The sequence below is a fragment of the Anabas testudineus genome, chromosome 14 (genome assembly GCF_900324465.2).
Source record: "Anabas testudineus chromosome 14, fAnaTes1.2, whole genome shotgun sequence".
In the NCBI taxonomy this organism is placed as follows: domain Eukaryota; kingdom Metazoa; phylum Chordata; class Actinopteri; order Anabantiformes; family Anabantidae; genus Anabas; species Anabas testudineus.
In genome coordinates, this window is record NC_046623.1 from 8,564,088 (window position 1) to 8,705,426 (window position 141,339).

The window sequence follows — 141,339 nt, forward strand, 5'->3', positions numbered from 1 at the left end:
GTCTAACTTTCTCTCACATGTCTGTTGTTTTACCACAAGTCTTGACTTATCATCCACCTGTCACCGGTGAAGGACTAATTGATTCCAAATGACAGATAGATAGACAGAAGATAGATAAAGACATCAAAACAAACTTTGAAAAATACGTATGCAGTATTTTTCGGTCTTTACAATTCTTACAAATGTTGTATCGTGTAATCTTTGCAACAGTCACTAACAACGATATCTTATCGCTCCCTCTTTGTTTTACTTTCTGTAAAACACTACAACAACTAGTTACAAGCTATTTCCTTGTAGTTGCCAGATACTGACAAACACATCAAGTTAAGTGACAGTTTACAGATTTTATGATCTCACTCAGTGCCAGCCCATAAAAATAGGAGAAACCTGAAAGACAAAATTGTCGATTACAATTTTCACAGGGCCTATGAATAATGCTTATCTGATGAGGGGAGATTTCATGTTTTACCCTTTTATAACATTAAATGAAATAAATTTGTTAGGAGGAGTGGCCTGCAAACGTGTTACGATGTGTCAGACACCTGGACTTTTGTCGCTTGGAGTTGCCCATGTCATAGATGTACCTTATCATTAAGCCTGTCTGGATTTAATGTGAGTGCATATAGGACATAAACAACTCCCTCATACATGAACAGGCTTGTACTTGTCACCTGACCCCAAAGGCTTGCATGGTGGCAAGAAGAATAGGTGAACACTGTTTGGATGATGCATTCATGTAGGTATGTCTCTTTACGTCATCAGTACTGCTTAGAGTTCTCTCTCAAAAACAACTTTGCAGCCCATCTGACGTTTGCAGAAACATTATGGACTAGCTGTTCTGTCTACCTAAATCTAACAAGTTGAGGAACACTCACAACAACAATGTCCAGTCTCAATTACTGGACAGATACCTCCATGATATTCCTCATTCAAGGGGTCTGGTCTGGCACTTTCATCTGCTCTAGCAGGACCTCTGTTGTCTGGAAAAGTAATTTGATCATCTATATTAACTGTATAAGATTTGTCAAAGCCAGTATTTACAGTATACGATTTTCTGACTTGTGGTTATGAATGTTACATATTACAGTTAAAAAAAAAAAAAGACGATCGATTTACTTTTTCAAAGTTTTGCCACCCGAATATTCTCCCAGATAATGTGTTTTTGAATTATTACTAAGGAAAACAGTCAAAATTCTGGTCTGCTTTAAGTCTTGACTCTGTGCTGATCTGGAAATTTCAACTGAGTGTGACGAAGAATTTTCACACCCAACATAAAAACTGCACCCCACCTACAACTTGTTGGGTCATGTAACCTTTGTTGGCATGGAGGAGAATCTTTAGATACAGATGGTTGGACAAATCTCTGGGACAATAAGACAACAAACACAACCGTAGTGATTCAATACATACAGTAACCTACACCACCCTGATATTGAATTCTTAACTGTTCACAGACTTATACACACACAAACTGACCCACCCATCATTGACTTCATAGTCTGGCCACTTCAATCACTATTACATGTACTTATTCAAGACAATCAGCAACGTGCCACAATAAGGAAGCTGATGGCCCCAGATGTGTATATGTACAGTGATTTTCAACTTTCAGATAAAAGTCACGTCTTCTTGCTCTTGCTCAAATGTTTGCAAACATTTTTAAATAAAAGTACACAAGTATTACCATCAAATATATTCAGTGCTAAAAGTGAAAGTACTTAAGTGAATTGCGTCAGTAAATACAATTAAATTGTATTTACTGACGCAATTTACTTATGTCTTCTAGTATTGGTTGTTCACTGGAACAGTGGCACGTTTTTTGGCACGTGTCCTGGTTAATGGCACACTCTTGAACCTGACTAACTCTGGAAAGTATCCAGGTGCTATGCCATTAGTATTAAATGAGGATTGCTCAAAGTTCAATTTCTAATTAAGCCTGGTGTCACATAACTTGTTCAGTCATGTTTTTGTCACCTCAGAAATATCTCCAAAATAGGTTAAATTCTCTCATTTGATGATGCAGAAGTGCTCTTACATGCATTTATTTCCTCACACTTTGACTATTGCAACACTCTGCTCACCTGTTTTAACCACAAACTATTAATCTTGATGCTGATTTTTTAGAACTCAGCTGCAAGACTCTTAGCTGGAAAAAGAAAAAATGAACATGTCACTACTGTCTTAGCTTCCTTGCACTGACTTCCAGTATGTCTTAGGAAAGATAAGATAGATTTTAGGATAGATTTTATTAATAGCTTTTAAAGCCCTGGATGGCCTTTCCCCCAGCTATATACCCCAGCTGTTAAAGCCTGACATCCTCTGGTAGAGATCTGCTGTATTTCCCTGATGTTACAATGGGAACTAGAGGCTACAGAGCTTTTTTCAAACTCAGGAACGACTTACCAGAGGAAATAAGATCAGCTGACTCAGTAATAATCTTTTAAATCTGGCCTTAAAACATACCTCTACCGGCGAGCCTTTCCTGATCTCCTTTAAACAGGGATATTTAGGGCGACTAATCCTATTAGATGATGAATGTGAATGATTTCCTCCATCTATCTTTTGGAACTGACTTTCCAGGGGTCTGATGTAGTAGTTGTTGTAATGTTTGTTTTTTTTTCCACACCACAACCGGTCGAGGCAGATGGCCAATGTTGCCTAGTTCTTGCTCAAGCTGGATTTGTTTGGGCTACCTGTGTTTTTTGTTTCTCACGTGAAGCACACATATTTATAAAAGTGCTCTATTCATGAATTTATTATTTTTTATTATTATATTAGAAAAAGTTATTCGGAAATAGTGACAAAAGCCCACATGGCATGACAAGTACTGGTTTAATTTTGTAATTGAGCAGTAGCAATTTGCCCTAACTCCAGTAAAACAACCTGTCTGCACCTCAGGGATAATACTTGCTATTTCACACCTGTTATTTCCCGATTACTGAGAAGTCAGAGACCTCCCGGAAACAAAGATAATACTGTGTCATTTCCACATCACCAGCATACAAATGGGTTAATCCACCCACGCTGTGTCAGTCTCCTCAACACTGTCTGAAGCTGCTACAGGAAAAACGCTCTCACTTACTTTTAGGTAAGAAATTTGACAACTTTATTTCTGGCACCGTCGGGATGATTTATGTTATTGTGAACTACAGGTTTCTATTTTAAACTAGGTCAATAAGTATTTTTGGACACATTTAATGATGATTTATGATGTTTGCATTTTGTTTTCACGGTTTTACAGTTGTTATCCTCTTGCATTTCAATTTAATAGTGAAAATCAAAGTGGACATGTGGAAATGATACAGTTTGGTCCTCGGTACATCATTTTGGATCTACTTTTCTTTTTTTTCAGTCTCGATTATAAACGTGAATATAGCCTACTGTAGTGCACTGATGGCGAGTAAACCCTGGCTGACTCATCAAGCCGCACTAATTTCACTCCTCATACTCTGGAGAGACAGCGTGATTTGCACTGGACTTGCAGGTTAGTTCATCGTTTTTATTCAGTTGAATTAAATAGGACCCCAAATCATCAAATGATCCACTAGTTTATTTTTGGAAACCCTTTATATAACGTGGAAACCAGGCAGAATAAAAGTGGCTATAATGGGGCGCAGCAGATGGTGGTGCCAGCAAAGGTGTGACACTCTGCAAACATTTCAGAGGAAGGAGGTGTGAATGGTCAGAAAGCATTAATAAGTATATTTCTCAGTGTATTTGCATTAGTGCGACGCAGAACAGGATAAGCGGGTTAGATAGTGGGGAGATGAATTGGCTGTGGGTCGTTTTGCGCGCACGAAGAACGAGATATTTTACAAGACATTTAAATTGTTGCGGTGGCGCATGGATACGGTGGATTGCGCTCTGAGGAACACGCTCATGTGAATGTCGGTGTCTAAACAACGACTGAACATTAACACTCATGGCTTTTTGCATACTGCAGTGGATCCTCCCGAGGACCTTGTGATATTAGACCATGGTCATCTTGGACGTCTTGAGCTTACATGGAGCCCCCCAGCCAGCCTGGTCGATGTGCCAGACTGCCTACTGCGATATCAGCTGGAGTACTTCAACACATACTGGGACAGCTGGTCTGTAAGTGCTTGCCATTTTATTTACATCCTTCATAGAGGGAAATCACCTGCGTTTTCCCTGAGAACATAAATTCCACCCACGTCGTGTTAATGACGGAATGAATGGAGACACTGTCCTGTTGATGCAACGTCTGCAACGTGTCATGTTAAGACAACACGAAATACAGACTTTGCAGCTGTATATCTAGATAAAGGTGCACTGTGAGCAGATTGCAACTAGATTCATGATTTGTGTGCTCAGATAAAATATGTGAAACAAGAATATGTTTGTGTGTGTGTGTGTGAGAGAGTTTTTTAAAGACTTTATTTGTCATTTTATGCAATGAACAAGGCAACCACATAAAACACCTTCACAAATCAGAACAATAGGATATCACTACAATGAGGATAAATCAATAATTATTAATGACTGGACCTGACCAAAGCCAGGTGCCATCTTGAATGTCCAGCCTGGGCATTCACAATATTTCCTAAAGTGTTTATCTCTTTTTGTGTTCCAACAAGAACAACGATATCATCTGCATAGGCTGATAAAATAGAGTTTACAGTGCAGCTGTAAACCAGCAATACAGAAGCGGATTTTGCATAATAAGGTTGTATTGACAGAATGTACAGCATCTCTGAGATGGAGCGGCCCTGCCTGATGCCCTGTCTGACCTTAAACGGAGCACTCAACCCACCCATTGATCTTCAGGACACTGTCAATGTCTTTGTATGAACCTTGATTATAGCAATGACACCCCGGCTGAAGCCAAACGGGAGTGTCACAGCTGACAAAACTGTTTAATCTCCACCTTCTCTACTTCCTTACGCTTTCATCCCTGCTCATTTCCACCTCAGTTTCCCTCTGCTTTTCTGTGACTGGTGTGTTATCAGCAGCTTCAGATCCAGCATTAGCCACCTTCACCTTAGCCTACTTCGTCCTCAGTCAAGCCGCCTCAGACACACTCTCTTCCCAAACCTTCACCCACTTCTTGTTGATCTCCTTTTCCCACATCCTGTTCTTGTCTGCCTACCACTTCTCCACCCCCCTCCTGTTTGTCTTCCTCCTACTCCCATCCATTGGCAGTACTGCTACCAGCAGCAACTTCAGCGATGCTCCCTGATAAGATGTCCTTCTTTCCAACATCAAAACACATCATGGTCTCAGAAATGACGAATTAAACATTATCGCAATCATCAACATTTAACTTCAGCACGAGATTCAACTCTTGATCAAGAGCTGACGTCTGTAGGAGACAACATGACGCAGCTCTGGATGTTTATAGCTTGAGGGTTACTTTTTTCTAGGTGAAACTATTTAGTAATGTCTGGACAGTTCTTCTTTCAGCAGCTTGTCATTAATGAATAGTGGCATGTTGGAAAGTTCGCCATGACACCCCAACCCCCATAAAAACCCCATACCAATTGTATTTATACGCAACACTATACAACAGAAGTTTAAAACCCACCACAGTGAAAAAAGCAAAAATGTACAGAAAGAAAAGAGTCGAAAAAAGCACTCATGGCTCTCACTCAGAGAGAGAGAGAGAGAGAAACATGTAACACGCCACATGTCTTCCTGAACAGAGCCCTAAACCTGAACCCTATGCATCAAATTTCCTGAAGAGTCTCCAGAGTGTTAGTGAGTTTATAAAAAACAAACTCTTCTCCAAGGAAAGCTGCCAATAACCTACTTATCATTTGCACTGGGTGAGAGAACTCTGGTTCCAGCTTTTCCAGCTTACCAATTTGCCAAGCCCACATAAGACGTTAATCAGAACAAGGATTTATCTTTTACTGGCGACATACCTCATCCCAAAAACAACCAACATCAGAGAATGCTAAAGTCCTAGGCCCTGGAGCCACCATTTTAACAGTGATAACAGTGGTGTCAGCCTGCTGCATTGAACAAAAAAAGGTGTTGAAAGGTGTCCCACTGACCACAGAAAGGAAAGCCTTTGCCAATGCTAGGATTGATGAGCCAGATATTTGTTTGTGGCTTTAATCCCACACACAGCACTGTGGATTTATCTACCAGGGGTTTGCACAGGGACCACCAACAGCCACACAGAGAAAGAGAGATGATGATGTTTATGCAGAGTTTGACATTACAAAGACAGTTTCTAGGTATCCTACGTGCAGGTCGTTAGCCCAACACATTAGAGTCAATATCTGCCTAAAGTTGATTTACAACCATAACCCCGGGTAGTAAGAAACCATTTATCTTCTTACATCTCCAGATTTCATTATGTCAGAAGTATGTTTTGTTTGGAACATTTCAGAACACCATAAGAAAAAATCTGTCACTACTTTTGACATGTTTTTGAAAAATGGGTAGCATAAAAAAGTATGTGGGTGTTTCATCTGTCATATCATGTACAGTTGTTTTTATTTATTCAGTGGAAACAAGAGAAAAAACAGACACGATTTATGGAAGTGTAAGTCTAATGTCACTGAACCGCAGGTCTTATTTCTGTCAACACTGGATTGACTGAGCAAGATTAAACATCAATACATGTTTCCAAGGGCGTCCAAGGCACACTAACACCAAAACAAGTTATAGTAACAATGATGACTATGGCTGCAAGTATGTACAGTAATGACTACAGCAATAATTATATTGTTGGATATTAACTAATAAATGCAACTATATGGCAACTATAATTTGAATTTGTGGTTTGTGTCTTTGAATTGGCAGGCCATCAGGACATCTAGCAGATCATACAGTGCCCAGTTTGATCTGATGAAAGACGTTAGAGTGAGAGTATACACCTTGCTGAGTGGGCCCTGCACAAATGGCACTCTTATCAAGAGCACAAAATACACTGAAGTAGTCCAGAAACCTTCTAGCACAGGTCAGTCATATAACTTTGTAGTATAAAAAACAAAAAACAACATGTGTTTTGGAAAATGTATGAAGAGTATTAAGACCTTTCTACCTCTAGGTGAAGCAGTCCAGGATGTAATCTGTGTGTTCCATAACATGGAGTACATGGAGTGCAAGTGGGGAAGAAACCCAAAGATTCTGGCCAGCTCACAGCTAAATCTGTATTTCTGGTATGTAATTTGTCCAGCAAAGTATATGTTATTCACATAAGGTCATTCAGTCCAACACTGTGTTTCCAGAACAAAATGGTTATCCTTTAAACCTGCACTGAAATCCATGGTCCCCAGAGGATGAATTGAAACGACTTGTGAATGAAACTTAACCTAAAATTAATTTTGTCCTTTTGTTAGAAGTATTTAAATGGTGACAATGTCTAATTTGGGTCACTTTTATAATGGACTGACAAAATGCAGATTTTATCAAACATATCAAATCTCTACATATTGTGCCTTGCATTTGAAAGGAAAACTGGAGAAAGCTGATCTGATCTGGTCACTCCTCAGGCACAAAGAGCTTGAACATGCGGAGGAATGCCCAAAGTACATCATTTCAGACGGAGTTAGGAGTGGATGTGACTTTACAGAAACATCTCTCCCTGATTTCACTGATATCAACTTATGTGTAAATGGATCCTCTTTTGATGGGCCTCTCAAACCAACATTCATGTCCCTGCAAACACAAAACCAAGGTACATGCATGTTTTTATTGTGGAGTAATTCAACCTTGCACACTGAGGGTATAATGTCTATCACCTTCATGTTTTTATTTCATGTTTGTAGTCATTACTTGCACTAGTGCAATCTCACAAAAACACGCTGTCTGTGGTCCTTTCAGCTCCTTTCACTTAGTAATCTCTTCTTCCTGGTTTAATGTTTATGCAGTGAAGCCTGGAACCACAGACAAGCTGTATCTGCACACAAATCCTGACATGCAGCTGGAAATACAATGGGAGTGTCCTGTAGGAGGGGTGCCTGAAGACTGCCTCGAATGGGAGGTGGAACACAATCAAGAGGGATCTGATGGAAGAATGACATTGGTATGGTTTTTTTTCTAATATATGTATTGTTCTCTGTTCAAATAAACTTTCTCACTCATCTGTAAAGAGGATTAGGCTGCCGTGAGAGGCAAATTGCGTAAGCACTTAGGGAGAAGTGAAACAATACAATTTCTTTAAACTAGTGCATCTTAATCATAATAATAACAACCCCATTATCTTAGCTGCCTCCAGTCATTTGATTTATTTCCACTGTAATGATCTGTCATCACTTTTCCAAACCACACCTCTATATAAAAGGTGGAATGATCTCAACACACGTAACAGAGCAGCCTTTTTTTTTTTTTACTGTACTTTCAGACTTTCAGAAGGTTTTGAGAAATAATATAAGAAATATTGCATAATAATATACCTAACTCATTAATAATCATTTTAGCAAGCTAATACATAAGTCTAATATTCAGTAACCACAGAGCTCTGAATTGACATCCACAGACACCAGAACACCCGACTTTTTATCTCTTTGTCAGTGTGCAGTTTGGTATTAGGTAGTAGTGTGAATTTATCAGAGGTAAGAATAGCTGCCTAAACTAAGTTGATGAGATGGGCATGAACATGAAAGAGGCTAGAGGTTCTTTAAAGCTGCACAGTTGAGTATTGCTTCAACTATACGAACATGACAAGTTTAGTGCAGTGGTGCTAACTCTGGAACTCTAACTTTATTATATTTTAACGCTTTCTGTTCTTTTTTTTTTTTTTTTTACTATTTACAGCAGCAGATACTGACTACTAAAGAAACAAGCATCACTCTGGCCTCCAACCATGAAAACGAGAGAAGCTGCTTCAGGGTTCGATCAAAATTGCACAAGTATTGTGTAGACAAAAGCTTTTGGAGTGAATGGAGTCAGCCAATATGCCACCCAGGTAATGATGTTTCAATTTGGATTAAATTAGAGTGAACTTTGTACGGAAGTTTGTCAGTGTACTGAAACACCAGTATTTTTTTTGTCACCATGAAATGCCAGCTATTACAAAGATCATTTTAGCATTTTATTATGCTCAGTCTATCCCTAATACCCTCCTATTTATCATTTTTATCACATCCCCACATAAAATTCATGAACATACTATGTTAACGATACTATGCTATAACAAAATACAATTCCATATTGTACTGTACTGTACTGTTTTGCTATTAAGGTAGCACACTGACCAGAACGATATTATGTCTTTGTCTCACCTCTATTGACTCATTATGTGTTTCTGTTTAAACTTTGTTTTGTATTCACACCCCTCAGGCAATGACTGGGGGTGTGCCACAACAAGTCCTACAGTGCACTGAATGTTCTCTGGGCAAATATTTATTGACTAGTGTGACCTTGTTTGATAACAAGGGCTGATTTATATACTTGAGAAATATAATATATTGATATTTTCGAGGGTACTGACTAATTGTCTTAGAATGTAGGTGTGTTGATTTATTTTGGGGGCTCTGAGAAAACCATGACTATAATTAAATTCACATACTGTATAAACTCTGGACAATTCTGGGAGAATCAGGACCAGACATTGTGCAGAGATTTGCTTCCTCGTACGTAGTGCACAGTGGGAGTTTGTCATGTCAGTCAGACACATTCTCACACTAGGAGAACCTCTTGAGTTCAGTGAGGTGCAGGGACGTCTGTGTATTTCATGCAAGAGGCATGACATGACACAGTGGAGATCACATTACGTCTAGTGGTTAAAATCTCTGTAGTCTCTGGGTCACTGAATATGCAGTGTGGGAGAAAACTTGAGGTTTAGCATTTTATTTCTGATTCCCACAATGTAAACAGCTGTAGACCTCAGACTGTTTGGTTCGCCCGTGGTACTGAAACAGCCTCTGACATTCCTGTGTAATTAATGTTTTCTTTGGGTATTTAGCTAGATGTTGATGATGTTTTGACTTTATCTTGCTTTTTCTAACTTTTTCTGCCAATACTGTGGATCAAAAGTGTCAGTAAAGTAAGGTTTTCACTATCATTCTGTTTGAGAAGCTTCAAAAACTATATTTAAATGTAGGTCTTGATGGTATTCCACGTTGGGCCCCCACTATTTACTTTGTACAGCACCTAAACATCACTGCAGTGTGTGCTAGTTGTATGCTGATGATATCTTTCTAGAGCCTATTCTATAGGCTTCTTCAATTAACTGTGTGCTTTTGATTATGCTTTTGATATGTTTTAGCATATCCTACAAAACTTGTGTACTTTCAATAAATTTTATTTTTTATTTTTACCAAAATTGTTTTTTGTTTTGTTTTAACTTGGTTCTGCTATTACATATATACTTCAACACTGCATTGTGGATATACCCTATTTATTTATTCTGATGCTCATTCAAACCATTTAATTTGATTGATTAAGAGTGAGACTGATTAAATATCTGAAATATTAACTAAAATAAAAACTAAACTAAATGAGGTCCACTTTGTTTTGCAGTGTAGTCGGCAGGATAGTGATAGATATTTTTGTTGTTTTGGCTTCATACTAATAGAATATACAAAGGGGTAAAGTTTTAATTGTCACCTTTAAAATATTTCAGTGTGTATATTAACACTGGAAAAACAATTACTGTATATATATAGTAACAGAGAATAGAAAAAGGAATGTAATTTCAATTGCATGTTTAACATTTTAATACAAAACAAATAACAATGATCAGTTATATATTTGTAATTAATAAGCAAGAATATGTAAATACAATGTAAACTAATTTAATCTTATGTGTGTATATGTGTTTTTTGTAGCTTTCCAAATGAAAAAAGATGCACCTGAACCAGAATGGGGCATGGTACCTGTCTATGTATATATTGCAGTTGCTGTCATCATCATGCTGATGCTCTCCCTGTGTGTGTGGGGAGTGCTCAAAGTGTGAGTAAATGCACATACTATGCATAAACACTGAGATGTACAATGAAACTAGAAGGTATTCAAATCTCTATTTCCATTGTAGGAGGAGATCGAGACAAGAGAAGAAGCCGGACTCTCTGCTCACCACCCTGTTCGCCAGAAGCTCAGTTCTTACAGTGGCAGAAGCCTAAGACGGCAAGAAAACACCTCCATGGCACACCATGACACACCTCTGACAGATCTATTGTTGCACTCCATCTCTCTTTTTTACAATGTTTCTGCTTGAAAAGTGCACCAAGATGCTCTCAAAACGCCGCACCTGAGATTGTAACCACTGCTAACGCATCATGAAGATCCTATATTATACTGAAGGCGTCTGTGAGGTTTTTTTCCACAAAAAATATAACCTTTAAAACAGTATTATATTATTTCAACATGCAAACCTGCCTTTACATTTTATGTACATGTTTAAGAAATGCTTGAATATATGCAGTATTAACTACTGTGATATGTCATGTTAACTGGAAATATAATGCTGGGGGCATTTATTTCATGAATTCTCAATTAGCATATTTTGTTTAGCATATTTTACTTATTAGTTTACTATTGCCTGAATTCTTGCCAGTTAATTTAGACAACAAGGGGTTTATAAATATGTCTAAATCCAAGTCACAGATATAATACAAATGAAAGGGGTTTGTACTGTCTTTATTGCACTCTTCCAGCCAGTGAAGTCTTTGAACAGAATTTATAATGCTACTCTTGCCATTTTTTGTTTTCTGTATTATTGTTTTTGTCTAGAATGGTTTGAATTAGAACTGTTAAAGCATTTCAGTTCAAAATATGACAGAATGCCTCAATAACTTACAACTATCACACAAAATGCACCCAACACTTCCTTTTGTACAGTTTGTTGCGTTATTTAGTAGAGTTGGATGCTGTTACGTGTACTCATGTCTATCTCATGTGGTAGATTACCACAAAATAAAAAGTCACAATTGTAATCCACAAAACATCCAGGGACATGACTAGCTGTTAGCTCTTAGTAACTTTAAAAAACACAGGAAAGAAAAGGAAAAAGGAATCAAACTAACAAATAAAATCATATAAATGCATCTTTCATATTCACACAATTTAATGTGTGTATGGAATCTGAGAGGCAACACAATAGTTATAATAATCATCAGCATTTTCAATCTATGATTCAGCTGTTAGTTTTTATGATTACCTTATATATTTACTTCTTTACTGTCTATTGTGGAAACATAATGCAACAATGTACTTTACATAGTAAATGGGATTTCGGGTGTATCGTGTGCTTCACCTCAGTATTTCATGGCCAATTTTTTAAACACAGTTTACCTTTCAAATGCTTTTTCTTCAATTTATGTACTCGTGTCATGGCCAGGATGAAATACAGGTAACTTGGGTTTTTGTTTTGTTTTGGTTGTAAACCTTTAAAAAGACACTGGTTATCAGTAGTTAACAAAGGATTTGCCAAACGGGCATTTTATTTTTAACATTTATTTTTAACATAGGTAGTGTTGGGAAACAAAACTGTAGTAACCAACATGTATCATATTAGTTCATACAATGTAACTAGACTGGTAATGGCTAACTATATTATAACAAGTTATCCAAATTATCTAATAAGCCACTGGATGTCAGCATTGTTTTGTTTCTTTGGATGACCTATTTGAAATAAAGCATATGTTGAAAACAGTCTGCAACAGCTGAATTGCAAATTATTTAAACCTGGTCTGTTGACAAATAATCACATGTGAGTAATAATTGGTGCATGATAAAAGTGTCTATCTTAGCTAACTTTATGGTTCAGTAAAGATGAGACTGCAGCTGAAACCAATACTAAATGAACTTGTTGAAGTTCACACCTAGTTGACAGACATCTAGCCTCAGATCTGCAGAAGACAAAATATTATGATAGTGAATACAGATTTGTCATGGGTATGGTCTGGTTCCATACTCTAAATATTTTTACTGCCACCTTTCACAATGGTTCCATATATTGTATTATCACGCAGTACCTCTAGGAGGCTCCATCTCCACATTTATGTTACAATACCTTACTAACAATTTAACATGTGATGGATGGATTTTCAGAAATATCCATCACAGTTGTATTGTTTAAATTTGAAAAAAGAAAATAAAATCTACTGCAGGGGACTAGTACAGTTACTCTAATATATTAATGATTGCATGATTGCATATATATATATATATATATATATATATATATATATATATATATATATATATATATATATATATATATATATATATATATATATATATATATATGATAAAATATAACTAGCTAAATCTCAACTTTTCAGTACATACAGTACCACATAGATGACATTGTTAGAACTCAGTGTGAAGATGTGTTCCTTGTCCTTAGCTGCCACAAGGACTACAGTATTATGTTGACTCTATATGATACATATTAGTTTCACCAACTAATCCAGCTGCCGTTCAGGTATACTTTAAATACAGAGTTCTCATGTCATGATATTTTCTTTGATCTTGGGAAAATAACCATCTGGTTCCAGGCTGACTGCTGTTTTGGTGTTTGAGCCAACATTCATTGATATCCACAAGGTCGGCTCAGCAGCTGACTGCTTCCCACATTAGGTTACCTTGCCCATACTCAGCTCTTCATGCCAATATATATATATATGTGAGTAATCGTTTCTCTGTTGTTTGGCTCACTGGTAACAAGACAGAGGTCATATTACTAATCAGTAGACAATAAACAAAAGAAATTATTAAGGCATGCACACACTATCGCTTCTTATGTTTCTCATGGCACTGCTGAGATAGTTTGGATGTGGCCTTGCTGTGTTCTGTCTCATTCAAGTGAAGCACTCTTGCTGCATGACAAAGAGGAAGATAATGGATGGTATGCAACTCACTGAATGACAGAATTCACAGAATTATTCTGAGGCACAAACAACTTATTCAAGTAACATGACAGCTGTATTCACGTCGGGTTTTTCATACACAGTGTTCAGGACAGCATCAGTACATGGGTTTATTGGGACCTAGGGAATAACAAGGCAGCACATGCAGGTAGTGGAGGACAAGTGAGTAACTTTTGGAGGTTAATAAGTAATTTTGGTGGGGCCAAGCTTGATAAAGGACTGGCAGGTCAGTGATGTGAATTCCACATGTCTTTTTATCTGCCTCACTAGTCAACTGAACATAGTCTGCAGAGGCCTTCCACTACTTTGGATCACATGAGGAGCTGCACTACGTAAGGTATGCATTCATAATTTTCTTAGACTTTTTGAAAGTAAATAATTGTGTTATTAAAAGACTAATTTCCCTTCTCAGGCACCAAGGCATCAGAGCCCATGTTTGTCTCTGTCCCCCAGGTTCAGTAACTGGAATCTGTCCCTGCAGAGTGAAAGCGTGCAGGGCCTGGCTGGTTACTGCACCAAGGGGCCAGGCTGCTCTCCAAAGGCCACACTATCATTATTACAGATGCGTGCCATTGAAGTTTGTTTTGATCTATAATACAATTCTAAACATGCTGCTACAATAAATTATTACAGTCATTCTGGGTTGTTGTTTCAGGGCAGTCTTATTGGAGTCTGTTGTTTGTCTTGCACTTATTCATATCAGAACAATCTTAACTCTAATCAAGCATTTTTCCTGACTTTAACAAAACTAAAATGTAAAGGATTAATGACAACATGTTTAGTTAGTTAGTTACTTGTATATCCACAGTCCTCTCAGCTGAAAGGCAAAATCTTGACTTAAGCCTTTGCACTCATTGGACCACTAGGTGGGGGAAAGCATCAGCATTAACATGGAGCTCACGTGAGTGCAGCAAGTCAATGTCTCTGGTAGAGAAAATGAGCACTAGGCACTTACACTTACTGCAAAACATACGTAAGTAGTGCCCTTGGTGGATGTTTTGAAGCATATGTCCCTTTATAATATGAAAGTATGTGAACTGACTGTGTAGGTGTATATCACAAAACCTTTCAAATGTCCTAGTTGGCAAATGCATTTGTTTAAATGTCCTGAGTCAATGTTCCAGTTATGCCAAGTCTCTTTGTTCAATATCAAATCAACTCTCACTTTGTGCTCTGATGTTTAACTAAATATTATTGTGCCTTATACGTGGGGCAAGAAAGTCAAGTGATCAAACTGGTGTCTTGCATTAGAAACAACCACGTCAACTTTAAGTTAGTAAACCACATTTCAAAGATTCCCGAGAGGTCACTGCTATTATAAGACGACCACTGAGCTTGCACGTCACACACTCAATACATCATTACGTTATTGACAGAGGCCAAATGTCAGTTTCACATCATGCACTGCTTTTTCACTGTCTTTTTTCCTTGGACCTGTTGATTGTGGTGTCCATATTGTTGGGGAACAGCTGGGAAGTTTTCACACTGCTGCTGCTGCAGCGGAAACTGTTAATCTCTTTCGAGAGCTTCTTTAAGCAACTGTTGGAGTTTGAACTGTGTGGGATTCTTCACACCAGGCTGCTCAAATGTGGCAGCGCCTCGTGTTTTACACCTAGGGGAAAAGTACAGATCCTTTACAACGTGCCTCTCATAAGGACACTAATAAGTTTTCCCACAATTAATAGTGGCTGTAATGTTGTAATGATGTAAAATAAACACAACTTTACTTAAATTCAAGCACATTTATGCATTTTAACTTATTATTTACTTGTTAATAATATAACAGTGTAGAAATACCCCCATTGTAAATTAAATGACTCTCAGAGAGCTGTAAAGTTGAACTGGAAAACATGTCTTGTGGTTAGTAATGAAATGTTCTGTTCATTGTTTCAACCAATGACTCACATTTTCACAAATAGCTGGCTGCTGGCAACAACCTGGTGATACCTCTATAAAAAACACCAGCAGAGTTCCCCCTGAGAAATGTTTTACTCTGAATAATGAATGATAATGACTTTTTTGTGACAATAATTCACACTCTTAAAACTCGTCAAACTACTGTTGTTTATTCAGGATTTTCCCTTCATGTAGAAATACTTTGTACACATTTACATTTTTCCTCTGAGGGACAAACTAGTGTGAGTTTCCAAAACAAACTACAAACACTCAAAAGCTGCAGCATAAATATCAAAGCTGACTAATTTACACTTCTAAAACCAGAAGAAACTTCTTTACTAGATATGTTTGTGCTAGAACACATGAAGGGACAAGTTGAGATTTTCAGTATTTTAAAAAATGGAAAGTGATGCTGAATACATAAACAACAAGCTTGTCCTTGTGAAATGCAAAAAAGAAAAAAAAAACAGTAAAAAAGGAAATAGATCATTCAATCCCTTTAAATATTCAGCCACAGCACATTCCAGTTTGTACTGAGAATCTAGTGTTTCTCTCTAACAACAGAGATCCAGGTCAACGCTCTGGAAACGTCCAGCATTGGAGGCTTGTGCCTGTCCAGAAAGCTCTGTGTGCTTTAGCTTTGCCACCTCACCACTGATACGGGCAGGGCTGTGGGACCCACTAGCTGTATGAGAGGGGGGTGGGGAGGGAGTCCTATTCATACAGCTCTGGCCTAAATTAGACCTTTACAAGCTGTCTAAAAATAACAGAAGGAGCAAGACAGCAGGAGGACTAGAGAAACTGGGTCTGGGTTCACAAACACATTGGACATGTGTCGAGTGAAGAAAAGTAGCACATCTCCTTTATGGGAATAAATGTGTGTTTGCCTATGTGTGTTCTTTCCAGCTGCAGGGCCGGACAGAGTACTCAGTACATTGCATCCTCGTAAATGTCCGTCCGCAGGCAGAAGAGGATCCCTCCACCCAACATGAAAATGGTGGCTCCCCAGCCAAGACCGTAGCCCCAGTTGAACTCGTGATAGGTCTGAAGAACTGTTCCATCAATGAACTTGATTGGGTAGAGAACCAGAGCGCAGGCCTGCAGAACCACTACGAGTAAAAGACAATCAAAGATTAGAACGCAGATTCTTACATATTTCAAATCCTACAGTCCAGGCCGAGGTCATTGCAACTACAGTAGGTGCATTGATAGTTCTCACAAACTGTGTACTTATATATGTTTATATCATATATGTACTACTAATATATTTGTAGAGTTGTTGTGTTTTCCTCCTCATTCGAGTGAATATCCCTGCTTCAGTTCCTTTGCACATTGCTGCCTTGCTCTGTATTCGCTGAACCAACACTGAAACACTTCTTTCCGCCTACTATTTTGCTTCTGTCCAACTCTGACTTCATTCATTCCGTTCAAGATTATTCCATCTTTTTAATCTATTCTTTACATATCACTGACTCACACCTTTAGCCCCTTAACAAGGACTGTGCTCGTTACACATAAATATACCATTCAAGTCAAAAAGTGACGCTGAAAGCCTTGCTCATGTAAAGGCACAGATCATCTAACATCTAACACACTGCTGTAAAGGAAGTGATGTGACTGTGACTGAAGATGAAAAAAGGCTCAAGGATTTAAAAAAAGTGAAAAGGAAGATTTTGGTGTCTGCAAAGAGTTGCTGAAGGTAACTAGAGACTGGTTATATAAAGTGATTATTTTCCTCAAGTCAGCCTGCAGACAATCTCATCAAAAGAGAGCCTCTAAAAAATTTACCAGAGCATGAACCTTTAAAGGAACTATATGTAATACACTTACTGCACTAAATAAATATCAGAAACATGCTACGTTGAAATATTATCCTAAGCCAACAATGCTGCAACCTGTATCCTGCTGTCCGAAATGTTTGTTCCGGACCAAGACGCCTGGCGTTTCTGTTTTGGACACCACAGGCTGCCAGATGTGTAACAGCTCAGAGGGATTTTAAGAAGGACAGGTCAGCACTGAGGTTCAGCTAAGGTTAGCTAACGTTAATATGTCATGGGATGAGTTATTTTGAATAATTCAAATGTTTAAGCGCTGGCATTCATACTTTGTGGTCCGTGTGCAGGACGTTTATAAGGGCAGCAAATATTACACAGAGAAAGTGAACTAGAGGATGCTCTTTATCCTCCATCCTCTGACGTCTCCATAAAAACACAAAAACACAAAAACATTTTTCAAGGATAACATCTCCCTGTGGGTGCTGTTACAGTGGAAAATAAGGACAGTTACAAAGTCTGTGCAGTTTCCTTATTGTGTGAACAGCGAAACATTTTCTAACAGCTGTGTTTTTTTTTCTAACCTTGACATTGCAGAATTAATCATTTTCCTTTAAATCATTCAGCCTCCAGTGGTAAATGTGTAGCTGTCACTCTGCGTGTATGTGTGATCAAAGGCTACTCTCACACAAACTTTGGTTCCTTTTCGTTTACGCGTTAGGCGACTCTTGAGGAAAGGTCTTTGTTGGAGCTATGACTCCACCTTTCCTTCCTACAAGATGGAGCAGTGGGCGTGCAGGACGACCAACAGCAACCAAAGAATGTGGCAGCGTTGATGGAGCCCAGACTGAGCTTGCAGTCCGCTGAGGTCATATTTCTGCATAGAAAATAAATACTACACAGCCGCGGTCCCGCTAAGGGGCATTTAACAGAGTCCAACCACTCCGATGGCGCTCTGCTGAGGCCTGTGTCGCTGTATGGCGACCTTATACTCGCAAGGCACTTAAAGCAATTACACACAGGAAAGGATAACACTGCATACCCACGCTTTTCAGTAAAAGGCTTTCAGTCAAAAGCAAAGCCATTAAGTCGGCTGCACACACTGGGCCTATGTGATGGACGTCTCCAAGGGTAGAACAAGACACAAATCCCCTATATTTTCATGTTTTTTAAGGATAGATTAGACATGTTTATATATTATTACTCATGAGCTTGTTCCAACCATTTAATTTAATCTATAAATTGGATCACATCAATAAATCTAAAGCAAAAATACTGGACGCTTTGTCCATTGTTTCATAGAGATTTTGCAGTAATAGCCTATATATGATTGAAATGAACATATTTGGTATTAACATAAACCTTGGGATATGATGTGGATTTAAAAATGCCTTTCCACGCAGGAGGAGGAATACGATTTGTAATGCGTAACAGGATATCTGTTTCTTATATAACCTGATTTTATTTTGGAAGCTGGCAAAACTGAAACTGGGCACCAGTTAAGTAGTGGTAAGTGGTTAGTGTTTCATCACTCTTGTCAAAATAAGGTAAGCACAGGCTGAGTCGGTTATTACAATGACTCTATAGTATCTGGAACAATGTGTCTTGACCACTGAAACTTTGATTTTAATTATATGTTTTAAAGATATATCCTCCCTCACTAGTGCCAACATTTGGATTCACCCTAAGGACCGCCTCGCAAACCGCGCAGGAGACGTGCCGTCCAACTATGAGGCAGTGCTGGATGAGGAGTCTGTGGTAACTTTTGTTCCCTCTGTGACTTCACTTTGTTGGTGAGTCTGTAAATTCTGCGGCTGCTTTTTCTTGGCGCATGAACCGGCAGCTCCCCAGACTGCACACCACAGAAAAAAATGAGCCCAACCTACAGTCCTCATTCAGCTGTGTCTTTCCTTCTGCACTCTTCCATTTCATGCGAGTACTGGAACAAAATAACCCCTGTCGACATGGAACTTGTTGTGGGTGCTGCGAATTAATACAAACCATCTTTCTGTTTCCAGTGACGACTGAGCATGGTGTGCTGAAACACGGGACAAACATTTATACAAGGTGAAAAAAGTGCAGCTGCTTCGAGGTGCTGTGTGGGGAAGGTGACAGCACAGAAGACAAAGATGTACCTGCAGTGAAGAGGAACACGGCCACGGTGCGGTAGTGCTGTCTCTGTGTACCACGGCAGAGGGAAATGAGGGCCACCAAAAAGGCCACCAGCGTTGCCACGGCACCGGCCACCAGCAGCACCAGGGTGGCAATCTGCCAGTCTGCAGGATGGGACACACAACGCAGGTTAGAGTGGAGCATCCCACTCAACAACAAAAGCTCGATACACAGGACGGCGCTGGTGAATTAAACCGCTGTGTTGACGAACACAAAACAAGAGCTAACCCAACGAGCAGAACAGACTCAGCTCATCAAGACAGGATATACGCTTTATGTCTATGTTATTATGTCATTTTAAATGCCAAGTTAATCGCCGTAATGCAAACGTCACATGAAAGTCAACACTGTTTCCTTTGCTGCTAGTATTTTTACATGTTGGTTCTGCTGTGATGTATTTAACAGCACATGTAGTATTTTTGTTTCAAACTAACTCCAGTTGCTCCTCCTGGAAAAGAAATACCCATCACTTCAAGTGCATCAGAAGCCCGAAAAGTCCTACACAAAACCAGGTTTTTTTTAAAGCTTCTACTGAACTGAGCTTAACACTCTGTTCAGGTCGTGATTCTTCCTTTTCTGCCTGCATGTGTATTCTCTCTCTCCCCGACAGCCCAATTGTCAGTGTCAGACGAAAAGCCTAATCTCCAAAGGCTCAATCCAGAGGAAACTTTGCATTTGATGATGGCACCAAGCTCTGTGAACAATCTTTGCTGGGTGTGTCTCTCCTCCTGAGCTCCTGATTCATTTGTCTACAGGATGCTAAGAAGGAACATTTCCCTAGAGACACATCTCGACTTGATTTGAATCAGCCTTCAGGAAATACTTTATTTCTGAAATCATTGGGTGCATTAGGTGGAGATAATTTTAGTCGTGACTAAATAGAAATTACCTTTGAAGAACATCAAACAGCGTATCACAAATATAATCTTCTAGCCATAATATTGTTTCCATCTAAATCATACTGTGTACTGAATGATGGCCTAACATTTAAGAATCAAGAATATGTGCATAACAAATCTGCTTTGCCTTTTGGTGAACTGCACCTTTAACCCCAACACACCCCTCCACCGCTGCTCTAATGAGCTCTGCAGATACTCAAAGAAACAAACCCGCCTCCTATTCACACCAACACATTCCACAATATCAGAGAGCGGTCAGTCACCCCAGCCCTGTTCCTCTCTTCACAGCCTGTTTGTGTCTGTGGTCGTCCTGCTCCAATGTACAAACAGAAGAATGCCAGATATTTCACTAACCCCTGGCAAAACAACAACCTACTGTAGCAGCCACCAGCTGGAAATCTGGTATATTTAATGCGGATTTCCTCCCCTGATGGGGAAAGGAAGGGGGTTGGTGTGTAAACACTCTTGGTATGTGGCTCTCATGCTTGACAATGGGCCACCTTGTGGGTTCAGGCTTGGCGAGGTGGATGATGGGGAAGATGCTGAATGTGCCCCTTCACGTACGAACATCACTCAAACTAATCGTTCACAGCAGAACTGAAAACTCAGCTCTAGCTGTGACGAAATCCACTGAAGCTCAGTCGTCTCACGATTTAGGGAACCAGCCAAACTTGTGCGCGTCACTGCTCTGGTATGAGCAGAGGAAATTGATCAGCAGCACCGGGAACCGTGAATTCCTCAGCAGCTGGACACAGAGCACCAAACTCACTAAAACCCAACTGTGTGAGGGCGTCGATGTCCTGAGATGATGGCACCGGGGTGGCTTGTAGAGCAGTCCAACACATACTTTGTTTATTGCAACCATAGGATGTGGGGGCCTTTGTGTAGCCTTAATGAGAGACCTTGAAAACAAGACACACGACTGATAACAGTCTAGTTTAAAACCATCATCCCAACTTCCAGTGACTACACACGACACTGCTTTGCCTCTTTAGTCCAATAACTATAATCTAAATAGAAGATCAACCCACTTTTCTGTGTTACTTTCTCCAACATGTAGTGAAGCACACTGTCAGCATCAGTAGTTTGGTTTTACTATGTAGTCTACTCTCCAACAAATAACAACATCCCCCAAAACCAAGAGCACAGATAACGCACAACACAGACATGAACCGAGCAAAACACTTGATCCCTACCAGATGTGAGGGTGGAGAAGCAGCTCCACTGAGCCTCCGCCGTCGGGTGCCGTGCCTCGGATTGGGAGCAGGACTCCCACAGAGACAGGGAGAAGTGCTCCGCGGTGACCCAGGCGGGACTCAGCAGAGCCACCACGTCCAAGCAGAGCGCCAGGAAGACGCAGAGCAGCGCGATCAGCTTGAAGGGTCGGAAAACATAAACCTCGTCCACAGACATCTTCTCATAACAAGATGCGCCGCTGCCGGTCGGTTCACGGAGATATGAGCTCGCTGGAGGTCCGCGTACGTCTCCCCACCATAGCCTTCACTGCTTTTTGTGTGCGTCCAGCTGGGAATGTTTAACGGGGGGACATCCGGTTGGATCGGTTTTTCAAAATAAATGTTCTTGTTCTCGTGGAAAAAAAAGAAAATAGTGTACCTGTGTCGATTTGGCTGCACTTTGGGGTGTTTCAATATGCTATTCAACGACTATATACGATATTGCATGAATTCTGCACTGTACAATGAAATGGCTTATCTGTCAAAAACTACAATATTGTTAAGTGACTGACCTCAAACTTTTGAAAGTTAGTAAATGAGCTGTTGTCCTTCCTTTAGGGGGATAGAAAAGACTCCGGGATAATTGCTATGCACAGCTAATTCAACTGTTCATGTACAGAATGCCAGTGGTGCTCAGACAGACGCCACAATTCAATGTCCAGTTGTGAGCTTTTATTTTGAAAGCACCAACAGGGAACCAGACTTGTTTATGCTGTGTGGAGGCAGCATGTTTTCAGGTCAGTGAATTAAAAGTCTGACAGAGTCCTTCAGAGGGGGAGAAAGTCAGCACGTCCCCTCACACACACACACACACACACACACACACACACACACACACATACACTTGTAGCTTTACAGCGTCAGAACATTTCCAAGCAGAGAGACAGTTTACAGCATGGTGCACACAGAAGGCCACAGCAAGACAGGAGCAGCAAAATGCACACTCATTTCCACAACCCCAGAGTGAGAAATAATACACAGTGGCATTAAGGGAACACACAACAAAGAGTTATCACTGACCCACTAGTAGTGGTGCTGAGCACGAGCTGGACATTTGCTCCTAACAGAGTTTGTGGATGGAGACAAACTCCTACCACAACTATCCCTGCAAACGTCACTGCTTGAAAATGTAGGCTTGGAGCAGATGTTGTAATGTGGTAATGATCCAACAGATGGCAGACATGTAACACTTGGATTACTAATGCCCAATGAGCAGCATTATTTCTGCCATTGCTACCTGTTCCTACTATAATGCCATAATTATCAGGAGTAAACAACATTTCATGAGCTGTAGAATGATCAGAAGCAGGATTTATATGGACACAATGACCACAGAAGGCAAGAAGAAATCCCACGCTTGCTATAAATTGCTGTGACACTGTGGCTGTTTATTATCTTGTTAGCTGGTCTCTTCCGTTAATCCTGTTTTGGTATCTTCACACAGGCCAACGTGTAGGCTCGCTCATATTTTTACCTCCTTTGGGAAATAACCCTTTAATCTGCGCTCAAACATATGTTGAGTTTAATATCTCTCATGAACAGCCACACAATTTAGAAATACCCAATAAATCCCCCAAATGAAATGACAAGTATAAAATTAGACTAGATTAGACTTCAGTGTAGTCTAATATTCAGGAGCCATATTCAGTGTCTTGTAAAATATTTCCACCTTCTGGTGAAACGCAGACGTTTTTCATTTCACTGGTCGAATTTCTTACTTAGAAATCTTAGAAAAATGGAACAGCTCTGTAAAATGTTTTAAATGAGGTGCAGCATCTGAAATCACAACATGTAGATCATAAATATCACACAATTATATGTCAGTAAACATGGACAATCAGAATGAAGTGGGACCACCTAAAATTTCTCTTACCACTTATATTTCACTTTTATGTTTTCATTGGTGCTTATAAGGTGGCTCCATGGCTTTTTATAACACAATCCATGTCAGCTAGTCATTCATGCCACACCAAAATAAGAGAAAAACAGAAAAAGATAATCACAACTTCTCTACTATCAGGCTGACCACATAACATGTGCTTATCAGCTTCTTTAACCTGGATCTAGTTAATGCTACGGATTCACGTCCTGATTCCACACAAAAATGACTGATTTACTGACTAACCGTCTTGCACCTGTCTTACAATAATAACATGATCATAAGTAAGACATTGCATTTCATCTCAGGTAGATACATTTACTAAAACCACTCTAACTTATATTCCAGATGTAAGGTTATAATGTTTAGTATCCGTTCATGATGGGAGCCTTTCAGTAGATATCTCTCCTTCCTTTCTTATTGATAAAACATCTAACTGTAAATCAAAATTGGATTTCTCTGACACTATTTGTCTTGGGTTACAACATCCAAAAGAAAAGTTGGGAACACTGAAACTGATTGACATAACAACATAATGGACTGTAATACCTTAAGTAGTTCAGTTGGGTAGATATTCTAAGCAAGCATTTGCTTTCTAAATAAACTTTTTCAGTGTAAAGAACAAACAAAACTGATTTGAGTACTTTGAATTACACCTTTGCTGCCTTCTTGCCCAGTTTGGTTTAATTCTACCCCTATCATTTCAGTGCCCAGATTAGAGGTTTTCAGTGTATCTAACATAATGAGAGTTTCAGACTAATGCCACCCTTCTCTAGTCTAATGGTACTGCCAAGCTGCCAGCAGGACATCTGAGTGGGGGGGATCTGGTATTAGGCGTATCCACGGACAGAGCATTGCTCATTTCCTTTAAACGCCCCTCCTCCCCGACAGAACAGGCAGAGCGCTCTGTCATCCTCCTCCAAAAGCCCCTCATTAGAAAATCTGCAGAGCAGACAAAGCTACTTGAGACGACACAATGGTGACTCCCCACATGGTGATTTGAAAGGGCATAAAGGAATCCAGGTCATGTTTTACTTTTTATTGGATCCTCTCTCCCTAATACTAACTTATCCACTGCGCTGCCCACCTACAAAGCTGCTTTGTTTCACCCACCACGTTTTAAATATTGTGGTGATATTATTCTCCCACGTGCTACCATGAGGACTATAATGCGTCGGCTGGTTAACACATTTTCTCCAGGATAAAGATAACAAGCAAATGAACATAGATATGAAGAGAACAACATCATGGATGATGTACAATAGAAAAGAGGTGGAGCCCATAAAAACAAGTCACCACTCATGATAACGACCTGCATCTGTGATTCAGCAGAAGTTTTGCTGCTGCTGCTGTTGCTGATGAGAGTTTTATGATGTCTCTGAGGATGAAAAAGCTCCTTCACAAATGAATCATCACATGTCGTCATCGTCTATTGCTCATCTTAGTCTTCCTGGAGCGGCTGCAGCTGATTAGGCTCAGAATAAGCCTCTCAAGATTTGTACCTCTATGAATGAGCTTCCATGGTAACTGATGAGGCCTCGCTAATCATGTCGCCGTTACTGCTGAGGTCTGTCCTGCTCATCCCTCTCTTTACTGTAACTCTAGCATCACACCACCATGAGTCATGCCGTGGTCGGACTGTGTGATGAGATGTCAACTTAACACTTTCACATGTAAAAACCCTCATGAATTAATTAGAGCATGATATTCATCTGCACACTCTCACTCATTCATTTTATTATTTCATAGTGTTATGGAATATCAGGATATTACACTAGTATGGTGCATTAATACTAAACTACTTTTAGATTTTGGGTAACCAGAACGAGTACATAAATGGCTTCACCCTTTGGGGGTCATGAACATATAACGATAATCTATCCAACAGTTTTTGAGATACGTCTGCCTTGAGTGTTGCCTCTAGGGATGTCAGACCAACTACAAGACTTAGAGCATGGCTATAATATCACTAACTGTTATAACTTACTGTGATGTGAATATTTAGACACACTACAAAGCAAAGTTACCCTGAATATCTCAGCCATCAGGGCACACAGGGTTCACCCAGTCGCCCCTCATCCCTCAACCTGTTCGAATGTTGTCATGACAGTTTTTTCGCCCCCACTGAGTGTTTCACTGTGTCCTCCAAGTCAGTTCCAGCTTACAAGTGCATCTCAGAGCAGCTGGGATTGAAGTGCTTTGCTCAAGGTCATGTTGACAGTTAGTTTTGAAGGAGGCGACAGGATGTCTCCTTCACTTTCTGCACACAGATTCAGGAGCTTGCCAGGGGATTTAAACTGATGACTTTCCAGTTTCAAGTCATTTCTCCAGACAATGCTGCTGCCATGACTCTGCAGAATGCAGAAGTGGGTTACAAGAACAACGGTGATGGATTAATTTCGACTGGTGTGATGAAGGCTTTCCCACTGCATCATCATCACTGTCACACATGTCATGGTTTCAGATTAGGATACATTGGAAGAGACGTTAACTAGGGTCATGAAGACAATTAAGATGCTGTGCATGACCACCTATAGTTTGGGGTTTATTGTCATTTGTCTGTTGTTTTGACAAAGTTCACATCAGACTGTCTCCACTCTGCATGGAGGCATCTTGTTTTATGGGTTTGGTTAATATGTCAGTACAACAATGAGCAAACAACAGTGCAACAATGAGTAACACAAGTCTGCTTACTGGGATGCATATCCAAAGGATACAGGCCTTATTTATGACAAGTTTGCTAAATTACACAACGACAGATTTCTTTCTGACAGACTCCAGTGTTTGAGTTGTATGTGTGGAGCCCTGCTTGGCTTCACAGTCACTCTGCAGTCCCACTGTGTTCCTGGATGTCCACCTGTCTCTCAGTGGCTTGAGCACTCTGGGTCTGTCTGCCAGCTTGTGGACATCTGTTTACTTCCTCCTCCATCAGTCGTCATGGCTGCAAACCCCCCCTACTATCACCACCTCCCCCCTCGCTGGCCGGCCTTCTCCGCCCTTCTATCGTGTTTCCTCAGGACACCAGCTGTGAACCACTTATGCTTATCCTGCAGTCCACCTCATCCAGACTTGTCATGTCGGCCACACTCTTTCCAAAACTGTACTTTGCTGCAGGCACTGGTTTGCTGAACCTTAGACACTTGATCTGAAAAAAGGCAAACTGAAACTGGGTATGTACCCATTAAGGTTTGTTAAAAACAAATTAGTTATGGGAACTTGTGCATAAGGTTGAATGGTAAAGCGATAAGCAAATGCAATTTTGAATACACCCATTGTATCTGTTTACAATGGCACAGGCCAACAAATGTAGTTTACATACTGGGTTAATCTTTATTTTATAATACATAAATACATTTTATGATAATAACAAGAATAATGCATTGAGTATCATGTGCATGTTGCTCTGAAAACCATGGCTGACCTGACTGGATATACAGTATATTTGAATTATATAATTGGTACAGTAAAAGTTAAGGGTGGGCATGAACAGGAAACAGGAAAAGCTATTTCTTTGTAATAGAAATTTTACATTTGAGAAGCAAAATTGAAATTGGTATTTTGGGGCATTTTATTTGACAGTAAAAATATGTGAAAGCATCATCTTGAACACATTCAGGGACTTTTATTCATTAGCATACATACACCAGCAGACTGATGTATAAATGAACATTTATACAATCAACTGTATCATTATACTGTATATGGGCATGTTGTAAAGATTTCATAACTGAACAAGGAATTATTCTTAGCTGAACAAGGAATTATGGGACCAAATTTGGAAAGTCACTGAGTGCATGTTTCCTTTGGCATGACAGACACTATGTGACATAGCACCCAACTGAGAGCTGCGTATTCAGATCTGCTCCTTCTCCCTCCTGCCCCCCCAGCCTAATAAACTATCTCCTGGATTGACGTTTTCTTCCCTTCGGCCTCCGTCAGACTGCAGGCAGTGGGCAGTTTTTGGGAAGCTCGTTGAGGGAGGTGTGGATCAGCCAGTGATCAGGGTGAATTAGAGTTATGCGTGACATGCAAAGGAGAGGCTCCAGAATGTGACAACAGCTGCGTTTTCAAGTGAAGCTTTTCTGCCTGAGGGGAGAGGAATAGATGACAAAGAGAGTGCAGCCTGCTGTGAAAAGAGTCAACTCCTTTTGTTGGCTCTTTAAAGACAGAGACCTGTTATCCATTGGTCTTCACATATAAAGTGGTGAACTTCTCAGGAATATGTCAAAACAGAGCAAGTAATTAAAGGACATAAGTGCCACTGTATAAATCATCTTTACTGCTCCTGTTCCCAGAACTTGATAATAGTCTCACATGTGCATGAGAGACATATACAGACCTACTTCTCAAGATTTTATTTCTTTTTTCGCAGTCATTTTTTTATCACAGTATATAGAATTATCCTTATTTTGATCAGGATTGTTGGTCTGTTGGGAATATGATGGGACCTGTGTATCTGTGTCTCACTTCCCCCATGGATGCCCCTTTGGCCTGACAGAGCTTTCAATGAAATCAATACTGCGTTACAACAATTTAGCACACTGGCTCATAAATATTTACACCTCCAGCTCGTCATTTAATGTGACATCAGTGTAAAACCTTCACACTGGCGAAGGAGATGTTTATGTCTCTCCAGTGTGACAGTTCCTACCTGTGTAATATCTTTCAAATGGCAGCATTATCCACCTTGTGATGTGTCAACATCACTTAAGAGTGTCAATCATACCGACTACTTCTTAGTTCATAAAAAATTACAATAATTTCTTCTCTTGGGATTCATCTCTAGACATTTGGGCAAATGTGAAATTCTTCTCTAAAACGTCTAATTCAAGACAGAGTTCACTAACCTCTCTTTGAAACTGTGAGAAATATAGTAACACATGAATGTGAACCTTGATGTTTAGTCACTGTTGACCTCCTATATAGACTTTAAAAGTTAAAATATCGTGGATGCCTGACAATGAAACGCTCTTTTAAGGGAACCAGTGAGCTAAGTCAAACACAACCACTGAGGTATTCAAGCTTTTATCTTGTACCAACAAAGAGCTCCCACCAGACCAAGAGCATCAAACTGTGGTTTGTCTGGAAAAAAAGGGACACACCCGTGATGATTTGGACTCAATTATTTGTACGGACACAACCATCACAGCTGCAACCTTGTGGGTGTGATAAGAAAATCACACCAGGAACTACTAGAGGAATACAAAAAAAAAAAGCAAAATGGACTTTCACCTCATGACAGAAAGTAGAAGCCCATCATGAGATCTCTGAGAGCTCTTTCACCTTTCATCCAAATCATCCCATTTACATCATGCTTTTGCTGTGTATGTAGTGCGTACCTTCAGTGAGGCTGATGTCAGCTCCACCCCAGTCCAAACTGACTGGTACCTACAGTATTTCCACAGTGGGCGGGTCCACTACTCGTTGGCTTTAGGACCCAGTGGCTGCACCAGTGAAGCAGGCATCGGCTCTGCTCTCAGACTGAAGCAGACAAAGGCGAGGGGGAGAGAGAGAGAGACGGCGCACCGCTATCCTGCAGCAACGACTCACACACTCGCATCCACTCCCCCCCAACGCACACACTCCCTTCACTCCGCAAGCAGCGACGCAGGTGAGTCCGCTCCTGGGGTGGGTTCAATGAGACTTCTCTGGCTGAAAGAAAAATGAAATAGAGGTAGTTTTTACACAGGCTGGGGCAAGTTGAGATGACATTGGAGGCATTTCTGTGCGGACGGAATGGTTTTAGGGTTTTTCAGCTGTGCGTCGGAGCAGGTGGATTGTGAGTAGGTGTGCGCACCCTACCCAACCCCCCTTTTTTCCTAAAGAGAAACTTGCATTTAATGCCGCCGCTGTCTGCCATGTGCCCACAGCCCCCCCATCATAAATAAGAAGTGTGGCATCATCAAACTTTCTTTTCTGCCACTGTGATTTTAAACTGTCTCTGCTTGGCGTGATGGATGGATAGATGAAGCATGTACGTGGATCAGCGTTGGTGGACATGACTGGGGAGTCATAATGTGGTCCTGGTGTAGTCACCGGGGCGTTGTGTGGGTGGCTCAGTCAAGAACACAGAACCAGCCAAAAATATCAATGATTCCTCACAATGGTACCGCAGTGCTGCTCCAGTGCTCAGAGGGGGCTTCAGTTTGACAGACTGTGGGCATGTTGCTGTGCCACAAGTCTGTAGTGTTTCAAACAGCCACAAAGAAAGAAAACCATGATGTCAATCCTGTGATGTCAGATAGCTTTATTCTGCAAATCTGTGCTAGTGTTGTGGCTGTGTGGAAATGTGTCCACTGAGAAGGTGTGCTCAATGGAGCCATGCTGGAGAATGAGCCGGCTGCACCTCCAGCAGCAGGCTGCAGCAGGAGCAGCAGCAGTGATGGTGATGTCACTCTGAAGGCAGGCACCCTGTTTGAGACAATGGACCGTCCTGGTTGATGCTCCACTGGGGAAGGGTCACAGTTAGCTCTGCTCATTAGTGCAGCAGATGGGATTGAAACCTGGCCTTTGTCAGCTGAGCAGCACCCATCCTAGAGAGGTCCCACCCCTAGCAGTGTGTCCGTCATAAAAACCCCAGTTAACAGCAGCACAGCCAGGGGTAAGCAGGGGACTGGAGAGCCCCACCACATGGATGGGTGGCGGCAGCATGTTTTCTTTCTATTCTGTTTTAATGGCGTCTGCTTTGAAAGCTGTCCTCCATAAATCACTGCATATGCATAAATAACATGTAGATCTTAGGAGGTCTGATGTTTAGAAATGTTGAACATTTTTAATTCAATTCATCAATTGAACATGATTAAACGATGTGTGAAAGGTTAATGAGGATGTTGTTTTAGATATTTTCATATGTTAAATGTTGACTGGACATATGACTATACTGTGTTAATTATGTGATGTTCGAACTAAGGGCTGAAGTGAAGAGTGGGAGTATTTACCTCATTAATTATTGGATCAATCACTTGATTAATAAGTAAAACATCACAAAATAGTGAAAAGTGCAGCAAACACAGCAACAAATAATTTCCATGAGAAGTTCCCAGAGTGCAAGCGCCCTTTTTGTCTGACCTTCAGTCCACAACCTATAGACATTCAAGTTTACATTGATAGAACAGAGAAAAGAAACAATTCCTCAGATTGAACAAGCATAATATACACTGAAAAATAAAAAGATTGACTTGATTAATTATCAAAACATTTGCAGTGTAAGTTGCAAATGAAATGGCGACAAATCATTTAAGCTCAATTAAGCAATTCACAGTTATGCAGTTATGCATTACTTTTAATAAAACAGTACACGTCACCCATGTGAAAGTGAAAAACCTTAGGTGAGTGTCATAACTCTGCAAAACAATGACAATTTGTCATATTATGACAAAACAGTTGTGCTCAAAGTAAATGATAACACACAATGAGGACTTTGTTTGTCACATGGTGGTGTCATGTCTTATCAAGTGGGCAACACGACAGTTGAGTTGTGTTTGAAGTCCAGTAACCTTTCAGTCAATGTTTCCAATGTCTGTAAGCTAACTGTGCTCCACAAACCAAACAAAGTGCCATGCATGATACCTTATAACATTTTTATTCTACTTGTGAGTTTTGGTAGAGATGGCCTCTTTTTGTGGGTGGGTGGCTCTAGGTATTTTTATGGGTGTGTCTCTTTTATGTATTTCAATTGATTTTGTGGCTTATGATGAGGAGGAAGGTGTGTAATTTAAACATTCAAACAAAGAAAAGCAAAGATTAAATGATAGTTTCATCTAACAACTTCAATATATTCAGCACAGAGTCTACTATACCATCAATTAAATAGATTCTCTGATACCCATACCTAAAAAAACACTCAAATGACTACAAGCCACATCAAGCAGTTGAGCTAATGCAGATGACACGTTGGACTGTTCTCTTACTGCCCGCTGAAAAATGGCTCCTTATTTCAGAATTAGTACATTTTGCTCCACAGTGTCATGGATGCATCCTGGTTAACGAGAAATCCAACCCTTTAATAAACAATTTATGTACAAGAGATTACAGTCACACAAATTGTGTCTTATAATCAGTTAACCATCGTTATCCAATCCCTGTAAGTAATCCTACTTTGACATAACTAAATATGCATAATGGAAATATCTGATTGAATGAAAGCTTTAGCCTAAACATGGTATTGAGTAGATTTATCCTGGCACTCTCTGCTGTCCTATCTGCATAAAACTCAATGAACTCTCTGTATATATTTATATCATTGTAGATTTTTTAAGGTATTTTAATATGAGAAACCATAACATTCAGGTCTATAGTAGCATAATTAATCAAATCCTGTCGCTGACAGATCATTATCACAAGCTAAATAACAAACCCACAGATGTGCAAACGCAGTGTTCTTTGAAGTGGTCAGTATGTGTCACTGAGATGATCAATCACTGCTTTCAGTTAAGAGACGTTTGGGTATAGCCTAAAGAGCAGCGCATTTGCAACCAACTATTTAGTCTCACCTAAAATGATAACTCTGATCATATCATACTCATATATGTTTGTACAGTATGAGTGTTCACAAATGTTGCTTTTAAAATAAATAATAAATTTTTTTCATAGTGATTTATAACAACAGAGGTTATTGGAAAATGATAATAATTTTCCTACTACATATGGTTTTTAATTAATAGTTACTTAAACGAAGCTATTATTCCTGACATTTGGCATTTGCTGGTTGACACGTCCCGCGATGTTTTATTAACATGGCTGCACTATTTCACTTTGTGATGTATTATATACTGTGTTTGCCTTCTTTCTCTAGACTCCCTGGAGCTGGTTACCGCCACAACTCATCTGTCACAACCATCACAACTTTCAGTCACCATGGAGCTAGACTTTGGACATTTTGACGAGCGAGACAAGTCATCCCGCACCTCTCGGGGTGGACGCATGAATGGACTCCCAAGTCCTACCCACAGTGCCCACTGCAGCTTCTACCGTACACGCACTCTGGCGGCCCTGACCAGTGAGAAGAAAGCCAAAAAAGTGCGCTTCTACCGCAATGGAGACCGCTACTTCAAGGGCATCGTGTATGCTGTGGCCAACGATCGATTTCGCACCTTTGACTCTCTCCTGGCTGACCTCACACGCTCGCTCTCCGACCACATCAACTTGCCACAGGGTGTCCGCTTTATCTTCACTATTGATGGTACACGCAAGATCTCAACCCTGGATGAGCTAGAGGAAGGTAAGCATGTTTTAGCAGGACTCAAAAAGCATGTATATTACAGATGTGGGAGTGAATGCATCTCTTTCCTGGGATGCTGGATCATTTAAACTGTTACTTTCTTTGTTCCCCAGCAGAGCTGCAGTAGTAAGATCAAAGCCATTTTGTTTCAGCCCACCGTGTTAAAGAGTGTCTGCAGTCAGTCTCTGAGCTGAGAAGATTTAGAAGCGAAACATTTCTAGTTTTCTGAGATTAGAAGTCTTATCTATCCAGTCTAGACTCCTGTAATCTCTAATGTGATGTATCGACTTCTAATCTGAAGGGTTAGTTTGGGACAGTCCTGTGACATGGTCCATTTTTCCAAGCCGTTTGGACATTATGTATTTTGTATGATGCTTCAGACAGGAACTGGCCTTTTGTTCTTTTGTCCGACTTAACAGACAAAACAAATGTGAATAATTTATTAAAAAAACAACCACCCATAAAACATTTCTTCTTGGTTTGTTTCATCCCATGTTAGATTGCATTTTGGGATTCTGTTTTTAAACATTTCCTGCTGAAAATGCTGACATCAGATCTGCTGCATTGGTCGTATTGGGGCTCAGTGGTCTCAGTTTTGGGATGTTTAGCTTAGACTCTCAGGAGTGCTCATCTGTAGACAGCTCACTGCAGCTCAGCATGGGATAAATGGTTCCTAAACAAATGGCATTAGCATCTAATTCTCAAAAAACATTTTTTTTCAAGTGTCTTTTATGTTTTTCTACTGTGAAAAGTCTTAGCAACCATAGTAACAATAAGTGGAAATCCTAATTAAAACTGCACCACTTCAATTTACAGGGTATATTCAGTGGTTAAGGGATCTTACATCATGACGTATTTCGTACTCTTACCGCTTGGAAAGCTGTTCACTTTGTGTTGTCTGGTAGATTGAAAGCTTCGTGAACAGCTGGCCTCATGTCTGTTATAGTTTATGTTTGGCATCAGAGAGCTGATCAGGACAAGAAGTGATTCATGTACTTACAGATTCTTGTTGTGTTGAGCCAAAGATGATTTGGAAACCATTTTAGTAATCGAATGATGTTAACTGGGCAACACACACAATGGCCTGCTCAGTGAAAAGCCATGTATCAATGAAACCTTTGCTGAGATGCAGCAACAAAATGATTTTATCTGAGGATTGTAATGTAGATGCTGGAGTTGGGGACTGTTTGATCCCATTTGTTTAATTTACTAACTCAATGAAATCCCCCGACTTCACCCCCTGATCTATAGAACATGCTGAGATACGTACTTCATGAGACTTTTCTAAAGAAGCAGGATGAGGTGGCCCGGGTGAGTTTGGGGTAAAGCCAGAAGATAAACTGCAGCTTAATTTGTCCAAAACGAGGTGATCATCTTTGCTACTTGAGCTGCTTTGCAAAGATAGGAGTGTGTGTGTGTGTGTGTGTGTGTGTGTCTATGTGTGTTGTGAGTGCAGTAAAGAAGGGGCTGCACGGTAAGCACTGTGGATGGTGGGGGGCATTTCATTGTGCTTCCTCTGGCGGCATATAATTAATTGCTCAATCTTCTCTGCACAGTGTAATCCCACTTTGTGCCTTTGTCTTTGTCGTAATTTCCCCACATTTGGCCTAATTGTTGCCTTCTGGATTCCCCCTTTTTGCCAAAATTTGTCTCTCTCACCATCTCTTTTCCCCTGGTAGCTTTTGTCTTTACATTAGCTCCCCTGCTTTTCTAACAAAGAAAAGCAATCTACTGTAAAAGCTAGAAAAGACGATAAACAATAAAGGATGATTATTTAGAGAGTTGGAAAACGCTTGTCACAATTTCAGCAAAGGTTTGAGGGTATAGAGTATTTATGCTTATCCTCCTATAAAATCCAGCTGTCTTACAACAGACTTCATGTGGAAGGTTGATTGTTATAATGTAAGTCTAATCAAGCTGAGGAACACAATGAGTCGTTATGTTTAAAATGCAGCTATTCGGTATAGTTCTACTGCCAGTGTGTAGGTATTGTTGCACAAATCTGGGCTGTGATCTCATGGGAGAGTTTTAGTGCTTCTCTTTTTTTTGTCCTTCAACACCAGACAAAGACATGCAAGTGTAAGCTAATTCCCATCATAATTCATAATCTCACACTGTAACACTGTACAGTACATTTCTGGCGTCATTTATTTATCATGGATTCATTTATTCATTTTCCTGTCTTGCGGTTCAATGTAGCTACTCGAAGCGTTGCTGTGAACAGTTTTCACTTTCAGCAACGTCATCAAATGATGGAAGGCTAGAGATAATCTCTCCCACATCTTATAATTTCAGATCCGGCAGGTTCAAATGTTTGAGTGGACACCTCTGGGACTCTCGGGTGTCAAAGCTGGATAGCTGAGTGTGTGGAAACACACTAACCTAATTTTTCTTTGCCATCCCAGGGGAAAGCTATGTTTGTGCATCGGAGAACTTCTACAAGAAGGTTGACTACACAAAGAATGTAAACCCCAACTGGTCCGTGAATGTAAAGGCCTCAGCAAGCCAGAAGAACCTGCAGTCCTTCGCCGCCAAGGCTGCCGGCGAGTCTAGAGAGACCAAGGACTTTGTCCGACCCAAGCTTGTGACGGTGATGCGCAGCGGTGTGAAGCCACGCAAAGCTGTCCGTGTCCTGCTCAACAAGAAAACAGCACACTCCTTCGAGCAGGTGCTCACTGACATCACAGAGGCCATTAAACTTGAAAGTGGCGTGGTCAAGAGGATCTACACACTTGACGGGAAACAGGTATGTCTCAACTTTGGCCACAGCCCAGCTTACGTAATGTTATAAGGAAAGAGACATTAGATCACATGCACTGTTACAAACGTTCATTGGGCCACATATAAAACTCTAAACCTCAAATGGAGAAAGCTGCAGATTGTCCCTTCTGTTTACATTTGTTTAATGTGGATAGGGCCCTGTGTTCTATCTAGAAATATTTGCAATAAAGATGGTACTGTATAGTATGTAAGCAAAGCTACACAATAGGGAAATTTGTGGTGAGGAATGAGGACAATTCATCATTCATAAATCCACCCACACAGAGGCAGGTACTGTATCAGGATCAAAGGAAAACAGCAAACAAATGTTATTTGCTTGTGTAAATGTAAAAAAAAAAGAAAAAAGAAGATAAAACAATAACATTGCATCATGGGTGGTTTTATTTAAGTTCATTGTGTAGTAGAATGAGGATAAAATGATAATGTCTGCTCCTACCCTCAGTCAACACTGACACAGCAGGTCCATGAGAACTTTCATCATCCATGAGAACAACCTGTGCACACAATGACCTTCATTGTCTCCTGTGTTTATTCTGACTTCAGTATGACACAACACATTTTCCTGTCTTGCGGTTCAGGTCATTAGTTTCCTGTCCACCAACCTTTGTTGTGAAGTTTTTTGACCACTGGTATTTTTGAGTCCATCTATTATTGAAAAGCTCAGAAGTCTTGCGCCCATTATAATAGTGTAATAGGGCTAAATCCTGGATTGTTGTAATTCCTCTATTGAGGTTGGTGCATTCTGATATTTAAGTCAAACCGTGAGAGTATGAGTTTAGAAGAACATTTATGTTAACATACACATCAAAACCGACACTCAAAATGCAGTGCAATTCCTAGTGCAGTCTTTGCAATTTGCATATAAAACAGCAATAAACAATAAAACAGCAATAATATCAGTGACGGCGAATCAGCCAAAAACATTAGCACATCTGGATTTTCTGCATGAATTTGATTTGATATGCACGCTGAGGTTTAAAAGGCAAACATGTTTTCCAATGTAACACAAGCTGCAGAATAAAGGGGGAAGTGTCCTGAGCAACCTTGACAAAGTTATTGGATCCTGTTGTAGCCAGACAGAATTCAGGGCACAGGAATCCCCAAGAGAAGACCTTGCAGAAAAGAAAAGGTTTCCACTGGCTGTATTTTATACACACAAGTATAGGATTGTGTGTTATACAGTGTATTCTTATTAAAAATTAAAGATATACTCTACTTATAAATTCATTTTCTGTATAGGGTAGTATCACTAGAAAGCTTGCTATGAAGATTATCAAATTATATACAGACACTTTCTAGAACTACTGTGTATTATAAAAAGTGGGACGCAGTTGTGAGAGAAGGTAAAAAGTCATGGGGAAGGCAATAGTTTTCTGAACACACAGCCCAAGCTACGAGGACAGTATGTTTTATTATTATTAATGTATCTTTCAGGTTGACTGCAGTCACTGACATATGTTCTCATCTTGATAATTAAAGAATCACCCACATCACATATGTAATTCACTGCATAGATCGAATACCTGTGCACTGCTGTGAGTCAGTAAATGAACAGAGGCGTGGAGAGGTGCAGGCATCACAGCATGTGTGGATTCGAATGTGGACATCTGTTCCTCAGCCCTCTCTTTGATATGGTTAAATGTTCACTAATCCTCGTGTGGGGACCTTTTCCTGTTTTATTCATTACATATGGACTCGGGCTTGTGTCCTGCTGAGCTTATTTAGATGCTGTACCTCTTCAGTTCCTCGGTTTCCTCTGGATTAGAAAGGCTGGAATCACACGTCTTGGAGGAGGGGAGATGCTGTCAAATGATAGATTGGGGAATTTGATTTTAATGCTTTCTCTCGGGGGTGCAGTCTGCCTGCCCCGGGTCTCATGCTGGTTTTTCCTACTGAAACGCTTGCTAAGATTTTTAGAGACAGTGTTCACCTTATGTGATATTGCAGTTCTTAGTGCATCTTTGTTCTTGGACTGTGGTTAGGCTTGTTCCCTCTCATTTTAATGATGATGTGTTTCCACAAAATGAATTTAATAGCCACCATATGGTAGCTATTCCCAATCAGTGCATATTGATTGTAGTGTCATCACTGCACCTCTAAATGAATCACTTCATAATTAGTGACCATTGATCTCTGACAGGGACACTGTTTCATGGCAATGCATAGAAGTGTAAGAAATGCTGCACACATTATTGCAGTGTCTTTGTGTGCAGCGGCACACTGCAGCTGCTCTGTGGTGGAGGTGATATGGTAGAAGCAATATTGATGCAGTGCCCGCCCCTCCCTGACTCTGCGCCGATCCTCCTCTTCCCATTCCATTGCGATAGCTGCTGGGACCGGTTGCTAGGAGACCACATCCCAGGCACAAAGAGAGCCCAGCTGGTGTGGACTGGTCTGTCAGATACGACATCCTGTAGTGGGTGTGAGAGTTTACTATCAATGCAAGCCTTTGGTTTAAAAACCAGTGATCATGATTTTTTACTGTATACATATTCATCACTGGGTGTGAGCTGGAAGCATGATGGGCTACACTGAAATATGTTTGTATGCTTCTGAAATCTTTGTTTCTGACTGACTAAAAGGTGATTTGGGTTGTGCTTTCTAGCATTTTTAAAATGGCTACTTTTCATACAGGATTGTCCTCTTCTCCTAAGTCCTGTGTAGCCTGTAGAGACAGCTTGCCCTTGTCTCTTTGTCGCTGTTGTGAACATAATCACTCCCATTTTCCCCTCAAATTCTGGTGCTTTTCACTTCAATCGGGAAGGGTGGGGCCAGTGGATTCAGGTGTCATTTTCCATTCTTAGAGCAAATTAGGATCATTTTATTTTTGCTGATGGGGAGTAATTATTCCTTGTGCCAGAAAAGTACATTTCTTGATTTGCCCCCACCACTACACATTAAATCAGAGAGGGTTTGCTTAATTGCTCGAAGACATTTTATATTCATTCTTTTTTGATAGATGTGCCTGCATAGGAGAGTAGTTCTGATTTGCATTCAAGATCCGCTACTTGTTCATCTGAATTGCACTTTAGGAAGGTTTTTGTCTAATGGATGATCACTGTGAAATATGTTAAAGGTACGTTGTGTTGCTGTGCCGCTTGTCCTTTTGTATTATCTTGACGAGTCTGCAGGATTGCACAGAGCTCTTTAACGGATCTGAGTGCCCATTATTCTGACCTAGAATGAAGGTTTCCATTTAAGTTCCTTTTTTTTAACGGTAGCTTTGTCAACAAAGCCACACACAAAAAAAAAAATAAAAGGATATTTAAAATATGCTTCTGGCACAAGGTCAAACTGTTATTGTCGAAGAACAAAAGATTCCGATTCACCTTAAAAGTTAATAACTCATTGTAAGAAAATATTCACCGAATAAGAGATGGATACATGCATGGGTTCAGGGCTTCTTAACGACTAAAATGCGCCCGCTAATAGGGAAGAAAAGCCTGCTTTTCTCTGGTTATCAGTGCTCTTGCAGTCTGCACACTCTTTGCCATGCTGCAGAAGCAGTTGTCATGGCAATAAGCTGGGCTGTGATGGATTCAGTTTGTGACAATGGCTGTAATACGCTGAGTGTGCTCTTTACATTGGTTGTTACCTGGCTACTCTCTGTTCCTCACCTGTCATACCAGCTCTGTGCAGCCACATTTGACACACATGCACTTACACGCACTCATATACACGCACACAGACTGACACTGTGAAACATAGGCATCTTCACGCTGACAGAGGGGCGTGGTCCCCCTGATGAAGCATCTCTAGTAGGCATGGAAGCATGTATCTATTCTCTGTACCTAAATCCACTCACATCCCCTCGTTCCTGCACAAACGCCACATCAACAAGTGAGCCTGGCCCAGGGGGACGAGGAGGAAGCACAATTTAATAAAGCTAAGGCCACATCAGTCAGCCAAATGGAAAGCCTGCTTCCTTGGGGTTGGAGGGGGGTGGGGTTAAAACAACATCAGGCACCAGCTGGTCCCCATGACTGTGCAGTTATCGCTGCCTAACTGGCTCATCTGTGCTCCAAATGCATCCGGAGCACCTACAGTAGCACACAGATGCTGCGCTGCTGCACCAAGGTCACAGACAGGTCAGAAAGGTAGCTAGCAATAGAAATCATCATTAAGCTGGAAGAAATCTTAGCAACATGATTGATGATGCTCAAAATGTTTTTCCCCCACTAATGATAAAGCACAGAATCTGACAACTGAGGTGTTAATACAAAAACAGAAAGTGAAGTGGACAATAACGAAACACTGTGTGTTTTTTGAAAGTCACTGTCTTAATTTCAAGACACATATATTTAGTTTTAATGAACACAGTAAGATTTTCAGCTGATTTGTAATGACACAGAAAGAAACATCATCATAAACTAAACTAGGATGACCTCTCTGTGGTGTCAGCGCAATCCAGATTATTGTTTTCAGTTCAATTTGATTCAATACTCTGCCCATTAAATCAGGTGATAAGACTTTAATGAGAAGTACTGATGAGATGAACCACCCACAAGACAGAGAAAATGGTATAATGCAACATGAGTTAACACAGAATTAGAGATGAGACAGATCCTGGAGATCAAGAATCACTGCTGCTCATTCATTCGGGCTCTATATGTGGCTGAATGGTTGAGCTAAAGTGGACACAGGAGACAGGCCCGCTGCCTGTGGAAACCAAAAGATGCATGAGCTTTGTTTGAAGGAGCTGTTTTCTGCTGCTTCACACAAAAGCAGGAACAAAGAAGGTTTAGTTGTACCCGAAATTACTGTCTCCACAAAAATTGAAGGTATATCATTTGATTTATTTTGCATTGATGCTTTCTAATGCAAATTCATATTTGTAGCATGCAGGTATTATATGAACTGTCATAGAGGTCATACTGTATGTTGGTTTGAATTTCTTTGGGGTTTGATGAGTTAATCCTCAAAAAGTGAACACTTAAATAAAACATAAAATTCCCAGGAGAAACAAAAGAAAATGTTTATTTAGTACCATTATCACACCAGTCAAATGTCTGTGGCCTCTGATTTGTCAAAGGAACCCTGAATAATTCAGTTGTTGTAGTTTGTGGATCCCTGCGTAGCTGCTGGTGGTGTTGGTGGTTTTTTGGGGGGGTCATGTGGTCCTGACAGCTGGTGAAGCAGAGATTAGGGATAGGCTTGGTGGGACAAAGGGTGGAGGGAACCTGGAGTCTGGAAGGAGCCAGTTTTCAGAAAATCCCTTCTTCCCATGAACACATACATTGATATGTACACACTACGTTGAATGATGTAACTACGTCTGTCCGCACCATGACAGTGCTTATTTAAGTAAAATGGCATCTGGTCATCTCATCCTGCCCTTTCCCTAGATACTGTTGCTAGGTGGGTCTGGTTGATGCAGCTGACTGACCTTTTCGAAACGAGAGGGGATGTTTCTTAACCTATATTGAAATGTTTCCAAGATGGCCTGGCCTTTCCTCACTGCAGCCAGGTTTCAAAGAGACTCTGACATTTTACTTGTGATCTGATTGTGAGCAGCCTTTCTATCCACCGTAGACAGACGCCAACATCCAGTCAGGGTTAAAATATCTATTAACCCACAAGAGAGGAAAAAAACACCTTGTGATTATGTATCAATTGGAAGATTGTACACATACTTTCCAGGTTTGGATGGACGACGGATGCTTAAATGCTCACAGTATATTAATTATTTGTGGTCAAAGTGATGTTAGTGAGTGCTGGTGAAAAATCTGCACTGTAAAGGTACATTGATCCCTGCAGGGAATTGGATTAGGAGGATTGCTAGGATTCAGCGTTTTTTCTTAAGCAGGCTGTGTGCTTTCCTAAAAAATGGAGATGAACTCAAGTTGTCTCAAAGTAGGCTACTTGGTGTTAGGCTACCTTTTTACGATATCACTTTTAAATGTCTCTTAAAAAAGTACATGTAAGTATTAAAAGTACGTATCTGTATTTTTTGGCTTTATTTAGAAATTGAAGTAACAACAATACTGGTTTGAGTGCAATACTAAGTAGGTGGCAAAGCTGTTGGCTAGATTGGAATGAATTGTTCTTCTGAGGGAGACGCCCCCAAACACTATAATTCATTATGTGACTCATTGTTTCAGCCACACAGACATAGAGAGAGAAAAAAGTTGGCTGTGTAATGACTCAGACTTCCAATCATTTTTGTTCAAACCAATGCAACATTTTTGTTAGGGGGTATTTGCCTTTTTTAGGTTGTTGAGTGGAGAACAAGAAACACACTGGTGCTGCCTCTTAGGAAGCCAGAACCCAACTGAGAGGACAGTTTCTTTATTTCAAATGGAGATTTTGTTAAGGAAGATTACGGTCTGTTGGATAAACCTGTTTATCCCTTTAATCGGCTCTGTTTCCGAAGCATTTAAACTCTAACCTTCTGCCGCATCCCACCTCATTTCCGTCTCCTTCTCCACCTGCTGGCCTTGGGAAGGGGGGGGGGGCAACCACTTCCTAATGCTTTTACTTAGCTTAAATATTGGGTGCTCCCGGTGCTGCTGAACAGTTTAACCTAATGAAAGTAACATGTATCTAATCTTGTGATAATGCACACAAGAAAAAAACTAATCTGGATCCTGTAAACTGGCCCTGGCTGAAAAACCAATTAGATTTGGATCCCTGAAGTCAAAGCACCATCTCTGTACGTCCGTGGGGATCCACCAGACTTGTATCTAGGGAATCTTGTGGGACGCAGAAAAGGTACAGCTGTTGGATGCCACGCCACCGAGTCACCACCACACACTTTTAGCTTGTCTAGCAGGACAGAGAACCAACATGGCAGCTGCTGGGGTGGGGTGTTCCCAAATTATCTGTAGCTCATAGTTTGGATGTGTATCACAAAGGAAACCATGATGCATCTTGACTATCCTGGCATGCAGCCCAACTAAGGATAATCTTTCATGCCATGGATCTCTCACATAAACCCACACATAGTAAGTGAGGTCTGTGTTTTTAGAAAATGAGCCTCAAAGAAACTTGCTGAGCTTAAAATGACAGTGGGCTATAGTTCATATGTCTTTAGATGTGTTGTGCAGAAAACGAGACTGAGATGCTTCATAATAAATATCAGTGGCACCGGGAATAAAAGTAAAACAGTAACCGAGAGGAAATGCAGCTTTTAGCCTGGATGGCTCCAGCAGGCGTGCCGGAGCTGATAACAGGGCCTGTTTAATGGAGAGCAGAGGAGAAGGTGTGGCCCAAAGACATCTGTCCACTAAGTAGGCCATGTTGAGTCAACAGCTGCTATAGAATGAGAAATCCCTGGGGAAAGAAGTTGAATCATTTAAACATTACAGGAAAAGTGTAACATTATCCTCTCTGTTTGGGCTTTTTGTGCCTTTTGTGTGTGTGTTTTGTTCGAATGTACCTAGTGTAGCTGAAGGCATGTTAACATGACAAGAAAAACACAAAGGCGGCTCTGAAGCTCACTAAATCCTTCGACTGGCAGACAACCACAACCTGAATTTTACTCACTGACTCTCTCCACGCAGGGCTTTGTGTTTATAACGTGCATATTTTTTTTTTTATTAAATGCAATCAGCATTTAACACTCTCTTCTCTGTCGCCAGATGTCAAATCTGCAAGTGCATCATATATGACGCTTCCTCTGCACAGCTATTAGCATTGCCTCTTCACGCTGCAAATTCCTGCATGATGTTTTTAATTAGTCCTGAATCAGCATTTCAAATGCACTTCATTAAACTATGAATAATTTAATCAGACAGGTAACAGATTATTCCTTTTTGGAAATGACACTCTCTTTCTTTCGGTACATTTGAGTTAGTGAAGTGAAGGTTTTCTGGAGCATTTAAATCTGATATTTGTTATCCCCTGTATATAAAGTGCAAGTTGTTTCAGTTGTACACCCGGTCTTGTCATGAGACTAGTTGACGATAGATTATCGAGGGTCTCCTATCTTCACAGGTAACCTGCCTTCAAGATTTCTTTGGAGATGATGATGTGTTCATTGCATGTGGACCAGAGAAATTCCGCTATGCCCAGGATGACTTCTCTTTGGATGAGAGCGGTGAGCTGTTTGTGTCTGCATTTTAATTTAATTTAATTTACTATGCTGAAAGCCTTTTTTTATAATGTTTTTATAATCAATCATGCAGCAGTATTGACCTAAAAACAGTTAACCTTTATAGCAGTAAAACAAAAATTATAAAACATTTAACACCACCCACACATTTCTTTACATATTATACATGGTGTTTGCTTTATATCTGAATTCTTCTTCAGGAGGGAGTCTAAGAGAAGTTTATTATCTGCTGCTGGTAGCAGGGGTGGCAAAACACAGAGAAGAGGAGCAGCCATTAATTTGCCTGGTGACAGGTTTAGGTCAGCTGATACGTTGGCGTTGATTCTGCTGAGAGTTTGAGAAAAGAAAATGTGAAACAAATCTTCTCACTTTCTGCTCCCCACAGACTTGAAAAGCCGATTTTATAACTTGAACCTAATGTTCTTTCTCTCAGATTCAGCTTCTTATGCATATTTTTTCACCTTTGTTCCCCATCATGCTCCCTCCATCCCTCCTCTTATACTGTGTACCTTGTCAAATATCTGATGGAGATGCCATCAAACTCAGAAGGATCTGGGTCCTTTCCTTCCTGCAAACTGCCCCCATGGAATAAAACTAAATTGTTTCATTTCATCTATAATAGCCTTGGGGCAATACCAACCAAAATGTCTGAGTTCAGCGATGAAGGACAATAGTTACCTTGGTTACGATTTTCTTAAGGAGTTAAGCAAATATATATGCAAAACTAAGAGACACGTGCCATGAAATGTGTCCTTTACTCACCATGTATTATTCCTACATACTGTAGTGAAAAATACATAGTACTTACTCAGATTACTGCTTCTAAGCTTTGTTTTGACAGTTACCAAAATAGATTTAAAACCCTTGTGGTTACGTCTTCATCTTATGTTAAATACAAGACAATGCAGGTGGACGTGCAGACAGGGAGGAGCACATGTGTACCTGCGGCTCTGCTTATGCAGCGACAGCATCACTTGAAGCTGAGTAGGAATCTGTGTAGATAGACTCAGGCTATTTTGAGTCCACCGGTCTGAAGTGCTGTCACGGTGGCACACGTTGCAAACAATCTCACATGAATGTACGTCTGTACCCAGTAGTGTGTGAAGGTTAAGAGAGAGAAGACAGACATGGTGCAATCCCAGGAGACGAAGGGGAGGACAGATAGTATAATTAGCATCAAAAGTGGAAGAGAGAAGGGAGGGGGAGAAAAGAGAGAGCCTGACTGTTCGGAGAGAAAGAGGAAAGAGAAAAATGTCTGGTGTTTGTCTAGCCTGATTAATACAGTGACCCAGAATATACTGCGTACATTTTCATTCATATAAATGCCTAATGCTATATTTTTACATTTTACCCATTAAAATGATTGGATATCAAGCATCGGTCATAGCAGAAATATAAGATCTCCTCAAACTTTTACATTTTAAATGTCATCAGCTCGATCAGTGAGGGTTGAAGAGTAGAAGATAAAGTAAACAAGAATATGAATCTGATGAGACGTTCAATGCCCCCTTGTTCAGCATAGTTTGTTTCTTGGAGCCACTAAAACAGTAAGTTTGGTCTGCACTGAAGTTTGATTTACAGTATTTACAACATAATACCACTGTTTTATTATTACTACTAGCTTAGTTAAATTGATTAGTAGATTAGTTGACTTTCAACTCATTTAGTTTTGGAAAAAAGTTATGATTACTTTTTTGATTGTGCTTTTTTTCCCCACAGAATGCCGGGTGATGAAGGGACCCAAAGCTCAACGTGGTTCAGCAAAGAGTCCTGGACAGATCAAGCGCTGCAAGTCTCCTGCTGAATCGAGTGAGTCCAATATTATCTCCCCTACACTGTAAACTAGAGCAGAAGGTACTCCATTCCTATGATCTATAAATCAAAACAAAGAGAGCTGGAAAATGAAACTAGGCCAGTTCTGGTGCTGAAAAAGTAACTCAGAAATGAACCGTGCTGTAGTGGCTTTGTGGTAGAGCACTGTAAATCCCAACCAGATCCTTATCGCTGACGAAAAATCTCCTTCAAGATGAAAAACTAAGTTTGTTTGACAGAAGAGGAGCTTAAAACTGAAGGTCTTCTCTTTCTTGCCTGGCTGTGTCTAGAGAACTGGAGTCAGACTGGGGGGACAAACAACATCAGCTCCATAATCTCAGTACAACACCTCATAAAACCGTTGAATATTTCACAATGGGGACAGTAGAAATCCACCCTTTGTTTACTGAACGCAATCTGATTAGGATAATGTTGCTAATTCAGATTAAATTTGAAATCATGAATAAAATATGCAAAGTAAATAAATACAGTGTAAACAGCTTTCAGCTATTTGTTTCACAATGAGGGATTTTAACATTTAATAATAACCAGGAGGCAATAGAACATAATAGAGACACTGGTGCCTGAATCTTTTATGCTAACAACAGCTTACGACTCTGGAAACAGTGCTACACCCCTCTGTTACGAGGCAATCTGAGTTTATACAGCTGCACTATTAGTTGACTGAACAGCTGATTGCATGAAATCTGATCGAGTGCAGCCTTGATAAAAACGCTTTGTTTAGCAGCTTTCGCAGAAACTATTAACACCGAGAAACAAAACACAAGTCATGTTTTCCATGTGTCTACGCATTGGTTCAAATCATGCAATATTTAGATTTTATTTAGTCAAACTGTAACAATTCTTCCACTGATTGTTGTTGCTATAAACCACATTTTGCTGCATGCTCTTTATGTCTGTTAAAGTATGAAGCATTTCTCCAACAGTGGTGAGACAGAGTCTTGAATATTTTATTGATCAATGATGGGAGATGTCATCTAAGACAGCAGTAATCTGTTGACTGTTTCCCACATCACCTGAGAGGTCAGCGGCGAGATAATGGGGTCACAGCAGAACAGACGTACTGCATGTGACTTGCTTATGGTAACTGGGATTAGGATTTATGAATTCAGTTCATTTAAATTGAACATTGAAACTCAGTTTGGTCGTGTGATGGTGTTGCCATCAAGTAAACACTACTACAATAGAATGATTTTTCTATAGAGGATCAATGAAATGTAGATAAGTGTGTAAATTAGCAGTTACTCAGTTTAAATAAAACCGCTGCACTCTCAGTTTCACATATGGGAGAGCAGCTTATGTTTAGATACGGTGATTTTTAGGATCCCAAGATAACCGCATGTGTCATTTTTGGGTTTTAGGGTGGGCCCTACAGCTTGTTAAGTCTACATTTGTGGGCCTGTTTATATGGCTGAGTGGTTAAATGAAGCCAGTGGCATCAAGTTGATTAACAATAAAGCTTTGTCCACGTTGGGTTTTCAACATTCATTGGCTGAAATTTACACTGGCCATCTGGCTCATAGTGCTTTGAAAGCTTTTCATCTCTTATATACAAAAACTCTTTTAAACAACTTAAAACACACGACTACATCACATTGCACTGCTCTTAGAAAACACAATGCTCCACACAGAGCGGATCCTAGCAACGTAGCGGGACGCACAGCGAGTGAATAAAGCGTCATCTAGCAAACGGCAAGTTTGTAGACAGCGTCCCGCTACACTGCAGCCAAATATAGTGGCCGCAGTTCAGGAATGACTTGACCGGTGAAAGACATCAAGGCCTTTGTTACACACTTTCTAATCCACTCGCTGTTTGTCTCTTTCTTCTTTTCCCTCCCCTCTCTTTTCTGCTCTGTGGGCTCCTCTCAGCCAACGGGACGGGCTCCAGCAGCCAGCTCTCCACCCCGATTTCCAAGCATTCCCCCACCTCCACCCCCACCAGTCCAGGCCTCAACAACAAGCAGAAGGTACCCGGCCTCTCTCCTTCTCCAGCCCTTTTATCCTCCCCTCCTTCTCCTTCTTTTTATACTTTTAACTGAACTTACTTACTGATTTTTCTCCCGTTCTTTCACCAGGATCTCTACCTGCCTTTATCTCTGGATGATGACGATTCTCTTGGTGAATCGATGTAGACTCTCCTCCTTCAGCCTGCCTCCTTTTTTGGCCTGAAACACAGAAGTTTTTATACCTCTGCTGCTTTCCACCTTCACTCACGGTGCCACCTGTTGTCTAGGAGAACCACTTTCTGTCTCTTTTTAAGGCCTTAGCCACCAGGGCTATGACACCATTTGCTGCTTGAGAATAACATAGATGTTTGTTTTTTTTTGTTTCTTTTTGTAAATCTCTTTTGACCTGCTCACTAATATTGAGACTTATTTCTATGTGGACTTTAGCAACTATTTCTTAAAAGGGCGCACAGGTTGACCCACTGATTTCATGTTGTAAAAATGTCACTTTGGTCTCGGACATTTTGTTAAAGGTTGCACTCTGATTTTAATATTTCATTCAGTCACATAATTCCAAGCAGCAAATGGCTACTTTAGTGGTGTTAGTCAGAACTGACTCGACTTTTGTATCACTTGTATCTGTGATGTTCCTCCGTGTCCTCCTGTCCTTCTGCCCTATGGTTGATGGTGTGCAAGGGTAATGATTCCTTGTCAGAGGAAGTTTGCTAAGCCAGATAAAGTCTTTCTAAACTGCTGTAAATACTGTGTATAGCTATCCATCTTAACATCTCTGCCAAATGTCCATTGCTGTGCTTCCATAATATCAACCCCATGTATGCCCAACATTTGCTCACCATGAAACAGGGTATTCTCAAAGTAAAAGAAGCAACCAATATGAAGTCCCATGTGTGCGATGCAGCTCCTGACTGAAGTGGATTATGGGTCAAAAGCCAGTGTCTCCTTACGAGAGTTAATGTTCCCGACTGATGATGCAGTACATGTGAAATGTGCATTAGTGTAAGATAGCACTATTCAAACTAATATAACCACGGAGGCTTCAATATCCATGTGTCAGGAATAATTGGAATTCAATTCATCCTGTCGGTCAGAGACAAGGCAAAGAAAAAGCATTCCACATAATCCCGAGGGAAATCTTTACGCTGTTGTTTCCTTTATTTTGAGCCTCTATATAGACAGTAGGCTATACATCATATATACCCTCTATGTTTTCAATTTTCACAAACTGCAGTGCATGATACTCATGGATGGTTACGAGTCTTTGGGCATTTAAAAAAGCTGATTTGAAGGACCTAACAAACAACCAAAGGAATGATATGCCCTTCCAGAAGTTTTAAAAGTCGACACACATTCAATATACAGTTTTTTTTATAAACTAAGTCTAAATAACTCCCTTTTAGGCCTGTTTGTCACTGCTTCACTACAACTAGTGGTGATGTTTTATCGTAGAATGTGTGACACTTAAAAAAAATCTCAAAGCCAAAGTGATTTGTAGAGGGGGGAAAATAGGTAACTTTATTAGTAATAAATAATTCATTTAAATATTCTGGAGGAAGCACACTTGGAGAGTTATGCATGGTAACTTTTAACACATCAAAAATATGTCAAGATTAAATCATGCTCACCTGAGGCAATTAGTTTTATCAGATCGCTAAACAGTAATGGGTTTTCTCCTATTTTGCATGGCTCAGCATAGTTCTCAGAAACAGGGGAGATAAAAACGTAACGCTTGTCTAAATTTGTGTGGGTTTAAAATTTTTATAAAATGTATTAATTTATATCAAGGGTACTTGTCTAGGATTTCTTTTTTTCTAGTTTTAACTTGCTATCGAGATCTAAACAGTAGTACTTTTTTCAAGCCTCTGTGTGCAACGTTCTATCGCCATATTTCTTTTTCTGTAGTCGCGACTTGCATCGTTTGTCTCACAAACTCACCGAAAAGAGTTTTCTCAGACTTTGCAGGGAATCAAACCTGAGAATCTCTCAATTGGACGACACTGAAGCACAAAGCGGGAAGCTACTTATTCACCAACAGCAACAGACACTTTACTGTCTACTAGCAATCACAATTAAGTTCTCGATGTACTGGTTTAAAACAAATGCTGCGCATGTGGCGTCCTTTAAATTGATATCTATGCATTCGGATTCAAGATTAGTTCAAAATGATCTCTCTTTTCCTTTTTCTGTAGAGAATGGCCTTTTATACGTGAAAAACATAACTCAAAAGGAACTCAAATGAAACTTTCCATGCAGTTATTCCATTGTGACGATGTGAAAGTTGAATGTCTTAGCAGTGACCTGGTGCCCGCTCTCTGGGTAAGCTCTGAATAGCTGTTGTCATCAGCCACTTAATACTCAACACATCAATATATGGTGCTGTGAGCTACGCCTTTCTCCCGCAGGGAGCGCTGTCACACCAGCACTACAGCTACTACTATCAGCTAATCCAACAGCAGGGACACCTCACTTGACCCGCCATTTTGTACAAAATCCCCCCCCCCCCCCCCAGTTGTTGTCACTCTCTCGACCTGTCTGCTCTGTGTAACCTTACATCCGAACAATGCTCTTGTTTCCTTAATTTTTCTACAGCTTACTACAGCGCTACAGCATATTAAACATTAACAGGAAATGTTGGTTGTCTCGTGTGAAACGGCCACCACCATGTAAGATGGATGGTGTGAATTCATCACCTACAGTGGTGCCTTTTTTTTTAGATTGTCTTTTGATAAAACAAATGAACTAGGACATTGAAGGTTTGTTTCTTTGTTAAGAGCTGTTTGTAAAACGTTCTTAAATGTCATGAACGAGGAGGCCTCCCTACACATTTGGTTTTGTAGAGTTACAGGACACTTTATCATGGTGTAAATACGCTCCCCTCCTGTTCTCTTTCATATGTATGCCTTTCTGATCGAATGAATGACTTTTTTTCTTGGAAATTTACAACGTCCTTTTTAGTGGTAATTTGCAATGTCACAGTGGCTTGTTTCAGTGCTTCATTCAGTGTATTAACCAGTATCCTTTTGCAATTAAAACAGTTGTATTTCACCTCTCTGGTCATGTCTTAATGATTTTTTTCTCTTCTGATCTACAAACTCAAACACGGACTGACGACTGATAAATCCATAATTTATAATTGTGTTTTAAAAGAATAGTACAAGTGAGTGTGTGTGTTTGTGTTGTACACGTGCACCTCTAACGGCCAGTGCTCAGTGTCTCCTATGAATCTACTGAGTCATATAAATAGAAGAGATGAGATTTGCGAGGTAAAAATAGTGTTGTGTTCATGCGCAGATCATCACAAACCCATCGCCATCACCATGGGAACGCAGAGTTAGTCTGTCACATTACTGGTGTTGGCCAAATATGTCAAACTGAAACATTACTAATATCTGAACTATAGCATAACATTGACTGTTCATGTTGAAACATAATGTGTCATGGTATGTTGTCTACATCATCAGAAAACATGTATAATGGGACATATGACTCAGGTTTATCCAGTTCATTATATGTGATAAACTATTAATACAAACATTAGACATTCTTACGTGTGGGAACTAGTTCACATCTTCGCAAATGAACAATAAATAAACATTAGAAATACTGAGGGCAGTTTTTACATGTATTTACATGAATTGAAGAGTAATATTAATTTATATATGATCAGTCTCTTACTGTGTACATGCAGAACAAGACTTCACTAAGTTTGTAACAGTAAAACCTACAGTACAGTGATTTATTAATGGCAACTGAAAGCCAATTAGGTACTGATGCAATATTATATATTACATTATAAATATATAATATATTAAATATGCAACATCTTGATGTAGTTTTATCACTGCACTTCCTTTCTAAACCATTTCAATTGTTTTATTTATTGCTATATGTACATACCCCCCTTCCCTTTTCTCACTGCCACACTGAATTATTGAGACTGGATCTGACTTGATGAAGTTTGAAAACATTAGTGTAACTCTGGCGTCCTCTGCTGCAGGACTCAAATATAGACTTATAAATGCCAGTTCTATCAACATGCATGAAGACACATATGTACCTTCATGAATGTCCTGCCATCTGCTGACAATATAATATAATATAATATAATATAATATAATATAATATAATATAATATAATATAATATAATATAATATAATATAATATAATATAATATAATATAATATAATATAATATAATGTAGACTGTATGTTTAATATTGTGCAACTTCCTGATTCTGAATAACACATTGAAAGAAAAATAAACAATGATCACTATTGTAAATGTTTTATGAAAAGATGCAAATGTTTAACACAGGCACTGAGAATCAAATGTCTGCTGCCCACTCCAGGTCACGTAAGGTCACAAACCACTTTTTAAGAATTTAAAATCTTCTTAAACATCAGCAGCGAAGCAGCAGTCCTACTGTTTAATCAATCTCAAACTTCAGCTCACTACTTTCCTTCTCTGGTGCCAAACAGGTAGGTTGACTTACTAAACATGGTTAGCGTGATGTTTAACCATTCTGCCAAAACCAGCCAGTAGATAACAGTTCTGAGTAAAAGGCTGCATAAAAATACCTCATTTAAAAAGCCATATTTATAAATTCCTGAGGTCTAGTTCAACACAAGGAACATTTTTGATCAATAATCTTATCTCTGATAATATTATTATTATCAATACCTGCCCATTGTGGATTTATGCCACACACCCTCTATTTACACATTTTGTGCCACAGAATGTGCTGTACCTTTTACCAAACGCTCTGTTCTCCACGCTCTTATTCTCAGTTTCAGATTTCACATCTTGACAACATCAAGGGTCAAAGTTCATCACCTTCTTCATCTTTGAGAGGAATCGTTTCATGTTCATTGCGAACTGTCTGCTCTCTCTCTGACCTGTCCTGTTCTCAGGAAATACAGTACAAACACAGTATCTATTATATATTACGGAAGTGTGTATCTTACTAAAAATGCAGCTTTGTGTACTGTAACAACACAATGAAAAGCCACATTCTCTGCTAAGAGTCCTGAGAGGCTGTAATTTTCTTTACACTGCAAAATCACTGGAACACGTACAGCATGGTACACGGTCATTGTAAAATTAGTGAAGCCTTAGCCGTGTGGTTACGAGTCTGACGTTTATCCTCAGAGTGGAATTTGAGGAAGGGATAAGAGGTTCCTAAAGTCTTTATGGAAGCATAATGAGGTAACGAAATGAGCTAAAATTGTAGTCGCTGGTTTCTGGGCAGATTCAAAGCGTCTTCTGCAGCAGCTCGTCATCATGACCTGTCTGTCAGTGTCATGGTTTCTGCAAGAAGGGGTTGATTGTTGCTTCAAATCAGTGTTAGTACATTCATCATTTACAACGCAGCAGTCAGTTAGCTCCCTTTCACAAAGCCAACACGTGAACCAACTAGAAGCTGCTGAAAATAAACCCAGCCTCTGCTTTTATTTGACTTATGATAGATAACATGTTATCTGTCCTACAGGCTGCTTTAGTAGTGTGGAGCGAGTGTTCACAGCACCAACAGTGTTAAAACCAGAACAGTAAAGTGGGTTGTACAGCTTCATAATCAAGCACTGTGTGACTCCTTCTCTGAAATGTTCTTTTCTCATGAACTTTTGCTCATATCTAAAACCCTGCATCAGCCTTTTCCTGTCCCACAGCTAATCCCAATAATTAACTTTTATTTTGGACAGTTCTATGGTTTCTCTTACCGGCTGTCTACTCCACTTCTGCATGGATTCACCTTATTACTGTTGGCTCCCTATCTTAAGCTGCCGCTTTTGTCCTTAGTTTTAAAGCTGGAATTATCTAGAGGAGATTTTGTCTGTCTATGGGAGTTAAAGTGCTTCTTGTGCCCCAAAAAAGTTAAGCCTGGAGTACTGTGAGCGCCTGCCAGTTTGTCTTATTGCCATAGTTCACTTACAGTGCGAGGATTGCACCGGACTTATTACAAACCCGATTTCCAGAAATGTTGGGACTTTTTCCAAAATATAATAAAAACTCGAATCTGTGTGTGAGTTAATTCAGTCCACATCTGTCTCCTACTAAAATGTGTGGTGCATCACGAGGAGGAGAATCAGACAAAGGCAACCACAAACTCTTGAATGGCTTCAGCAAGAATAGACAAATATACTATTTAAAAAACTACAAGTATTAGTATTTAGTGGTAAAAAAGATAGTTTGTTAGATAAAAAAAAAAGGTATAAAACAAAGCACAGAGTTTAGATTTTTTAGAAAAGGTTTTTTTTTAGAAGTTAGAAAACCTTTTTTAAATATGTGTTTTGTTGTAATATTTGTTTAGAGGTATCTGTATCTGAGCTAATGAACAGGGGACAGGTTTTTACTTGTTTCACCCAAAAGCTACTGGGTTGGGGGTGTTCAGTTTCAGCCCCCCCTTCCCTTACTACTTGTAAACACCATATTAGCCTTTGCAATTCACTTCCTGAAGTGGAGAGGAGCTCGTCAGACCAGTTCTCAGAGACTGTTTCTGTTAAAATGAATGTAGTGCATTTGTCTCTTAGAAAGGTATGATGCACTTTGGTTTGTGATGATGTTATAACATCAGTGTTGGACTGATATTAACACACCTCACAGGAGCTTAACAGGACTCTGAACGCAAGGATAAGACTGCAAGCCACAGGTGAGTCGTGCCTTCAAGATTTGTAAGTAATACAAGATTAGACTTGATCATTCAGACGTGTGGTTTCATGGGATTACTGTGCTTTTCTGTGTTTAAAGTTTTACAAGTCTGTTGTCTGAGGTAGAAGTCATCACTAATCCCTCCTTAACGCATGAATCACAGCTTAAAGGTGTCTGTTGCCTCATTTGATCAGATGCTGTTCTTGCTGTTACAACACTTTAAACGTTGCCTCGAATATCATCAACCTGTACCAGTATGTCTGGAGGAAATGTCTGCAAAGTGAACTATTGCTACATTTACATGTATTGCAATGATCAAAAGCACAAAACTGCTACAAACAATCATTCTTAGTGTCATAAACAAATGTTTTACACATACCGTAAACTGTACTTATGGTCCACTAAAGAAGAACAATAACCAACCAAAAATAACCTGCCTGACCACATTAGCCAGGAACTCTCGAACAGATAACACTCACACATAAGCACAAACAGACTCAATACCTCGTCTGCTCCCTTACCCAGAGCGAGAGAAGGATTTATTTTCTGCTGTATGACATTTGGCGACATACTAGATTGTTCCACCTTGATGACTTATTACGGAATAAGACAACAACACCGACTGTGATTGAAGACTAGAACAAACAACCTGGGCGTGGCTCATTGATAGAGCAGTGGCGTGTGGGAGGGTAACACAGGTACAACACCTATACTCTTCCTTATTGTGGAGCAGGAAGTGTTGAGCGCTGTCACAGAGGTAAAGTGGATATTTGATGTTTATTTTTCTCTTTACCTTTCTTCTCTCTTTAGAGCCCTCTTTAATGATCTTTCACATTCACAGCACATTTAGTATTTTAATTATCTGTACTGAAGCTTTAGAGATCTTGCATTTCCAGTTTGAGACGTTTCATTATTTATCATTTGACTTCTAATGAAGTACATGTTTTGGAGGTTTTATGTGAAGAACAAGCTTTTGGTGAGTTTAATTGCTCCTTTTGTTCATCAGACAGTTACAGCATACCAGGCTATTAAGTTTACAGCAAATGTTTGTTTCAAATACTGTATTCATAAACCGTTTTCATCAAGGTGATATATAATATCAGATAGCTGTGAGTACCATTTTATATCTTACCAAATACTCAGAGTCTTCTCATCAGTAAACTCAGACTGTCCAAGGGGACTCTGGGTCACTGGGCAGTCTGCTAGTGATGGGAACGAAGTAGTGCAGAGATTTATAGGAGACACTTCAGCAGACTCTTCCCAGAAATGCTCAGAGTCTGAAGAAAATCCTGCTCACTTGAAGTACTCGTAAACACTACAAAAGCCTAAAAAGGTTTGCGTCTCTTCTCAATCTGCAGCTGTGAGGCTTCACCATCCGGACCATGTACTCATCTGCTGCCCCATACAAAAACCAGCACTACTCTGAGCTGAAGAGGAACTGTATCAACAAAAAGAAACTGTTTGAGGACCCAGAGTTTCCAGCAACCAATGCCTCGATCTTTTTTAGAAAACCTCCGCCTGGTGTTGTGGTGTGGAAACGTCCAGGGGTGAGTGGCTGTGGTCCGTCATTAACAAGATGCCATGATTATTAAGTATAAGTGTTTTAGACATTCGACACATGCACTTCAGAGTAAATGGTGTATGGTCCGTCATGTTTACTTTTCTGTTAAAGGAGATAACCAATGAACCCCATCTGTTTGTGGAGGGCATCAGCTCCCATGACCTGAACCAAGGAGTTGTGGGAAACTGCTGGTTTGTTGCTGCCTGTGCCTGCTTGGCTTTGAAGCCAAACCTCTGGAAGAGGGTGAGTTATTCTGGCTCATGTTCCCTGCGAGTGGGAGAGGGGTTGGTGTATCCACTGTTTGTAACCAACCACTAAAAAGGCTTATACCATATTCATACAGCAGTGAGGTAAAGGGTTAGTCTTGAAACATGTAACCGGCTGACACACTGTTAAAAAAACACAGGCATTCACCTGAGGGGGTTTGCTCATGTTTAACAGCGCAGCCAGTTTCCTTTAGCAAAGGAGAACAGACTCACGGTATAAGTAAAATTATATTCACTGGTACACAGCAAGGTTTAAGCTATGAGCTAGAACCTAGACTGTTTCTTTACTCCTGTTAAGAGAACTGACGCTACGTCTTTAGAAGGTATTCTGTGTCGCATATTTTGTTATAGATAAGATCTCTTAGGTTCGAAGTTCACAAAGTGTATTGAACAAAAAATAAATAAACTGAAGCAATCATGGAAAGATTGGTATTTTTAGATAACAGTGCAAAAGGGAAAACATAGATATGTGACACACAACTATATTCTTCCTTTGTGCAGGAAGAATACACAAAAATATATTGAGTATGTACTGTATATAGCATTTTGTTTTAAATGTAATTTTACCATTTAAAATGCAAACTTCACAGTTTCCACTGAAAATGACACAATTTATCACACTGAGACTCGCATCATGTGATTCCAGGTCATTACTGACTGGAAGGAGCAGGAGTGGGATCCAAAACACCCAGAGAGCTATGCTGGAATCTTTCACTTTCAGTTCTGGATCTTCGGAGAGTGGGTGGATGTGGTGATAGACGATCGGCTGCCTACCATCAACGGAGAACTCATCTACTGTCACTCGAAAACCCGCAATGAATTCTGGAGCGCCCTGCTGGAGAAGGCCTACGCCAAGTCAGTCAAATTGAACCAGATTCTTCTTTATTTTTCTTTGACTAATGCAACTATTACTTCTATCTATTTATTTTACACAGTTTTAATATATTTTTAATATATTTGTGATTGTCCTGCATCCTCTGGGTCCAGGCTTTCTGGCTGCTATGAGTCTCTGGAGGGAGGAAACACTGGCGATGCTGTGGTGGATTTTAGTGGAGCTGTGGTTGAAGCCATCAACCTGGAAGAAGGAGGTTACTATAGGGATCAGCAAAAACAAGACCAGCTGTTTGAGGATCTATTAAAGGTCTATGACCGAGGAGGAATCATAAGCTGCTCCATTAAGGTTTGTACTGTATCTGACTGTTTAGTTTGTTCCTATATGAAAGAGGTCGCAGAAGACAACTTGTTTTTATAATCTAATCAGGCAGAGCCTCATGAAATTGAGTTCAAGATGGCAAATGGACTGGTGAAAGGCCATGCATACTCTGTAACTGCAGTGAAGAAGGTACGCTTGGGTCATGGGCTGCTGGCCTACTTTAGGAATGAAACCATCCCTCTGATTCGCATGAGAAACCCCTGGGGCAAGATTGAGTGGAAAGGAGCCTGGAGTGACAGGTGAGAGTTGACACAGCTGCCGTTTTTTTTTTTTTTACCGATGTTTAAAAATTGAAAATCTGTCTATGGCTGTATTCGTCTTAAAATAATGGAGCTATTTGCTTTGCTCATTGTCAGCTCTGAGGAATGGACAAAAGTTGGTGACACAGAGAGGCATAACCTTGGCATCACAGTGGAGGATGATGGAGAGTTCTGGTAAGACAACAAGTTCTTTACAACAGTCCACCTGTGGGGTTTGTTTTCTCCTTCACATTATAACAACGCTTGCCCTGGTCACTGCAGGATGTCATTCGCAGACTGGTGCAAGTTCTTCACAGATACAGATATTTGTCGTCTCATGAATACTTCAGTGATCAGCACCCATAAGACGTGGCATGAAGCTGTACACTTTGGGAGCTGGACCAAACACGCAGAACCACTGTTAAATCGCTGTGGTGGCTGTGCTAACCACAAGCAGACATTCCTGCAGAACCCACAGGTACTGAAGGCTGGGGATGGATTCTCTCCTTGGATCACCCTTGATCTGTGTGCACATATGCATCACACTGTTTCAACTTCTTTTGCAGTACTTGTTCGATATTAAGAAGGACACTGAAGATGCCCTGATTTCCTTACAACAAAGAGACATGAAGATCCACAGAAGAGAGGGTCAAGGAGAAAATCTCAGCATTGGCTTTGGCATCTATAAGGTAAAACTTGTACACCTTGCACCGCACGTCTTCCTTACTTTACCGAATTAATAATTTATCCATAAAGGTTATTGAAATGTTGCAAAGATCATCAGGGTGAACACAAGCAAGTTATTGTAAGTCCAGAGGAAATGGTGTCTGAGACATGGACACTAGTCAAATGTTAGTTTATTTTTGGGGGAAATAACATTCATTCCTTCGCGTTTTGGCTTTTCACTCTGGACAAAAAAAAGGCTTTATATCAATTTTCTACTCATGTGTAGACCAAACAATGGATATGTTGGATGTTTATAATGACAGGCAAACATCGCTTATCAGATTTATCGGAATCAAAACAGACCATTTCAACAAATAGCTAAATCATGCACGGTTGAACAGCAGGAATGCACGTACTCAAATTGTTTCAAGCTCACGATAGAGTGGAAATGCATTTAGTTTCTGTTTTCACTAGAGTCTCAGTTAGGTGCAGGCTTTTCAGTGGCCTGTATTTGACTACTGTGCTTGTGCAACCGTCATAAAAATCTCATGTAGTATGGGCATTATGTATTGGTTGCATGACTGGAAGCATTTACATTCCTTCTGGGCTATAAACATTCTGTAGTGTAAGTGAAACCACGGTGCCACGAAACCATGAAAACAGTAGAGAGGTGATATAACAGATAATTATCTAAATCAAATCAAAAAGCCAATTCAGTTCTTATTTGAAGCAGCTGCAAAACATGCCAAACTAGATTGCATCTTGCTGGAGTTAGACCACCACATTCAAATGTAACCATGTGTGACTTGACATTTCCTGTAATGTCATTTACTTGCCAGAGAACTGGCAAGTAAATGACATTATTTTATTAGTAAATGGCTCAAACACACTATACATGCTTATCATCTTGACAGAAGTGCTGCCAAAAGGGCAAATTCTGGACATCAATAAATGCTGGTAGAACAGGACATAATGCCTGTGATTTTTAAAAAACAGCTGCATGCTTCAACCTGCGTTTAACCCTTGTCAGTTATCGTCATCATACAAGTTAACCTCCTCCTTCATGAGATGGACTCCAAACTCTGTGTCCACATTTTTCTGTTTTATGTTGTCACCCACTACTATACGTATATCTCTTCTTTTTCAGAAGTGTGTCCTTGATATAAATGCAGGCCTGTTTTTAATATGGGTACTTTGTTTGAGAATTAATTTGTCTTTAAATGGAACAATGGTTGATGAGATGAGAGAAAGGTTGTCAGGATGTGTACAGCAGCAGCCGGTGGTTGACAATTACACCACTGAAACCAAATCCAGATGACAGGACATTCGATTTTAGATCTTTTGAGCCTTATTATAGCATGAAAAATGTTAATGACTATTCATTAGTTGCTGAGACCAACTCAGGTATTTTATTGGCAGGCAATGACGTCTCACTCCTCAGTATTTCGAGTATAAACATTATTGTATGGTTAGCCAGGGGAAGACAGAAGCATGTACCACTCACACTACCAGTAAAAGTCTATTACCCAAAATGTATAACACTGCTGGAAAAATACACAGCTTTACGTTTAATCACATTTCAGCCACCAGGGGGCAGAAGAATCTGTGACACTACAGAGCAAGAGCTTATCATTCATCTTTATACAGTTTAAACCTTAAGTAATTTATAGTGACTATAATAAATGCATTAGTCTGTTTGCGTTACGGTGCTTTATTATCTAAAGCACCTTTTTTTTTTCAAAACCACAATTAAATGTTTATATGAGAACCGTAATACTACAAAAACCTCATCACACCCAGAATATTAGTGCACGTGTAAAATCCCTGTTACAAGTGCCTGCCATAATTTATACCTGGTGAGTAAGTCAGTGATATGTTAAAGGACGTTGAATTTTTCTCAGGTGGAACTGAACAGGAAATACAGGATGCATGACATCCTGACCCAGCAGTGTGTGGCAACATCCACCTACATCAATGCTCGGACAGTGTTCATGAGATGCACGCTGCGCCAGGGCCGCTACGTCATCATCCCCACAACCTTCAAGCCTCAAACACTGGGAGATTACATGATCCGAGTTTTCACTGATGTCGAATCAGGCTGCAGGTACGACTGAGATGTGAAACCAGTGATAGAGAGTGTCTGAGCCCGTGTAAATGACTGTGTGCTTAATGTCGACAGACAGAAATGTTGTAATGTTCTGACATTAAAAGCCACTTAAGGGAAAATGAGATCACTGATGTTCTTTGGCTGTTCATTTACAGATGAATGGATAGCATCCAAGAAAAGCAAACTAATTACTTTTTTGGAGAATATTTCGGTGGTTGTTGGTGATCTGTACATGTTAAATCACTTATAATTAAATGTTACTCTCCTGCTGTTTTTCTTGGACAAAGCTTATTTGCACATCATCCAAACTGGCTGGTCCACCAAGTGTTGTGTCTGTGAAACTCAGACATAATGTCACTTTCCCAGCATTTAATTTTGCTGATATCGAATTCTAATAGCAACTCCACCTTCTATCTTTTACTCCCCTTTACCGTCACAGGGAGCTGACAGAAGACAAGCCAAGGGTAAGATGTTGGAGTTCATTCCTGGGATACCCACAAGCTGTGACTCACGTGTACATCCATGGAGCTGAAGGTCTGCAGAATCAGGACAGGACGGGAGGTTAGATCATAATAACTCTTTGTGCAGTGAGTCCTTAAGGTCAAACCTGCAAAGTACAGATTTTTGACAATTACTGTAGCTGGATTATGATAGTTGTTGATGAAAACATACAGATTGAGAAATCATCTGTTGCTAAAATTATCACATTACCTAAACTTGTATTTTAAACAGGGGAATCATCACTTTCACATTCATATTCACTAATGTCAAACAATCCTAAAAGTTTGGAAGCAGTGAAAGATACTGTGTGGTACAATGTGGAGTGAAAATAACATTAAAATGCAACTCAAACCATGACTGCTGCACCCAGTGCGTGCTGGAAGGGTTCCCAGCAAATCTACCTCATGTGCCTGCAATCGCATGATCAGCATTCTGCTAATCAAATGAACGATGAAGGTCTGGTGCAAGATAACGTCACCCAGATTCATCAAATCAGTCCTCTAATGACCTTCAAATAGTCAAATCACCTGAATGAGAATAACTGGGAATATTTTAGGGCTGGTGTTTGTTTGAAGGAGTTAAACCACATTTGAAGAACACATTCAAATGCTACTAACCCATGTTATTCCATGTGTTCCTCCGATGTAGTGTGATGACACAGATCTTGATATTTTCATAGGTGCCGACCCCTATGTGATCATATCCTGTGAGGGCCACTCAGTGCAATCCACTGTCAAGAAAGACACTTTGCAACCAGAGTTTACAACCAGCGGAATTTTCTACAGGAAGAAGCCCAGACAACCCATAACTGTGGAGGTAGGGTTGTTGCTGTCTGGTCCTGATGACTGTAATTAATCTCACTGACTGGCAGAGAAACCGTCCTGTGGACCATGTATCTCTAACATGTCAACTTTTCACAGAACAGTCTAAAACAATAACTACAAGTTAGAGTCAAATCAGTGTTATTTATTTAAAATTGATGGTCTTCCTCAGGTGTGGAACAGTAACGCGGTGAAGGACGAGTTTATGGGTCAGGTGGTGTTGCCCGGGTTGGAGAATGACACCACGCAGCCTCAGAGGCTTCGGCTGAAGAAGGCAGGTCAGACGTCTGAAGACATGCCCGGCAGCATTGACCTGAAGATCGTCACTTCGACTCAGCTGACCGCTATGTGACCTTTAGAAAGGGTTGAATTTTCAGTGTTGAACTATATAGTGAACAACTTTTTGAATTTTGACGTGTGCCATCATCAAAGGACCAAAACCAGGAGCAGTGCAACATGTTTTTTTTTTAACACTCTTTTCTTGTGGGAGAAGACTAAACAGAATGCTACACTATTATTTACAGGTTGGTGATGAGGATTATGTGCAAAGTGGAGGTGAAAGCATGGCACTCGTACAGATGTTTACTTTTTTGTGTAAGTTAAATTTGTTTTAATTGATACCGTGCAACTTGCTTATATAGATATAAATCATTTTTAAATATATTATAGATAACCTACTGTGAGCGGTAATTAGTCTCTCAAGTCTTACTAGAAAATTATACGTATGGCCCATACTGTGGCCATCATTAAGCATAACAAATCACTACAATATGTTACTACTCATAATAAATACATCACCTTTCTTTAATGCAGCTTCTTTTCCTTTCTTCATTACATTTGTGTCTTCATGTTATATTCTCAAGATTATCAACGAAACACCCTGAATAGCATAAACAAATAGAAGTTTTACATAAATCACAATAGTCCACGGGCATCGCCACAACTCTGGTTTTCTTCCTCTTTTTATTTCAGTCCAGTTCCCAAACTGCAATGTTTTGTTTTTTTTACACTCAAGACACAGCCATGCACAATTCAAAGTTCAAAAAGTCTATTGCTTCAACCACAATTAAAAATAGTTTATCCAAAACCTCATTTCCCCGTCACTCATTTGTCCTTTTTCAGAGATGGGGAAAGGCCTGCTGAGGTATGCCAGATGGATCAGCAGTTTTACAAAGCTAGACAATAATAAGAGTAATAATAATAATGATAATAATAATAATAATTTAAAAAGTAACATTTTTTGTCTTTGTTCCATTCTCTTGATACACATTAATAGAGGAATTTTCACACCACGTGTACAGGTTTACACATTCAGAAGATAGGAATGTACAGGAGCAACCACAGAAGAGGGGCACATCAGCGGTGTCTCTTGTCCCATATTTCACCTTTGTGCTCATAGTTCAGACCTGTACATGGGGCAGAGGCCAAACGTCCCAGGGCCAGTGAAGCTTCCTGAAAGGCCACCCACACCTACCCGCACACACACAAGTACTCTCAGCAGTGATACTCAGGACAGACTGTGTGGGCCTGCACACAGAGTGCTGCATTCATCAGCGCTCTGTCCAGATGAAGGAGTGTCCGAAAAAGCCCAAACAGCAGAGCCTGATCCAGGAGTGCAGAGGCTGCGTGTGTTTGTTTGTCTCTTTTTTCTTTTTGATTTCCAGGGTGCAAAACATGTATTGATAAATACAATAGAGCAACCTGAATATTGTAGTTTTTAGTTACATATTTCTGAAAAAGGGGTGTTTTTCCCATTATATTTACATACATACATACATAACAATCTTAATCTATTTGAAGATGAGATACAGTGTATAGTTTGTTGTACATGCATGAATTCTGTTGCATCCTCCTAACATCACTCCTTCATCTTCTGTACATTTGCTGTACAATGGAGGTTCAATATGACTAAGCAGCTACCCTTCACTTCAAAGTCAAGGTGGACAACACGAGTGAGGCATATTCTAGTGCAGATTGAGGTAGCCCCCTAACACACACAAACACACACGCTCACACACGGTGGGATGCTACATGGGAAATGCCTGACGAATCTACCAAATACTGACACAACGTAGAGAACTTCTGTACAGGAAATGAGTCTAAACGCTAACCAGGTATGGAAGGAATGTCAGCAAACAATACAAACCTCTACAACAGCTTCAGTTTTCACCGCTCACCAGGACAATGCACAATCATAAAATGGCAAACACTGCTTCACTCACTACCCGCCTCTCTGATCTGCCACACGTCCAAAGAAGATGGAGCTATAGAATACCATTTATTATTAGACATGAATGTTCACCTGGAAATGTGAGCCAGGATTTTGCTGGCATTCGTCACAGTAATAAAATAGATTCTGCAATCTAAGATGACGAGAACAAAACATGTACTAATGGCTCATGATTATACTTACTTGTCCCTCTTTCATCTGCATTTCTGCTGATACTTTTAAGTATACTGTAGACATCTTTCTAAGTCATTTGACTTCAGTCACAGCAAATAACTGGATAATAGGAGCAAATGTCTTTCTCCTTTCACGTCTAGTGGTAGAATGTTGTTTTGACTCATCATTTCAGAATACATTTATATTCAAAGTATTTTATAGTATAAGTATTTTACCAAGATGCCCTTCTTCTTATTTCTTGTTTAAGGTTGAAGGAGGGATGGGATGATCGGGGCACTCTGGAGTATAGTAATTAATTTAAAACAGTAAATAATTAATTAATTAATTACATGATCTTCTCTTTTCTATTGTAATAGAATAAGAAAATCTGATTTGAGTGAATTCAGGACTACACACTGTCCACTGTGTCCCAGCATCTTAAAGAAATACAAAGAAAATAATAATATTTCTCTGACCTAGTATGTTTTTCCTTCTATTTCATATTTAATTTTTAGAGGTAATAAAAATAGCGCCTTGACATTTTTTGAGATAGATGCTGAGTTGTCTGCCCAATTCTGATTAATTCACAACATGGCACAGTATGAAAAGAAACAGAAAGGCACACTAAATATTTATATATAATCCTATTTGAGATGCTTATACACAATAAATGCCATAGTGTTTACAGCTGATTTAAATGAACTGTTTAATAGGAGATTAAAAGCTCACATTGGTCATGACTCGTTCTAAAACATATCTACCACATGGAGCATGACGTGTTTTCAATTCCAAATGTTGATTTAAACGTGTGACAGAGCGTCTATGTGGCTAATGTCTGTCATACATCACAAAATGACAAATTATAGGGACTGAATTGGAATTAATTCTCCATTTGATGTAGATAAGCTTCACACCAACAATTATAACCTATCAATCTAATAGCATGCAGTGAGTTTTAGAAGGAAAACCAGTGAATTAACGGCAGGTAACCAACACAGACTCTAGTGATTTGTAGGACAGAGACTGAAAGAAGCTGGCTCAAGTGAAATATGAGAATGGATTAATTAAGGATGTGTAAAGCTGGCATAGGTAAAGTGAAGTTATTCCTGACTTTTCCTCTTGTATCTGCACCCCTACACACACACACACACACACACACACACTCACACACACACACACACACACATGCACAGAAATATGCCACCTTGAGATGTGACAATCTGCAGAGCAGAGTAGCAAAGTTGCTTCACAGAGTCATAGTCATGCAGGCAAATGTTGGGCCCAGAGGTACTCTCCCACATCGGCTGGTCACTGTAGGTGCAGGTGTGGCCTGATTATGCTCCATGGAGGTTCTAGACAACCAGGCCTAAAGCTCAGCAAAGTGGAAATCAGCATCACTGTCTCCTCTTCACAAACTCTTGAAGGTTCTTCTTCAAGTTGAGCACGCTTTCTTTTCAAATTTTCACCTTTTTTTTGTTTTGTTTTGTTTTGTTTGGAAGCTACTGCCTTCCAGAGAGGACACAGGACACACAGAGATGTGCACTAACATGTGCACATATGCGAGCACCCAGACACACACACACACACACACACACACACGCACGCATACTTGTGATGGACTGCTCTACATGTACAATGAGTGCTGGAGAAGTAAATGAGGAGGCAAGGTCTTTGCAGCAGCATGGGCTGAGAGGGTGCAAGGCCAGATGTCCATCCTACATGTGAGGCCTGGGGGTCTTTTGTCCTTGTGCTGTCAGTGTAAGTCACAATTTAAACCCCCTTCCTTGTGCATGTCACTCACCACGCAAACACCCAAGCCCCAGCCCACATGAACGTTCACTTCACAGGCAGGGGTCCAGCCTCGGGTGTGGTCAGTGGGCACACCCTAGCGACTGCTGTTCTTTATGGCTTCCTTAGCAGCTACAATCAGAGGCGTCAGGCTGGATAGAGGCTTCGCCAGCTTGAGAAAGGAATGCTGCAGAGGATGAGAAGGATTCAAATAAATCGTAGCTATGGAGCCAAAGAGAGATTCAGGTTCAGAATTATAGAATGTTTTACCTGAAGCAGCTCCTTGGCAGAGCCCCTGCGGTCCACATCCATCTCCAGACACTGATTAAGGAAGTCTCTGAACACAGATGACAACCTCTCTGGGTTTTGCAGCTCTGGAGTCCCGTTGGTAGCTATCAGGTACAGCGCCTGCACAGACAGAAGGAACACAAAGCAAAAGAAAGCAAATTAAATATATTTCATCTCTATGTGTCCTTAATGGCAGCTGCAGAGCTGTAGATGGACATTGTATCTTACCCTGAGTGGATTTTCGTTCAGGTAGGGTGGTTCCCCCTCCACCATCTCTATTGCCATGATTCCTAGAGACCAGATGTCCACTTTTGGACCGTAAGCCTTCCGAGTCACCACCTCTGGGGCCATCCAGTAGGGCGTTCCCACCATCGTGCTGCGCTTGTTCTGCTCCGGAGTGATTTGGGCACAGAAACCAAAGTCGGCTGCAAAGGAAACAATAATATATATTTATTTAAAGGTGTTTTATCGAACTGAATGTGAATAACTAAATCTGATCCACTTAATCATCATTAACTGTGTTTTTTACTTTAATTCATTCACTCATACTAAAAACATATTAAATTTGATTTTTAACAAAAAGCGATGACTCACTGAGCTTGACAGATCCATCCATACCCAGAAGGATGTTGTCACTTTTTATATCTCTGTGGATCACCTGGTTGGAGTGGAGGAAGTCCAAGGCTTGAAGACACTGAATAGAGAGGAAAAAGCTTAAAAATATATCAGACTGATGCCAACACATACAAAGAGATGCCTGTATTAAACACAAAAGTCGGACAGTAAGAATCCACTCATCATAATCACAGAAGTAGTGGGTGGTAATGCTGATGTCTAAACTTGGCTTCTTACCTCTCTGCAGACTGCAGCAATCTGGCCCTCATCCATGCAGGTCTCAGTTACTACATCTGTCAAAGAGCCACCGGCCAAATACTCCATCACCACCCATAGCTCATCTCCCACCAAGTAGCTAGATAGGAGACAGAAAGAAATTAAATATATATATATGTTATATATAGTGTTTCTGAACAGTGTAGTATTCATTTAATAATTCAGCTTTCAGTTCAGTTCTGCTTAGAGTCTGACAAATTCTTACAGTATCTCACTATAGTTCATCAGCCCAACCCAGGCAATTAGAACAAGACAGATAGACATGTTTTCAGGTTAAGAGGAACTGTGGGCTTGATGAAGCAGCGATAACTAAAGCAGTATGTGCCCAAAAATGTTACTGCCAAAAATAGCAGAGCTGAACAGATGTTAAAATAAAACTGCATTAGAAAGTGAACGTGCACTGTAAAACTGCAGGTGGCAGTAATGCCCACTAAGATGAATGCTGACCACCATCAGGAGAAGACAGAAGAATAATAATGATTAAAAGTAGAACAAAATGATCCAACTGATCTGACAGTGTTATTATGGTAACAACAGGCTTTCACCTTGTCCATCTTCTGACTACAAATGGGTTGCTACTAGCAAATTAACATCTGATAAATGTATACAGCTGTGAAGATAAAATAGAACAAGTGAGGCAAATAATGATGACACAGTGCCCGGTGGGATACTTTCTCTGAATTTTTTAACGTGTTAGGAAAAAAAATCCAAAGATTAATTGATATATGCCACAGGTTAAATATCTCATATACCATACAGCATTACATTACACTCTTGTTAGCATTAGGACACTGTCATTACTTTAACACATTCTACAGGGTAAGTCACATCATGGTATGCTCCTGTTGTGAAAACTCACCTGTCCAAATAGTTCACTATATTGGAGTTTTTGTTTTCCCTCATCACCAAGATCTCATTTATGATCAGCTCTTTCTTGGGCTGCTGCTGCAGGTTCATCTGCTTAATGGCCACCTGAGAAAACAGACAAGGAATTTGTGGTTCAGAACAAGTGTAATCCTGACGGCTTCGTAAAGAAAAATAAATACACAGTATGAGAATGTTGTACCTCTTGGCCAGTTGCTATGTCTATGGCAGTGTACACGGTGCCGGATGCTCTGTCAAAACACAAGAAATAAAAATAAAAATCATAATAATAATATATCATTTGTGTGTCATAAAACTGCTCATATAGGCTAACAGTCATAAAAAAACCTTTAGACACATTTATTATTAGTATGAATTTCGTTCTGGGTAAAATTAAGTTGTAAGTATGTCATTAAATAACAAATTACCACAGCACAACCATACTATAAAAGAGTCTACACTCGATGCCAGAGGCTTCAAGACTTCTTCATTAAGAAACTAAATAGTATGTGCTCACCTCACCATGGAAACTTCACTTATATTGAATTTCCTTAGCGGTGATGAGCACAAATATTAGATTCACCAGGAATTTATGGTTTCCAATAGTTGGTCAAAGGAATGGTATGCAGTCATTCTGTCCTTATTTGGAAATGTAACTCGTGATACTAAAAACCTTGAGCTGTGAATTTAGATTTCTGGTATTTCCTCTTTCTCTCTTGCTCTCAACTACACCTGTGTGCTGTCACAAGCTATGAATAATGAAGCACAGTTCCTGGTACTAATAAGTTAAAGATAACCCAAGAGTAAACAGACAGGCATGTACTGTTTGGAGCTTCCTCGTCCAATATGGAAATAGTGAGGATGCCAAAGCAGATAGCAAACACACAGTTTTTTTTTTTGTCTGTGCCGATGTATAGTGAACGAGGACAATGACAGAAAAGCCAGAAAAGGAGCAGGGAGAAAGAGCGAGAAGGCAGAGCTAATCTGGCCCCGGGCCATTTCAGGATACAGTTCTCATTTCCTTGCTACGTTTTTTTTTTCTCCCAGTCAGCCAACCTAACCTTCCCTCTGCCTCTGTCATCACCACAGCTCCATCTTTCCTAGTAAGACTGACTACTCTTGAAATTGCTCTATTTCATTAACTGTGACCACTGGTTGATGATCACTGATGGACTTACCCTTGTCCTATTTTCTCAAAGCGTGTGTACTTCTTTTTGGGATCCCCCACGCTCACAATACTCCCTGAATCAGAGAGAAAACAGACACATAATGATTGAGCTTTGTGGTCACACTGGCTTTCACACAAACACATTCTGTTAATGCACAAGAGTGCATCACTGCAGGACCCTTTCAACCTTTTTACTGCGGACGTACCCTGCATCTCACTTCACAGCGCAAGCTGGCAATTTAGGTTATATTGCAGAGAGAGGAGCAGGCTGGGGATCAATCAATGAAAAGGACTTTGATTACATTATTGGCCCCTGTTTTTGTGCATAATTCTTCTAAGTACACAGAACTGGTGCACTGGAAGTAATTTGTGGAAAACAACCACTGGAAATCAAATACCCAACCTGTCTTCTGAATTACCGCACAGCAAATGATTCAATATGGCCACACACACAAACACAAATCAAACAAATCAAAAACACACACAGATCCACATCAGGACACCAGCTAACAGTGAGGACACCGAGGTCGTGTCCTAAGAATTGGCTTTGGAAATGTGTGGCTTTTAACACGTACATTGTACATTTTGGACAGTTAAGATATATTTTACATTGTAATAGTTTTTTGTTTTTGTTATTTTTTATCTGTACAACATTATTCCTGACTTTGACTTCTACGTCTCATGAGGTGGGTTTGCACTGGGTGAATTTTGACTTCAGTATTTCTACAATGGTAACTCTAAAGACACATACTGAGTCTCTCCAGAATCTCCTCGTCCGTCATTTTGGACTTCTTCCTCTGGCGATCAGTGTGACGGTACATTGTGTTGGATGTGTTCTCTGGCTGAACCTGCGATTCAGGTGGCGTCAACACTTCTTTCACGGGGGTGGGAGGCTTTGGTGGGTCCATGACAGAGCGTGTGTAGATCTGCAAGAGGGGAAAAAGAAAGTCAGAGAAATGTAGAGAGGAAAGGCATCTGCAGCAGGACGGAGTCGCAAATCGTGCTGAACTAACTCACAGATTTGGTGTGCTCAGGCCGAGGTGCAATGACTGGGGGCAGTTCGTCGTCGTCATCCTCCTCTTCTTCCTCCTCCTCTTCCTCTTCTTCCTCTTCATCTTCCTCCTCTGACACAGGTGGAGCAATTGGGGGCTCTGATGATGATGTTTTGGCACCCTATGGGGTTGAGATGCAAGTTAGGTTTGGATGCATGTGCCATGTAGCAGCATGGAATGAAAAGAGCAGGTGCAGATCCTCAAATGTTTCCACAAATGAAACAAAGTTTAGAGCAACTGCAACAAGAACTGGCAACTGCCAAACCAGCCACATGCAGAGTGTGAACTGTGGCCAGTTGAGGTTAAACAGGACTTTGCCTATCATACAAGCTGATGGTGAATACATGTTTAAATAGTTTCAATCACAGTAGACCTATACCTAAGACAGAAAATGCACCATCCTCATGTAGTTCACAAGTAGAAACAAAAAGGAGTATGTGATCAACATGAACCAAATGCATTTCATCAGTTGTGATACTCACATTTTGTGCACAAAATGAATTAAGTCAAATCGTGTTAATAGCGGAGGACAGCATTATGAGTCCGGTGAGAGCTAAAGAGTGTTAAATGATCAAAGTGGTGTTCAGTGCAGTTAATCGGAGGGTTTCCAAGCTGAAGGGTCTGGTCAGGTGTGCAAAACAATGATGAGAATGAGCCTTTAAGTAGCTACAGACTGGTTTTGATAGTCTTGTACTTAAGTGTGCTATAGGAGACAACATGCCGCAGCGTTGCAGTAATGTGCAATGAAGAACAGTAGACAACCCCTTGATATGGAAGATACCTTTTAACAAGTGTGATTAATATGCCACAGACATATTTATTATGCCTAATGCTCAGCTTTTATTTCCCCCACCCAAAACTGCGCTAGCCTTGGATCGCCTTCCTCTTATGGAATGGAAACATTTCATCCATTTCCACTCCCGTCATGCATAAATGAAGCAGTGCAGCTTGGTTCTGGTGATTAAAGGGAAAGGGTCTGTCTTAAGCAAAGTCCCAGTCCTTCATTCAGACATACTGGGCCTCTGGAGTGCAGAAATGAGTGTCTGGCTAGCAGTAAGCAGTGTTTTCTTTTTTCAGAGCCATGCTGTAATGTCTAAAATGGTGATGAGGTTACAGGCACATTATTGGCAAAGTGGATCAAGGACTATGAGCTCATACATGCAGTTGGACAGTCATCACAACCCTCTGTGGCATGCGCCCCTGCCCTGCCATGTCAGACACAGTCCATACATTAAAAGACAAAAGGTGCTTTTGTGAAAGACAATAAACACATCTACATCAAAATGTAACAGATCCAATCACATCCCCCATAGAATTTCAATACAGAGAGTGATGATGCCTCTAAAACCAAGTACCTGTATGCAGTTTGCATTGGCCATAATCAAAATTAGAAGATTAAATAATAGAATTTGCTTCAAGGCCAATGCAGAGATACATTATGTGATTATGTGGAAAGTAATATGGAGCAGTTACCTTGTCAAATAATGCGCTGCAGGTTCTAAGGCTGACAGGAGGCCCAGAGGACAGCAGTCGGTTCTGAATGTGAAGGTTGAAAATGGGAGGATTTACTCAAAACGAACCCACACAATCTTTAAGAGTAAGCGGACGTCAGGGGGGTGAGGGCAGGGGTTTGCTACTGAGGGATGGACATTAGGCCTGTAACCTGTTGTCCTAACATACAATGTGACGAGAAGACACAATAGAGACAAATCATGCCGTCTGAAGACTGTCCTTGCACAAGCCCAGAACATATTTTCATCTTCCCCTTTCGGTTTGTGCAGCACGATGTTAAAAACTGTTAAGCTATTTATTATTGCAAAATTACACAGTTTTGTGTGTGAGTGTTATTATGCTTTTGTGTATTTAAATCAAACTCATTGATCTAAATGAATTAATGTTGTTTTCTATTCCACAATGAAATCTTCTGCATTCAAAATAAGAACTATGAGGCTTTCATGACTTCTGCTGAGCTGAAGCGTAAACTAGCTTTAAAAGACATTTGTGACTTGTGTAAATTGACTAATACTTGAAATGACATAATATACTAGAACATGTAAACCTGAAGTTATGACATTTATTGCCCACATACACACAAGATAAATTGCTGTTCACCAACACACAAGAATGAAATGTCAAGTTTATCTCTGATAAATAAACTGTCGACACTGTGAATGTAGTTGAACAGTACAAACAGCGGCTCAGCTGACAAATGAGTGCTGACAAACATTCAAGTTAAATACTGAGGAGCAATTAGCAATTAAAGCAGCAATGTAGATGCAAAAAAGGAAACACTGTCAGTTTTTTTTAAGATTGTGTTATTGCTTGGAGTTTTTTGGTTTCTACTCAAAAATCTCAGTTCTCTGTGTTGTGAACATAATGACTGATTGAAGCAGACACTGAGAACAGTGTTTACCATGTTAGAGTGGACATAAGGGACAGGAAGTAAACCCTAAAGTTTCCTAATGCAGTCACAGGATCTAAAATTAAATTGTGTCCGCTTGGATAAGCAACGCTGTATCTCTACTAGCAGTATTAAGTCAAAGTGAGTCCAATGATCAACCTAAAATATGGATAGTGGGTCTAATGAATTCTCGTCAAGGTTGAATTTAAACTCGAGAGCTCACAGTATGGCCAGAGGATATTCATATTTCCCTTTATTAAGAGAAAAAGCTGTTATTTGTCTTAATCCTTGATGGCAGTATATGCAGTAGTGGACTGTAGCAGCTGTTCAGTACAGAAACTAAAGCAAGTTGTTTGTTATAGAAAACAATGCACCAGTTCTCAAATAATTACCTGCATTGCAGGTTAGTAGACGCTGGTGTTAAAAATAATCTGGCTTCCACGGTTGGCTTCTATAGGCCAGTTCTTGGCACCTCTCCTGTAGTTCTACTTGTCTCAGACTGTGTAGCGCTCTCTTAGAGTAAAGTCTGTGCAGCCACAGCTAATGGCTGAGTCACCTCTGCAGCTACGGACCACTGTGACAGTCCAAGGCTGAGTTGCTCTCATATTCACTCACTGGGCTCGTACAACCTTTTAAACTCACTGCCACACCCGCTTGCCCTGCACTGGCAAAGAGCTCTTTTAACCAGTAGCCCCTGCATGAAGTTATCCCTGTGCAGTTCGCCTGGGGCAGTGAATCCCACTGAACAGACACGGATTCCACTTCTTCACCCGGCTGAACATGTACAGGCCAAGGCATTCAAGGCATAGATTACTCTGGTCAAAGCCAGGAATGAGGTCAGCACAGCGGGAGTCCTTCGAGATGCAGTTGAGCCTCCAGTGAAGCCTGTCTATGGGTATTTCAAAATCTGGTTAAGTAGATTGGAAAAATAAACAATGAGCAGCAGTGGCTCTCACAGCGGTCACAGTTTGTGTGCATGAGCTTCAAAACTGATTGGCATGTATGCAAAATTCAGGGCATTATGTCGCATAGCCAGAGGGGAACACACACAGTTTGCACATTCAAGGGAGAAGCCTGTGCGAAATAAACGTGTAACACAGTCTATTCCAGAAATCCCCAGACGTGGTTAGTGAGAGGAAAGTTTTACTGTGGCGTAGTCACAGAGGCGAAATGGGTCGGAGGTTCAGAACGATAAAATAAAGCAAAACAATGTCGCAACTTACCTGTTAAACTATTCCACGGTTGTAGTATATTAATCACAAACAATTATTTGCCCCTCATTTATTTCCTATAGTTCCTAAAGATCTGAATTATGCATGGCTATAAACTAAATGATGTACTGCTGTAATGCTTTACTATAATAACCAGTCTGGGGAGGTATGACATGCACTGCAGTCATATGAAATCCTTATAATCATAAAACTAAATCGATATGAACTGAAATAGATTGAATTTTATAGCATTAACAACCTAAATACTTATTTTTCAGTCTTACAAACAGTAAAAAAAAAGTAAATAAACTCACCAGAGTGTTTGCTGCTATGTACCCATGTGCCGACTTGTCTGAAACAGAAGGGAACATTCTCACAGAGGCAGAACACTGAAAGCAGTTTCTACATTCAGACTTTAAGTATTAACTTTTGTATAGGGATTTGGATTTTATTTTACTGGTATTAAAAGTTGCCTACCTCCCGAGGTGAAGCTCATGTATTTCTGGTTGTTGACCGTCTCTTTTGAGTCGTAGAACTTTAAGACGTCCAGCACGGCCTGTGGGTTCTTCTTCTGCTCCAGCTTGGTGATGTTTGAGGTCTGTAGGAGCCGGGCCCACTGCTCTGGTATACCCTGCACACATAGACAGAGGTCAAATGAATGATAAACGTTTTGAAGACATTGGTTTTTGTGCAAGAAATATATTTATTAGTTGAAAATATTGATGCCACTCTTAACCAGAGGTAAGCTGGTTAACTTAGTTTAGCACTATAACCTGAAGCAGTGGGAAATTCACACTTTAAGGAACAAATTAAGGAGCGAAAAAGAAGAACCTAAGCCCCCAGTTCAGGTTCGGGAGGCTGACTCCATCTCTACATTTAAGAATAGGCTTTTTTATAAAGCTAAAGTTGAAGTTAGAGATGGCTCAAGTGACTCTGGACCATCTCTTAGTTTTGCTGCTGAGCCTGGTTCCTCTAAAGGGAGTTTTTCCTCTCCACTGTCACCCAGTGCTGCTCAATTGAGGTTGTTGGTGTTTCTATATAATTCTATATATAAATATACTTTGTAAGGTCTTAAACCTTTAACACTGTAAAGTGCATTGAGATGACTTCTCTTCTTGTGATTTGGCGCTATACAAATAAAATTAAATTGAACTGAACTGAAGATAAAACACATTAATCAGTGAGCTTTAGAAGTGCTGGAGGCAGATATTTAACTTTCAGGCAGAGGCGGACCAGCTGTTTCTCCATGCAGCCTTCATGCTAAGCTAACAGGCTGCTTGCTGTAGCTTTATATCTACTGGACAGATCGCTTTATCAATCTTTAATCCTATCATTAGCTAGTATGTGAAAAGGTGCATCTCCCAAAATGTCAAACTATTTCTTTGAGACATGTCCACAGTCGTCCAAATTTAGATAAATATTTCAATGCTTGGTGATAGACTTTGAGATATTTTATCATTACCAACTGTCCCTCATTAGCTCATAATGCCATTTTTGTAAACTTGTGCATATTTTTACACTTAAGCCAATACGCTCTGTGTATCACAGGCACACAGCTTATCAAAGAACAAGGAACTGCACCATGTCTGATGTCATGACATGGTGCTGTATATTTGGAAGTCAAATAGACCAGAATACATGTTCCTCAGCATCCGGCATGTGTTTTGGACTTGTCTTTAGAGTCATGATTCTTCTCTTTTGGCATGTGGATGTCATCATATTGTACAGCCTGTATAAGAATAAATTATCTGCCACAAAGTGAAACTGCAGCTAAAATTTACTTAAGAATTCCAGAGCATGCTTCACCTGATAGGGCAGACAGAGTGATTGTCCTTCAAGTGACTTGTATCACCAACTTTATTTGGAGGAATACAAAATAAGATTTCAGAAATCTGGGACTTCAGTACGTGCTTATGCGCCAGATCGTCAGGTGAAAGGGATACTCACTGTGAATTCTCCTGTTACAGCATCAAAGCCAACATGAATGGTGTGTTCAAAGTCTGAGGGTAGGGATATCTCGGGACGCTCTTTCTCCTTCTTCTTGTTTGCTACAGGAGAAGAACAAAAACAGATTACAGGCTGATTTTTGATATTTAGATGCAGAATAAACTAGTCAATTACAATCTGAGCAGCAGGAAAGGTGACCTATGGAGAGAGATACTCACTCTTGTCTCCCCCAGGGAAGATGGAGCGCAGACGGACTTTCTTGTTTTTCTCTTCGGGAGCCATTGGAAGTGGTTTAGAGGCGTGATTCACTGATGAAGAGTCTCGGGAACTACTGTTCATTCTCAAGGGGGGGGCTGGTGGTTTCTCTTCAATATCGACACTATCAGACATCTTTAGTAGCACTCACAATGTCCTAAGAGAGAGCGGAAGAGGGAGATTAAGGTGTTAATCAGAAGGGACAGTTGAGGGCACATTAACAAAGTTATAAAACCCCTTCAGGTGCACCAAACTAATTTTACCTTTCACTAGTACTTAGTCCAAATAAGTGTACAAAATTAGTTGATATCAAGGGAAAAAATGGGAAATACAAGCTAAAGAAAAGCAATTACTGCTTGGTAAAAAGCTTTTTGTATAACTATGTAGTAACAAGCGAAGAGCAAAACAGACTCAATCATGAAACTAAAGAACCATTGCAGGTGGGTTCAAGTGATTTTCCAATCGCTTGCTTTGCCTGAGCAGCGATCCAAAACCCAAGGATTTTAACTGTGCAATGAACAGCAAAAATTCACTTTTGAAAAGATGGAATCAGGAACTTTTTACATGCGTTTTGATAAACAAAATCAACATTAACGTTTTTGTCGATTGTCTAGTCAATTCATTCTTTCAGTACCACAGCAGTCAATCATTTTTACTAATCACTCAATTCAAATCAGCTATTTAATGAAAGCTTGACATAAATACTGATGAAGGTGGGCAGGGAGTTTTCTCTGCAGCTAATTTCTAAGGCAGCTTTGGCCTATTTTCGCATTGTGACATGATGAATTCTGTTCTACAATAACACTGGCCTCATGTGAGAACTGTTCTAGTGAAGCGGTGTATTTACAATTCTCTGACATATATTTAGCATAGCACCTTTAAAAAAGAAATTCTCATTGTGATGTAAATGATTTATAAATAAACTATATGCTTTAGAGCAAATGTTCCAATAACTGATCCTTTTGTCTTCCGTGCCCCCCTTCCCACTACCTTCTTGGACTCCTTCACTGCCTCACCCTGAGGCCAAGCTCATCATGTGATGTGCAGCACAACCGTCCCAGAAAGCGGGCCATCCAGGCCACCCCCTTAGTAGAAACCTACATTAGCAAACAAAGACCACTCCTCGGCTCTTACACAGTGCGTGTTTCTTCTGACAAATTGCACATGTCTTCACTGTGGCCTTTATAGTTTTACATAACCATAGACTGCTTGGTTATAGCCTACTCCTTATTAATTTCCCAAAAGCACTGGGTTTGAAAACAGCAATTATATGTAACATGATAAGAGTTCACTATTTTATCACTTTGCACCATTATTATCAAACAGCATGTCTGTATTTTCCACTATGCTGCTAGTCCTCTTTGTGCAGATACACAAACGATAAGCTGGTTTTCCCTTATTCCTGCTGGACAACTACAGGTTGAGTTGCAATCTCAACATGATTACACCAGCATATTTAAATCTCACCTCCAAAAATCACAGAATGGCGTTGTCTAATCTCATCAAACAGGATTTCTTCTCTAGGATAATATTGACATTATGCATTAATATGTAATTAGACTGATCTAATGTTTTATTAATATAGACCAAACTCCAAAATTTTAAACGTCTTGAAGATCAAACATTGTCCTACGATTAAAGTTCAAACAAGAGATCGAACTGTAGTTACAGTACTACAGAGAAGTACTTTATAACCTTAATGTACTAATACACTTCTAAGATTGCTTGTCGATTATTCAAAGATGACCCGGCAGTGGGGATGAGTCTGCTGTCAGTTTCTGCCACACTCCGAGTTCCAGGTTAAGAGTCCAGACAACATCAGCAAACAGGTTCTCTTTGGATAGAGGTTAGGTGTGTCAGTACAACCACGTTAAACTCGGCTGTTTACAAAGGACTGTCACAGTGTTGACATGCTAAAGCCTCGGGGAGTTGATGACAACTTGGCATCATAACACCTGAGAGAAAAGGAAGTAGTTAAGGCAACAAGGAAGACGTGGTGGGAGAGCTTGTGGAAGTATATCCTCACAAAGACACGAGGGGTTCTGTCCTGTTGAAACTACTGCAGCTGAGACTTAGACCCTAATCCATTAACATAATCTTGTAAACACACTGTTGCACCATCTACAGTATATGATTCGGTTTGTACAGCAATGTTCAGAAGTGGATTCGCTGACAGTAGCAGTTAGAATCTAACCAAGCTGATCTGCAAATCAAACAATAATGAGCTTCTGGAGATCTTGAACCCTGTAAACATACAATTTTTGTCTTTTCTTGGGCGACTCGTGCAGTATGCCTTCGCTTTATCGATTCCCAATGCATCTTTTTTTGTGAGTGTAGGTATAGGGCACACTCATAAATGATGGCACTGGAGAACAGTGCTGATGAAGGATGCAGCTGAAAACCCCTGTATTCACCTCTGTAGCAGGCATCAGGGGGAATCTGTGCCACCAGCTGCAAAAATAAAGATGATATATGATTATATGATTTTATATATTACAATCTCACTCCGGTCTTTGCTGCTGTGCGGCTATTTCAGCTAATCACCTGACGGCCAGCTGCTGCGGCAGCTCTGGTAAACACTGATGGCTAAAGATGGCAGATTCATGGAGACCCAGACATTACTTATTCTTCACTCACATAAAACACTGACCTATTTACTGTGCAGACTGACAGGCAGGCAAGCAGTCAGAGAGTTCACTGTTCCTGAAACAAGCAGCTCCTATTTCTCAAACACACATGGGCTAGTCTGTAAATATAACAGATCACGGAGACACCACTTTTTGTCATTTGGGAGCTGCTTGTTTGTGCTTGTGCATGAAAATGCAAAACAACAAAATTGCAGCCGTAACAATGATCCATAATATGTTAAGTTGTCTGAAATGATTTCCCGAATTTCATTCTCCTTGGCTTGCTTCGATCCGATGTGACAGTGTTTACAGGGACAGAGGACTGTATAAGTGAAACACAGCAGCTCAACTGCGATTTTACTGGGGATGTTTTCACATTTCTCTTGCATAAAATATTAATCTATCCATGAAGAGCAGGCATTTTCTCAGTTCTTTCAAACATTAATGCTGAATTTGAATGGCTAACACAGGAAGGAACTCTAATCTTGAGCCCATGGCAGCCCAGTAATGGTCCTGCAGTGGGGGGAGGGCTCCATAAGCTCAACTCTTCTTTCTTCTGATTAGGACACACTCTCTGTTTGACTTGGCTTTAGCTTTGGCTGTGCTTCTTTGAAGGATGCTGATTACTTGGATGGGATGGACAGCTAGAGGACATTCAAAGGATAAGGAGGAAGAGGGGCTACTCCTAACTCACAGCGTACTATTGTCATATTTCTTATCTTACTGCTATTCATGCAGTGGCTTTATAGACACTGTCAGAAAGACAAGACCAATTAACTTGACAACCTTCGTGCTACACAGACACATAAAACCTGAAAAACGCAGACACCAAAGCACTGGAGGCCTACGACACAGACGTGTCACTGCACAAACGGCGCTCTCTCACATGGTTGGCCTCTCAAGGTCAGAACAAAGCGCACAGCCACGGTGTGGATACGGTGCCTTTCCATTTGATCTGAACGTGAAGGAAATAAATTTAAAAAAGGCTAGATCTGTGTCTTACACAGACGTTTTGACATTTTTGATATTTTGACAGCAGTATGACTGTTGCCCAACAAACTAAACATCTGCTGAACCTGTTCTGTTATTATGGTGTTACTACAATTTTGGTCATAGCAGCTTTTTGTCTGATGACACGCAACCTCTTTGCTTTGGTCCTCCTCCTTGAAAACTCAGTAACCCTGCTTTGCATACAGCTGCCAGTGTTTGGTTCGTAAAAAGGGGCAAGTCACAGCATCTTTCAGTTTGTTTTTAACAGGTGGCAGGTGAGACACAATGCAGCTTTTTGTACCATGTATAATTTTTCGGTTTCATATTTAATGGGGAAAATTTAAGTATGCAAATTAATTTGCAAAGATTTAGCAACACAAGGTAATGATTGATGTAAGCTACTAACGCTCAAAGGTGAGCTTGAGAACGCCTTCATCGCGTGTTCATCAATATTCAGTTGTCACTTTTCATGAAGTGAGAGATCGCTTCTTTCACCGCCGTTAACCGCATCACAGCAGACGAGTCATGTATTCCATTTCTGAACAAAAAAAAGTTCTATTTTTAGCTGGCAGACATGCCTTGGGGGGGCAAGCATCTTTTAATCGTGTTGGTATAAAAGGCTTATACCCGTTCATAATATGCCAACTAGAGCATGATTGCACAGGAAAGTTGCCCTTCCACTTAAAATGTCCAGTAACACTGACCCATTACATCCCTCAGAATCTAAACTAAATCGGACAATAAAGCATTAAAGGCTCCTGCACACTACCTTGCTTAATACTATTTAATATTTTACATAATATTAATACAGCACATAAACATCACTTATCCATAACTAGTGATCTTTTTTGCCACCTGCCAGGTGTATTTGTTTGTCTAGTATTAGAGACTAGACTAGTTTAAAATAAAATTATGACTCCTTTCATACTGTACAATGTTTGTTTAATCTTAGATGACTGCAGCGCACCTTTTCGTCTGGCAGGTGTATTGTTTTTTAATCTTGTCTGATGCTGATCAGTTACAACACTAATCACATTAAAAAGCATGGTGATAAATATCTGCCATATTCTCTTTCCACTTGCTTACACTGATCACTCTCAAAGGATTGAGTGATTTCACCACACAACACCTCCCTGGTTGACTTACTTACTGTACTATTAAGTAAGTAATGCTCATGGATTGTGCAGGAAAGTCTTCATACTAAAAAAAAAAGCAGGTTAGTCAGACTACAGCCCACAATATCTCATTTTACCAGGCATCATCCTTTCCTCAGCTCCCCTGCCAGGGCGGCTTGAGAGCTCACACTTTCATTTAATATTTAGTTCTGGTGAACCTTTCTCCCTGTGCTGCTCTCTCATACAAACACATGCACGCACATGCGCAGACTGACGGGTCCAAAGCTTTTCTTGCTCGTCTCAAACCTGCCACATTGGTTTTGTTATTTTCAATGATGTCCATAATTACAGTTTTGTTAGGTGCTTTGTGAGGTGATTTAATTAGCTGTGTACGCCCTTCTATTCGACCATGATACCGTTCATCAGCAGCTCACATGAACGACATAAACACGAGATAACACTATTGAGGAGTTACAGCTCACAAAACTGCTGTGCACTCTGTTCTGACAGTTTGAGCTGCTGTCTCTGGATGAGCTGACACGGTTAGTGTTAGTGCCAGTTTATTCTGCGAGTTCCTTTTTTCAAGTAAAGGCGCAATTTTATTCTAAGCACATTTCTATAACTGGTTGTTATTTCCTGCCTGACAGACCCGATTTATAATACTAGTACATTATGACCCGTTTTCTTCTCTCCCACTGACACCTACTCAGGTGGTCCTCAGTGTAAGAATGAGGAGTTTAAAATACTACACTGTCTGAAACCTACATTGCATAAGGATCTGTTAATCATCAGCCGGGCCTAATAGGTCTGCTATCACATTATCATAAAATTAAGAGCCTACTTTCCTCATTTAGCTTGCTAAACTCTTTAACTTACCCACTCTAAATGAGTTGCTACTGCTGTTTGCCCTTCTGTGGATCCAAAAGATCTAAGCACTAAACACAGGTAAGACCACATGGGTGGACCTGTTAGAGGGCCAGCTGGAGGTAGAGAGGGGAGTGGATTCCCTCCTGCCATGCCAGCTGGTGCAGCACGCTCTAGGTTGAAAGGGTTAAAAGACTCCCTTTGTAAGCGAACATGTAAATGGTGACAACACCAATATGTATATGTCCCTCTGTATGGCATCTTTCCAGTGATGTGTAGAGTTTGTCATGGAAAATATTCAGCAGAAAAATAACACTTATTTCTTACAATCTGCAGATGTCCAATCATACATTGACCCAATCTATGATATACTCAGTTCCCAGTCTTTGTTCACACAAGTGACTTGAAGAAAACCCCGAGCACTGTAATCTCTCAGTGCTTTCAGTTTGTGCTTCACTCCCTGCTCCTTTCTCACTAGCTCACGTAGTAAACAAACTTGCACCTGTCTTATCTAAGGTCAGCTTGAATCCATTGGGCTTCTACTAAACAAAAGAAAACCTCCCATTTTTTCTGTTATATGCATGCACACACACTCAATCAGGCTATTGTGGTAAAACAATATACTGCATATAAATGAAGAAAGAAATTATATGTTTTGTATGTATAGGTCAGATTCGGTCATTTTAAAATCCTTGATGTTCCAAGAAATCCTCATTTGTATGTCTTCGTGCTTTCCTCCTATGTAAAAACCTATCGCTGTGTACAACTAGACTGCACATGAAATAATCCTCTGTTCTCTTGTGGTTACAACTGGTCTTGTATTTAATTTTGATAACCTCTCCCCTGCTAAACACATATATCTGCATTATGACTTTACATAGACAAACACTGCCATGAGAATAACATTTGTGTCAACAAATGAATTAGCTGAAGGGCAGTGTGCTGCACCTGACACCTCAGTTAGTTCTTTATTTATAACTTTTTCCTGGAGTTATAAGCCTTTGACCATGTAGCCACAGATATTTTGTAGATATACTTTAAAAAAACTGTGTTCGAGTTTCTTAGAAACATAACATTTTATGTTATTGACAAGGGAAAAATGTATGCTGCATTCAAGCGTCAGCTGGAAATTCATTCCCACTCAATAGCATCCAAGATTTTACATTCTGCAGCTGGTGGATATACAAATAAATGGAGGGTTCAAGAACCCCTCTGCAACTATCTGCAAACTCCTGACCTATTGAAACTCGTTAATCTCTTAAACCCCCTGAACTTGCCACCTCCCCTGCAACATTTCATCCTTTTACTCTCCACACTCTGTGTCCATCTGGAACGTCTTCGCCCGTTCAGTCAGGTTACTGTAACGGCTTTAACACCCCTTTCTCTCTGGAATCCTAAATCCTCCCAAGACTCTGATTGCCTTGAAGTCATATTTGCAACTTATGCGCGAAACATCAGAAACAGGACAAGTCTGTATTCGGAGTGCACGCCATCAGTCGACAGTTAAACACACAGGCAACCAACTCTATTCTAAGTAGCAACCGACATCAAGTAGGGAGATTACGGAGGGGAGCTGTGTCAATGTGTCAGTGTGTGAGTGTTTCCTCTGTCTCTCTCTCTCTCGCCCTGTCTCTCCCCATCCATCTCTCTCACTTTACTCCCCTCCCCTTTCTGAGACAAAATGGCCAGATGGCTTCCAATCCTACATGCTAATCCACAACACACAGACTGTAGCTGTGACACACCTACCACAAGACTGTTGCTCCACTCTAGACAGCTATGCACTTAAACACACACACACACACACACACACACAAATACCCACATGAGCCCACTGCACATTTATAAACTGTCAAGAAGAGTCCTAAATGATAACAACTACACTGAACAATAGCAGCATAGCTCACCCAGACTAAGTCCTCAACAGATGGAGGCCTACTTGTATGTGGTGTGTGTGTGTGTGTGTGTGTGTGCTAATATCATATTTCAGACAGCCCAGTTAGCAGGCTACAGGCCAACATGAGGTCCTATGTCTACTGCTTTTGTTAACTGAGGTGAGGTAAGAGAAACCGTGTGTGTTGGATTACACCGACCAGTGGAAAACAAGGGGAAGCCCAGAATGGCACATTAATACGCATGGAGACAAACAGGCTGAAACATAAATGTTTGACATGGTTACAGTGCATAAATAAAGTGCTGTTTTTATCCCTTTGGACCGTGTTAAATAAAGGTGCAGGACAAATTTGTGGTGGGAGATTTAATATTAGCTGTGTCATGTGCAGATCTGCTTCAGATGATCAAATTAAAAACATAAATCAAACAAAGGTAAACATTTCAAGGACATTGTATCCTGTTTGGGTCCTGAACAATACCTTTTGTAGTATTCCACAAAAATCTTGCATGACAAATCAAGTTAGAATAACATTTATATTTAGAGTACATACAACAATGATGAGTACAATGATGTTCACATAAATTATACTAGTAATACAAATAAAATGTTGGTAGCTTTAGTTAGTTCATCCTGTGGGTCGGTTATGAAAGCCTCCGCATAAAAAGCTTAAGTCACAATAAACTGGGATTTTGCCTGCAGAATATATGTTTACATGATAAACAACATGGTGGAAGGTGCGGTTGTGCACCTTTCCGTCTCGTATGGTGTTCTCAGTATATCAGACCAGTCACATTATCACATGTTGGCTGGCAACAGCTCCTGTCTGTGTTCTTTCTTTGCACATATAAAATTTTCATGAGGTGCATGTAACCTAGACAGAGACAATAGCCTATACAGGGATGAATACGTTCAACTGATGGAGAGCAGCTCTGCACAGAGTCATACACACATACAAAATATAGAGCTTTTAATTGTCCAGTTGATTGTAATGGGCCTGTGGAAATAAAAGTGTGATGAATATGTGAGGCATATAGCATGGAGAGCTCAGTGTCCAGACCAAGAGTGGAAACCAATTATCCAGCGACAGTTTCACAGATCAGCTGAACAGCAGGATGCTGTTAAACACCAAACTCTCCTGTGTATATCACAGCATTTCTGTCTTCTGATCGGCAACACAGAGAGAGAATAATGGAGTGCAGAGATGGTGTTGGCTGTCTGGACAGTTAGGCTCGTGGTGAACAGAAGAGCATATATCACATCTGCATCTACATAACAGGCCAATGTTCAAAAAAAGGAGGAGCACCTTCAGTATCCCATCCCCCATTTCTCCTCTACAATCATCTCACCCTCCCTCAGTCATTGACATGACTCCCTAATATCCCTCTTTCACGCAACACCCAGACAACAGGTCTCCCATCAGGCCTTGCGTCTCAAATACGGAGGATGACTGCGCTTCACTCTCTCTACAACGCCTCTGACACGGCAATCCAAATGAGCAGATGTGATGGGGAGACACAGATCACACACAGCTCATCCTATCCTTCCCTTCCATCCTCCTACACCGATGCCGCCTGTGGAAGAATCCGAGGTAGAACAGCTCAGCGTTGCACAGGACCGGCCCCCACCCCCACTCTGATCCCCAAAGAAGTCAGGTGACCAGATGTTGTATATCTCCCTGTCACTACAGCCGCCATGAAGCTGCTACACACATCCATGTTGCAGTGAGGAGGCAGAGACACATCTCTGCTCTGCGCGAGGCCACTGAAGCACAGAAATACACATAGCACGGTGTCTTCACCCAAATCCTCCCTAGAAAGGCCATAACTGAGGCAGTGCAGATATAACAAAAGAGCATCCCTCAGCATATTAACCATCACCCCCACCACCCCCCAATCCACAGCACACACAGCTCAGCTCCGTCCGTCAGCCTCGGGTCTACAGACCCTAAATAGCACTGCTTTCTTTTTTGTTCCAGTGCTGCCACTGCAGCTGCTGCATTTCTCCCGAGCTGACACACACACACACACACACACACACACACACACACACACACACACACACACATATTATACATACAAGGCCCATACAAACGCTACCATTGATTCTAACACCTCCCCATCATTAAAGATGCTATTTGTGAGGCACCAGAGAGCGCACACAGGGCTGATGTGATGCAGAGGATGGAGCAGCCTATGTGATCACACACAAACATGACATCCATCCATTCATTTGCATCTCACGGAGCGAATGCAGAGTGGAAGAAGGGAGGAAAAAAAAAAAAGGCTACAAAGCACCCCTACATCCACATCCACATCCACAGCCTCCCCCTCCTCCTCCTCCTCTCCTCTCCTCCCTCCTCTGCCTCAACGTACCACATCCCATATTGCACACACACACAGACACACACACACACACACACACACACAGAGGGAATTACCTGAAATATGTCTTCACATTCTCTTGTTCAGCGTTTCGCCTTTGGGCCTGGAGCTGCGGCACATTCATCGTCGACCATACAGTCCTAATGGCAGTTTAAAGGCAGGGTTGCCATTCTCTTGTCAGACCAGTTCCTGACCCTAAAAGCAAGCTTGTTCGGCAGGCTGGATGCTTCACTGGCTGCTCACTGTTCCCTAGCCCATGATGTCATCCACCCTGCTCCGCCGATTGGCTGACAGGCTGAATATTCATGCAGGCAGCAGGTCTGGAGGAGGAGGCAGCCGACGGGCAGACGGAGTTGATTTTGTGGTTAACAGTGCAAACCTGCTGAGCGAGAAAGCCAGGAGGGAGGGAAGGGATTGTGCATTCAAACAGCTTTTGTGTTGCAAGTGTGTGAGGTGGTAGTGTCTGGTGCTTCAGCTCTTTATACTACAGGGGAGATGATGTGAAGAAAGCAGGTGTTAAATATGTCTGCAGTCTGAGAAATGTATTAAGACATCACCCGAACACACGGAGATGATGTGATGCAGAGGAAGAAGAGAAGAATAGATGTTTTATTTAAAACTGTCTTTACCCTCATTATAAATATAATCAAGTTCTGCCAACTCTGGCTAAAAAAAAAAGCATTTTACCTTTAAAAGCCAATCACTGCTGGGAATGGTGATGACACTCATCCAGCGCCTGCAACTACAGTATGTCATGATGTTGAATATTTTGTAAATCGCCAGCTAATATATAACTATAACATAACACATAAATGTAGAAGGACAGGACTTTTAGTTTTTCTAGAAAATTATACTGGTTTCATGTCACTGAAATATTGATTTCCTATTCCTGTAAAACAGTCTATTAAATGTCAACTAGATATCTCACTTAAAAATAAAAAAAACTAAACAACTAACGTTTTGTCTGATTGATAAGTTTCTGACCAAATGTATTTTTATGGTTTTCCAATTTTGAAATGATCCCTAAATTTAAAAAGATAAATATAAATTTTCCTGAATTTGAAAATGTACATGGCTTGAGAGAGGGTTTTTTATTTTTTCAGGGTATGAAAGTGGTTTCAGGTTCGTGTGCAGGCGGAAGCAACAACCAAAAACAATCAACGCGTTTGCCCTAATTTGCCTATGATGTCATCTTTTTCCTCAGCCTCACCTGTGATTGGCTCACTGGCACAGCATCTGCTCAGTCTCATGGCTAGTGCTTCCAGCTCTAGGTGGAGGCCTATCTGAGGCTCTCTGAATCATGGCTGGTTGTCCTGACAACCCCCTGTAATGTCGATTCCTTGTCGGAGAGCAATATGGCTGATCTGTGACAGCAAGAGTCTTCTTCATGTGTCTCATCAGGATGTGGCCTTTGTGATGCTTTTCAAATAAATCACATTTTCTAAATCTAAATCTGATCTTGCAATTTCAATATAGAACACAACAAATACGGGTAAATGTCTGAAACTTGCAGTTTTTGTAACAATCATGGCACTTGTTCCAATAGCAAGATCAGATTAAACTCTGCCAACAGAGATAAGAACCACAAATACCAATGTGAATTTAGTTCAGAAGTGCTGCGCAAACATTTTAATGCAGACAAGAGATGTTCTGCTCTGACTGCTGACAGCAGACACGAAGGATTACTGCACGGTGAGACACACACAGTTAATACAGAAAAGTGTCACAAGTCTCCTGGATCTGACACAACGCAAGTGAACTGTAGCATGACAAAGAATTGAAAACAACCAGTTTAGGATAATGTCAAATATTATTATTTCACATCCAAGTTTTATTCAAGTGTCTTTTTCTTCTATTTATAAAATCTCACATGTTTAGCTAATTCATTCTATACGTATGACTTCTCTCCATGTGACTGTAATTATGACTAGTTGGTGTTTGGAGGGGCTGCCGGCATTTGGATGACAGACTCAGGACAAGGATACGTTGTGTGTGTTGTTGTCATGTCCTTTAGAAGTACCGAACTCAAACCTGTTCTGTCATTGTGAGTTGCCATAGATAAGAAAGCACAACATATTGGAATAAATAACCACCACTACTGGTTTTTGTGCGTCAAACTGTATCAACAGTTACATATATAAGTAGATGTGCAACGTGTCCTTAATTTCACAATCCGCTAAATATGTCATATTTACCTATGAACTCAGCCAAGTGACCACTAAGGCAGATCATGTCCCAAAGCCTGGATGTAAAAGCTTGGAGGGTGGAGCGTGATTTACAAGTATCCACAGGCTGCTGTCAGTGATCAACGTTTATGTAATGAATCCTATAAATATCCTCAGAGGCAGACTACATCTCTGTGGTGACATTTTGTAATGAGCCGTGTCTGCAATGTCTTAGTGTTTTGGGCACGGTCGGGAAAATTGATTTGTAAAAGAATCTATATAACCTACACACCTGTAAAACCCAATATATCCTGTCTAATGTTTACATCAATAACATTGTTAAGAAGCTTCATTTAAAAAAAATAGCTGTCTCCAATCCTTGTTATTTACAACCAATAACTCAACTGAAATGTTACTTTTTTATACCACTTTAGTGCTAAAACCGAAGAGCTGGTGATGCTCGCCAAGGCTTACAAAGGAGTTTAAGAGTTTGGATTCCACCGGTCGACCGTCAGGAAGACTGCGTACCCTCTCCAGGAGTGGTTGACCAAATGAGACACACTCCGGCCAAGGCCGGTAATCGTCTGGGAGGCCACAGGGTAACGTCTTGGAAACTAAAGGCCTCTCTTGCAGTGGATAACATTAATAAACATGAGCCACCTGAGGAAAACACTGAACAATGGTGTGCATGGCAGAGTAGCAAGGAAAACAGCATTACTGCCCATCTGCAGTTTGCACAAGGTCATGTGGATAATCCAGAAGGCTATTCAAAGATTGTTCTAGTGTCTGGTAACAATTATATCATTTATCTTGCACAGTATACTTTAAATATATCTGGGTTTTTAGTTTTCTCATTTTATGGCTTCAAAGCCTTTTAATCCACTTCATCTATTTACTCAGTTTACTCTAACTCAGCAAAGCTATCGACAAAAACATCATGCAGTTCTTTAATTTCCAGTATGAACGTTTCCATCACTGCTTTAGTGTAGCAGCATTTCATGGTGATCCTTTTCAAGATCAGTCCAACAAGAATATATCCTTCAGCGAAATGGTGGGACGAAATCTGAGACGATCGTTACTTTGGTGTAGGATCAAATAATCACTGCACTGGTCAATCACTACTGTATAAACCACATCAAATTATGGTTCAGATGATCATATTATGGCAGTGCTCACTGGGCCTTGGGAGCAGAGGAAGAGGGAAGCTTCAGAGAGACATTCAAGCCTCCCAGGAAATGATGATACATGAGAGGAGATGAAGTGAATCCCGCAGAACTGAAGTTCGCTTTCTACTCGGCATCAATAAAATCTCGCCTCTCACCTGTGCCTGAAAATGCAGCTTGTGATATCAATTTGTATATATTTTTTTCTTTTCTTTCTTGCATGTACAGCGATGTACAGCATTTCTCTGGAAGTGTGATGTCTGTAGATAAAGCAGAATAGAGAGGGATAGTGTGGACAGTGTATTCAATGCTCCTCATTTAACCACATCAGATTAACTTCTGTCAGTCCTCTGCTGGTAGCTTTGCATCTGAAAGATTATGGGTTATGCACAGCTACATGCACAAACAGGAGGAACTATTTTTTGCATGTGTTAACCCCAAAGGAATATAATTGAGGTTAGTAGGCCGCCTGATTATGGGAAATATATCAATAGGTTAACCGACAGGGCCCTGCAAGAGCTCGTGCAGCGATGTAAGTGCTGTCAACTGAGTGCAGTAATTACAGATTAGGGCGCGGTTTAATGTTGTCTACTTAACACCTTGGCTCATTTGCCAAGATTCTTAATGTAGCCTATATTACATGCTTCAACCTGCTTACACGAAGAGGATGCTAAAGTGAACACGCACACGTGACTGCACACATGCTGCTTGCAAAGCACACCCTTCACACATTGCCACCCTCGTGGATATTCCCAAACCACACAGAAATCACGTTCACTTCACCTTTGCTGACATTTTGGTGTTGGATAACCGCGCTGCTCACTTTAACTCTGATCACTTGTGTGGCCTCAATCAAGCCCTGTGTCAATATTAATCAGTGCATGGCGTCCTCGTGCAGCAGCACCTATCAGCTCTCAGAGGGCAACACAAAAGTCCTGTCCATGACAACACTGGTTTGAACAAGCCCCTCCCTCTGACAGCTGGTTTATTGTGTGCTGTGCCTGTGAAGCGGACTGGTTTCCCTTTGCTTGGATAGTTCAATAACTAATCTCAATGCAGCCAGCAGCATGTAGCTTTGATGAATGAGGAGGGCAGGCCCCATGGAAAGTTGCACTCTGCCTGTCAGTGTTGGGTCAGGTAACTGGTCGGCTACCTCGTTAATTCACGAGGATTCAAATGAGGATTCAAATGTCAAATAAGAAATATGATGGATGGTTTTTCGTGATTTTTTAAAAGGATGGATTTTCACCAAACTGTGTCTGTGTGGGTTTACTCTTAGTGGTTTAAATAAAACACCTTTCTTTTCAGTTATTACATTTTAAATGCACTTTGTTTCATTCATACTCTGCAGAGTCACATTTGTAACTTAATTTACCTAATTTAACTTTGAATATTTGCGATGTTTAATCAGCTTTTGTGTCAGAATTGTAATCAAATGACTTATATCAAAGGTCACCATGGTATGTTTGCAATTATTCTTCCCATGATTGCAAATGACATTTTGGTCATTTTATCGTTGTCCCACAATAATGAAATTAAGAATTATAAGCTGGCAACTACAGATTTGTTCTCCATCCTTCATTTATCCATCCGTCACAATCCCAACACCCAATTTTGATTAAGCTCACCGGGGACAATGAATGTCAACAAAGCTATGCTAATTTGCTCGAGGAGGAGACCACATCCGCTACCTCCATTTCAGTGTATGAAGTGTATACTACAGAATCTGCAACCCTGAAAACCATTTAAGGGATAAGGCGTCTAATAAAGCAAAAATAAACCCAGTCATTTAAATCATTTTTTATTATGACTGGACAAATGATGCATCAGTCAAAAATCTGAACTCTGTCACAGAACTTGTGATAAAATGTAAAGACAAAAAGACACAAATGGATTGTTGAGCTATCAACCTGTCCCTCAGGGAACAGTTACTTACAACAACATCACACAGTAGATCTGAGCAGGACTCGCGGCAGAACAAACGGTGGTTGGCCCTGATGTTACTGTTCACAGGGCACGCGAGCAGCCGCCTCCCTCTGTCATATGTAGGCTAATGAACAGCAGGCTCGTGCTCTTGATGGAGGAGCCTTTTGGGCCACGAGAACCATGTGTACTCACCACTTTCTGCTTGGACACACACAAACAATAGGACACGTCTGGAGTGCTTGGGGCCCAAACCCCGAGGAAAGGCAGATGGTGCCCAGAGATCGAGGACCGCACCCCTATTAACATAAGAAAAGAGAAGGACAGAAGCGGGAGGAACAGGTACCCTCTCTCCTATTTGTCCCTTCTATAGAGATTAGAGAGTGGGTGACTCATTTACCCAGCAGAGTCTGTGGTACTGATTTGGAGCCTCATTAGGAGCATGATGTCTGCTCAATATCATGCATGAGTTTTTTTTTATCTACATTGAATAAAAAATGCAGAGCGTCTTATTCATATTCCAGAGTTTCACATCATCTTTTATTTAGACATTTTTCATTTTAGCTTGTGCATATTAGCTTCCAAGAATAACTGTCTTGACTCAATATTACCATCTTAGTACCACATTACGGATGAAGACGAAAATATTTGAGGATTTATAAACTCTGATTTGATGTATGTGGTTTTATGATGTTACATTTGATTCATTTTTTAGGGAATAAGAGACTGGCTCTTTTTTTAAACAGTAACATCAATTAAACATTAAATCTGTAAAACTGAATAAACATAATGGGTTTTCAGGTCACAAAAAGAAATCAGGGTCACAGTTAAAGCTGCTTGAGCACTTTATTCTCATTATTAGTTGGAAGAAACAGAATTTTTAGAAGCCAAGAATATGTTGCAGCAACTACAAAATAACCCAAAGTGAACTTCTGTGACCTGCTGAAGCTATTTCTTGGTTAACATGATTTCTCCTGATCATTTGTAGGAAGTATCAGTAGAGACACTGCTTAAAAAATACCTTACAAATTCCATTGGCTTTTCAAAACAGGATTCCTTGAGGCCTGGTAGTGTTTTTCTTTCTTTTCACTGTAGGCAACTTTAACTAAATACATAAACACTCCTGTTGCCACAGCTGCAGATGTCTAGTGCTGAAGCCTCTGTGAGGCTGACTGCTGATTCAACTCATAAATCATACCAACCACAACGTGAGAATTCAAAACTTACTTATCGGTGTAGCCAAAGTGCAAAACTTTGAGGTTCAATTTACTGCAATGCCCTTTTCAAACCTCCATGATCACTATACTGTACAGAAAAGACAGGAAGAGAGGGGAGTGGGTGCTGCTAATGTGGATTTCTGTAGTTGCACAATTTGCCATGCTGCACATCTAATTGTTAAACCCGTATTTTGTCTCCACCTAGTGGTTAATTGCAGAACGGCTAGTATATTCATTAAACCATGCTGATATTGAGCATGTTCAGCACAGTATGTCTTTACACAATTACAAGGAAATATGTAATGTAGTATATACTGAGAAAAAAAGTAAAACAAATTATGAAGTACAGGGAGATGTTGGACCGGGTCTTCCCCTGCCCTGAGATATACTATGAGGAATAAGTGTAGGCTGTTTATTGGGTATAAAGTGTTGTATGTTGATGATGTGTACTTCCAGAGACTCTACATAATTAAACTGCATATAAAAGACTCTACACTTTTGAGTATTCTGATATCTTAATCTAAATTACTATTATATTAAGCTGTTAGAAGGCTAATTTTTAACATGGGACTAATCAAATAGCGTTTGCCATTCGTTCTCTTTCATTTCACTATAAAATCATGAAAAACAAATATAGCATTTTACAAGAAAACATAAAATTGTACAAGCAGTAAGTTTGCAAAAAGCATATATGGGTCTACAATGCTATCCATACATTCATTCCTCATCACCACCAGATTATATTGATATTACAAAAACAATCCAGTGAGATGTGGAGCAAAGTTAAAATAAAAGCCTTTAGTGATCTAGACAGTCTGCAGGCTGCAGCGGCATTGACCAATGTGCTACCCCAGCACCGCTGTGCATCATCAACCTGAGGCCCAAAAGTTGACCTTTCTCAAACCCTGTCAGCAGCTGCACTGTTGTGGTGAACGACCACAATCATGTGGAGATGGAAATGACAAGAAACTGCTAGTTCAGCACAATTCCTCTCAGTTTACATCCAGAGGTTTAATTTCAGGCTTACTCAAGACACTGGTCATGGAAACAATAATAGGGTGAACAAGCCTACCTTGTTGATTGTGGCCTAGAAGTCGACTGTGAAGGTGTCATCAAAACCAAGTGTAGATGTGAGTCATAGCTGTGATGTTGCAGCAAACAAAAGAACCAAAAATGCCTGTAAAACTAACACAGAGCAACATACAACATGTGGCAATGATTTTATGAGCAACCTTAAAATTACAATGAGTTGAAGATGGAGGGCACTTCTCCATCTGTGCAGAAAATGTAAAAAGATTAATGTAATTTGGATCAATTTGCCTCCTTAATCTACCAACAGTCTGCTATCATTCTGTTTCATTATGGCTGCTGTTCAAAATACACTGTGAAGTAAAAGTCTGTAGCTGACAGTTGTTGTGAAAACATCGCTCCAAACGTTCTTCTTTGTTAAATAGTAAAAATAATGAAATTAACTATAATAATAATGAAAAAAAGTTTCTAATCAGTATATATAGTCTAATTAAAACATCTACAGGCTATTTGGAAACGCTTAAGATGGATAAAAGGCTTGCAGTAGTTTGTCATTAGCTAATGAGTTACTCTGTAATGAAAACACAAATGTTATATTTAAAGTTATTACAATTAAAGCAATGACTGCACAGCAGCACCAGACAGACATTACCAATAAATCGACTACCACAAATGCTGATTTCTACAACTGCAGTTAAGTCGTTTACTAAAGGGAATAATAAATATCACAGTCGTCAGCTTAAAAAGTCTGACATTAGAATCTATTAATGAACATCCCACTACACATTTAATCTGATTTAAAAGGCTTATTCGTCGATAAGTGTGATCTGTTGAGCAGCCTGAGGATCTCTGAGGCTCATTATCATATTCCCTGTGAGCACCTTGCAGGCACCAGTCAGAGATCTCCGCCCAGTCCGTCTTGGGCAGCACTCGGAGCCCGGATGCGCCGCCATGCCGACACTATCAGCGAGTGGAATAATTTATTCACCAAGCTGCCCGACGCTGGGCTGCTAGGAGTTCACTGAACAAGTCCGCAAGACAGTTTGGAGGGCAGAGGAGCCTTTTGTCGCGGACGGACATACCCGCGCAGTGTTTACGCGCGTGTTGGCGCTGCTAGCTAGCTACGCTAACGTTAGCTCGAGTGGAGCCAGTGCGGGGTAACGTTAGTGACAGTCCGGCCGGAGGCGGGGAGCGCTGCGAGGGGAGACTGTTATTTTGATGGGACTGCGCTGAGTGTACGCGAAGAGGTGGCCATCTGGTAGATAGTAGCACTGTCATAAAGGCGACTACGGGGCTCCAGACTGCAACATATCGAGGTGGGTACTTCTCTGTTTGTTTAATAGCGCTTTTCAGCGGGAGTGGAGCTGAACGTTTACTCGACGTTGCAGTGTTTGGCCCGCGATAGAGAAGCTAGGAGCTAGCCTGCTAGCTAGGTAACTGTGCAACACAGGGGCTCCCAAACTTTTCAGGTCGCTAAACCTTGAGGAGACGCGCTTTACAAGTCAGACCATCCGCCTGATGATGGGCTTCTGTAGTAAAGACAGACATTTGTTTTTCAAATGGCTTTCAAAAGGTTGTCTCATACATCCCGTCCTGTAAATTAATAGTTCACTTCAAATGCTATTTATTGATTAGGTGCATCTTGGAGGTGTGTCCCAGGACTTAACCTTAAGTTGTGAAATCTCAGAAATAGATCATCTTGGCTGTTTTATGGTGTGGTTTATGTGATAGACTTTGCTTTGAGGTTTGAAGTGTAGAGTAGTAGGGCTGCATTTAATTTGAAGTAACACTGTTCATACTAATATTTATATTGTTCAGTAGGTTATGTCAGCCTTTTAATATGACTTTTTGTGTCTTTCACATCTAGAGGGATTTCCATGTTTGCATCAGATCTGCACACCAAACAAGATGTCCGTCGATGAGGATACTGTAAAAACTGGCAGCCCACAAGCCAGCTCAACTTCATCTCTGCACCTTTCAGATTGTACTGGAGGTTACAGCAGTATATCTGTAATGGTTGAGGGTACTTCGCCCACCCATGACTTTGCAGCTGCTTGTCCCGTCCCGGGGACAGCAACCTCACCCAAACACACCAGCGCAACTGACACGCTAACCCACACAGATAAAACTGGACAGGGAACCAGAGGGAACGAGAACAATATCAATCGCAGGAACAGCTTTCAACATTCAAAACAGCAGCAACAAACAAAGCTAACAAAGCGCCGCAACACAGCAAATTCTAATTTCAAGCATCCAACATATGGCAAGAGGAGAAGGAGGGCCAACTCTGAAAGTGACTCCGTCCTGCCTACCAACTTCCTCCTGGGTGGGAATATTTTTGACCCACTGAATCTCAACAGCCTGCTGGATGAGGATGTCAACAGAGCACTGAATGCAGAGACACCCAAATCCTCCCCACTGCCAGCGAAGAGTCGAGACCCTGTAGAGATTCTCATCCCCAGAGATATCACCGATCCACTGAACCTGAACAGTGGGATAGCAGACAGCAGCTTTTTGGTGTCCCCCTACAAGAGTGGTGGCAGGAAGAGACACCGCAATAGACACCATGGAGGAGGTGGAGGGGGTGTCAGTGGGATTTCAACCACACAGATCAACCTTTCAGAATCAGGAAAAAGTGATGTTAAAATGGACTCAACATTGCCTGCGAGTGTGTTAACCTCATGTTCTGCACTTGATGTCTCCAAAGAGTCTGACAGTTTCTCCAGTGTCACAGGGGATTCCCATGAGCACATAGCTGACAGCTCAGCCAGCTGCAAGGAGGAGATGACATCTGTATCCATGGAGGATTCCACTTCCTCCATATCAGCGGGACCAAACCATCACACAAGCAGACGCAAGCGTAGGCGTAACTCTGGCAAAATGGAGACCCCTGTCACGCATTCTACCCCAATTGGAAAGTCAGGATCTGGAGATAGAAGTTGTGGTACAGGGGCGCAGAGACAATCCCAGTCCTTTCACACACCCAGGACTGGTCCCAAAACAGGCCCAGGAGCGAGCCGCCAGCACCAGCATCCCCACAACCAGGTGAAGGAGCAACAGAAAAAGAAATTCCAGTATGGAAATTACAACAAGTATTATGGCTACCGCAACCCAGGTGCCTGCGAAGACCCACGGGTGCGTGTGCTCCGTCCAGAATGGTTTGAGGGTAAAGAGGTTCTGGATTTGGGTTGCAACGCAGGCCACCTGACACTCTACATTGCCAAAATGCTAAGACCTGCTCGCATATTGGGCCTGGATATCGACAGTGGCCTGGTACATGCAGCCCGTAAGAACATCAGACATTATCTGTCTGAGCTGCAGACCCAAGAGGCCAGGCGTGCAAAGTGTGGGAGAGAGAGCACTAAACAGGAGGAGAGAAATGGAAATGAAAGTCACATGGGCACAGAAGAGAAGCACAATGAAGCCAAAAGCCGGGATGAAAATGGGAAACCAGTCAAAGGAGAAAGTGGCCCTGCAGAGGCTGTAAATGACAATAACTGTCACACAGATGAGGTAGAGACCCACAGGCAGGACAGTAAAGAGGAAATGGAGCAGGAGGATTGTGAGTCACCCCCTGGTGATTACTCTGTGAGCTGCTCTTTTCCTGTGTCCCTACAGATCTCCAGGGGACCCATTGCTGCACCCCCACTAACAGAAACCTCCACTGGGCGGCCAGGGGAGTTCCCCTCAAATGTGTCCTTCATTAAGGTAAGATAGCAATCTCTGTGCACTTTTGGTACAAGCACGAGGTTGCTATGTAATTGTATTGTGTGACCCATTAAGAAAAAAGGCTGCATATTAAGGGAAACACTGGGGGTTCTGACTGATTTCACCAAAGGAGTGGGCAGAATTTGTGCACCCACTAATGAAGATGATAATTGTCTTGCCTCTAAATTAGGGGTGGCTTTGTCGCAGCACAGTCACTTCCATTATAGCATGCACCCTGCACCATTCAGCTTATCTGTATAACATGCATACGATAATAACTTACCAGGGAAATTAATTTCAGGCACAGCTAACATTGTAACTGGATAGAACCAACTTAAATGAGCAGTTTATTGATTTATGTGTTTTACTTTCAGTATACTTTAGTGAAATAAAATGTAAAAAAAATGAATTATATCTAAAACAAGGTTTTTGGCAACATCTTTTATAGCTACATCCTCTAACAAGCAAGCATCTGCACCATTTGTATTGTTTGTGTTGCTTCATTTCATTTATAGATAATTAGGCTCAAACTGTGAGTATGATAAGAATCACCACTAGAATTTTATGTACTTTGTACACTTGATGTGTACAACATCTTGAGTTTACAGTGACACTAAACTAAGTCGTTTCCACTAATTATTTAAAGAAAGAATTACTTATAGTTAATGGGGAATTTACCAACTTTTGTAATAGTAGTTAAAGGTTTCTCATTAGTGGTTTTATTATTCTAGTTTCTGTCTACATCTCTTCCCTGGCTTTGTGCGTTGCAGACTTTGTGTAGGCTGCGACATGAATTGGTTAGATGTAGAAACTAGTGTTTCTGAATGACACCGACAACTGCCTCCTACCCTGGTATGAGCATTAGAGATAATAGGAGTGCAGCACAGAGTTTACACAATACCACATGTATTTGAGAAAGAAATGTAAGGCTACTTATTTAAGCTGCGCTATTCACTTGACAAACCAACCCAGGTATCAGGTTTAAGTGTTGAAAATTGTAAGGGAGCATATTAAATGTATTATAGCAGGTGTCCGTATTGCAAAATCTTATCAGTTCCTAAATTACAAAATAGCTTGGGAAAATATTGACTCTCTCTTACCAATGTTGCATGTGTGATAGACCAAACAACCTAATGCCAATAACACCTGTGCTTTTCCTTATGCAACATTTCAAAATAATCATGTTTGCTAAAGTCTGTTCTCACATAGATTCTATTTAAAGGGTGATCTGGATCAAATAACACTCCCTTCTGTTAAGAACATCTGTGAATGTAGCTTGGGTCAAATTAAATCAAGTCACTTTTATTTATATAGCAGTTCACTGGGACTCTCTTTCCTTTTCAGTTATTTGCATGTAATGTTGGTAATAATGGGACAATAGAAACCTATTTGAAGCACTCATTGCTCCTTCTGTGTATGTCAAGTTATGAAGAGAACAGAAGCGTCCTGCAGTGGAGTCAGATAGTTTAATGCGGGGATGGAGTACTTGGTTTGATCTAACACTGAAATGACAGCGCAGAGAAGAACAAATTTCAAATTTGACTGCTGGGATGGGATGATTACTTTACAGAGACCATAGCTGAAACTGAATGGAAAATGTCCTCAGCATGGGCAGCTGAGAGAATAATTGTTCATAGAGTGACTTCTTGATTGAGCTTTTATTTAACTTTTTCTTTTTTCATTTCTGTCAATCCACCATGTAAATCATCAAATCTCTTTCTGCGTTTCTACACCATTTGTAAGTCAAATAGTTTCACAGAGCAGCAGTAAAATTTGGTTGGTGTCCTCAGTAGCTGCTGTATTTGTGAGTGTTACATCAGCCTGCAGTGGCCGCTTGTCTAAGATTCAAATAATCACATATTATATATCACAAAAAATGTTGTTTAGTATGACTTTTTTATGTAATATTATGGGATGCCTTTTGTGTGGCCTCTCAGTGTTTTCACCTCCACCCTCTTTATCAACAGTATGGTTTCTTATGAAACTGACCTAAAACTTTCCTGATATGCAAGTGAAACTATGAAATTTAGTTCAGTGGATCAACCAGTGCATCTGCTGTCCAAATGACCTGACAGTAAATATAACACCTTCATGAATGCCATTCAAAGAAGATTTTCCATTCCCAGATTTTTCAGCTGCAGCTATCATGTTTATATATTTACCAAAACCATTTGTCCTGTCATACTCATACTTTTCCCACCACTTCCCTTCTCCTTTAGGCCAATTATGTTCTGGAGAATGACAATCTTCTGCTGACTCAGCGGCCTGAGTACGACGTGATCCTATGCCTGAGTGTTACCAAATGGGTTCACCTGAACTGGGGAGACAGTGGCCTCAAGCGTCTCTTCAAGAGAGTCTACAGACATCTCCGTCCTGGAGGCATGTTTATCCTGGAACCACAGCCCTGGGAATCCTACGTGAGGAGGAAGAAGCTGACTGTAAGAAACTGAAGCGGATTTTAAAGTTGATTGGTTTTTGAATTCTAATGAATAAATATATATGTGTTTTCTTTCTTATCTGACAGGACAATATTAGTAGGAACTTTAACAGCATTCACCTCAAACCTGACCAGTTTTCATCGTACCTTACAACTGAGGTGGGATTCACCAGTTTTGAATACCTTGGATCTCCCAAGTGTTCAGTTAGAGGTAATTCATTAATTTGTTAGTATAACTTTATGCTCTACTTGTTATTCACCTTTGTACCTTCATGCCATGTTCAATGTTTTTTTCCCAGGTTTTCAGAGGGCAATCTACTTATTTCACAAATGACCGCTCCTGCCTTGTAGATCTTTGAATGTGAGTAGCCTAAAACCACGATAAATACACACAAGCCAACCAGCTGCCCTGGAGTGCGAGGAGTCTGATTCAAGTTTCTCCAGCTTCTCAACGACTGAAGTAGAAATCCAGGAGACTGGGACCAGAAGTGGAATTAATTCCAGAAAGAGGGGATATGTAGAGAAGAGGCACCTGTGGGACTTTTCTGTGATTACAAAGTATGGAGTGAACTGAAGTAGGACTCCACAATGTAAAACCCGGAGAACATCATAGTGTGGTCAGACTGTGGAAGAGTTGCTCCTTTGATTGAGTTCTCTGGACTGTTCTAGAGTTAGTGATGCTCCAGTCTGATGAACGGCCAGGCCTGTTTCAATATCCTTGGTCATATGTTTTTGCTTTTCTAACTTCCGTGCCACCACATCACCATACGTTAAGACATATTAGTGTTGGGGGTAAGAGAGACTTTTCCTGTTGGCTACTGTTGTCACTTTAAATGACAATTGCTGTGTATTCACCAAATTAGCTACAAAACTGCAGTATAACACTGGATTACAAAGCCATTAAACAGATCACACACTGACTTGATGTCTTTTAAAAAGGACAAAATGTAAAAAAATGTTTTGGCCTAAAAATAGTAATTTAGTGATATTTGCATCATGTTTGAATCATTGAAACTTGATGCATCAGGAATATTAATGGTGATTTTTTTTTTTTTTTTTTTTGAACAGCCAAACTATGAGCCATAGAAACGACGTATGACTAAAAACTAATGCATTTGTCTCAGCTCCTAATCCTAATATGTTGGTTTTGTCTTTACTTTTGCAAAATGGGCCTAAGAGTTGAATGAACTCCAGTCTGTTACAGAGCTATCAAAATGTACCACTCCACCTTTAGAAACAGATTATTTGTAAAGCTCCCAAATTGCACAAGCCTGAGTCGTTATGAAATGAAAAGTGCTGTGTGTGACAAAGACAATGATGCAGGATGAAAAAAGGTGCACTCAAAGCAGCAAACATCCAGTAACACGCTGAATGTTAACCCAGTCCCTGTTGTCAGAGAGTTAAAGGAGCTGTATTAGGGTAATGATGGGCTAGTTGGTAATTCAGTGACTATAGTAAAACTGTTGATGAATGGCGAGACAGTCATTGAATATTAATTTCCATCAGCTTACATAAGAACTCAGTATGGCATCTTAAGTTTGGGTCGATTTGAGTGTAAACCCTTCAGGAAGCAGGAAGCCCTGTCATGTGTTCTCTGTCCTTTCTGATGCTACATCCGAATGGTAGGGGGCACATTTGAGCTGTGATGACACCCAGGTGTCGGCTCAGCTCAAGATAATTCAGCCAGCAACCATCTGGACTATTTGGAGATCTGTAGCATGCAGTCATTTTTCTTTTTTCCATTCCTAAATGACACTTAAGCCATAGCCCTCCCTGTTCCTCGTGAAGTGCTGACTGAGAATCTAACTGAGTGTCATATTTAAGGCAGAAGCCTATTATTGCTACAGCATCTACAGTGCTTTATAAATCTGAAACATGCATTGTTTTTTTATCGTCTGATCATCACTGCTGGACAGGCATTAATGCAAACAGCGTCAGAATTACTAAAAAGTACTAGGGAGCTTTTTTTCAGCTCTTGAGTTAAACTCAGCTTCTGTGAGGCTGAATGAAAACCTACATTTGTAGAAAATGGGTTGTTTACTAAAATGACTGGAATATATCCATGAGTTGTTTTTTTTTTAACATTTGAAATATTAATATGCTGTTTGTATTGCTGCCAAAATACTGAATGGGTCTTTTGCTCTTGAATTTGATAAATAGATCTTAGTCTTTGGCCTCATAAAGACAATTCTTACTTACAGGTTCTTGTGATTGTATCGTTGGTGTGCGCTGCACATCACTCATCTACAAGCTGTCGTTGTAAGCAGCTGAGACAGAAAATCCTCTTTTTGACTGGTTCGATCAACATTTGGCACAGTACCGTAAGAAAAAGATGGATGACATGTTTCTATTTTAGTAATCGATCAATGTAAATGCGTTTGCTGTTTTTCTTTTACTGTTGTCCATTTTAAGTTCATAACTGCATTAGTTGTTTTCTAGTGGAATTTTTTCTTTGTTTGTTTTTGTTTTTCAAATGTTTGCTGCCAATTTGTGAGTCACACGTTTTTGTCCAGAAATGGATCACTAATCTAGCTCTGTAACAGCAAATGAATATGTACACTGCAAAAGCAAAGATGTGTTTGCTTTGTTCTGTCCTGGCAGGCACATGGATTGTTAGATTAGCTCTTTATTTTTTTTATAAACTCTTTGAAAGGAGTGTTGGTGTTAATGAATTGTTTGACTTCATTTGACATGTTATAGACATTTTAATATTCCTCAGAATAGAGAGAAATAATACTTTTTCCATCAAACTTTTTATAAAAGTTGGGGAACACTTAAATATATATAAAATGAAGCTTCAGGTAACATTTTAAATTGAAAGTTAATTGGCCTCATCAGACACAGGGCACCAAATTACACCTTTTACCTAAGCTAAGACAATCGGATTCTCAGGCTTAGATCAGCCCACTGCTGTAATGTCAAGGGCATTTTGCTTTTTGAATTATTAATGTAACATTTTCCTCGTTGCAGGTCATATAATTATTTTATTTTTTTAAAGAAACAAAGCTAAGATTGCACCTGGCGGCCTGATTTAAGAGTCGAGGTATCCATGCTAAAGCATTTCTTCGCTGGAGATGTGAATTCACATGTTGTCATAAAGTTTGTACTCCCTTTGAGGCTTTCCAGAAGTTGTGCACAAGACATTACATTACAAAAGTAGAGTGAGTAGAGCTACAGCACCCATTTCTCAACAGGGCTTAATGCCACTGATAAACGTCACTCTTTCAAAACTCATGATGCTCAGATGTTGCTCTCAGGTTGTTGCAGTGTACAATACTGTAATATTTATATTTCCTCTTCAAAACTGTACATTTTACTCAGCAAAACAGTAGTGCAATGAAAGTTTTAGCTTCTAGATTTTCACTTTGCAAGCAAGATAAGTAAATGTAACAACCTTTGTGTGAAAGCACATTATTTAACAACATTACGCAGATCATTTAGTAATCCTGCCTTATGTGTGGAAAGTACAGCTCACTCTCAACACTATGCTGACATTTCTGAATAGCTCACTCTTGCTATACTCTAAACTTAGCTAACTTTTTAATAATACTGCAGTTTCCAGCCGTAGCTTATGTTTAAAACCAGTAGCTACAACCTGATTAGATGTGAGCCGCATTATCAAGAAAATATTTAGAAATACATAGAGTAAATGAATGGGCATATTTCACGTCGTGCTGCATTCCAGCTTCTCACGATTTAGAACATAAAAATACAAAATAAAATTTCTGAAACTGTAATGAAATAGTCAAAACGCGATTCAATAAACATGTAAATCTCAGTGACACAACTGTCTGAACTCAAGGGGTGTATGATCTCAAATGGCCCAAAAATTCTTCATGTTGACTTTGCACTGATATGATTGGATGGAATTAAACTAGTAAATGTTTGCAGTTAATGTTTGACATGTACTTTATCTTTCATAGAATCAGTTTTCTGGAAAAAAAAACTGTTGGAATAAAATATCCCCTCTGTCAGGGAAACTCTGAATTCCCATGTCTCTCAACAACAACTTACATCTGAATGTTTCCTTGTGTTTAACATTTAATTGATTAAAAGTTGTTCCAGATTCGGTGCTTCGGTATTTGCTTGTACAGTACCTTTGAAGGTATGGATTATTCTTTTTGTATATATATATATATATATATATATATATATATATATATATATATATATATATATACAGTGAAGGTAAAACTTCACTGTCAGACAAGTCACCTGCTTTAAAAGAAATTGTAAGTTAAAAGGAAATCCTTCATCTTCAGCTGGAAACAGGTTCAAGTTGATTAAAACCAGTGGAAGCGGAGCCCTGTGGCGTATCGTGTTCGCTGCTGTGCAAGGGAAAAAGTTGTTTCACGTGGTTTATGTCTCCTTGTAAAAGTATAAAGACTCACCGATCAAAGTTTGTTTGAAACAAGGAGCGGCCACAAAGGACATAACCAGTACATTATAATAAAATACAATACCATTCCACTGATAGTGTTTACTGCAGAGCTGTTTAGTGGATCGCTTACAGGTGTTAGTTATGTTGTGTTGCATAGTGACCACATACAGTTTTCATCCTTTTTTTACACTTATCTACTTGTTGAATTACTCCATCTTCAAAAAAGCTAAGGGAACACTTAAATCACACAGTGAGTCTTGATGAACACATCATTCAAGTTGAAAATCGTAAAGTAATCCTAATGTTCTTTGTAATTTGTTGAGAGCATAATGAAATAAAAACAGTGGAAATCCAAATCATCAGTCCGTGAAGGGCTGTATTCAAAATCACACTGAAAATCAAAGTGAAAGGTTATCAGCACTAACAGGTTATTTCACTCCCAGATGTTGCTTTGGACAAAGCTGTGTGCTAAATGAATGTTAATTTAGTTAGTTGTTAATTTAGGCCCTTCGCTGTAATACTCTTGGAGGTAAACTGTTGCATCCAAAAGATTTCTCCTTAATATAACCCTACTTCAGCCAGTTCACTTCAGCGGACATGCTTTACAGTACAACCCCCTTTCTCTGCAGAGCTCCATCAATAAAATGTTTATTACATTCGATTATGTTATGGTACCTAATGGACCATAAGAGCATTAGCAAAAAGATTTGCTATTTTGATTCCATACACCCAACATTTAATGTCTATACTTTATAGATTACTTTAAATGAAAATCAAGCAGCACTCCACGCCTGGACAATACAATTGCTCTAGTGGTAGCAGCATCCTGAGCTGTACAGGGTCTGGAGAAGCCACACATAGAGTATTTACTGTGTGCTGAGAGGTGATGAAGAGAAAGCACAAACTTGGGCATCTAAACTTTTAACTTTTATTTTATTCTGAAAATAAATAAATAAATGTATTCCGCTCCAGACAGGTGATAGTATAGTGACAGCATCCCTCCTGCTGTAACTCACTGTTTAGTGTCAGATGCATAAAGACCAACAGCCTCACATAAGCAGGTTTGTGGGCTTTTACCCCTTTGTAGTTTGTTCACACAGCACCGTATGAATAGTACAACGATTGAATTCAGGTGACAATGCCGGGCACAATACAGTGGTTCATGTTTACCAATAGCATCCATGCCCTTAACACCTACAAGCCCAGGCCAGTCATCAGCCATCTTCAGGTCCTAATTCTGTTCATGAATCATACAGTTGGTTCGTTACCTGGTGTCTATAATTTCCAGTTTATTATGACAGGTTTATTGTTGGTGAGTAAATTTATTGTCAGCTGACGGTTATGATGGTTCCCCCCAAAAAAGAAAATAATAGAGTCATGAAGCCAGCAAAGACATTAAACCCTATAACTGGAGAGAGGCAGACAATATGACAATGATTTTGCTTTGCAGTCGTGACTGGTGGATTGTGACGTCGTCGGTCTGTTCCAGACAATGTTGTCCAGACACACAGAATAGAGAGGTAACATAAACACAGACAAGAGACATCACACATCATTCACAAACGCTCTATTCCATCACAGCTATTTGGGTCAGTCACTTGACCAGTATTGTCTCCTGTCAGTGCTGCACCAAGCGAGATCATGCCAGACTGCTTTCCATGCTGTTATTTCCCTAAGGTCAAGCCAAGTGGGCAAAGGGCTGCACACAGAAGTGGTAACATATTATTTTAGATGTTTTTCAGTTAATAGGGGTGGATGATTGACCTAAGCAAACGGCAAAAAACAAACCTTAGTACATTCCTTTTCATGCATTTATTGGCAGCACTGCATTTCAGAAAACATAACTAACTCTTCACAAAGGATTCTAAAATGTGAGGTACAGGACACGGCTGCGTGTTCAAGCAACCATATGAGCAACACGATTGCAGCCGCACACCTACTATCTCTAAATAAGAAGTCTAACTACATAGTTGGTCAATGTCAAAAGCACTCATTGTTGGATTCCACAGCGTCTTAGGGGTCCAAGAGGCACTGACTGACTGTCAAAATGGTTGATCTAGAGGGATATTGAGTCAGGTACCAGGATCCCAGCTCCCTGTAGGGAAGATGTCAACCATCATGCTGTGACATCACTCGAATACAGGTGCTAAGACCGCATAGCACAGCACCTGGAAATGAGTGCAGCACACCTTATGTTAATATTCAAATTCAAAATCATTTCTTTTTTACGTTCTTAAGAATACATATTCTACACTTTTATATTATTGTCTTTGTAATTAAAGTACAGGTCATGTCTGCAGGCCTACCTGTATTTTCGTGGACAACCGTGATGACCAATGATGTACTCCTGAGCATAACAGAACCGTCTGCAGAGTCCTCTATACCCACATGTCCAGTACTGCATTTCTGGATCATTGCCTGATGATAATTATATAATAATAAGACTTGTATTCACGTAATCCTGATCATTACTTACTTACTTGTGGACTTTTCCATAAGTGATGTGTAATGTAATTTACTTTAATTGCAATTAATAATTTAACCCTCAAAAAAGAAGCAGAGGAAACAGCAGAAGTTAAATAATAGAAACTATTTAAGGAGACTATAAAGTTATTTTTCAGAATGATGTTGTACTTCTCCTTAGAGTAAACACAAATAGCATTTACATATAATTGTTGCCTTCATTTTATTTCACACAGCAAAAGATAAGGTGTATACATTTCTTACCCTCCCCAACTGCCAGCATCAGGAGAAGGACAAGGAGAACCAAACTCAGGCCCTTCATGTTTGGGTACCAGCAAGCTTTCAGACACTGTCGACACGCTGATGCTGCATTTATACAGCATTTCAACCGCGGGGGAGGAGTCCATCGTGCTCTGTCCACATCACAATAACAAAGTGTCGCTGAATGATGGGAGTCTGAGGGCTGAAGGTCAGGGCTATCAGCTTACTCAGCTTAGTCAACAGCTGCAACTTCTTAAATGTTTTAGATTGTTGTTACACCTTACACAAGGAACCATACTGTAATTCTTTATGCTCAACATGCAAAACAAAACTATTCAGCCTGCTTGCTCATTCAGAGATGCAAATTCTCTGAACTGTTCTCCAGCACTAGACATCCAAATGAAAAAGGGACTGTTCCTTTGGTATTGTACTTACATACACCCCTGGTCAGAGGAGTAAATATAGACCATAAATGTCTCCTTGAGAAGAACAAGCCCTCCAAAACTTCTAACAACAGGTGAAGTACTAACTAATCTGTTTATTTTAGACAATGCTGTCTGTCCTGCTGTGTTTTCAGTGCTGCCCTCTGTTCGTTCACTGCACTGGCCACATGTAGTAGTTCATGTGTTATTGCTGATGCTGTGAAACTACAATCAACTGCACAAAACACACTGCTCCAGCAACACAGGAGAGCACATTTACAAAACACTGACAATACATGGCACCAACGCATAGGCGTACTTGTATAGCGTGCCCCCTAGTGCTTATTTCTCCATCTGTGATCTATCGGTTTGAAGAATGCTTTTCATACAAATCCTTACGTCACCATTGGTCTGAGAAGCAAACAGAAACAGCTGAGCATCATGACAAGCATATCAATGTTGTAGCTTTCAGCATCAGAATGAATATACATATATATATATATATATGTGTGTGTGTGTGTGTGTGTGGGTGTATTAAAACTCCTCCTAACATCGAAAGTCTTCTCAACACTCTTTACAATGTAAAGTTTAAGGCCTTACCGAATACAATTATGTGAACTTTGTCGAAATTAATTTGAAACAAGGCTCCATAAAGTCCAAAATTGTGACAGCTGGAGCCATCATTTAGTCATAAATGAATCAAGAATACTGTAGTTAGTCATATCATATTATCTTATAATTTATGCATTCTCATTTTCCAATAAATTATGATATTCATTATTTATTTCTATCTTCCATTAGAATTTCATATCCACTTTAAAAACTGCAAAAACTACTTGTTCCATTCATTTTCCCTGCTCATAACATTTTCTGTCACTCTGCTGTAATATTTCTAATGAATGACTCGTAGGCTCTCAAATACAATAAAAAAAATATTATTGAAATTGTTAATAGACATGCAGTGGCAATATGTGAGTATAATAAGTAATTTGGGGCTTAATATTGGGAATACACAGACCCTTCTCATTGTTAATAAATGGTTTATTGTGTAACTTTATTGAACAAATTATATTAAACATAGTAGAATATATAAAATTGTGTAAAGAGGTGCAAAGTTCTTAAGAACTATTTTCTAAATAATCAGTTGTGTTTTGGATTAACCATAATAAACTTGTTAAAATTGGCGTTACCTTTAGCAGCTGCTGTTTTTTCTAAACACTAAATCTCAGTGCTATTTGACCCCAATTTATTAATTATTAGAAAATCTTTGTGGTCTTATGTTTTGCCTTTGAAAGTTTGTCAAACAATGCACATTCTTCAAATCATTAAAGTTTAAATCAAATAAAACATCAGATTGATTTCTTACTGCAGCAGCCTACTTGTAATTGCACAGGAGAACAGAAGGTGGCGATAGATTTTTTAACTATCAGCTTTTTAACACAGCGAAGAAAACACCTGCGCCTGCGCATTTCGTACAGCTGCAACCAACAACAACAGCGGTCTGTCGGCCTGCCCTGTCATTTCCAAGATGGCGGACCTCCTCGGTTCAATCTTAAACTCGATGGAAAAGCCTCCAACAGTCGGCGACCAAGAAAGCCGACGAAAGGCTCGAGGTACGCCGCGTATTGTCTAAATAACAACTCGTTTTGCGTTGGTGTGAAACTGCTGAAATGGTTATGATGCGGGACTTAGAAGTGGGTGAAAATGAAAAGGACAGACGAAGAGCGTCTTCCTGGCGCTGCCATTGGAGGGTTGAGCTTTCAAGGAAGCGCCGCCTCACGGAACACGCAGCCCGGCGTGTCCTGCAGACCTGAGGTCAGAGTCTGGACCGCAGGCTGCTGCTGTTACCGCACTCCGGGAACAACCAGTCCCGCAGACTTTGCTTTGTTCTGCTCTGGGATGTTAACTTTGAAAAGAGCTTATTTCTGAACATGAATTGTGCTCTGACTTATAGACATTGAGTTCTTGTGCCCCCCTTCATTTCCTGTCTTGGTACTTTTAGCTAAGTTCCGTGTTTTCCCTGCCAATTAATTCAGTGTATGGAGGTTTCATGTCAATAAAAGTGATTAAGATTGTTAAGCCAGGTTTAAAAGGCTCCAATCAACAACTATATCCATAGTTAACTTACAGCGGAGTTGTGATTAAAGTGACCCTGAATATTTAGGAAATGTGGTTTAACTATTACAGAAAGTTTCTCTTGATTAACTCTGCAAAAAAACAATTAGACTTCATGATTTGTATTAACTTTACCCCCTGTTCTTTAAAGAGCAAGCAGCAAGAATGAAGAAGATGGAGGAAGACGAGAAAAGAAAGAAAGCAGAGTTTAGGAAAAAGGTGAGAGCTTTAGTGCGACGTCTTGCAGACATTGAATAGAGTTATGGCACAGAGTGGCCGTGGCGTCCCTTTCCCAACTCTGACATTATTCATTGCGGCCTCTTACATGACTTGTCTAGATGGAGAAAGAGGTGTCGGATTTCATCCAAGACAGTTCACAACAGAAAAGAAAATACAACCCCATGGGGAAGATTGAAAGGAGCATACTGTAAGTACATATTACTTTACAGCAAATAACATGACGTGCTGCCATTTGCTCACAGGTATTTACGTTTCATTCTTTTTCCTCACAGGCATGATGTCGCCGAAGTGGCTGGTTTGACCTCTTTCTCTTTTGGGGAGGACGAGGAGAGCCGTTATGTCATGCTTTTCAAGAAGGTTTGAATACTTTTTAAGCCACTGTGTGATTATGCCACACAGATAAATCAGTGTGTGACCATTCTTCATCTTGTGGCAGGAGTTTGCTCCATCAGATGAGGAGCTGGAAGCCTATCGCAAAGGGGAGGAGTGGGATCCGAAGCTGGCAGAGCAACGGCGAAGACTAAAAGTAAGACTGGATGCTCTTTCTTTCTGTTCTACTGCTACATCCTGAAGACTTATCTGTCACATATTTAGGTTTGTCTAGGTCGCAGCATTGTATAGCAATAAGATCAACTTAACTTGAACCACCTGGTCTGTTTTGTTGTTTTCATATAAAACTAAGAAAAGTGGAAATATTTGTATCACAGCATAAACATGTGCTCATCCAGACCTACACTGACATTCATAAACAAACTAGGTAAAGATAACAGTTTGATGTAAAGCTGCCATTTTCTTTTTGTTGACATTTCATTATAATAAAATCTTCATAGATTATCGAATCAGTAGTTCATAAAGAAATGCATTTACAAGCAATGCTTGTGTTTGGCAAAGAGCCTTAACAGTAATAATAATGGAAAAATAATGCGTTTGGTTATAGATGCCACTATTATGTTTATGCATTTTAGCATAATCTACAGTTGACTGTAGGAGTCAAATTACCTCCTCAGGGACTATTTCAAAACATGTCATGTTAGAAGAAGGTGAAACAAAAGGCAGATATACAATGGCAAGAAAAACTTTGTGAAACTTTTGGGATTTCATGGTTTTCTGCATTAATTTGTCATAAAATGTGCTCTGATCTTCATCTAAGTCATAACAATAGAATAATAGTAATAGTAACAGTCTGCTTAAAATAATAGTACAAACATTATATGTTTTCATGTTTTTATTGAACATAACATGTAAACATTCACAGTGCAGGGTGATGATATTGGATGTGTTGCTGAAAGCTGTCCTGCCCTTTAAAAACACACACCAGTTTTAGGTTTACTGGTTTCAAGAAGCACTGCCTGATGTGAACCATGCCTCGCAGAAAAGAGCTCTCAGAAGACCAACGATCAAGAATTGTTGACTTGCATTAAGCTGGAAAGGGTTACAAAAGTATCTCCAAAAGCCTTGATGTTCATATGTCCACGGTAAGACAGACTGTCTACAAATGGAGAAAGTTCAGCACTGTTGCTACTCTCCCTAGGTGTGGTCGTCCTGTAAAGGTGACTGCAAGAGCACAGCGCAGAATGCTTAATGAGGTAAAGAAAAATCCTAGAGTGTCAGCTAAAGACTTACAGAAATCTCTGGTACATGCTAACATTTTTGTTGACACATCTACAATAAGGAAAACATTAAACAAGAATGGACTACATGGGAGGACAAATGAAACCAAAATTGAGTTGTTTGTTGTCCGCCAACTGAAGCTCCGCAGAGGATGGGTGATGCAACAGGACAATGACCTAAAGCATACAAGTAATTCAACAAAAGAATAACTTCAACAGAACAAAATACGCCTTCTGGAGTGGCCCAGTCAGAGTCCTGACCTCAACCCGATTGAAATGCTGTGGCATGACCTTAAGAGAGCCATTCACACCAGACATCCCAAGAATATTACTACACTCCTCTTCACAGTTTTCTGAAGAGGAGTGGTCCAAAATGACTCCAGATCGTTGTGCAGGTCTGATCTGCAACTACAGGAAACGTTTGGTTGAGGTTATTGCTGCCAAAGAAAGGTCAACCAGTTATTAAGTCTTATTCAGTCTTATTCTCATACTTTTTCCACCCTGCACTGTGAATGTTTACATGTTATGTTTAATAAAAAGCAGATTTTAAGCAGACTGTGTTTTTCTATTGTTGTGTGTTAAATGAAGATCAGAGCACATTTTATGACAAATTAATGCAGAAAAGCATGAAATTCCAAAAGTTTTTCTTGCCACTGTATCTAAAAACTTAAATTGCAACCTCAAGTGACGCGTAGAATACATTTAGCATTGCAGCTTGGTGATTTGCAGCAGTGCAAGATTAATAGATTGTTCTGTGAATTTCTGTCACAGCTGCCTTTTTCTTTTCTCATTCCTGCAGGAACAAGCTGCATTGGAAGAAGCAACCTCCAGTCAGACAAAGAAGCCCGAAGCATGTCCCAACTCCAACTACAGAGACAAATACAGTCACCTGATTGGCACTGCAGCTGCGAAAGATGCAGCACATACACTAGAGGCCAACAGGGCATATGGCTGTGGTGAGTAAATGTCTCATAGCAAGATAGGAAGGCTTAAATGAATGAATTAATAATTTACAATTGCTCCCCCCTCCCCATTCAAATTGTCTTCCCCCAGTGCCGGTGGCCAACAAAAGAGACACCCGCTCTATAGAGGAAGCCATGAATGCAATTAGAGCAAAGAAACGTCAGAAGAGAGAGGACGACACAGGGGCACACAGCAGCAGTTCTTGAGTCTCCAGTGTTTCTGCTTTCTGTCTACTCTGTGTGTATGTATGTGTGTGTGTGTGTGTGTGTGTGTGTGTGATTTCTTGTGTGTGTGTGTGGATGCAATAGAGTGAACACTCGTAATTCATTCTGTAAATGCAATATCCTTTAGTTACAGACATTTAAAAGTATAACTTATATGACAGGTATGAAATCTCTCTTACAGAGTCAGTGGTGAATTAATAAAATCTTAAACGGACGATGGTCAGGATGTGCGTCAAGTGAGCTGCAGAGTCTTGACAGTGTTCAGAATATCCAGTGTAGTTTTTAAAAGGGAAGCAGAAATTGTGTCTGTTGACCAGATTTTGGCGAGTCTTTCTTTTCCCCCCTCTTAGTCTGTTTGTAACTTTGTAAAGTGAAAGCATGCCATTTCCTCCCCTCACAAGAGGAAGCCCATTTTAGAAAACACTGTTTATTTATCTGTTTGTGGATTTTAGGAATCTGTTATTGAGTCTGTGATTTTCTTTGTTTCAATACATCTGCACTGTGAATTCAACCTACTCCCCGAGCTGAACGTTTTATTGTTAATCCATTTGGTGGTTTATAGTAGGCATCATTATCGGGAGTGGGAGTGACAGATTTCTTGGAATGTGGGTCATTAAATGTTTTTTTTGTTTATCTTCTTCCAGTAAGTATCTCAGCATCCTGATGTCTATTTTAATATGGTTGCACTGTTTTATCATCTGATGTGTGTATTAAATGGAGAACAGTATTAGAGCTTTGTCTGTATGTTGCCTTCATTTCTGCACAGGTTTTGTCATAAACAATATACCATATCAGCTATAGACATTTGTGCATTATTATCTATGAACCAACAAACAACATGGAGGTGATGTGTTTGATGGATTTTTATTTCTTTGCTCCGTATCTAATCTATTTTAGGGTCATGCGTTAACTCTACATTCATCCTTCTGCTTTAGAGATAATATGAATATGTGTCCTGTAGGAGGCGCCGAAGATAAACCAAGAATAAAAAAAAAAAAAAGAGTAGCATTTTTTTTATATCCTTCTTTCACACTGTCCTGCAGTTTCTGTCCTGCAGAAACATATTTATTGCGCGTTGAAGACTCAGACACGCTTATGTAGAAAAAATGAAGTCCATGTTTTTGTTCTTTTTCATCACTTGGTTTGCAGATGCAGAGCTAAACCCCCGGAAAGGTAAGACCCAGTCCCTGCTGATGCTTGTGCTGTCCTGATCAGACGTGTTGGGGCTTTTAAAAAGAAGGAAAAGCATGAAAATGTTCCTCATGTGAGAAGAGTTTTGGCTCCGACTCCTTCACATCTGAGCTCATATTTTAAGATGAACTTCCTCTGTTGCTCTGAACAGAACTTTATTTGCCTCATTTTGTCACAGGAGCCATTAAAAGTGAAATAATGACTAGTTCTGGTTGTTTGTCGCTTTGACACAGAGTGTTTTCAGTATTATTTCATCTGTAGATGCATTAGTGGGTTTCTCCTTTCAGTTTATCTGCACAATATGTGTTTCTCAACAGATCAAGCCTTCTCGTTTTTTTTGTTTTTTTTAATGACACCTAGGGTCCGGAGTCGTGTGCACTTTCAAAGACAAGACATACAGCCCAGGAGACAGCTGGCATCCCTATCTGGAGCCTTTCGGATTTATGTTCTGCATGCGCTGTGTGTGCGCAGAGGTAACGCTTCACCGTGCAACAAACACCTAAAGGAGTATTACGCACAAGTTTGCGCCACTGTGGCAAAGTTGCTGACGTACTGTGAGGGTTTTTTATTTAAAGGTGGCATGTTTGTAAATTCTCCACTGCTGTCTCTTTAGACAGGCCATGTGAAATGTAGCACGATCAAGTGTCCTGCTCTGGCATGTGAAAACCCGGTGTCCGAGCCGCAGCAGTGTTGTCCGAGATGCACAGGTACGCCGTCTTTCTCCAAACGCCTTGTCAGCTCTTGGAATCGCTTCTGGCTGTGAGTTCATAAAGCCTCCTGTCCCGTGTGATCTGCTCTCCGCAGATGAGCCCAGGATTCCTGCAGGACTGAGGGCTTCAGTGAAATCCTGCAGGTATAATGGAAGCATTTACCAGCCAGGGGAGACCTTCACTAAGCACGACCTCTTCCCATCCAAGCAAAGCAATCAGTGTGTTATGTGCACATGCTCTGTAAGTATTTCACTCCTTTTATTTTTAGCTGCACTGGCTTTTTATTATCATATGCTGAATACATGATCATGTAAGATGTAGTGGCCAGAAAAACTATGTGAACCCTTTGGAATTTCGTGGGTTTCTGTATTAAGTTGTCATAAAATGTCCATCTGATGATGATTATGATCTGCAACTAAGTCAAGAGTATTAACAAATACAATGTGCCTAAAATAACACAAAGAAATTCTGATCTTTGATGTCTTTATTAAAAACAATCATAAACACCTCATATTGCTAGTAGGGAAAAGTGAACCCTTGGAATAATTATCTCAAAAACCTAATTGGTGTGAGGTGTTGGCATACGTTAAGAAACTTAACTGGACTACAGCTTCTTTTTCTGACAAAAATTGCTTTTGCCAGAGAGCACACGGACACTCCACAGCAGTATTGGCAAAATGTTTTGTGACCCAACTGTAAAGTATGTTGGAGGAAACATCCTGATTTGGGCCAGCCTGCAGCGATTGGGGAGAAGATGAGGTGTATCAAAGAATTCTTCGGGATAATGTGAGAATGCCTGTACGTCAGCAGAAGTTAAGTGATGCTACAGGACAATGACCGAAAACACTGCAGCAAGTCCACAACAGAATGGCTTCAGAAAAACAAAATCCACCTTCTGGAGTGGTCAAGTCAGATCTCAGACCTAGAGATGCTATGGAGCGACTTGAAGAGAGACACATGGATGACGTCTTAAGAATATGACAGAGATAAAGCATTTCTGCAGGAAGAATAGACTTAAATTCCTCCTGAATGATGTGCAGGTCTGATCCACAGCTACAGGAAGTGTCTGGTTGAGGTTATTAATTCACATACTCTTTCTACTTCACTATGAGGTTTTTATGGTTGTTCTCAAATTAGATATGAAAGATCAGAATTTGTTTTGTGTTATTATTCTGGGCACATTATATTTGTTATCAGATCATATTTCATGACAAATTATTACAGAAACCAATGAAACTCCAAAAGGTTTATATACTTTTTCTTGCCACTGTATTTAAGGAATAAAACTTAAATTCATACTGTATCCAAACTTTGAAGGAAAACTCTACTCATTTACTGATGTGGAGAACAAAGTTATTATGAAATGTATAGATGAAATAAATATCATCTAAAGACACAGAAAAAAAGACCACAGGTGTACTCTTGTGTATGATATATGTAATTTGCTTTGGAAAAAAGCCAAATAAAGTTAATAAAGCTAGTTAAAGAGATTGAGCTGTATCAGAACACACAGTTTGAACCGTCTCTATTATTTTAGTCACATTCTGTAAATATGAGTTCATAGAAATACACTAACAGGTCTACAAACACATGCAGAAACACTGCAGTACTAAAGCCGTTATTTTTGAAGCACATAAATGAAAGAACAAGCCATTTTTTTCTCCCTTTCTTTTCTCAGAATGGAAACATCTTCTGTGCTCTGAAAACCTGCCAACCAATCACCTGTTCCTCACCGGTCTCAGTTCCAGATACCTGCTGTTTGGTGTGTAAAGGTAGCCAAACTCTATACTCCAGGCTGAGAAAACAGCGTTACTGTGTCCTGAAACCTGAAACATTATTCTTTTAGCCCTTTGAGATGTAGGTTAGGACAGAGCACATAGATTACTAATAGGAATGATTTAACATTTTTCATATAGATGTGAATGAAAAACATAACAAAAGTAAAAAAAAAACCAAAAAACTAATCATCAGTCACTGTTTGAGCCAAAGTGGACTTAATGGAAGACGACCAAGGTGGACTCCACTGTTGAAAACAAATCATAAAAGAATAAAATATAAACTGCATAATGACAAACCACAACGCTTCTGGGGGAATGTCAGAGACAAAACTGGAACTTTTTTACTAAATCTCAACATTATCAAGGCAATCTGGAGCAAAACATGCTGCCCACCGTCAGAAAGCTTGGTCTCAATCACAGATCACGGGTCCTCCAACAGGATAATAACCCAAAACACAGCAAAAAAAACACCAAGAATGGCTAAGAACAAATTATTGGACTATTCTGAAGTGGCTTTCTATTAGCTGAAGGAGGAGGAACTGAAACATGCAGTCTGGAGAAGACAGCCTTCAAACCTGAGACAGCTGAAGCAGTTTGCTCATGAGGAGTGGACCAAAATACCTGTTGCTATTACCTTTGTCAGTTTCAAGTTACTTCAGTTACCTTTGTGGGTTTTTCTTTTTTCGAGGAAATGATGCCAATAACTTGTTCACGTCTGTATATGCCATGTTTTCAGTGTCATTTTTATTTTTCCTTATGCATGGTTTTGGTGTTTTTCTTTTAGATCATGGCAGCAGTGGGTCCTCGTCAACTGAGGATGGAAACCAGCAACTGAACAGAGGCGTTGTATGTCCCTCCTAATTTGTCAGAAAATTAACATTACTTCAATATGAAACGCGTCTGTCTTATTGTCATTTTAAATGTAGTATGATTTAGTGTATTTGTGTTGTCAGTTGAGTAGCTTCACTTAAATGACAGGATTGTGGTTCAAGTTTCAAAAGGCAAGTGTCTGCTCTGATGTTCTTGAATGTGACACTGAGATGACTACAAGCTTCAGGGGAGTTGACCCTGACCTTTAACCTTCCTGTCCAAAAAGGCAAAGAAATTACCGACCAATAATTTTCCATGAGCATTGGACAATTTGATATCGCATTTTCCAGATAAATACAGAATCATCCATTTTTTCATCCATTAGAGACATAGTTTGGACATTTTCCTCTAAGATCAATGCTGATTTACGGTTTTGGTCTATTTGAACTCCTGAAAATCAACTTTTTTGATTTTCACTGAAGGGAGACACAACTCAAGCCAATAGCTGGATTGATTTGAGATAACTGCATTTCATTATATCTGTGTTTACAAAAGAGGCATTCAGTGGACCAGTGTTCTGGAGAGCAGAGCAGGGCACGGGTCGACCATGCCGCGCCACCCAGGGTCAGGACTACTCCAAGAGGCCTGGTCCTCAGTAAACTTAACCTCAAAGGGGCTTCAGAAACCACTGTGAAGATTTTGTTGCAGAAGAAACACCAAAGAGGTGAGACTGTCAGAACAGGAGAGATCTTTATAGGTGTTTGATTTTATGGACATGTTCCTCGCAACTTTACGATCGTTTCCATATGTAGCACACCGCTCAGATGTTTTCTATTTTTCCTCAGTGTGTTTATACAATGGCAAGACGTACTCTCATGGAGACATGTGGCACCCAGTTTTGGGGAAGGTCCTGGAATGCATCCTGTGCACTTGTACTGATGGTCTCCAGGACTGCAAACGCATCATGTGTCCCAGCCAGTACCCATGCCAACATCCTTTGAAATCAGCAGGAAAGTGCTGCAAGACTTGTCCAGGTAGTCAAACACAGTTCACGACATAATGAACTGTTTATACTGACATGATGTTGATGGGCTGTAAACATCATCCACACAACTTGTGTCTGTTTTTTGTCTCCAGAGAGTAAAGCAGAAAGTAACCAGACCCAGTGTTATCTTGGATATAAAAATAACCTCTTGGTGTATAAAGTAGAATCGTCTTTGAAAGCCGACCCTTCCCACACAGTTAGGATCATTGCTGTTGAAAGACAAAGTACAGCTGAGGTTGAAGTGCAAGTATGGAAGACTGTAGAAGGTACTGTGACTACTAGTGCCAATTTTACCAAACAAATTATATTTGCTCTCTTGATGAGGGATAAGAAATGTTGTGTCTGTCTTATAAATATGAAGCTGCGGCCAATAAATGGCACATCAAAATAACACAACCTATTTTTTTAGACATGTATCTTTATATCAAATCAAATAAAACATGGTACGCAGTGAGATTTGGAGGTTTGGCCTGTGAATTTCATCGTCTTTTTTAAGCTAAACAACTGCTGGCTCCAGCTTCAAATTTACCATTGAGACAGGACACAGGGATCTGTCTTCACATCTCATCAAAAAGATGAATAAGCGTGTTTCCCAGTTGTGCAGTATTGTTGCACCATTTTGCATGACTTTAATCTCGTGCTCTTCATTTGTACAGGTGTTTTGCAGTTAATGGAAATTGGTGACGTTCAAAGAAAAGATATAATCGATCATCCAGAAAATTACACATTGCTCACAACACTTGACGAAGGTTTGTGAAAAAAAGATTTTTGTTTTAAAAATAAATATTATATAATATTATTTACAGTTTTTCTGACCAATTTAAACTTTTTTCAGAGATGTGGAGAAAGTTTAAAGAGGAAGGAGAAAATCTGAGTAAAGCTCCTCAGACCACAATCTGTGAAGACGGCATTCGGGAGATGATGACCTTCCTAAATGCCAAGCAGACTGAAGACCCGTGTGCACCCTAATGATCACTTTTTTTCATCAACACTTTTGATAAGTACATGCTTGAAACACATTATTAAGTCGTACATGTTGCATTTGGGTCATAAACATTGAATTTCTCATTTATGATGTTGCTGCTTATCAGCCCATAACACTTAATTATCACATATTTCATATTTTCAAATTATTAGGTTACACAACACAGCTTATAGCGGTGCGGTTGGCAACCGTCACTAACTGACAGATTGTTTTTTTCAACCCGTCATCATTTATTTGATTGGGTGGATTTAGTTGGAAGCTCTAAACAAAATGCAAAAAATAAAGAATATAATGCTCTTAAGGATGGAAACAGAGTCAGTATCACACTCGGTATTAAGTGACATTTGGGGTTTAGTATATTTTAAACAAACCCTTTGCGTAACTTTAGGATAATAGTTTGTAGTTTATGTTTGGAAAGCAGCCACGAAAAAAAGCTTTTGAAAGGATGTTAACATATTTATTGTAAATACAAATGGGGGTTTGTATTGTCACCTTATTTAAAGGCCTTGTATTATTTCTGTGTGTATATCTCTCTCTCATACACACAGCATTGATTTTTTTTTTTTTCTAATGTCAGAAATAGACCTAATGCGGCTATTTTTATACAGTCATGGGATTTGGTTTGTTATCATAGCCTAATTACTTTTTACAACTCCACATACCCGGATCATTTGTATTCTTAAATGATTATAGCTGATGCGGCTGAATGCACTCTGTAGCTCTGCTCACAATTTGAACACATAAAGTTTTCTCTGTGTCTTACACCACTGAACACGTTTGTGTGATTTGTTTCTCCCTGTAACTCTTCAAATGTTGAACGGACCGCATGAAATGAAGTGGAGTCGTACGAAGTATGGTGGAAATGTGTCTTTGAGACGGGTTTAAGATGTGGCTCAGGGCTCATAGTTGTTTGAAAGAGATTTGCTGATTCATCTATGGTCTGCATGCCGGCCGCAGCAGAGCGCTCCTAACTGCATCGTCGCCTGAAGGCTTCCATTAAGTAAAGCACTGCGAGGCCAGATCAACTGTGTTCCCGCTGGAGATGAAATGCTATCAGAGGCATGAAAATCAAAAGCAGAAGTTGAAACTCCCTTCGCCCCCTTAACTCACACACATACGCACATTATTTCCCAACACCAGCATTTCCATAAAAATTCCTTGTTGGTAGTTATCATACCTTAATAAGACTAAAATGCCAGATATGGCAGAGACCTAAAAGAGCTTCCTCTTTTAACGTGATGTAAAGATTGTGCCGTTGGATCTAAATGTAGATGAAGAAACCAACGGACATGGTTTATTCAGAAGCAAATCTGAAACAACAGTATTATAGTCAATGTCATCTGGTTCTCGAGTGCTAACGTGATCTGGGAGAGCGGCAACAGCCTTTTTTCCCTCAGCAGCACTGTTTGCAGTCTCGTCGCAGGCCCGTTTGATCAACAGGTGTCAAATCATCGCTGTGGTTCCCATGATTCAGTCAGTGTGCAACAGCAGATTTGGTTAGCTGAGTGGGCGCTTCAGAATAACATTGCTTCATTGAACCCCCGACGTGCTCTCCCTTGTCCCCTCCTCTGCCACAATGACTCATTGTGTTTCTTTCACACTTTGCGCCAGATAGCTCTGTCCGTCTCTCACTAAAGGCATGAAACAATATTTTGAAACAGACACGCTTCCCTTGTACGGCTTCATTACTCTCACCAAACAGCCGTGCTATTTTTGTGTAAGCTGCTGGATCTGACAGATTGCTACAGTCTCTCCCTTAATTGTCTGAAGAGGCCGTTCCAAGTGGAAAGTGTGAGAAAGGGACTACATTATAGTCCAAAGCTAACCAACACTTTCACATTGTCATTTTATCAAGCTGGCTATAAAAAATGAATGTTAAATGTGCATGTTTTAATAATAATAACACCTGTCATTTTGATGAAAGTTGTATCAGTCCACATTTTGTGGATGTTTGATTTTGTCTCAAGGGCCAATTCAGCTATGCATGCTTAATCTTGGCTCTGGCAATTGTAACAGCTGGGGGCAGTCAGTAGGTATAAATCATGCACTCGGTCAGCTCTGTGTATGTGTCCTCCACCCTGCTGCCCATGTAGACCAGATTTAGTGAGAAGTGAGAAGAAAATGTGAGACTCGGGGTCAGGACTCGGCCCTGGATTGGAGGCACTTGTTAGCCATTATTATGATATTAACAAATCTGTTTAGCTTTTGGTTTAAATGGCACTTTCTTCGTGAGGCAGTCAGAGTACATCAAGTCATGCGTGGAGATAATAAAAAATACTTGAAAAGGGTAATGTTCACATTCATAGAGATTTAGGTTTCAGAAGTGTGCAATAGTAATGCAGTACAAATGAAAGCAGCTGGGCTGAACTCGTTTCAGAGGTTTAAAAAGTCTCCTCGTTTTTGTCATCTGATGATGAGTAGTTCCCTGCAGATGTGTACAAAGTTAGTGAGGAACTGAAGCATTGCAGGCAGTCTTTTGATTCAAAGGGAGCCAAACTGTGTTAAGTTAATTACGGCTGATAGATGTGTTTGCTTTCATAGCTGATTAAGGTGCTCAGCAGAACCCCTGAGTTTATACTTCATTGAAATACTTCCGAAATCTATCAAGGGCTCTGTTTTTTACACCCTTACCCTTTCATTAATTAAGTTGGCCCTGATCATTTCAGCTGATGGTTGGCATATGGCCAAGAAAACACGGACAGTGCCGAGATACATGCCATGAGCAGTTTGGTCTTCATCCCCTTTATCCTGAGCGGCTCGGCTTAGAGGTCCAAAATTTTAAACACATGCTTGTAATGACTGTAAACTATTAAAGACAGACCACGGCGAGATTGTTTGTTTCACACAATAAAGAAGGCCGGCAACAACTTCACAGTTGTGATCTGTAATTAAAAAATGGCCACTTTTCAGATGTCAGTCAGACTAACCAAAGCCTTTCCAGGATTACATGACAAGTGCGTTACAGTTCAATTGTTCATCAAAAGAAATAATGAATAGGTCCAGTCTGCAGTGAACTCATTTGGCACATGAGTAATGAGGAGTGTTGATGAGGTATTCAGGCCTGTTCTTCCTGAGCCAAATCTGGTGTCTGAGTCTCCACAGGGTTATTCTCAAAGCTTAACTGTTGGCCCTCAATTTCAGAGTCAAACAGATCTTACCCAAACATTTCTCTGGCTTGATTGCTGCAACGACTTCTGCAAACACGAAATCGTACTATGCTCGAATATACAGAGGGAAAAAAAACATATAGATATATAAACACAGATCTATCTTTCCCTGCCACAGACCATCAATGCCTCTCTCCACCATGTGTTTTGTTATTTTTGCTTTTTGGACAGAGTATGTGGCTCTCCTGCCAGATTTTGTTATATCACCAAGAGCATGGATACAAATGTGTTTTCAGTTAATAACTCACTCCATCAGTTTTCCATGGTTTCAAGGTTACAGAGGAAAAAAAAAAAAGCATAACTGAGCATATTTGTCATCTGTTTGATTATTCTTGTTGGTGTTAGTGAAAGGAAGAGTCCAGTAAAAATAAAAAAGTGAAACTACCTTTTTCCTTACCACAGTGAACCCTCTGGAATAGTTTTCCATATTTGTAAGAAATGGATCAGAAACATGTGGATTGTGTAATTATATTCAGTCTTGAAGTGATTTGTCACATTAATGGACCATTTTCACTTCTTTAGCATGCACGCCTCCCTTAGGTCATTGAAGTGGAACTTCACTGATTTCAACTCGATTCTTTTACTTCTAGTTTGGAGGACAACATGTGTATCGATGGTATTAAACGTCCCTTTGCCTTCCCCTATATTCATTTATTCTTTCTCTTAATGCCATTCATATACATGTACTCCCCAAATCAGGACCAGAAGAAGCAAGGGGAATCTGTGAAGTGTGAATCACTAAATTACTAAAAGTCCCTGATGCTGCATGTGATTAGAAATTTTTAAGTGGCTTGTTTTAGTGGATTTACAATAGCTGGAACACTCAAAAGGAAGAAATCATAAAAGAACCTGAAGCTTAATACTCTTGTCCTTCACTGTCTTGTTAACATGTGCATGTGGAGATACCAGTGTTTCTGAAAGGTTACTTCAGGGTTTTGTGAGGCTAATGAGGTAAGTGGATGCCTACTGCCAGACTGAAACATAACAGCTGATACATTGACTGATCATTGCCCAAAACTGTGGAAATTGAACAGGTAGCAGGAACAACCTCTTACACAATAGTTTGCCCTTTTTCTTTTCTACACTGCACTTATGTAAGTGTACAGTAGATGTTTGTCCAAATTATTGTCACTTGCAAATTACTACATTCAGGCAAAAATAAATTCACACTAAGACTGGCTGAAGAACAAGACACATCTTGTTACTGAAAAAACAGGAGATTCTCAGACGGCCTTATGCTGAGATATACTGTTTCTACTTGATTTGATAAAAATTCTATATCGCCTGATCACATGAAGTGTCTAAGATTTTTAGATTACTACTGTGGGATATATTTGCAAAATGAGTTCAGCTGAGTGGGTCTGAGCTCCATTGGACTGGAAAATTATCTCATTACCATCAAATATACTGCTAAATGTGAAAAAACAGAAAACCCTCAGTAGACCCCCAGACTGAAGGTCAGGTGTTTCAGCAACACTGCTGAAAAGACTGTATTTCAAATGGTCTGGATAATAACAATAGCAATGTCAAATAGGATTAATACAATAAAATTAAATTCTGAAAGTTACAATCACAGCTGCTGCAGTAACGTGTTAATGCAGAGTTTCCATGTATAACATTTCCAAGTTATATTTAAAGTTATCACAGGACTGGTATAAAGTAAAAGGAGTTAAGGATGTCAGAAAACACCTATGAAGCAGCATTAATTTGTTGTGCAAACACAATTAGGAGCGTGGGGGTTTAGAAAATGGATGCTGGAACTGATCTCTTCCTCACAGATTATCACAGCCTGATGGCCTATATGCATGCTGGATTGAATCTGTTCACAGCACTGGTGGTGCAGCTGCTACGAATCATCAACATATGCTTGTCACAGTATTAATCAAAGAGACTCATGGGAACAGGCAAAGAAGAAATGTTTCAATAGATGCCACCCAGTTACAACTACTGACCATCAGAGTACCATCTACATGAACATGTATTAAATTTTTCATCTGCATGAACCTCATACTATAGGGGCTAAAACCTTTTATAGCTTTCCGGCTATAGAAAAGTGCAGCCAACTTGTTTTTGGCGGTAAACTAAAAAAAAAAAAAAAAAAATGTGATTCAATAAGGGTTCAATATGATGCATAAAACACAAGATTAATTCATGATCAAGAGATCACACTTTAGCTAAAGACTTGTAGCCTAGTTGGAGCTTGTGCGCAGGGGTTCAGCTTTGTTTAGGTCGGCGTTTCTATTGGACTCAACATCAAATGCTTGTTCCATTGTTTTCTTATAGACCATCTTGTACTTTGTCTTCATGTCCCTCAGTAGAGACAGAGCTTCTTTATGTTCTTGCCTGTTAACGCCTGCCGTGCTGCGTACGACGCTACCTGAACAGGAAACAAAGGGTTATATAAAGACAGGGGAAGTTACCTGAAATCAGCTTTACCAGAAAGGTGCATACTTAAGTCGACTTCTGTTATCGTTGTGCTCCTTTTGATTTCCTTGATCATTTCATCTACCCTCTCACTTTGCTGCTTTATTGGTTTTAACGGTGGAAGATTCTGAATCTGTGTGTGCAGAGAAGTATTTTTTTAAGTCATAAGAGGAGTATGAAAACAGTTCCCTTGCAGTTCTTACTAAGTTTGTATAATTTGACAATCGAAGAGATCGAAGGCAAATGCAAGTGAACTGAAAAATACAAAACCCTTTTCTCTCGTTCTCTGTATGCTGTCTGGATGCTATCAAGTTTTGGTTTTGAATCTCTGTAAACATTAAGATTCTTCAGTGTGTGTTCCAGCATCCGAACAGCTGTTTGAATTCCTGTTAAAAGAAAAAAAAAAAAAGCATGACTATTCCCCTTTACTATGGGGCCATTTTATAGCCAAGCTCTTTGGGGCTTGGGGAAAACGTACAAAAATAAATAGCTGCAGATGAAACTGCAGTCCACAGTCCTCACCAATGGGCTCCACGGCATCGGGATTTAGTTTTGCATCCATCAACATTTTGTAACAGTCAAAATCTTCAGGAATGCCGTCGTCCACATCGCTCTCTTTGTTCACCGCAGTTTGTTTTTCATCAGTTCGAAGATCATACTCAGGAACGTCTGTTGCCTGAATGTGAAATAACATTCAGCATGGAGAGAAAATGCAGAGAGATGACAACCAAACGTGCATTTTTAGAAGAGCTTATAAACTAGAAGGTTATAGAATTGTATTTTTACCAAAATGAGTAATAGTAAAACCCCAAAAACTGGACCTGCACACACCTGAGTAACAAAGAAGTGCTCTGTATGTTTTTGGAAGGTGTCGTCTCTGCTAATGTTTCCCTCAGACTCTCGTGCTCCCTTAAGAGTCTCCTCACTTTTTTCCACCTGCGTCTGTGCAGGACGAGTAGTATCCATCAACAATGGTTTCTTTAACACATGTGGGACTCTACTTTCCACCTGCAATACAGAAATGTCAAAAGAAGATTTAATGATGTGCAATATCTGTAAAATCTACAGAGTCTGTGTCACACAGATCTAAATCAAACCTTCCACTTTGGATCAGTGGACACCTTCAGTGGGAGCTTCACAATGTCTTGTGTCTTCTTACGCTTAATTGTTATCCCCAGTCTCTCTTGAAGGTAATAGGTGAGTAATGGAGGGTCTCCTGTGTTCGGACAAAGATATGAAGGAGATTTCAACATCCAAAATCCTGAACTAATGTTTAAAAACTGCCTTTTTAAGAAAAATATTTTACCACTTCTCTCTGTAGTCAGAGGATTAGAGTGAATATCAATTTCACGAAGCACCGGGAAGAGGGCGACAGGCATCAGTGCTTCTTCCTCTGCGATCTGATGACAAAGACCTGTTGAGTAATGCTAGTTCTTCAATATGTAAATACATATTTTTATATACAAATGAGCAAACACACCTTGTTGTTGGCTAAATTGAGGAACTGAAGCTCTGGTAGTGGCAAACTAGATCTGGATCCCTCCCAGTTTTCCTTGAGAAAAAGGGTGACCAATGTCAGTCGCGATTATTTAATGCACAGGTTTAAAATGTGGATAATAGAAGCATGTGATGAAACATCAACAACAATAAATCACCTCTGGAATCCATTTGAAATTCTCCTCAGTATTAGGATCTGGTCCAGTGTGAGCTGGATTCAGGGATGAAAATGTCTAAATCAGTATTTGGATATTCACTCAGTGAAAACTCTGACATGCACGGGCAATATGGATTAAACATATTATGAGCATTTACCAACACCCTCTTCTTTAGTTTGCTCTTCAACAGAGGTCTGAGCAGGTTCTGAGCCGCCCATCAGTTGCAAATACGGTACTTGTGACACGCGGTTCCCCTGAAGATTTAGGTACTTTAGCCTAGAAATGACAATTCAAAATGAATTGCTTTGATAGATTTTGAGGTGCTTTCATTCAGCAGTTTAGTATTACAGTATGGTTTGTGTATTTGCAATATATAGATAAAAAAGAAAATCAATCAATGTAGCAGAAGATAGAAATATAGGAAACATCCGACCACATTGTGACCTCTTAAGGTTTGCGACACTGCTGAAGACTCCAGAAGACAGTTTGTTATCGTCAAGCATCAGGACTTCGAGAGCACTAAATTGTGCATCTTCTTCCTTAGCCAGCCTAAACAAAACGAATTATAGCAGCACAATTAACCAATATATTAGAAATTATAAACACTGAGTGCATTTTATGTTAAAATCTACAGAGTTACGTGCACATCATTTACATTTTTACATTTAGTCATTTAGCAGAGTTATCCAAAGCGACTTACAAGTGAGGAACAAGGCAAGCAAACAAAATCTAAGTCAAGGAGAAACAACATCAAAGCAGAGTGCCACGAAAAAGTGTTTCTGTTTCAAGAGATGTTAGAAAGAAAGGGTAGAATTTTTTTTTTTTTTTTTTTTTTAAGTGCAAAGGAAGATGCGGAAGAGTTCTGTTTTCAGCAGTTTTTCATCAAACATACAAATACAGACAGTGTATTTTTAAAAGGCAAAATGTAAATAGCAGCAGGGAAAATGAACAGAGTGAACAGCCTAAAGATGATGAGAAGACTTTGGACCAAGATGTAAAGCTTTTCTTCTTGTTAGGTCATGATATGTATGTGCACACCACTATCTTCTCAGCTTTGTACCGGCACACAGTACCTAACTGCTGAGCAGGTGTTCTGTTTCTCCTTGCATTTGCTTGTGCACCCCCTTTTGGTCAATTTTAAACTGTTTCAAATACACATTCAGTTTGTTTTATGTTTATTGATACAGTTATGCAGTTTAAACGATTATCTACTGCAAGTTTTTCCATTTTCGCCACAACATATAAGCAAATGTTGTCAGATTAATTGATTTTAGTATAAATCTGCATCAAAATAATGGATTACAACTAAAGAAGAAGAAAAAAAACACGCATTCAGCTTTAAAGTACTGTACGCACAGTTGAGGGATTTCACGACTGGATGAGCCCAGGTTAGGAGGAAGATGATGAAGCTGATTTCCTGTGAGATGAAGAACTTTCAGACGTGGAAGCCGACCGACGGAAACAATATCATCAGCTGATAAATAGTTGTAGGACAAATTCAAAATCTGTGGGGACATCAATAACTTTAGATAAACACTACGGTATCAGGAAGCATCTGTTAACTACTGCAACATGATAAAAATTCCAAATATACCTCAAGATGATGGAAGTCAGCAGCATCAAAAGTCATGTTGCAAATTCCATTTAGAGACAGATTGAGTTCTCTTAAAGACACAAAGCTGCTGAAAGACCCTATAGAGAAACAAATTACATTTTATAAAAGTCTTTTTGTAATAAACACAACATCATATTAAAGGTGTAATATGAGAGAAATCACCTAAAGAGAGGCAGTTAATACATGCATCAATGTAAGCGACATTGTCAAACATCTTCAAGTCTTCTGGTTTGACCTGAGCACAACAAGAGGAACGCATTTTAACTTTAATTTTGATTTATGTTTTACTGACAGACAAAAGAAGCTGACACTTACAGAATTCAGGTTCTGCTCACTGATGTCAACGGAGCAGAGCTCAGACGGTTTGTCAACACAATGTAACTGGAGCTACAAAAGAAAATAGTCCTGTGTGATTTTGCTACTAATCAAATACAAAACTCTCCCATATATTTTTCAGTGACTCACCAGGAGGGGTCCATCCAACGTCTTTCCAGCACTATCAGTCACACTGCTGCCTTTATACCTATCTTTTATTCTTCTGTTCAAACTCTTGTAGTTCTGCTCCTCTGCTTTTGTGTACGCCACAAGCCAATGACCAGCACCTGCATGAAAAGTTAGATTTCATTAAATACTGCTATTGTTATTTGCAGATTTACAAATATTTACCAAGATGGAGGAGGATTTTTCACAACCTGGCAACCCAAGTGTTACTGGATAGAGGTGGAAACAATCCTCGGATTATTTATTTAAATGAAGTATCAATTCCACAGTGTAGAAATACTCTAAAAGTCCTGTATCTCATTGTTTTCTCTAGTCTCATTTTCCAATAAGATCGGGAAGTTATTTATTTGCATCCAAACAACTAATAATATTTAACTTAGCACAAGTTAAGTAGCATTTATTTCGTTAACTCACCTTCTCTACTTCGACGGAGTAATGTCCGAGCTGGGAAACAGTTAGTAACCATTAGTCCATCATTAGATTTGCAGGGTGCAGCACTCATCGTCTGATCTATTCATCAATAAACAACTTCTTATGCTAAAAAGAGATAAAAACATTTTTCACGCACTGAACTGACAAAACCAGCGAACGTTACTTAGCAACGCGTTTGATAGGGAGCCACACTGTAGCGCCCTGTGTCCTAGCAACAGCCAGTGAGAGGACAGCGGCCCCTCCCCTCCAGCAGGGGGCGGTAACAGGTGGAGCAGGTGGAAAGACCGGGGACCGAGCGGGTCAAAGATGAGTTTCGACGGCGAGACACTTCACCGCCTGACTAGCTTAACGTGTTTTATGACATTGAACGTTTGTTGATACGGGTATGCAGCAGTTTTAATATATAACACACTGTATTTATTTACGTATCAGAACGAATGTACCCCCGTTAGCATTGAGGTAGCGTCTAATCAATTGTACGCAATGCGCATGTGTCGCGCAGGAGACCGTCGTGGCAGCTCGTTTTTGATTTCTCCTCCTTTATAACGCCAGCTAGCTCCTTTTTCTCAAATGTAGTTATTATATCTGCACACTGCTTAGGATTTACACGATAGCGTGAATAGTTGGTGGTTCCTCTGGTGTAGCTATTGAAGCCAGGACGCGGCCAAGCGAACCCGGAAGTGACCGTGCGGGTGTCTCTCACTTCAGTGTCGTCCTCTCTTCTGTTGAGACCTTCTCGTCAGTGTCGTGAACATCAGAGGTCCGACGGCGTGAAATTGAACGGTATAATGCCGTTAACGCAAAGATCAAGGGTGACAGATGTGAAGAGTGAAAAGTGAAGGTAAGGGCTCTGCTGCAGCATACACTAAATCCGGCTTGTACCAGCGTAATCGTATGTGACTGTGAAGCTGCTGGAGTGTGAACTCCTGTGTGTCTGTGTTAAATATTGTTACAAGCCCAAAACAAGCTTGTCACAGCCGTGTCATACAACTGGAACATATTCTATTCCCAGGAACTCTGATCCACCATGGGAAACACACCATCAAAAAGTGGCAGCGGAGAGGAACCGGTCAAAACAATCTTGTTTGAAAAAGAACCAAGTGGGATAACATACAGGATCCCTGCTCTCATTTACCTGAGGCACAGTCGCACCTTCCTCGCCTTTGCAGAGAAAAGATCATCGCCCTCCGACCATGATGCTAAAATCCTTGTTATGAGAAGAGGAACGATGAAGGACGATGGATCTGTTCAGGTTATTGTTCATATATAGAGACAGACATGTATACACTTACTCTAAGTAATAACAACAATAGATAAAAATAAGCTTATTGTTCAATGCTAACTTGAAAACTATCAACGCTATTATTGTCTTTTGTTGTGTTTTTCCAGTGGTCGACCAGCGAGGAGCTGTCAACCGCCTGTCTACCAAACCACCGCACTATGAATCCTTGCCCTGTGTTTGAGAAAAACAGCAAAACGCTGTTTTTATTTTTCATCTGCATCTTGGGAAACATCACAGAGATTAAGCAGATCATCACAGGTAAGAACAGAGTGCGACTTTGCTGTGTTAGCAGCAGCGACGATGGGCAAACCTGGAGTCAAGTGAAAGACTTAACAGAAAGTGTGATCGGTGAAACGATCCATAAGTGGGCCACATTCGCTGTGGGTCCCGGCCACGGTGTTCAGCTGGAGAACGGCAGATTGATCATCCCAGCCTATGCCTATTATGTCCCTCACAGATGCTGTTCCTTCCCCATTCCCTTTACAGTTTTCCCACGGGCGCTGTCAGTTTATAGTGAGGACTTTGGACAGACTTGGCATATAGGTAAAATGCTTCGAAAAAGGTCATGTGAGTGTGAAATGGCAGAAATCATAGACCACGAGGGTAGGAGTCATCTTTACTGCAATGCTCGTCACACTGGAGGCCACAGATGTGAGGCCCTGAGTGAAAACAGCGGCGTGTATTTTGACAAGCCCCACATGGCCCCAGAGCTCGTCGAACCACGTTCAGGCTGTCAGGGCAGTGTCATTGGTTTTCCCGCTCCTGAATTTATCCCCAATGATGATGCCGAAAGCAAAGCTTGTGGCACATCTCTCTTGTCTCCGGACACACAAACCTGGCTCCTCTTCATGCACCCAACCAATAAGTCGAGAAGGAGGGATATGGGTGTGTATTTGAACCGATCCCCCCTCCACTCGTCAGGATGGGACAAGCCGAGGATCATCCACAGTGGACCCAGTGGCTACTCAGACCTGGCTTACAGTGAGGACAAGGATCAGTTTTCGTGCCTGATGGAGTGTGGGAAAGAAAGTGAACTTGAGCATATTGCGTTTGTGTCGTTTACCCTCAACGATGTCATGCAGAGCGACAGTAAGAAAGAAAAGAAGATGCGTTGAATTGTGGTCGTTGTATTTCTGCATTTACAAAGCTCCAACATTGTCCCGCAAACTAAGAAAACAAGAAAAATAAGCCACTAAATAAGCTGTGCAGTAACATCTGTCTGTGTTTACTGTTGTTCTACATTCTGGAGATGATAATGCATGCATGAGCCGTGTGTTTTGATGTCTCCTTGTTTACATGAAAAAGTAATTTAAGTCTTAGTAGTATTAATATGCAACCAGCAGTAATAGGAAGGAAACTATTTTTATAGGTAGGGTGGTGGACTTAAAGCATGCTGTGCTGGACTCTCATTCTTAACACAGGCTTTATGTGTAGCATGTTTGACAAGCACTTCATACCCATTTCTGCATCTTATTAAACTGTCGGTATTTTCGGAGCTGTGGAGAGAATTTGCCTACCTCTTTATTTTCATATGAAGATCATGGCAGGCCTTGCAAAGTAGGGTGTAGAGTTTTCCTCCATGCTCAGTCTCTTCTTTATATTTAGTATATTCTGATTCACATATGCCTTCTACTCCGCTAAAACTTTAGCCGTGCCGCAGTCTGTCGGTGCACAACTTTCTTTGATGGTCACAGTGGATGCTAGAAAGCAACAAAACTGGACAGAAAAGAGCAGCATTACTATTTCTTTTCTTTTTTTTTTGCCACACAGGAAGTTTTGAGAAAAGTTCAATTATCTGCATTGCCTCTCTGTGGGTTAATGTTGGCTATACTCTGATCTGTTTCTGATCCTTAAGCCCAAGTTCCTCCTTGCACACTGAATTCTGCCTGTCTGTAACACCCTCTCTGCTCTGCTCCACCACCACCAAATACTCTGACAGATCCTTTGTATGGATTTAATGAAGATGCTTCACACGAGTGGAGTTGCCAAAAAATGTTGACGAGACCAGACAAACTGTATCAGTCTAATGGCCTAAAAGGAAAAACAGCTGATCAATTTAAGAGAGATTTGCAGCAAGCTACTTCTTTTAATATTTAATTTAAGATATATTATTTATTTATTGGCACATTCAGCATGGTTTTCCGAACACTCCTTTCCCCTGACACGATGAAGTGCAGTAATATGACCAGGTATGAGTCAGGCTGTTGATTATCAAATGTAAGTATTTAACAGAAGATAAAAAAAACACCATTCATAAAACCACACAACACACACACACAACCTTGTACTGAGTGACTTTAAAATCCCTCTTTGCCTAATGTTGTTGGGCAAAATGCCTCCAGGTGGTTTTACACTAGTTTTCTTGTGTTTTTGTTGTTGGAAGTGACAAAACCTGCATGAAACATGTATTTTATTAGAAAATAAAAGTAACCTGTGATGACCTAACTCGTGTTTTGTTTAACTGTGTACTCTTCCTGTAATTACCTTAATTATTGTTTGTAGCGGCTGTAATTACATTAATTATTGTTTGTCACAGCCGACTGTTTGAATATATGTAAGATGTCGAGTTAAACAATAATCAGCCATCAAGCAGGGGTAACATGGATGCTTAAAAGTGAAACCATTAAACAGCTATAGGAATTATTTGATTCCAGTAGCCGAAGGAGGCTAATGATTCCAGGAAGTTGCAATGAAGTGAATTACTTATTTGTGTGTGTGTGTGTGTGTGTGTGTGTGTGTGTGTATTAAAGTGTGTATGATTCAACAGATGTGCACACAGCTAGGATGAATTAAGGACATTAAGAAGCAATTAAGTTGAGGTTAGAAGATTCCCGAATGATAAGATGTCTCTGCTCTTAAAGATGTAACATTTCATGATAAACTACAGTTAATGAGAAAAAAGGGTTGAACCTCTAAATGCCTTTCTGACGTTCTTCTTCTGTGTCCTGTGTTCTTTGGTAAACAGCGGCATCTGCAGGCTGGCTGATCCTTGGTAGAATCGCTAAACTGTTAGAAAAGCAACAACTAAGCAACGAATGACTTGTACTTTATGAGTTGAGGGGCTTGTAAATCTCAAATGTGTGTCTTATCTCTTCGTTTCTGTTTTTCATCAGCTTGTCCAAACTGTTTCTTCACAGGAAGGATGAATCATGTGGTGAAACCTGTTTTTCTCTGACAGTGCTGGCAGTGAGACATCCAACATTTCCAGCACATATGATAATTTTTATCAGAGGGTGGCTTAATGTAATACACACATATGTTCCATATACTGTATTACTCTCGTGACATTATGGATTTCAGTAACAAGAGAGGCCATTAGCGTTTGCGTCACAGATGTTTTCTGTTCATCGTAAGCTCGTGGCGTCCCAGCAGGCTCGACACAGACACATACTGTGGCAAGAAAAAGTATGTGAACCTTGTGGAATTTCATGGTTTTCTGCATTAATTTGGCACATTATGTTTGTTAATACTCTTGACTTAGATGAAGATCAGAACAAATTTTTTTGACAAATTCATGCAGAAAACCATTTATTTTTCTTGCCATTGTAGTTCATGTTCAATGAATCTGCCAGACATTTGAGCAGATGTGAGGATGACAGGAGTCTATACAGTTTGATGTCTGACTGCTTTTTTTAAGCACTTAACATGTTGCATCTTTTGGTAGCTTATACCTTTTTCTTTTTTTAACTTAAGTTATTAAAAAAAAACCTAAAAGCAGCATTTCCATCCACCTTAGTTTGTATGTATTCATTGTCAAGCAGCCATTTTTCTTTACACATAAATGATTTCGTTTCTGATGTAGTAAATCGGTGACAAATCAAACCTTGACATATATTCTACATGCAAGTGCAAATCTAATACAACTTTTAAATGTTAGTAATTAGGTCATGTAAGTGTGAGTTGAAGCCATACGTAAGGAAGCTGAAGAGCATCATGGAGGAGATGCTGTGTGAGAATGGAGGTTGAGATTATACTCTATTATAGTCTGACTATAGTCTGTTTAAATGTAAGTCATAAATTAGTATCCCTGTACATGTAAGCAAATAAAAAGTTTATTTCAACTGTTAACAGGAAAGGTAAGCTAACGTCAATGCTCAACATAACTATGATTCACCTATTCCAGCTATTATGTGAAGATTATGAATAGTAAATACAAAATCTTATCTGACGTTCTATAAACACTTGTTTATGTTTGTCATAATTTAAGTGTTTGCATGACAGCATGGCATATAACAGATTCAAACACAAAAAGAAGCCTTAAAAACATGTTGTGTGCTTTGCCCCTTTAGGTTAGATATGTTTGAGCAACAGACATGATACATTCAGTACGAGTTGTCTCTTCTCTCTTTTGGTTCTCTTTGTTGCAAGACAGTAAAATATAAGGTATGCAGGCAAATTTACATTTTCAAGGCTTGATTGAAGTATCTATGTACACGGGAAGCTACACTCAGTTGAACTGTCACAGAGTCAGTGAGCAGAGCAATGTTTCAGCTGCTCCTTCATTCATAAGTATAACATTTATATCTTTATATCACCTCCAAACAGATAAACCTGTTGTCAGTACAATGTAACCTTGCGTCAGTTAAAACAACTTCATGTATCAAAACACACCCCACCCTGGAGATTAGTGCTGTTTTCATGGGAAAATCACAAACGTAACAAATCCCCCTCGCATTGCAAATTACTGAAATCAATACAAAACTAAAGGGAAAAGACATGGAATGCACGGTATAAAATGAATTGTGCATATGTGCAAGAATCAAAAGGGAACAGATATTACATAGAGAGAGAGAGAGAGAGAGAGAGAGAGAAAGAGAACTCCCAGAGAAATGAGCAAAGAATATATATTTTTAGGCTTCCACAAAAAAAATATATTTGCTAAATCTTACCCCAAGTGACCTGTGGCAAGACTAATATCACATATGATAGACTCAGACTTATCTTTTTTGTCCTATCACTATTAGTTCACCACAGTGTGTCCAAGTATTTGTGTCAGATGCCCAGTTACCTCTCCATGTAGTCCAACTGTCTTAAACCTCACATTTAGGAACAATGATGCTCTTCATAAAAAAATGGCATTGCAATGTCTTTTGATCAAGTTCGGGACCATACAAAGATTATACGTCAGATGGACACACAGCTGTGTCTGCAGACTGCAGAGAGTCTTTAAAGCAAGAGTGCCCATCAGCACAGATCTTGGATCAAACTGTCTGACCGTTAGGAATTAAAAAAAAAAAAAAGGCTTACAAGGGCACAGCAAATCTACATAAGCCGTAAAAGCCATGCCACATTTACAACCTGTTAGGGCTATTCTCTCTTAAAGGGACATGCGCACAGTTTACAAACAGAGGAGGCAAAAAGACTGCTGACAAAGCAGCAGGGTTGGGAAAGATACCTTGAAATTCTCACCCTCTTTTGATTGTTGATCATTTATATGTTAATTACTAATATAATGCACTGAAATACATAACTTTTCAAAAGGCAATCAAGCAGTTAATGTTTGCAGCGTGATCCATTCATCTGCACAATCTAGGTACATCAAACCCATTGCCTATTCTTTAAAGCATGTCATCTGATATTTTTTTTTAATTATTACTAGACTAGATTAAGTTTTTTTAAACAACCAAATCATTGAAATGACTCTACAAGTGATCCATTGTTCCCAACCCTGTAAAGCAGTGAGTGCGGCAGACCAGTCACATGCACACTATGGGAAATATTAGGCTAGACATGAGTACTAACCTTAGGCTCTCTGGCTGCTGGGTACTAAACATCATACAGAATAACAGGCAGCTGCAAAGGGAAGAGACTCAGATGTCCAGTGACAGCACCGTTCACACAGTAAAGTTGCATTTTAGCACAGAGGTTTTTTTTCACTTACATTTGATTAAAAAGAGTCAAACAAGCTTTGACATCTTTCCAACCTGTCTTGGTCTCCGTGGGTGGCAGAGACTCGTCACACCCACCTTTAATTAGTCTGTGAACAATCTGCAGTGAGCAATATATGATTCTTTTTTTCATACATGATATAATGTACTGCGCAAAATGGATATGCGCACATACTGGAAGCATAATGTTGCTGAGGACATGCAAGTTGTTGAGTATACAGCAGAGCAAAAAGCGATGTTTCCCAATGTCTTTGTCTTCTTCGTCTTCTTGAAACATCATCTGTCACTCAGATTGTATCTTCAAGCACGTGATTCTTTCTTTGTGTGTGGCTTATTTCCCAGCAGGGCATCCATCTCAGTAACGGTTTGAGGGGTCATTTGGGATAAAATCTGCAAGTAGGAAGGGAAAGAAGGCCATCTGTTAAAAGTGTTTATGTGCCAGTTTTGCCATTCTCTATTAAACACAAAGTAAGATTTCTGTTTGTTTAGATAACTGTGCCTCAGTATGTCAGGCAACATTATAAGTGTGGGAGGAAAAAAGAGAAGCAAGTTGTACCCGCAGGGCACCAAGATTCTCAATTAACTGGTCTGTATTAGAAACTCCCAGAAGTACTGAGCTGACTCCCTCACTGCGAAGACACCAGGCTGTAAAAAGAGAGAGAACATGTTTTAAATGTATGTCAAACATATTAGAGTGGAAATTCTGATCTAAGGTAAACTGGTCAAATCCACAAAACCACTTGACTTCATGACTGTGGACCTAGATTGGTGCATTTTCTAAGTAGATATGTATACGTTAGATATAACTATATCACACTTTTTACACAATACAACACTATGGATTACACACAAATATGGAAAAAGTAATCTAAAGCTCCAGTTGCACAACAATCAAATAAGCTAAGAACAAGTATTGTCATTTGCCTGGCTTATACCTATGGCTAATTGTGCTGCAGTGCACCCCAGTCTGTCTGCCAGTAGATGGAGCTCCTTGATTTTAGCAAGCTGCCTGCGGCCTTCCTCGCTGTTCACTCGCTCCCTCAGCCACTGGTATCCCTTCACCGGGAGCAAAATGAAAAAAAGCATTGATAAGGCAAGATGCAGTATGTCTGTAGTGATTTCACACTAGGCTTCCTCACTGATCAGGGAGAGAATTACACTGGGGCTGATTTTCAGTGAGAGAAATCCCAAAGGAGGACCAGTCCAATCAAACTGACCTTCATTGCTGCTCTGGAGCACTCCGGTACACCATCGCTGTACTTCCCTGTGATTAATCCACAAGCAAGTGGAGACCAGGTCATTGCTCCGACACCTGAATAAAAGAAACAGAACAAGCATTTAAATGAAACAAAACGAACCTCCAATTTAGAAAATGAAGAGAAATAGAGCTGTGAGAGCGCGAATGTCTGACCGATCTTGTGGTAGAGCTCAGGAAGCTGCACCTCAACTTTATCCCTCTGGAAATAGTGATACTCTGCCTGCTCACACACAGGTGGTATCAGGTTGAACTGGCGTGCCACAGAGTATGCCTCCTGATGCCAAACAGTAAACAAAACAATTAGCCATCGACATTTATGTCATAAGCTGACAGCATTAAATTAGTAAACAATGCAAGCTGAGGATTTACCATGATTTCCATGGCACTCCAGCGTGAGGTTCCCCAGTACATAGCCATTCCCTGGTTTATTACAAACGTCATGGCTCGTACAATTTCTGCAAATCACAATATGCAACATCATATTTAAAGGACAATGGATTAGAGTCATTTTATCCACAGATGAATACTACTCTAAATGATACATGACACCAGCAAGCGACAAGAATAATATTTTCAAATGTCTATAACTGACCTTCCATCGGACTGTTGACATCATTTCTGTTGGCAAAAACGATATCCACGTAATCTAGCTGGAGTCTCGATAATGATCCTCTTAAACCTGTTGTAAACAATGGTCAATAGTCAAAGTTCTCAAGCATTACATTATCAAAAGTTAGTGTGAGATAGTTAATGTCTGTGAGGCTGTATGTGGTCCAGTGGTGCACTGAGCTTAATACTAACATGATACTATGAGGATGATGGGCATGTGTATCATTCACCATGTTTATCATTTGAATTTATATCATGTCAACACGCTAATGAGCAGAAAACAAAACACAGTTGAGGCAAATGGGAATGTTATCAGCAACTAACTCCAAAGAGCCACACTACTGGCGTGTCTACAAAGAGCATCTCTAGAAATGCTCCATACAGTAAGGTAGCATAGGGTAAAACTAAAGCATCCTGGAAGAGTTTGCTGTTCTTTAAATGGTTTCAGTCAGTGTGAACTTGTGTCAACTGTTCAAGCTTGGATTCGTCAGCAATTCAATTTAAAAGTTAAAGTTGTAAAGGATGTAGAATTAGTGCAATAATATGAAATCTGAGAGCTTAGTTCACTTATTACACAATGGCCTCAAATCAATCCTCATGATAATGACGGTCAAACACTTATTCAGCTCCTTGGAAAATGGTGATCACCTGGGCAGTAGTGCTTCAAAGAAACAATATGACAATAATGACCGTATACAAGCCCAATAGCCTCTTCACTTTCTTTAGGATTATTTTTACCAAGGGAACCAGCAAATCAAACAGTGATCCTGAGATCTGATCTTGACTTAAGCCTTGTCTCTACGTTCCTTTTCTCTTTTCCTCCTGTCTCCTGGACATGGGACAGACTTCATTAACAACATCTGACAACAATCCCCTAAATAGCGCTGCACATCAGTTTCCATTGTTCAACATGATCAGTCTCACTTTCCATAAAATCTCATCCACCACAGACAAACAGTCCACTAACATACCTCAAACACTAACTAGACTGCACAAGAATAATCCTGCTTTTTTTCTCTAGTTCATGAAACTACAAAACTTTTATTTGCTTGATATGTTTATTGTGGCTTGAGTTTCTAACTGATCAAGACAAACAAGGGTCATCATCATTGTAATAAAGCAGTTGTTTCACCTTTAATTAGTCCGGACCTAATATTGATCCCACTTGTGTTTGGAAACGATTTGTAATTCCAGGTAATCCATTGTAAAAATGTATTATAATCTACCTTCGATTATATGCTTTCTGGACAGTCCTCTCTCAGTCTCTGCTCTGTGGACGGACAAAAATACACATTATCACGTTATTTATATTATATAGAAATAGTCCTATAATCTGTTATTGTTATACTTACTGGCCTCCCCAGTAGATTTTTGTCGTGATGACAAAACTTGAACGTCTGGATAAGGACACAAGTGTGATAGTGTTATTGTTTTTCTATGTCCAAATTTCTCCATATGATACTAATTATTGTGTTTTTCCACTATGTAAATATAAACTATCATATTTTTATTCGTCTGAGCCTGTTACCACTGGTATATCACATTAAAAACTGTATATTTAGACAAGTATCGTGTTCCCTTAAATAGCCATATATGACTCTGACATATATTGACAGACTACACAAGCTTTAGTTAACACTTGAACATTAATTAATGATATATTTTTCTTCAGTTTAGAAATATGTCTAGTATTTCCAACACAAATGTGTGTTTGGCAGTTGGGGAAGTAAGCCACCAAATACTGTGAACTGGGAGTTTATCATCACATGGTATCATTTTTATCCTTTTATAGTCTTTCTGGGGCTAGCGCTCCTTATTTTTCTAAAAAGTATGAATTTCCCTTGAGATGAGAACCATGCGCCTTTTTCAGCAGTAATAAAAACATGTGGAAATGCAAATGATTACCAGGGATACTTAAGCTTTCAAAAACATGCACTACTGTTCAAGTTTGGGATCAGTTAGAAATGTCCTCGTTCTCCATGAATACATACACGTTTTCCATGGTGCGTAACAGAGTTGCAAAATGGTTCTCTAATGATCAATTAGCTTTTTAAATTGATAAAGGATAATGCATATTCATCTTCTAATAGGATTAGAAAGGTTTTCACATGCATGTGAATCAGTTGGGCAAAATGAGTAATATCACCTCCATCCTTTCTTCTTGATAATGTTCCCTAGAGTGATTTCCGCTCTGTGGAGAAACACAATGTTGACTTTCACATATCTGCACAACAATATTAAATATAAAGAAACCTAAATGCTATTTTGTGCTGTTGATTTGCCTGATTTGCTGAATCAGAACATTTGAAACACATCTAGAGTAACTGATTTAAAAAGAAAAAAAAAACCTTCAGCAAGAAGGAAAACAGCAGATTTAATTCGTGCTTGGAGGAGAAAATGAAATCTGACCTTCCAGAGGCATAAACCTCAGCTGTGTCAAACAGGTTCACTCCGTTCTCATATGCTATGGTCATCAGGTTCTCGGCCATCTGAGGGAACACAACAATTGAGACTGAGCGAGAGAGACTGTGGATAAATTCTACTTACAAGAGGTCATCTGTGAAGGGCACTGTGCAAGAAGGATAATACAGTATTCCCAGTAGAATGTAGATAGCAGCATAAATTCGAGCTCTGTTGGCTTTTGATTTTTTAATTGAAAACACTGACATCAACAGTCACATTTCAGACTATTTTCCACAAAAAAAGCAAGTGAAGGTGTTCAGGAATCCACCTCTCATACAAACAGAGAGACTACTGAGCTCTCACCTCATCAGAGATCTGTGATCCAAATGTCACCCAAGTGCCTGAATTAGAGGAGAGACAAACATTTGTTTTGCTTTGGAATTGAAATGAAGATTAATATGCTCTTGTCTTCAAACCAGCTCACCTAACCCGAGGCAGGAAACTCGTAGGCCTGACTTTCCCAGGTTCCTGTGAAGGAGAGAAAGGGAAACCAGTCAGAAATACAGTAGTGCGGTTAGCTTACGCATTAAATAAGATGTGATGTGTATGAGCAGCATACAACAGAACATGATTAGAAAAAAACAGAGTAAGTAACTACAGCAGTAAATTTAACATACTTATACTTACATACATACTTACATACGCATCATTTTTCTAATCTTTTTCCAATTAATAAAGGAATATAAAGGGTAATAAAACACACATAAGATTGTATAGTTTTAAACAAATATAAGGACATTTTAACTGTAATCTACCTAATAATGTGTTTTCATATTAATCTCTTATTTAATATACCATGTACAGTACTGTGTTGTGCTGTAGTATTTATATAGTAAAACACAATTTCCCTATTAAACTTTTCTTTTTGGAAGTTTTGAAGTTGAGTCATGAAAACTGGACTTCTTGTTAGGTCGAAACATTTCGCTGCTCATCCAAGTAGCTTCTTCAGTCTGAGGAAAGTTAGTAGGAGACTTCAAATTTATCCTCCAGGGTGTTTTCACTTCTCACCTGAGCTGAATAGGCTTGTTAGGTGAACAATACCAACTTTCCTCAGGCTGAGGAAGCTACCTGGACGAGTAGTTCAACAAGAAAACAGTTCATTTGCCATGACTCAACTTGCAGGTAACCTCACCTGGATGACTGAGAATCTCTCATGGTAAATATGTGAGAAAACTTAGATTGTGTCAGTACTAGTTTCATTCACTTTTCTAAAATCACAGATTGATTCTTTATGGACCACTAACATAAAAATATTTTAATAAAGCATTAAATAACACTGTTGTATGTATAAAAGTATGTTAAATGTTGACTTATTCCATGCTGTTCCATGTGACTACGTTCTCCACTACAGCTGCTACATTAAAGTCTTTCTCGCCTGTGATTAAATTACTGCCTGTGTTCAATTATTTCTGAACAATTGACCTTTTATCCTTCCTTATGTTAACAGTTCAGTGTATTACACAGGGTCAGTGAAACAGCTGGAGGGAACAGAGCCCAGCTCAGTTAACAGACCAGGCAAAAGCATCTTTGGCCTGTGTGGTAAATGGCTCAAAATGTTCCATGAGCTAAAGC

At 40.0% G+C, this 141,339-nt stretch overlaps 11 protein-coding genes across 16 annotated transcripts in view; 7 read left to right on the forward strand and 4 right to left on the reverse strand.

Moving 5' to 3' along the window:
- The first annotated feature begins 3,009 nt into the window (after nucleotides 1-3,009).
- il13ra2 (interleukin 13 receptor, alpha 2) lies at nucleotides 3,010-12,573 on the forward strand. 2 transcript variants are annotated; one of them, XM_026372170.1, is made up of 10 exons: nucleotides 3,010-3,088; nucleotides 3,353-3,484; nucleotides 3,944-4,095; nucleotides 6,775-6,931; nucleotides 7,022-7,133; nucleotides 7,467-7,651; nucleotides 7,845-7,999; nucleotides 8,731-8,881; nucleotides 10,746-10,869; nucleotides 10,952-12,573. In XM_026372170.1, exons 2-10 carry the CDS (start codon nucleotides 3,394-3,396, stop codon nucleotides 11,037-11,039), a joined length of 1,215 nt encoding a protein of 404 aa, XP_026227955.1. In that variant the 5' UTR covers nucleotides 3,010-3,088; nucleotides 3,353-3,393; the 3' UTR covers nucleotides 11,040-12,573. The 2 variants fall into 2 exon arrangements, with proteins under 2 accessions (XP_026227955.1, XP_026227956.1); XM_026372171.1 differs by having other exon boundaries at nucleotides 10,955-12,573.
- A 3,262-nt stretch (nucleotides 12,574-15,835) lies between these two features.
- Nucleotides 15,836-22,036, reverse strand: LOC113171058 (transmembrane protein 47-like). The gene is made up of 3 exons (XM_026373430.2): nucleotides 21,726-22,036; nucleotides 19,594-19,734; nucleotides 15,836-16,795 (listed from the first exon to the last, which is right to left on the reverse strand). The coding sequence occupies exons 1-3, from the start codon at nucleotides 21,940-21,942 to the stop codon at nucleotides 16,614-16,616; spliced, it is 540 nt and encodes a 179-aa protein (XP_026229215.1). The 5' UTR covers nucleotides 21,943-22,036; the 3' UTR covers nucleotides 15,836-16,613.
- Nucleotides 22,037-29,124: 7,088 nt separating this feature from the next.
- Nucleotides 29,125-50,501, forward strand: LOC113169036 (neuronal migration protein doublecortin). Its single transcript, XM_026370165.1, has 7 exons — nucleotides 29,125-29,254; nucleotides 32,438-32,863; nucleotides 35,269-35,609; nucleotides 43,580-43,682; nucleotides 45,417-45,506; nucleotides 47,400-47,497; nucleotides 47,606-50,501. Exons 2-7 carry the CDS (start codon nucleotides 32,500-32,502, stop codon nucleotides 47,660-47,662), a joined length of 1,053 nt encoding a protein of 350 aa, XP_026225950.1. The 5' UTR covers nucleotides 29,125-29,254; nucleotides 32,438-32,499; the 3' UTR covers nucleotides 47,663-50,501.
- A 3,453-nt stretch (nucleotides 50,502-53,954) lies between these two features.
- LOC113169597 (calpain-5-like) lies at nucleotides 53,955-62,322 on the forward strand. 2 transcript variants are annotated; one of them, XM_026371146.1, is made up of 13 exons: nucleotides 53,955-54,141; nucleotides 55,499-55,687; nucleotides 55,813-55,944; nucleotides 56,614-56,822; nucleotides 56,955-57,147; nucleotides 57,229-57,419; nucleotides 57,537-57,614; nucleotides 57,702-57,897; nucleotides 57,986-58,108; nucleotides 59,987-60,189; nucleotides 60,632-60,753; nucleotides 61,373-61,509; nucleotides 61,687-62,322. In XM_026371146.1, exons 2-13 carry the CDS (start codon nucleotides 55,523-55,525, stop codon nucleotides 61,864-61,866), a joined length of 1,929 nt encoding a protein of 642 aa, XP_026226931.1. In that variant the 5' UTR covers nucleotides 53,955-54,141; nucleotides 55,499-55,522; the 3' UTR covers nucleotides 61,867-62,322. The 2 variants fall into 2 exon arrangements, with proteins under 2 accessions (XP_026226931.1, XP_026226932.1); XM_026371147.1 differs by lacking the exon at nucleotides 53,955-54,141 and adding an exon at nucleotides 54,158-54,897.
- Nucleotides 62,323-62,453: 131 nt separating this feature from the next.
- LOC113169598 (serine/threonine-protein kinase PAK 3) lies at nucleotides 62,454-85,873 on the reverse strand. Of its 2 annotated transcripts, XM_026371148.1 has the most exons (16): nucleotides 85,690-85,873; nucleotides 75,726-75,919; nucleotides 75,508-75,608; nucleotides 74,038-74,191; nucleotides 73,875-73,912; nucleotides 71,422-71,484; nucleotides 69,914-70,069; nucleotides 69,648-69,822; nucleotides 68,907-68,970; nucleotides 67,931-67,979; nucleotides 67,724-67,836; nucleotides 66,826-66,943; nucleotides 66,568-66,667; nucleotides 66,202-66,398; nucleotides 65,956-66,093; nucleotides 62,454-65,872 (listed from the first exon to the last, which is right to left on the reverse strand). In XM_026371148.1, the coding sequence occupies exons 2-16, from the start codon at nucleotides 75,895-75,897 to the stop codon at nucleotides 65,783-65,785; spliced, it is 1,728 nt and encodes a 575-aa protein (XP_026226933.1). In that variant the 5' UTR covers nucleotides 75,898-75,919; nucleotides 85,690-85,873; the 3' UTR covers nucleotides 62,454-65,782. The 2 variants fall into 2 exon arrangements, with proteins under 2 accessions (XP_026226933.1, XP_026226935.1); XM_026371150.1 differs by lacking the exon at nucleotides 71,422-71,484.
- An 8,192-nt stretch (nucleotides 85,874-94,065) lies between these two features.
- mepce (methylphosphate capping enzyme) lies at nucleotides 94,066-103,262 on the forward strand. Of its 2 annotated transcripts, XM_026372158.1 has the most exons (6): nucleotides 94,066-94,446; nucleotides 94,998-96,643; nucleotides 96,749-96,838; nucleotides 99,058-99,276; nucleotides 99,363-99,486; nucleotides 99,575-103,262. In XM_026372158.1, exons 2-6 carry the CDS (start codon nucleotides 95,039-95,041, stop codon nucleotides 99,607-99,609), a joined length of 2,073 nt encoding a protein of 690 aa, XP_026227943.1. In that variant the 5' UTR covers nucleotides 94,066-94,446; nucleotides 94,998-95,038; the 3' UTR covers nucleotides 99,610-103,262. The 2 variants fall into 2 exon arrangements, with proteins under 2 accessions (XP_026227943.1, XP_026227942.1); XM_026372157.1 differs by having other exon boundaries at nucleotides 94,998-96,838.
- Nucleotides 103,263-108,285: 5,023 nt separating this feature from the next.
- spag7 (sperm associated antigen 7) lies at nucleotides 108,286-112,686 on the forward strand. Its single transcript, XM_026369958.1, has 7 exons — nucleotides 108,286-108,415; nucleotides 109,069-109,136; nucleotides 109,256-109,344; nucleotides 109,430-109,514; nucleotides 109,594-109,683; nucleotides 111,567-111,723; nucleotides 111,821-112,686. Exons 1-7 carry the CDS (start codon nucleotides 108,331-108,333, stop codon nucleotides 111,934-111,936), a joined length of 690 nt encoding a protein of 229 aa, XP_026225743.1. The 5' UTR covers nucleotides 108,286-108,330; the 3' UTR covers nucleotides 111,937-112,686.
- Nucleotides 112,687-113,003: 317 nt separating this feature from the next.
- Nucleotides 113,004-119,235, forward strand: chrdl2 (chordin-like 2). The gene is made up of 11 exons (XM_026372182.1): nucleotides 113,004-113,127; nucleotides 113,506-113,618; nucleotides 113,759-113,852; nucleotides 113,950-114,095; nucleotides 115,534-115,627; nucleotides 116,418-116,479; nucleotides 116,999-117,167; nucleotides 117,289-117,477; nucleotides 117,581-117,754; nucleotides 118,145-118,237; nucleotides 118,324-119,235. The coding sequence occupies exons 1-11, from the start codon at nucleotides 113,061-113,063 to the stop codon at nucleotides 118,455-118,457; spliced, it is 1,335 nt and encodes a 444-aa protein (XP_026227967.1). The 5' UTR covers nucleotides 113,004-113,060; the 3' UTR covers nucleotides 118,458-119,235.
- Nucleotides 119,236-123,092: 3,857 nt separating this feature from the next.
- On the reverse strand, nucleotides 123,093-128,403 carry xrra1 (X-ray radiation resistance associated 1). Of its 2 annotated transcripts, none has more exons than XM_026372693.1 (17): nucleotides 128,250-128,403; nucleotides 127,800-127,936; nucleotides 127,650-127,721; nucleotides 127,497-127,569; nucleotides 127,314-127,411; nucleotides 127,076-127,224; nucleotides 126,164-126,268; nucleotides 125,877-125,995; nucleotides 125,720-125,772; nucleotides 125,545-125,616; nucleotides 125,371-125,464; nucleotides 125,186-125,280; nucleotides 124,896-125,072; nucleotides 124,587-124,740; nucleotides 124,335-124,450; nucleotides 124,092-124,197; nucleotides 123,093-124,017 (listed from the first exon to the last, which is right to left on the reverse strand). In XM_026372693.1, exons 1-17 carry the CDS (start codon nucleotides 128,335-128,337, stop codon nucleotides 123,830-123,832), a joined length of 1,896 nt encoding a protein of 631 aa, XP_026228478.1. In that variant the 5' UTR covers nucleotides 128,338-128,403; the 3' UTR covers nucleotides 123,093-123,829. The 2 variants fall into 2 exon arrangements, with proteins under 2 accessions (XP_026228478.1, XP_026228477.1); XM_026372692.1 differs by having other exon boundaries at nucleotides 125,162-125,280.
- A 165-nt stretch (nucleotides 128,404-128,568) lies between these two features.
- Nucleotides 128,569-131,994, forward strand: neu3.1 (sialidase 3 (membrane sialidase), tandem duplicate 1). Its single transcript, XM_026372695.2, has 4 exons — nucleotides 128,569-128,650; nucleotides 128,976-129,108; nucleotides 129,280-129,519; nucleotides 129,657-131,994. The coding sequence occupies exons 3-4, from the start codon at nucleotides 129,295-129,297 to the stop codon at nucleotides 130,662-130,664; spliced, it is 1,233 nt and encodes a 410-aa protein (XP_026228480.1). The 5' UTR covers nucleotides 128,569-128,650; nucleotides 128,976-129,108; nucleotides 129,280-129,294; the 3' UTR covers nucleotides 130,665-131,994.
- A 2,401-nt stretch (nucleotides 131,995-134,395) lies between these two features.
- LOC113170563 (voltage-gated potassium channel subunit beta-3) overlaps nucleotides 134,396-141,339 on the reverse strand; it is a 17,648-nt gene continuing 10,704 nt past the window's right edge. The window contains exons 2-14 of the mRNA XM_026372694.1: nucleotides 140,192-140,235; nucleotides 140,071-140,108; nucleotides 139,714-139,793; nucleotides 139,451-139,495; nucleotides 138,657-138,701; nucleotides 138,531-138,574; nucleotides 137,288-137,374; nucleotides 137,065-137,150; nucleotides 136,849-136,969; nucleotides 136,655-136,749; nucleotides 136,373-136,493; nucleotides 135,994-136,082; nucleotides 134,396-135,827 (exon numbers count right to left, since the gene is read on the reverse strand). Of these exons, the coding sequence (XP_026228479.1) occupies nucleotides 135,738-135,827; nucleotides 135,994-136,082; nucleotides 136,373-136,493; nucleotides 136,655-136,749; nucleotides 136,849-136,969; nucleotides 137,065-137,150; nucleotides 137,288-137,374; nucleotides 138,531-138,574; nucleotides 138,657-138,701; nucleotides 139,451-139,495; nucleotides 139,714-139,793; nucleotides 140,071-140,108; nucleotides 140,192-140,235 (985 nt within the window). The 3' untranslated portion in view covers nucleotides 134,396-135,737. The remainder of the gene's footprint in view (nucleotides 135,828-135,993; nucleotides 136,083-136,372; nucleotides 136,494-136,654; nucleotides 136,750-136,848; nucleotides 136,970-137,064; nucleotides 137,151-137,287; nucleotides 137,375-138,530; nucleotides 138,575-138,656; nucleotides 138,702-139,450; nucleotides 139,496-139,713; nucleotides 139,794-140,070; nucleotides 140,109-140,191; nucleotides 140,236-141,339) is intronic.

Excerpts from the sequence above, each read along its gene's own strand:
- il13ra2 (XM_026372170.1), top strand. The coding sequence starts at position 3,394 with ATGGCGAGTAAACCCTGGCTGACTCATCAAGCCGCACTAATTTCACTC. Across the intron at positions 7,134-7,466 it reads CAGCTAAATCTGTATTTCTG|GCACAAAGAGCTTGAACATG; the intron begins GTATGTAATTTG and ends GTCACTCCTCAG. Across the intron at positions 7,652-7,844 it reads CCTGCAAACACAAAACCAAG|TGAAGCCTGGAACCACAGAC; the intron begins GTACATGCATGT and ends ATGTTTATGCAG.
- LOC113171058 (XM_026373430.2), bottom strand. The coding sequence starts at position 21,942 with ATGTCTGTGGACGAGGTTTATGTTTTCCGACCCTTCAAGCTGATCGCG. Across the intron at positions 19,735-21,725 it reads CTTCTCCACCCTCACATCTG|ACTGGCAGATTGCCACCCTG; the intron begins GTAGGGATCAAG and ends CCCATCCTGCAG. Across the intron at positions 16,796-19,593 it reads CGTGTTCCTCTTCACTGCAG|TGGTTCTGCAGGCCTGCGCT; the intron begins GTACATCTTTGT and ends TTTTACTCGTAG.
- LOC113169036 (XM_026370165.1), top strand. The coding sequence starts at position 32,500 with ATGGAGCTAGACTTTGGACATTTTGACGAGCGAGACAAGTCATCCCGC. Across the intron at positions 35,610-43,579 it reads ACACACTTGACGGGAAACAG|GTAACCTGCCTTCAAGATTT; the intron begins GTATGTCTCAAC and ends CTATCTTCACAG. Across the intron at positions 43,683-45,416 it reads CTTCTCTTTGGATGAGAGCG|AATGCCGGGTGATGAAGGGA; the intron begins GTGAGCTGTTTG and ends TTTTCCCCACAG.
- LOC113169597 (XM_026371146.1), top strand. The coding sequence starts at position 55,523 with ATGTACTCATCTGCTGCCCCATACAAAAACCAGCACTACTCTGAGCTG. Across the intron at positions 58,109-59,986 it reads TTGGCTTTGGCATCTATAAG|GTGGAACTGAACAGGAAATA; the intron begins GTAAAACTTGTA and ends AATTTTTCTCAG. Across the intron at positions 61,510-61,686 it reads GACAACCCATAACTGTGGAG|GTGTGGAACAGTAACGCGGT; the intron begins GTAGGGTTGTTG and ends GGTCTTCCTCAG.
- LOC113169598 (XM_026371148.1), bottom strand. The coding sequence starts at position 75,897 with ATGTCTGATAGTGTCGATATTGAAGAGAAACCACCAGCCCCCCCCTTG. Across the intron at positions 68,971-69,647 it reads GGAGATTCTGGAGAGACTCA|GGAGTATTGTGAGCGTGGGG; the intron begins GTATGTGTCTTT and ends TCTCTGATTCAG. Across the intron at positions 67,837-67,930 it reads ACATAGCAACTGGCCAAGAG|GTGGCCATTAAGCAGATGAA; the intron begins GTACAACATTCT and ends CTGTTTTCTCAG.
- mepce (XM_026372157.1), top strand. The coding sequence starts at position 95,039 with ATGTCCGTCGATGAGGATACTGTAAAAACTGGCAGCCCACAAGCCAGC. Across the intron at positions 96,839-99,057 it reads CAAATGTGTCCTTCATTAAG|GCCAATTATGTTCTGGAGAA; the intron begins GTAAGATAGCAA and ends CTTCTCCTTTAG. Across the intron at positions 99,487-99,574 it reads TCCCAAGTGTTCAGTTAGAG|GTTTTCAGAGGGCAATCTAC; the intron begins GTAATTCATTAA and ends TTTTTTTCCCAG.
- spag7 (XM_026369958.1), top strand. The coding sequence starts at position 108,331 with ATGGCGGACCTCCTCGGTTCAATCTTAAACTCGATGGAAAAGCCTCCA. Across the intron at positions 109,137-109,255 it reads AAGCAGAGTTTAGGAAAAAG|ATGGAGAAAGAGGTGTCGGA; the intron begins GTGAGAGCTTTA and ends TGACTTGTCTAG. Across the intron at positions 109,515-109,593 it reads ATGTCATGCTTTTCAAGAAG|GAGTTTGCTCCATCAGATGA; the intron begins GTTTGAATACTT and ends ATCTTGTGGCAG.
- chrdl2 (XM_026372182.1), top strand. The coding sequence starts at position 113,061 with ATGAAGTCCATGTTTTTGTTCTTTTTCATCACTTGGTTTGCAGATGCA. Across the intron at positions 116,480-116,998 it reads AGCAACTGAACAGAGGCGTT|AGGCATTCAGTGGACCAGTG; the intron begins GTATGTCCCTCC and ends TGTTTACAAAAG. Across the intron at positions 118,238-118,323 it reads GCTCACAACACTTGACGAAG|AGATGTGGAGAAAGTTTAAA; the intron begins GTTTGTGAAAAA and ends AACTTTTTTCAG.
- xrra1 (XM_026372692.1), bottom strand. The coding sequence starts at position 128,337 with ATGAGTGCTGCACCCTGCAAATCTAATGATGGACTAATGGTTACTAAC. Across the intron at positions 127,570-127,649 it reads GTGAGCAGAACCTGAATTCT|GTCAAACCAGAAGACTTGAA; the intron begins GTAAGTGTCAGC and ends TGTTGTGCTCAG. Across the intron at positions 125,773-125,876 it reads AACTAAAGAAGAGGGTGTTG|CTCACACTGGACCAGATCCT; the intron begins GTAAATGCTCAT and ends CCCTGAATCCAG.
- neu3.1 (XM_026372695.2), top strand. The coding sequence starts at position 129,295 with ATGGGAAACACACCATCAAAAAGTGGCAGCGGAGAGGAACCGGTCAAA. Across the intron at positions 129,520-129,656 it reads AGGACGATGGATCTGTTCAG|TGGTCGACCAGCGAGGAGCT; the intron begins GTTATTGTTCAT and ends GTGTTTTTCCAG.